We start from the raw sequence: 144,179 nt of genomic DNA, 5'->3' as shown, positions 1-144,179 counted from the left end.
CACTGAAGAAAAGGGAAGATATAAAAATGACAAAAGGTAGACTACTGAATGTATTATGAAAAGAAAAAAGAGAAAATATGGATATGATAAGATAAAAAGGGAGATTATGGAATCTACTTTTAAAAAGGAACTACTTGTTTTAAATAAGATAAGTAATGAAAATTTTTTGGTCTGAGTTTATCAGATGTTACTGGACTGGACATTGTTAATATATATATAATGGAGTTTTTTGTCTGGATCTGTCAAATGTTAATGGACTAGACATTGTTAATGTAATCTTGACTGTATATTGCATATACTTATTGAAGATAGTTTTTCTTGTATTAGTTATAAGCTTTTTTAATTTTAGACAAAAAGAGAGGAAATGTGGTTGTATTGTGCTCCCCAAAATATTGTGTACTCTAATAAATTTATCTGGGGTCAGAGAACAGACAGCCACTAGATACAAAGGCTAGAAAATGGTGGCACTCACACCTTTAATCCTAGCATTCCAGAGATAGAAATCCTTCTGGATCTCTGTGAGTTCAAGGCCACATTGGAAATAGCCAAGCATGGTGACACACGCCTTTAATCCCAGAAAGCCAGCCTTTAATCCCAGAGAGTGGTGGTAGAAAGCAGAAAGATATATAAGGCGTGAGGACCAGAAACTAGAAGATTTGGCTGGTTAAGCCTTCAGGCTTTGTAGCAACACAGTTCAGCTGAGACCCATTCCAGATGAGGACTCAGAAGCCTCCAGTCTGAGGAGACAAGACCAGCTGAGGATCCGGTGAGGTGAGATAGCTGTGGCTTGTTCTGTCTCTCTGATCTACCAGCATGGACCCCAATTAAAAAAAAAAAAATTAAGGGCTGTGTATATAGCTGAGTGATAGAATGCTCCTGCCTACTATGCACAGGACCAGGGTTTGATGAAAAAAAAAAATTAAAAAAAAAAAGATGAAGCTATCAAGTAGTTCCACAGAAAAGTCAATGTACTAACATGGAAAATATCCAAATTATGACATTCATTGTTAAATAAATTACATAGTCAAAACAAATGCAACTTTGTGAAGTTGCTACCAAAAAACCTTGCAAAGAAATATTCTAAAGCTGGGTGTGCCAGTACACCCCTTTAGCCCCAGCACTTGGGAGGCAGAGGCAGGCAAATTTCTATGAATTTGAAGCCAGCCTGGTTTGTCTAGAGAGTTCCAAGGACCCTAATATTTTCCCTCTTTGCATACTGTGTTATTACTTCCTTGTTCTTTTAAATACTTATTTTATGCTCTTCTATGACTGACCATGATTGATATTAATATAATTGAAAAATAAGGAGCCCAACTGAATATGGTGGTACATGCCTGTTACCCTAGCCTGTGGGAGCTGAGCTAGGAAGACAGTAAGTCTGACAACAGCCTGGGCTACCCAGTGAGTTCTCAGCCAGCTGCTGAGCAACATAGTGAGATGCTATCCCAAAACACCCACGATAAAAAGGATTATTGGTTCTATCTTGTTACTTTCACATTGGTCCTTAAAAGTACAGATGTAGATGGAGATTGATGATGCTCTTGGTTATTTTGGTGTGTGTGTGTGTGTGTGTGTGTGTGTGTGTGTGTGTGTGTGTGTGTGTGTGTGTGTACGTATACAAGGGTTCTTTGTGTAGCCCTGGCTATCCCTCGAACGAGGTCTGTAGATCAGACTGGCCTCAAACTCACAGAGATCCACCTGCCTCATCCCCCTGAAGTAAATCCTACTGGCCTGTGCCACCAGAACTGGCTTGGTCATTTTTTTTTTTAAGTTATTTTTGTAGCTGAGCATGGGATGTAGTCCCAGTACTTAGGAGGCTGAGGTAGGAGGATTGTAAAGCCACCTTGTGTTACACTGAAAACAACTGTGTGTGAGTTAAAGTGAATTTAGGGTAAAAACAGCAAGAGGGTGGGCTGGAGAAAAGGCTCAGTGGTTAAAGTGTGTATTGTCCTTAAAAATAATCATGATAACCCGAGCGGTGGTGGCGCACACCTGTAATCCCAGCACTCAGGAGGCAGAGGCAGGAGGATCTCTGTGAGTTTGTGGCCAGCCTGGTCTACAGAATGAGTTGCAGAAAAAAATTATGATACATTTGCTGGTTATGGAGCTATTTGTACTAGTCTATCATTTTATATGTCAATTGTCTGCTCTGATTAACATGAAGTGAGTATCATGTGTGAGAGGTAGAAGGTTGAGGGAAGATTAGAGAGAGGTGTCCTTCCAGGCTCTTGAGGAGGTTGACAAAGAGGAGGAAAGCAGCTGAGTCAAGGATTCTGGAGGGTCTGCAAATGCTCAGGGCAGATGGTTAGGATGCTCACAGGTAACCCCAAGAAATGTGAATATGGTGATATTTTATTTGTGCTGAAATGTGATTTTATTTGTATGTTAATAAATAAAGTTCCTGGAGATCAGAGGTAAAAGGGCCATTAAGCAGAAGTCTGGCAGTGGTAGCACACACCCTTAATCCCATCTCATGGCTGGCAGAGTCTCTGTGTGGTCAAGGACACAGCCAAGCGTGGTGAGACTTTAATCCCAGTACCAACCTTAGAGACCTGGAGGTCTGTATAGACAGGCAGTGATGAGGAAGTCATGTGGTTGGGTTTAGAGCCAATGAGAAGGCAGAACAGAAAGGCAATAAAAAGACAAGTCACACAGGAAGAAACTCTCTTTCAGGGGAAGCTACTGCTGGTGGTAAGCTAAAGCTAGTCGTGGCTATTGCTCTGATCTCTTTAGCTATTAACTCTGTATTTGGCTCTGTGTTTCTTATTTACTAAGACTGCTTAGAATTTTTGTCTACACATGAAGTTGCTGGGCTCCCTATAAGCACCATGCAGCAGAAAACAAATTTACTTTTTTCAAAGAAAGAATACATAAATGGAAAGATACACCAGGACTCTTAATTCAAGTTCAAATATTGGTTATGGAGTTTGTAACCCACAGGAAAAGACCACAGGCTCACATCTGGATTATAATTAACTAAATTTATTGAAACTGCAGCAGATCAACAGTCCCCAGCCAAACTTGAGATTGCAGGGTGAAGGGGGGTGAGGGAAGTAATTTTAAAGGTGAAAAACTGAAAGAAGATTGTGAATGTTTGCACAAGCAATCCAAGGCTATGCTGCTCTGTCTGCCAAGGTTAGTTAGTGAAGTCAGCCTCAAAATAGTCCTTGAATGTTTGCATAAGCAGGTTGCAGAAGCCCAAAAGGCAGTTAGTCATCTCATAGCAAGTAGATGGTCATGGCTGTACATGGGTGGAAGTCACTGAATCAGGGTTACTGGGAACTTATCTTCCAGGCATGAGAGTCAGAGACCAATAGCTAGCTGGTACCAAGATGGATGCCTAGTGTTTAATGGAGTTTCTTTAGCCAGCACACATTTTAGGAATTTCCACTGAGCTGGGCAGTGGTGGCCCAAGCCTTTAATCTCAGCACTCAGGAGGCAGAGGCAGGTGGATCTCTGAGTTTGAGGCTAGTCTGGTCTACAGAGTGAGTTCCACAACAACCAGGACTACACAGAGAAACCCTGTCTCAAAAACAAAAAACAAAACAAACCAGCATGGATCATAGAGGGGCTCTGCTTTGACTTCCTTATGTTAACAGCTGAACAAACTGAATTCCAGAGACTTTGAATAACACTATGTCATAGTTCAAATGTGAAACATCCCCACAAGTTCATATGTTTAAACACTTGATTTGGACACCATTTTGGAAGATTCTGGACCCTTTTAGAGGTATGGCCTATTGGAAGGAAGTGGGTTATTTGGGGAGTGGGGGAAATTAGGCCTTGTGGGTTATAGCCCAACCCAGCTTCTGCTTCCTCATTGGCTCCCCCTTACTGCTTTTACAAATCCTTGTGAGTCCCTATTTTTTGTTCTCTGCATAAGAAACCAAGAACTGCCGGGTGGCGGTGGTGGCGCATGCCTTTAATCCCAGCGCTCGGGAGGCAGAGCCAGGAGGTTCTCTGTGAGTTAGAGGCCAGCCTGGGCTACAGAGTGAGTTCCAGGACAGGCTCCAAAGCTTACACAGAGAAACTCTGTCTCTAAAAACCAAAAAACCAAAACCAAACCAAAACAAACAAACAAACAAAAAAAAAAAAAAAAAAAAAAAAAAAAAAACCCAAGAACTTAGAAATACCTAGCTCTGGTTCCACCCCTAGCAGCATGGGAACTTGCTGGAGCTTCCGAAAACCGACATCATTATTGTCCCAGAGTCCTGTACTTCCTCTTATCTGGTTGGTTTGATTATCTGGCTGCAAGCCCTCTTATTTCTCTCCTTAATCTTCTCTACCTTGCTGTGCCGGCTTTATTATTGTTGCTGTTGTTTTATTTATAAGGATACATTTTAGAGCTGGGTGTGTTGGCATGTCTTTAATTAGAGCACTTGGGAGCCAAAGGTACATAGGCAGATTTCTATGAGTTCAAGGCCAGCCTGGTCTACATATTGAGTTTTAGACCAACCATGGCTATATACTGAGACATTGCCCCATTCCCTGAAAAGGTGTATTTTATTTTTAAATTATATATATACATACATACATACATATAAAATCTACAAATATATACATCTATCTATCTATCTATCTATCTATCTATCTATCTATCTATCTATGCTTGTGTGTGAGTATGTACATTGAGTACAAGTTGGCCATACGTGTCAAAGAGGGTGTCAGATCCCCTGGACCTGGAGTTACAAGTGGTTGTGAACCACCTGATGCAGGTACTGGGAACAAAACTCAGGTCCTTTGCAAAAGCAATCTGTCTTAGGGTTTCTATTGCAGTGACACCATGACCATGGCAACTCTTATAAAGGAAAACATTTCATTGAGGTGGTGGCTTATAGTTTCAGAGGTTTAGTCCATTATCGTCATGGTGGGGAGCATGGCAGCATACAGGCTGACATGGTGATGGCTACATCTTGATCAGAAGGCAACAGGAAGTGAACTGAGACACTGGGCATTATTTGGGCATATATGAGACCTCAAAGCCCACCTCCACAGTGACATACTTCCTCCAACAAGGCCATATGTACTCCAACAAGGCCACGTTTCCTAATAGTGCCACTCGCTATAGGCTTATGGTGGCCGGTCACATTCAAACCACCACACAATCCGTGCTCTCAACCGCTTGAACCATCACTCCAGCCTGGCCTCTTGCTGTCTTTACCCTAACATTCATTTCAACTTGCACACTTGTTTCCACTGTGACACAGGGTGGCTCTACAATCCTCCTGCCTCAGCCTCCTAAGAGCTGGGACTACATCCCTGTGCCACCATGCCCAGCTACAACCATGCCTTAAAAAGCTTTGTCACTATCTCTATCTGTACGTGAAGGATTGACAGTATTTTCTTAGGCTCCAGCAACACCAAATCTGTGTGTGGGGAAATAGAAGAAACTAAAACTTGGGAGTTTAGAGAGTCTTCATGATGCATGACACCCGTGAAAACAGCTTCAGGCTTTTAAGCAGTTGTGAGTAGTATTCTTCTCATGAATATATTCTGAATTTCTCCTACGTGTGGCAGAAGCCAGTACTGATGTTCACTAGCCAACCTTTCCTGGATGCTAGGGAGATTAATTTTCTGAACACTTTGGATCTTCTTTAGCCCCTGGACCAGCAGTAACAGTATCACCCTGAAATTTATTAGAAGTGCAAATGTCTAAATCTTAGCCTAGATGTTTTGAATCACAGTCTACATTTTTTTGTTTTGTTTTGTTTTTTCAAGACAGGGTTTCTCTGTGTAACAGTCCTGGCTGCCCTAGAATCGGCTTTGTAGACCAGGCTGGCCTCCAACTCACGAAGATCCGCCTGCCTCTGCCTCCTGAGTGCTGAGATTAAAGGCGTGTACCACCATGCCCAGCTCAAACTCCACATTTTAAACAGGGTTCCCACATGATGATGCTATTCAAACTAAGTTTTGGAAAGCAAACATTTGCCTAGCATGCATGAATGCTTTGAGTTTAGACCCAGATATCACAAATGGAATGAAAGTAAGGCTGGAAGTGATGACGAACCCCTGTAACCCAGCATTTGGGAGATGGAAGTGTGTTGTGGAATATTGCTTTAGTTATATAAAGGTATGTTACATTTGTTTATGCTGCAGAATATTACTTTAACTATGTAAAGGTCTGTTGCATTTGCTTATGCTATATTTGTTTAATTATGAAAAGATGTGTTGCTGTTTCACCTTGCCTGCCTAAGGCACCTGACTGGTCTAATAGAAAGCTGAACAGCCAATAGCTAGGCAGGAGAGGGACAGGCAGGGCTGGTGGGCAGAGAGAAGTGGGAGGAGGAATCTAGGCTCAAGGGGAGAGAACAAGGGAGGAGAGGGAGAGACACCCCAGACCAGAAGCCAGGCAGCCACAGGCAGCCAGACATATAGAATGAAAGAAAGGTAAAAAGCCCCTTGGCAAAACTTAGAGTAAGAGAAACAATTTGAACTAAATTATAAGAGCTAGCAAAGACCATAAGATAAGGCTGAGCAGTCTTAACGAATAGTAAGTCTCCATGTCATGATTTGGGAACTGGTTGGTGGCCCAAAAGAAAGCCTGCTACAGAGGTTTGTGTGTGTGTGTGTGTGTGTGTGTGTGTGTGTGTGTGTGTGTGTGTGTGGAGGGGGGTATTGAGGGATCAGGAGTTGAATTCATCCTTAACCACACTGCACAGGCCACCATGGGTTATATAAGACTTTGTCTTAAAAAAAAACGAAACCCTACAAAAGGAAGAGAGACAGGAAGGAAGAAAAGAAAGGGAAGAAAAAAATTGTTTTGCTGCATTAAGAAAGTTTATGGAGGGCTGGAGAGATGGCTCAATGGTTAAGAGCACTGACTGTTCTTCCAGAGGTCTTGAGTTCAGTTCCCAGCAACCACATGGTGGCTCACAGGATGCCCCTCATAGCCTGCAGGGACACATGCAGACAGAACACTGTATAGATAATAAATAAATCTTTTTAAAAAAAGAGAGAAAAAGAAAGTTTATGGAGCTGGTTGATGGTGGCACACACCTTTAACGCCTTTAATCCAAGCATGTAGGAGGCAGAGGTAGGAGGATCTCTGTGAGTTTGAGACCAGCTTAGTCTACACAGTGAGTTTCAGGACAGCTGGGACTATACAAGGAAACCTTGTCTCAAAAAAAACAAAGAACAAAAAAAAAGAAAAAAAGAAAAAAGAAAAAGAAAGCGCGGCGGCGGCAGCGGTGGCGGCGCACGCCTTTAATCCCAGCACTTGGGAGGCAGAGGCAGGCGGATCTCTGTGAGTTCAAGGCCAGCCTGGGCTACCAAGTGAGTTCCAGGAAAGGTGCAAAGCTAAACAGAGAAACCCTGTCTCGAAAAATCAAAAAAAAAAAAAAAAAAAAAAAAAAAAAAAAAAAAAAAAAAAAGAAAGAAAGAAAAAGAAAGAAAGAAAAAGGAAGCTTACAGAACCAGGCATGGTGGTACATGCTCGATTATAATCCAACATTCTGGAGGCTGAGGCAAAAAGATCATAACTCTAAGGCTTGTATAGGTTACATAGATAGAGACCCTCCCACCACAACAAGCAGGGCTGGCAAGATGGCTGACCTGTAAAGGTGCTTCCTGCACCATCCTGATGGTCTGAGTGAGCCTCCCTGAAGCCCCTGGGAAGGTAGAGGGAGCTGACTGCACAGGTTGTCCTTTGACCTGCACAGATGCATCATGGTGTGTGCACTGTCCACCCCCACACACATCACACAGACACACCCCACCACCACCACCCTGAAACACACACACACACACACACACACACACACACACACACACACACACACCAAAACAATACATAAATAAGACCCTGAGCATCTTCGGACTTCAACACTCAAGTTCTATCTATGGATTTTCACATGATAATAGTCTTTACAGGATCCTGGACACCTTGGAGACTATACTAGAAAGTATGAAGTCACTCATCAGAAGAAGTGTACACATGACTTTGAACATCGTTATTTTCTGTAAGTTTTAGAAGGGTTCATAAGTCTGACTACAGACTTTTTTTTCACGCTTGAACTTAGACATATTGCTTATGGATGGATTTTATGACTAGGCTGTGAACATAAGTTGTTTAGATGTTGATGTATGTGACTTTTGGAGAAGAAACAAATAAAACTAAACATATTTTCTCTAGAGACCTAGTGATTAATATTTCTTCCTGGTTAAAAATTTTTTTTTTTTTAGTAAAAAAATTTAATGGTGTCGTAATAGAATTTGAAAATGAAGACTTTTGCTTAGCTCTCAAGTTTTCTGAGGGTTAATTTAATGTGATACAGTTAAGATCATGTTTGCTTTCTTCAACCGTTGGGTAAAGTAAATAACAAAAGCTGTTAAGGAAAGGTCTTACTCCATTTAAATGCACGCAGGACTGGCTTGTTTGCTTAGGAGTAAAAAAGCTTTAACAAACTTCAAAATCAAGCCCTGAGTCTCCGTCATCGTTAATTCACTGTGGGTTCCCTCTTTTTGTTTCTTGAATTTTCTTTCTTTTATTTCATAATGCTGGGCTGAAACTCAAGGTCTAGGCAAGTGCTCCCTCCACACAGACCATGCCCAGCCCTGCCTTCTACTCCTAATAACCAGAGGAGCGTGGTCCTTGGGAACAGAGGACTTCTGTAACCCATGTCGCTTTATGTCCTCTCTGCCTTCAGAATTATGCATCCATGACCCTGGTGACAGCGTCGCTGTCTTTTCAGTCATCACAGAGGCTTTATTGCCATATGTGATGGAAAAATCCATCCAATTTTTTTCATCATTTGCATCAGTGATATCTATTTCTAAGGATTATTCAAGGATTACCCATAAATATTCAGAGCCCTGTTCCCGTGGATCTTAATCTCTGCTATATTTGGCTTAGGGTTTTGTTTTCTAAAAAATTTTCCATTTCTTCTCTCCCTTTCAGCCTACGATCCCCCCTCGTTTAACATTTGGTCAGCCACTATATTTGCAATTTCCTGTGGCCCAGACAGAGCTGTATGCAAAAACAAGGCTGGACAAGCTGTGGGGCTTGATATAAAAACAGAGAGTTATTCAAAATAGAGATACCTTGCCTTGCATTGAGTTTCAGAAACTAAAATTTAAATAAACTTTAAAAAGGACATCTCTATGCTTCGTTGATGAAAATTCTTAGAAAGTGTTTTCTTTTTCTTACAATTAAAAAAAAAAAACTTTTTTTGGTGATCCCTGTTTATTTTTTATATGCATTGGCATTGTGCTGCACGTGTGTCTGTGTGAGGGTGTCAGACCCCCTGGAACTGGAGTTACAGTTGTGAGCTGCCGTGTGAATGCTGGGAACTAAACCAGGGTCCTCCGAAGAGCAGCCAGTGCCCTTGACCTCTGAGGCACCATCCCTCCAGCACCGGGCAATGTTTTCTCTAAGGGTCTCTGGCGACCTTCTCCACGAAGCTAGTCCAGCATATCTTCTCATCCCACTCTGGGGACGTTTCCCTTTGTGTTCCCGGTTTGCTCCCCAGCACTGTCTTTCTTCTTTTGTTTGGAGAGGAAACAGTCAACCGCAGGATCAAATCCTGCAGCTGTCTTTCCATCCTGTCCCGATCATTTCCCTCTGTCATTTCCCCATCATTGTTCAGCTAGAGCTGAAGCCAAATCGGACACAGAAGGGAAAGCTGACCACCGTTTGTTTAGTTTTTAAAAATGATTTTCATTTTGTTTATTGGTAGGGAGTGTGTGTGTGTTCCTGTGAGCACAAGCATGCCCTAGTACGCATGTGGAAGTCACAGGACAGCCTTCAGGAATTGTTTCTCTTCTTTTACCTTGGGTTCTTGTGGAGGCCCACAATGGTTTCCTAGTGAGATCTGAGCTTGCTTTACCCAGCAGGGCTGCATTAGAGGATTGCTTGACCACATGTGTGGTTACCAGGTGATTGGAAAAGGTCTGCACTTGGCTGTGCTAGGCGGAGGTCTTTTGCTCCACCCCTTGGCATTCCTATAAATAGCCCTTTAGAAGAGACAGAAGGGGCCGGTGGATTAGGACCCAGGCCCTCCCAAGGATACCCTGTGTTTCTATCTGTCTCTCTCCCCTCAATCCTATCTAGTGTATCTTATTCCTCACTCCTTAAGAGTACCCAGTTGTAAAATGTGGGAGCCCGTCTCCTGGTCTCCCAGCTGGGTTCCCACAGGTTCTGGGTAACTGAATTCAGGTTGTCAGGTTTGTGCAACCAACATGTTTACCAGGTGAGCCATCTCACCAACTCTTGATTTATTTCATTATTTATTTATTTATTTGGTTTTCGAGACAGGGTTTCTCTGGGTAGCCTTGGTTGTCCTAGAACTCTCTCTGTAGACCAGGCCGGCCTTGAACTCATAGAGATCTCCTGCCTTTGCTTCCTGAGTGCTGGGATTAAAGGCGCGTGCCACCACCACCACCACCACCACCACCACCACCACCACCACCACCACCACCCACCACCACCACCAGGCTTCATTTATTTATTTTTTACTTGTTTATTTTATGTGTATGAGTGTCTTATCCATGTATGTCTGTTGTACCATGTGGGTGCCTGGTGCCTTCAGAGGTCAGATGATAGTGTAGGATCTTCTGGAACTGGAGGTATAGATAGTTGTAAGCTGCCTGTGGGTGCTGGGAACCAAATCTGGGTCCTATGTCCTCTGGAAGAGCAGCCAGTGCTCTTAACTGCTGAGCCATCTCTAATTTCCCAGCCTCCAATCTTGAAAAAACAAGCTTTAAATTAGTTTATATTTAACTTACTCTGGACTAATGGCTGAAAAGTGACCTCCAAGAAACAACCAGTACCCCAGGTACTCTAGTTTTCAGACAGACACACACACACACAAACACACACCACACACCACAAAAAGCAGAAACATGGGCCTCTGAAATGCTCCTTAGGAACCACTGTCAAGGTTGAAACCAGAGAAAACAGAATCACAGGCTGCTCTTTTGTGTGTCCAGCTGTCAGTGAGGGGTACAGAGAGGATCCCAAGTAGCCCTGGCAAGTGAACAGACCCCAGACAAAACTATGCAAGCTGATTGTGCTATGGGAAGAAATGCTAACTGCTGCACTTTGAAATGCAATCTTCATAGCTCGGTCATCACATACATCTAACTAGACTCATTGTAGACACATATTTTGCCATGACTATGATCACTGTTCGGGGGGGAAATGGTTCATAGAATTCGACTTGGTGCTCCCTTTAAATGGGAAGATGAAAGTTATCTGCTTGATTAGGAAATGAAACTAGTTGCATGCTGAAGTTGCTACATAAAAACTACACCTCTATCAGTGAAACTGCAGAGGAAGAAACTCCCATGAACCCTGCTATCAGTTGGCCGTGCACATAGTGGCACACAGATAAGGGGAAGGTAGTGTGCACGGTATGACGCAGGGTTTCTCGTTATTTGCTTATAAAAATTAAACAGTCACTTGTTGGCCTTGTAGCTAGATCAAGTGCAAAGGGAACAAGAGAAGTATTGTACCTCTGACAGCTCTGGAGGAACAAACAGGCTTTTTTGGTTATTCCATCAACTATTTGGTGCTGCTGCAAAGGTGTTTGGATATGTGTCTGAAGTCACCATCAGTTGACTCTAAGGGGAGCATTCTCGGTCATCACTCATTTAATGAGCTGAAAGGTGTTCAGAGGGCCTGGGGATGTAGTGCTGTAGCAGAACGCTTACCTACTAGGCATGGTGCCCTGAAGTATATCACAATACCAACCAACCAACCAACCAACCAATCAACCAAGCAGAAACAGACAAACTCTTTTTTTTTTTTTTTTTTTTTTTTTTTTTTTTTTTTTCGGTTTTTTCGAGACAGGGTTTCTCTGTGTAGTTTTGCGCCTCTCCTGGAACTCACTTGGTAGCCCAAGCTGGCCTCGAACTCACAGAGATCCGCCTGGCTCTGCCTCCCGAGTGCTGGGATTAAAGGCGTGCGCCACCACCGCCCGGCTAGACAAACTCTTAACAGCAGAACTAAGACATCTGGGAAGAAAAAGAAATTCTAGCTGAGGAGGAGCAACTTCAGTCTGTGCTGACTGCATCAGCTGCCCCACCTCCATCCTATGGCCCAATACTTCAGATTTGTTACCCAGTCCCACCATCCCAAAAGTCCCTCCAGACGCCTCCATCTAGTTCTGTTTCTCCAGTGGAGCACTGATTCATGCGATATGCTTTTATATTTTGCCCTTTTCATTCAACAGTATCTCTTGGAAGTCATTCCAAGCCCATGGAGAAAGCAATAGATCATTATCTTTAACCACTGCATACAACTTTTGTAGCATTTTTTATCATTTGATCATCTCTAATTTTATCCCACCCCGTTGTGGAAAATGATTCATTAGATGCTTTGTATTGGTGCTTTCCCTTTTCCAGCTGAATTGAATGATTATGTAGATGTGGAGCAAAGGGAGATCTTCCCCAGCTTTTTCCAACCATTTTCTGGAATGAGATAACAATGGAAGATTAATGGGAGAAAAAGATAAACACATCTATCAACGCATGAGCAACCACAGAAGTGCCATTACCCAATAACCAATGAGGTCTAGATAATTATATTGCCTTCTTTGTGGGAAGAGGGAGATGGGAGAGATGACTGATTTGAGAAGTGGTAAATAATATTAGACGAATAAATGAACCCAATGCCCAGACAGTAGTTAGTGAAGGGTTGTATTTGGGGATTGAATGGGCTTAGGAGATAGCCAATGGCTTGTGAAGACCTGTCCAGGTGTGATTACGTTCTTCTATCTCTCTTCCTGAAGATATGGGGCTAGTTAATGAGAACTCAGCAAAGGAAACAAAGGTAATTGTATTCTTTGGAGAGTCTGGTTTTAGGCAGATAAAGGGATGTCAAAGTAAAGTCTCTTCCAAGACCATCTGTTCTCCAAGGACCTCTAGTTTAAAATAATTAGCTTTTTGAGTGCCATATTTTCAGATGATTCAACATAGATGTTTCCTATAACATCTATATTCTTATAAGGATAATTAATTTTAATGGATGTTACTATATTGCTTTCCAAGGAGATTGAGCTGGTTCATAATGCTCCCAACATAAACCCAAGAACTCTATAGTAGGTGCTGCTGGTCTTAATTTTTTTTCTCTCTACTAACTATAAAATGAAATCTAATTCCCTTAATTTCAGCGTCTATGATGCATAAAGTTTGAACACCTTTTAATGAGAATTTGAACATTTGTATTGTTTATTTTTACCACTGGATAAAATTTCTAAGAAATATTAGGGAGTTAGGGCTGTCCTTCAGTGGTAGAATATGTGTTCAGCATGCATGATGCCCCTGGTCCAATCTTTATCACCATAAACTTTTTTTTTTGTGAAAAAAATTACTCTTTGATCTCTATAGCACAAATTTAAATATATTGTTCATCAAAATTTAAGGCATATCTAGTCAAAATAACTCTTTACATTTATTAAAAATATTCCTTCTGTGGCCAGGCATAGTGGCACATGACTTTAATCCCAGCATTCAAGAGGCAGAAGCAGGAGGATATCTGTGAATTTGAGTCCAGCCTGGTCTACAAGTCGAGTTCCAGGAAAGTCAGGGCTGTTATACAGAGAAACCCTGTTTCAAAAACAAAAACAACAACAAAAAATTCCTTTTGCATCCAGTTTAGACCCCATAGCCACTTATAGTTCCTTGGTTTCAAATCTTGGTGGAAAAGAGAGTAGTACAACTAGATATTATAAATACAGACACATATCACACGCATTTGGTTTTTTTCTATGCAGGGTTTCTCTGTGTAGAGCCGGCTCACAACCACCTGTAACTCTAGCTGCAAGGGATCCAGTATCTCTGTGGGCTCCTGAATTTACATGCAGATCAGATGGCGCGGTGGGTAAAGGCACTTGTTGCCAAACCTGAGTTGGATTCCTGTGACCCACTGGGTAGAAGAAGAGAACCAACTTCTAAAAATTGTCCTCTGACCTCCACACCAGCATCATGATATGTGTGTTCCTCCCCCAAATAAATAAATGTAATCATTAAAAAAATGTAAGGTGGAGTGTGGAGAGTGATTGATTGTGGAAGATATCCACTATTGACCTCTGGTCTCCATAAGTGGGAGCGCGCGCACGCACACGCACACGCGCGCGCGCACACACACACACACACACACACACACACGACTGTTTATATGCATGATGGGCATGCAGGTGCCTGCAGAAGCCAGAAAAAAATGCCAGATCCCCTGGTGCTGGAGTTACAGGCCATTGTGAGCCAGCTACCCAAGGTGGGTCCTGGGAGGTGAACCTCAAGTCCTCTATAAGAGCAGCAAGTGCTTTTAACCACTGAGTCATCTCTCCAGCTCATATTTTTTAGTGTTTTATAAAACTGAGGGGCAATCTAAAAAATCTTAATACATCTTAATTGTATTACACATGGAGATGTAATTCTAAACTATTTTTTTTTCTTTTTTCTTTTTTTTCTTTTTTTTCGAGACAGGGTTTCTCTGTGTAGCTTTGCGCCTTTCCTGGGACTCACTTGGTAGCCCAGGCTGGCCTCGAACTCACAGAGATCCGCCTGGCTCTGCCTCCCGAGTGCTGGGATTAAAGGCGTGCGCCACCGCCGCCCGGCTAAACTATTTTTATAATGCCCTTAGCTTATTAGAATTCTCAGAAATTTTAATAAAGCACTCTTAGGGGTAGAACATGCATGCCTTAAACTGCATGTGTTTATAGCAGGCTGCTTAATAGGGTCTGAAAAGTGGACATATTACGAATCTGTCACTGCAGCCAAGAAAGTGAACGTACTTGTTGGCAGTCAAAGTTGTCTTTTGTATTTGTTCATCCTTCCTGCTTAGGCAAGACCCAGTCGGATCTGTTTGCATATTTCTTCCTTTCTTTTTTCTTTTCTTTTCTTTCATTCTTTCTTTCTTTTTTCTTTTCTTTTCTTTTTTTCTTTCTTTTTTTTTTTGAGGCAGGGTTTCTCTGTGTAATAGTCCTGGCTGTCCTGGAACTCACTTTGTAGACCAGGCAGGCTAGCCTCAAACTCACAGAGATCTGCCTGCCTCTGCCACTACCACCCGGTCCCCTGATCTGTTTCTTATCACTGCTAATCAGTTTACATTTTCTGGAGTTTTATCTAAATAGAATCACGCTGTAAGGAACTTTGTAGGAGTCTTGCTGGTTTTAGTTAGCGTAGTCATTTTGAGGCTAATCTATGCTGCAGCATGTATAAACTGTTAATTTGCCTACATTGCTTAGAAGCATTGTATTGCATGGTTATATAATTCCCATTTAATGATAATGGACATTCTAATTTGGAACTATTACAAATAAGACTTTTACATTTTTATTCATTTATTATTTAAAAATTTTAGTTTTTATTTTTTTTATGTATATGGGTGTTTTGTCTGTGTGTATTCCTGCACCATGTGTGCCCAATGCCCTAAAAGACCAAACAAGTCACTGGATCCCTTGGAACAGGAGTTATAGATGGTTGTGAACTGTCATGTGGGCGCTAGGGATTGAAATTGGGCCCTCTGCCAGAGCAGCCAGTGTTCTTAACCACTGAGCCATCTCTCCAGCCCCTATACATTGAGACAGGATCTTAGGTTGCTCAGGCAGACCTCAACTCCAAATGTGGCCAAAGATGACCTTGACTCCTGATTCTCCTTCTACTCCCTCCCAAGAACTGGTATTATAGGCATGTGCCACCACACCCAGCTACAAATGAACCTTTTATAAACACTCATGTTCACGTCTCTATATGGACACGTACTTTAGTTTCTCTTTTGTAAATATGTAGCAGTAGCACTGAGACACAGGAAAAGTGATGATTTAAGAAGGTGCCAAGGAGGGGCTTGGAGAGATGGCTCTGCGGTTGAGACCTGAGTTTGGTTACCCAGCACTTACATAGGGTGAATCCCAGTTGTTTCTAATGCCAGCACCAGGAGAATCTTGCCTCCCGGGGCAGTTGCATTCACATGAACATTAACACACACACACATACACACACACTAATAAAAATAAGTCTTTTTTTTTTAAACTTTAAAAAGGCCAAGTGGTGGTGGTGCACACACTTGGGAGGCAGAGCCAGGCAATCTCTGTGAGTTCGAGGCCAGCCTGGTCTACAGAGTGAGATCCAGGACAGGCACCAAAACTACACCGAGAAACCCTGTCTCGGAAAAAAAAAAAAAAATTAAAAAGGTGTCAAATATTTCCTAATTGCTCAGGTCCCATTTCATATTCTCTCTGGTGGTGTATTCCAGCTTAATTTCCCCATATCTTTCTCAATATTAATTTGATCAGTCTATTGGGCAATCTAACAGGTATCATCACCATGATATTTCCCAGAGAAATAATTGTGTTTTCCTAATGATCACCGATATGGATCATCTCTTTGTGTGAATACTTTCAACACGTACACATTGTCTTTGGTGCTGGCTCTGTCTCACTTGTGCTGTCTATTGCCAAGTCCTTGCATGGTTCCAGGGATCTGGACTTGACTAGGGGTGGTAAAGGAATGAAGAAAAGACAGACAGATGGACACATGGACCGAAAGCTGGGATCAGGTAGCCTGGACTCTGCTGGAGAAACCTCAGCACCTAGCACCCTGGAAGCTCAGTGTGTTCATTGTATACAGTTCAACAGAGGTGGGGCTATTGCATACAGCTGAACAAAGAGGCAGGGTTATTATATATAGATAAACAAGATGGCATGGTTTATGGGATACAGCTGGAGCAAGAGACAAGTTTAGCTAATCTCAGTGGGAGCACTCTCTGCAGGGGAGCCGTCTTCAGGCTATAAATATCCAGGGGGAGACCGCTATGGTGGATGTTTTCTGCATACACTATTAATATCCACACACAGACCAGAAGAGAGGGATTTGCCATTTCCCCCTGAGCCTCGTCCCAGGTGAGGGAAGGCTTCGACATTTTCCCAAGGGTCTGAGGCTCTTGGGGTCCTGGACATGGCTGGCACATGTCAACATCACACATTCACTCAGGACTTCCCACACTGAGGGGTTCATCCACCCCACCCCCACTATTTATGAGAAGCCTATCTTTATGTGGATGGAGCTCTGTCTCTCCATGTATCCCCTGCATATCAAATATCCTGAGCTGTGAATTCCCAAACGTCTCCTCAATCCAGGAAATCTGCCTGTTTCCCCCCTCCCCCCACCATGCACTGCAATCTGCCTAATTTTCTCAATTTTCCTTTGTTTTGGAGAAAATTATATAGTCTCCTATGAGCTCTAATGTTATCCATATTGCCTCGGTGCTAGGGACCAGGCTAGCGCACTCTGAGTACATGCAGTACCACCAAGCTATACCAACTCCTAAATGTCTTCATTTTACCCTTGATCATAAGAAGAAAATTTATTTTCCTTTACCTGTTAATGGAGTGTTCAAGTGTTTGGGCTGCTACAGACAAAAGTCTTGTGAACATCCATGTGTGAGTCTTTAAATATATAATTTATTTTTAGTTTGTATTCATTGGTGTTTTGACTGCTTGTATATCTGTGTGAAGGTGTCAGAAGCCCTGGAACTGGAGTTACAGACAGTTGTGAGCTGCCATGTGGATGCTGGGAATTGAACCCAGGTCCTCTGGAAGAATAGTCAGTACTCTTAGCGGCTGAGTCATCTCTCCAGCCCCCATATGCAAGTATTTAAGGGACTCAGACTTTCATATTTTGGTTCCTACTTAAGAGTAGAAGGACTGAGGTATATGCAAGGTGATCACTGAATGATTCAAGGTGTCACACTTTCTCCAGAGTGCTCATAAAATTCATATAAAGTTGAAATGCATAGTAGAGTTGTATTCACCTTTATGTAATTTAATTTTATGAATGTCTCTTCTCTTTGGCTTTCTAATTTGAATGGGATCAAGGATCTATCTCTAATCTTGTCTTCATACTCTGTACACATTCTTTTAGGAATTTAGGAATTGGTGTAGGCGTAGTTTTCCTGTCCGACCACCTGCTCCCAAATAACCACTCAGAGTCTTAATATTAATTATAAATGGTCAGCTGATAGCTCAGGCTTATAATTACCTCTTACAACTTAAATTAACCAATTTCTATTAATCTATGTGCTGCCCCAAGGCTCATCGAATTTACCTCTCCTGTGTGTCTTGCTTACTCTTCCTCTGACTCCACCCTCCTTCTTCCCAGTGCCCTTAGTTTGGTTGTCCTGCCTCAACTTCCTGCCTGGCTACCAGCCAATCAGCTTTTTATTAAACCAATCTGAGTGTACAAAAGGGTTATTCCACAGCAAGTTGGTTTTTATGAAACAGTGTCTTACTATGTAGCCCAGGCTGGCCTCAAACTTGTGAATCTTCTTGCCTCAGCTTTCCCAGTGCTGGGATTTCAGGTATGTACCACCAGGTCCTCTTACTCTCTCTCTCTCTCTCTCTCTCTCTCTCTCTCTCTCTCTCTCTCTCTCTCTCTCTCTCTCTCTCTCTCTTTCTGGTGTGTGTGTGTGTGTTTGGTTGTTTCAGAGACTGAACCTGGGGCCTCACACATGCTAGGCCAGTGGGCTTTGGTGGTATCTGTACTTTGTTTCTACCACTCTGCTGCATCCCAGAACTCCTACTTCTTTAAAATAGAAGCTCTAAGCCCAGAGTTTCTATTTTAAATAGAAATATTTACTTTTGTATTTATTTATTCATTTTATATTTATGTTTATTTAAATAAAATAATAGAAACTCCATTTTTTTGTTTTTTGTTTTTAGAGACAGGGTTTCTCTGTGTAGTTTTGCACCCCTGGATCTCACTCTGTAGACCAGGATGGCCTCAAACTCATAGAGATCCGCCTGCCTCTCGAGTGCTGGGATTAAAGGCGTGCGCTACCACCACCCGGCTAGAAACTCCAATCTTAGAATTCTACAGAATCCCTTAATGAATCAAGGTTTGATGCACACTTACCTCTGAGGGTTTCTTCTTTGGCTTTAGACGGTCTTTTTTGACAAAGCACTGAGAATACAAGTCTGTGTTAGTGCAAAGCTAGTTAATGCAGAGCTAAGGACCAGGACTTTGTGGCTTTGTGCACTCTAGGCAAGCATTATACCATCTGAGAATTGCATCCCCAGTTTCCCAACCTTAAATTTGTTGAAATGATGTGAAAGCCCTAAAGCCTTGTTTTTTTTGTTTTTGTTTTGTTTTTTTTGTTGTTGTTTTGTTTTTTTCTTTTCCCATCCTTACATTCTTTGGATTTATCTATTTCATTGAGAAACAACTGCACACCATATGTTACATGACAAAACTTTTTGAGGGAGATGCAACACACACATCTATTCACCCCAAATAGGGAACCTATAACAGACCAAAGAATAGATACCATCAAAGCCCAACTTGGCGAACCAGTGAGTGTTATTGGGATTACTTATAGGAACATGGATGAAGGGTTACTTACAGGAGCAGAAATAACTCAAAGACAGCTACACTTCCAAAGCCCACCTCAGCATGGTGACAACCTACGCAGCTGGGAACCTGGAGCACACTGCACAGCCTGCAGGCAGCTGCACGGGTTGGAGAGCGTCCTTCCCAGGTGGTCTAAACCTCTTCCGGGCAGCTGATCTGCTCTGAGTCTTCTTTGCAGGTTTTCTCCTCTGACAGTCCTCTTTGAAGCTCAGCTTGTTTGAGTCTCGGCAGCTCAGCGGTCTCAGTCTTCTGTGCAGCTCAGATCTGAGGTGGACTCTCAGATTTGGTTGCTCACTCTGGTAGGAAGATGCCTAGGGAATCTGGTCAACCTGCAGCTATTTTGAGTTGTTTACCTTTCTGCATAAGGAGCTTCCTATAGGACGGAATGTTTCAATCTCCTAGAAAGCAAAACACTATGATAATGAGCGGTAGCACAGCAGATGCGTCATTTGTTTATATGATGTTTAAGTGGAGTAATTCTTAAAATTTAGCATTAATAAAACAGCTCTGAGCCAGGCAGTGGTGGCACATGCCTTTAATCCCAGCACTTGAGAGGCAGAGTCAGGTGGATCTCTGTAAGTTCAAGGCCAGTCTGGTTTACAGAGTGAGTTCCAAGAAAGGCTCCAAAGCTACACAGAGAAACCCTGTCAAAAACAAACAAACAAACAAACAAAAAAACAACAGCTCTGGTGGTCCATACCTGTAATATTAGCATTTGGGGTGTGGAGGCAGGAACATCAGAAGTCCAAGATCATCTTTTGCTACATCTAGTTTGAGGCCGAGGATGGAGAGATGGCTCAGAAATTAAGAGTATCTAGTGTTCTTGCAAAGAATCAGTTTAATTCCCAGCACTTGGTCAGGAAGCTCTCAACCACCTGTAACTCCAGCTCCTGGGGATCCAACACCTTCTTCTGGACTTCAAAGGTATCTACATTCTCACATACGTACAAACCTACATGCAAATATACACCATATACATATAATTTAAGTCTGAGGCAATCTGGGCTTCATAAGACTGTTGTCGTCCATCCTCCAACCCCTGACAAATAGCATTGATGGTATTTGCTGTGATAGCTTTTCTGACCCAATATTTTCTGATAAAACTTTTTCTTATTAAAAATATATAGGGGCATGCCGGGCGGTGGTGGTGCATGCTTTTAATCCCAGCACTCGGGAGGCAGAGCCAGGCGGATCTACAGAGCGAGATCCAGGACAGGCACCAAAACTGCACAGAGAAACCCTGTCTCGGGAAAACAAACAAACAAACATACACATATACATACACATGCACATACGTACATACACTATATATATGTAGCTAGCTCAGTTGGTAGAGTATTTGCCTGACGTGAATGAAGCCCTGGTTCAATCCCTGGCACCATACATAAATCAGGGTTGGTGGTCAGTGAAAACAGGAGGATCAGAAATTCAAAGTCATCCTCAGCTACACAGCAACTTTGAGGTCAGCCTGGGTTACACGAGACTGTCTCAAAGAAAAAAAAAAAGGAAAGAAAAAAGTCTTGTGTCCAGTGTGCTATAAAATATGAATCCCCACTGAAGCTTCTCATAAGTCCAAAGTATTTGTAAGGTTTTAATGAGTGTAAATCCATTGTGTCCACTGTGGTGCAACTTCTGAGTTTCCCGAATTCACTAAAATCAGTTTTTTCTTTTGTATCAGAGCTTAAACTCAGAGCACTGCCTAAAAGAAAGGTTTCCATACCTTTTACATTCATAGTGTATTACATGCACGATTTGTTTGTTTTGAGATACGGTCTCACTATGCAGCTCTGGCTATACTAGAACTCATTCTGTAGACTAGGCTTTCCCAGAACTGAGACATCTGTCTACTTCTTCCTCCTGAGTGCTGGGATTAAAAGTGTGCACCAGTACGACTTTGATGTTACAAGTATGGTTCTGACACTCATAAGAAGCAATGTCATTAAACAAGGCTTTTTAGTACATTCCCAGGGTACTTCCTCAGGATCATTGTTATACTCTTTCGTGATTTCCTCATGACTGAGCCACATTCATTACTATTTTTTTGTTTGTTTTGGTTCATTTTGAGAAAGACTCTCATGTAGCCCAGGCTGGCCTTGACCTCGATGTGTTCCTGTCTATACCTGCCAAGTGCTGGGATCGTAAGCATAAGCTACCACACCCAACTAAAGACAAATGATGTTTATAGGGCATATCACAAATATGAATTTTCAAATGAGATCTGATTTGCTATTGGGTGATATCTTGCCTTCCTTACACACCCAGTGTTTGTCTCCATTATGAATTCTCTGTTGTTTAGTGTGGTGTAGTGTGTGTGTGTGTGTGTGTGTGTGTGTGTGTGTGTTTCTGATAATTTAACACAGGGGGAGGCAAGCTAGACAAGCACTCTGCCACTGAGCTACAGCCCTAGCCCCAAGCATGGCTTCTTTATAAAAAGCCCTTTCATGCCTATGACATTAAAATTCTTCCTTGCATGGATTAGCTGACGAACAAGGAAGTTTTTCTTCTGGCTGGAGATTACCGCATTCATTACATCCGTGGTGTTTCTTCCTAGTACAGATGTTTTTATCTTTAATGAGGTACTGCTCCTTGCTAAAGAGGCTTGATAATAGAATAGAAGCTTTCCCACAGTCAGAAGGCTTTTTAGAATGATGAGTATGAAGCGCTCCACTACGGCTGGCACAGCTCCATGTTTATCATTTGTGTGTGGATTCCTTTTTCTATCTTGGAGACAGGGTCTCACTGTGTATGTAGCTCTGGCTGGCCTAAAACTCTCTATACAGACCACACCGACCTAGAACTCACATAGATCCCCCTGCCTCTGTCTCCTGAATGCTGGGATTAGAGGTGTGTGTGTCACCAGGCCTGCCTTGTGTGGATTCTTACATGTAGAATGGGTGGTGGGGTTCAAGGAAACGTTCAGCGACCTGAGGAAGAAGACCAGCTGTAGAACCCTCGTCTTGCATGCCACAGGTCCAAGTTTCAATTTTCAGAAAGATAGAGGGTAGGGAGAAAATGCAAAGAGAGAGAGACTACTTTTTGAGGGGAAGGAGCAAATATTTGATGATATCCAGTCCACAGATGCTGTTTCTCTCCTATATGAATTTTCCTCAAATCTAGGCGGTATTGCTTTGGCTCAGGGGTTTCCCACATTTGCTGCGTTCATCCGTCTCTTGTCTGGGGGAGGTTTCTAAACGCTGGGGGCTGTATTGCAGTAGGATGCTCCCCAGCATTTCTCACAGGCTAAGGCTTTGCCGCTGGCAGCAGGAAATTCAGCTGGCTTTTGCCTGCTGGGTGCTTGAGGAACCCCCTCAGAGATGGGGAACTCTGTCCACGGGTAGCTGGGTTCTGGATGTCACAGAAAAGAATTTTGGGGTGACTCAGAATAGAGGAACGTTAGGGAGCTTAGTGGGTGAGCAGAAAGGCAAGGTGCACGTGAAGAGGTGAAGTGCGGGTGTTAGGAGAGAAACACACCTGAGAGCCTCAGCCGGCGCTGCCACTGTGATCATGAGCGGAGGGCTTCGAGCTTCAGCATCTGAACCTAAGCTTAGGAATTGGAGGAAGTACGTACTGGTGCGTTCTTTCTTCTTATTCTCCAAGTTCTGTCCTCGAAGAGGAGACTGTTTTGGAGAGGGGATCATAGCAGAGATATACCACCAGTCAAAGGGATGTCACCACTTATTAACACATCACAAGGAGGTTGGACTCACACACTGGCTCATTAGCCATCTTTTAAAAAAATGATTGATTTTTATTTTAGGTGCACGGATTGGTGATTTGCCTACATGTATGTCCGTGTGAGGGTGTTGGGTCACTTGGAACTGGAATTACGGACAGTTATGAGCTGCCATGTGGGTGTTAGAAATTGAACCCGGGTCCTCTGGGAGAGCAACCAGGGATCTTAACTGCTGAGACATCTCTCCAGTCCCTTATAAGCCATCTTTTTGGGTTTTTTTTTTTTAGTTTGTTTCTCAAGACAGGGTTTCTCTGTGTAGTTTTGGTGCCTGTCCTGGATCTCGCTCTATAGACCAGGCTGGTCTCGAACTCACAGAGATCTGCCTGGCTCTGCCTCCCGAGTGTTGGGATTAAAGGCCTGTGCCACCAACGCCCGGCTCATTAAGCCATCTTTAACATTCCGGTTTCTGGCATTTCTCTCAAGAAGGGGGGTAGAGTTCTTCGGCAGGTGGCCTGGTCAGTGGTGAAGCTGCCTGGGTGTCAGCCAGCCAGGGTGAGAGACCAGAACTAGGAAAGTTGAAGAGGGTTTTTTCCTTATGTCCCCTCTATTTCTTAAGCATGCCTCCTACCTCAGTTTCCCTTTTGTGTTGATTCTCAGCAATCAGTTGACAGATTTCTGATAAAGGTTTTCCCCACACAGCCCACCTTTAAATGAGATCACTATAACCAGAATGAACAGAGCTCTGAAGGTATATTGAGTAAACCTCCAGATTAAGTTTCTCCTGCCGTACTCTTAAGCAACACAGTAGAATGCTGCGAGAAAAGGTATAAGATCTTCAACATAATCATAGAGCAAGCAGGCAGGCGAGCAGGTGGGCAGCCAGGCAAGCAGTTCTGAGCCAGCATCCTCAAATCCAGTCCATCTCAGACGCTGTCTTCCAGGAGACACCTCAGGTCCCACAGGGTGAGTACTCAGTCCTCAAGGCTGCTGCCCGCGTTAGATGCCAGCCACAATCCCGGGATGTTTCGCCTGCACTTGTGATGGCCTGTTCTAAGCTAGCATCCCCACAGCTCCTCCTTGGTTCCGTTTCTTCACTAAAGCAGCTCATAGACCTTGATGCTTAGTGGCTTGTTGTGAAGGATACTACAAAGGTTACTGGTAAACTCCAGATGCTGACGTGGGGGGAGGGTGAGCTACCCTCCGGCAACATGCTCACTTATACTGGTTAGTCAATTTCTGTCCTTTTGAGTTTTATGAAGGTCTCATTATAGAGGCATAATTGATTAGATCATTACATATTGTTGATCGGCTTAACTTTTAGGGGATGGGGACAGAAGGTCCCGACGACTCTCTAATCTTGTTTTGATTTTTTTTCAGGTAACAGCCTCCATCTAAAGGTACCTAAGGTTTGCCATTGTCTGCACACATAAACCTGCCAAACTTATTAGTATAAATAAAAAGCTTCCTTCATACTGACATCTAAATTAAGGTCCAAAAATCTCTCACATTCAATTATATCCAAAGAGGGCTTTGCTTTAAAAAATTTTTTTTGACTTTGAATTTGATTCTAGAATGAGGCCATACTTTTGTTTTCTAAAACAGAGCAAATCTTCCCCACAGAGGTGCTTCTTGAAGTGAAATGTTTGATGGGAAATTCTTTTCCACTTGGTGCACTTTCTGTTTTTCCCTTTGACTCTGTTTCACGGGGAGAGAAGTAACTTGATTGGAAATCTTTTACATGGCTTCTCTCTCTGCTGACTAATTTCCCAGGCTTCTTCTGGTCTCTACAATTCTTCCTCCAACATCTATGACTCTAGTGAACATGACCCAGTTTTGTGGTGAGCTATTGTGACATAACTGTGTATCTGGGTTTCGTCCCTGGTTCCTGCCACATTAGTCCTAAAGCCCTTTGAGTGTGTGGGTGGCGGTAAATTTCTTGTATGCCAATGAGATAAATGGGGGACTTAGTTGCTTTGGGATGGGCCTTGTCTCTAAGAAGACCAATACTACTGGGACATTCAGGCCCATTTTATACTTCCGAAGTAGTGAGAGGAACTCAACTGCTCACTAAAGGTTACATTGGCCATTAGTGGCCAATGACATTACCATTCACCAGCCCTGTCTACATAATAAAACCTCCATACAACCCCCAAGGGGGCTGGTTCAGAGGTTCTGGATTTCTGAACACTTGGAGGTTACTAGAAGGTTATGAATCAAGAGCAGTGAGTGGGTCTTTATCCAAGTCCTTTGCCTATGCATGCTTGTCAGTACCATCTGCAATCTGATTCATAATAAGCTAGCCAATTTTGTTACCTGTTTGGGATAGGGTCTCCCACTGTAGCTCTGGCTGGCCTGCGTCTCACAGTGACCCTCCTGACTTACCATCCTAAGGGCTAAGTTAGCATTTCTAACCCTTCTGAGTTCTGTGAACCATTTTAGCAAATTGAACTCAATAATGATTTGTGGGAACCCCAACTGGTGTCTGAAGAGGGGCCCCTTAGCAACTCAGCCTTCAACCTGTGGGTTCTGACCCCATCTCCAGGTACATTATGCCAGAGCTGAATTGGAGGGTACCCATCTGGTATCTGCAGGAGATGTGCTGGGCGTGTATGTGTTGGGGTCACAGAAGTCTTTGTGCTGTATTGAGTGTATGGAAGAAGGAAAAACAGTTTAGCTATTCCTATCTGTAGTGGTAGCATTCACTTGGTTTGGAAGTTCAACCCATTGAGACTTGGAACTGTCACCTAGAGGGGGGCGAGGGGAGGCACTGGACCGAGAGTGGATGGGCCAGCGCTCGCTCTGGGCGCTCTCGTGCGGGACGCTGACCAGTGCAGATGACTGTGTAGGCTGGAGAACCGTGGATGCATTACACTTCCCAGACTGCGACTACATTATTTTTGTGAGTTTGCATTATATATTTTTAATACGTGAGTGCCAAAATTTTCAATATTGGCAAGTCAGAAAGACTGATTAAATCCATGTCTACCGACTGAGCTGCCTGTTCGTTGGGGAAACGAACCCGTCTGCTTTTTTTTTTTTTTTTAGATTTATTTATTTATTTTTACAAAATGCAATCTCATTACAATGTATGAGACATGTGGTGCTGGAATGAACAGACTCTGGAAGAGCAATCGGTCTAACTGAGCATCAGATCTCGGCAGCCCCTCGCCCGCCCGTAGCGTGAAGTCAGAGTCAATTGAATTCAAAAAGGAAAAAAATATCTCAAGTAAAAAAATCTGGCAGTCTGAACCACAAAGGCAAATATCTCATAATAGCAGATTTTTTGCAGTCTTTCCTATTATTGATAAATAGTGATTTTAGGGCTGGTGATTTTAGAGCTAGATGGTAACACACTTGCTTTGCAATTATGAGAACTTGAATTCAATCCTAGGACCCACATTAAAAAAGTCAATGAGAATCCTGCAGAGATAGCTTAGTAGTTAAGAGCACTGGCTGCTTCTTCCAGAGGACATGGGTTCAATTCCCAGCACCCACTTGGTGGCTCAAGGTAACTCCAGTCCCAGAGGATCTGATACTCTCTTCTAGGCACCAGGTACTCATGTGGTGCACAGACATATATGTAGGCAGAATACACATACACATAAAAAAAAAAAGTCAGTGGGCAGTTGAGGTGGTTTAGCAGGTGAAAATACTTTCCACCAAGCCTGGCAACCTGATTGGCCAGTGTCTGAGCTCAGTGATAGGCAGCTCATTGGTGAGTCCAGGCTGACTCTTGTTTGCCTAGGATAGGTTGATAGCTGATGTGTTTTTAATCCCTGGGTCTGTGCTTGCGAGCTCTGGGACACCATTTATATCTTTGTGTGCAGGTAAAAAACAAGTTTGATCCCTGTGCGCCCCTTTCCAGTATCTGATTTTATTCCTCTTAACCCTCATTTGAGTGGTTTTCATCTGTCTCAGCAAAAGATGATTTTCACTTGCTGGTTTTTTAAAGAAGTGTTTGTTACACTTCATTTTGTGTCCATGTATGTGTGCGCACACACACCGGGGTGCATGTATAGAGGCCAGAGGACAATCTGTGGGAGTCATTTTGCTCCTTTCATTATGTGGGTCCTGGGGGTTCAGTTCAGGTCCCCGGGCTTGTCAGCAGGCCTTTACCCTTGAAGCCATCCCACAAGCCCCTTCCTTTGTAATGTGGAATTAACCTCTGACAGCAGGCAGAAATTACTATAAGAAGTACTTTAAGAGGGCCAGACAAGGGGCTGGAGAGAGAGCTCAGCAGTTAAGAGCACTAGCTGCTCTTCCAGAGGATCTGGGTTCAATTCCCAGCACCCACATGGCAGCTCACAACTGTCAATAACTTCATCTAGTTCCAGGGGATCTGACACCCTCGCACAGACAAATGTGCACATAGTATAAATAAATAAATAAATAAATAAATAAATAAATAAATAAATAAATAAATAAATAAATAAACAAGGCCAGACAAGGTAGCACATGCCTTTAATTCCGGCACTTGGGAGCCAGAAGCAGGCAGTCCTCCTCATTGTGATCAATGTCTTTGTGTTCTCTCTCTCTCTCTCTCTCTCTCTCTCTCTCTCTCTCTCTCTCTCTCTCTCTCTCTCTCTCTCCTCTTGTATTCTAGGCTGGCCTTCAAGTTGCTATGTAGCCAAGAATGGTTTGGGACTCCTGATCCTCCTGCCTCACCTCCTGCCTCCTGGGTTACAGGTGTGCTCCACGACCCCAGATTTCCGCAATGCTGGGATGGAGCCCAGGGAACTATGTATGCTAAGCAAGACTCTGCCAAACAAAGGACATTTCACCTCCCTTGCTTTCCTTTACATTTTTTATACATTTATTTTGTGTGCACATATGTATGTTTACACATGCATGTTCCTGGTCTGATCCAATTCAGAGAATATATTAAATTACATCTTTTTAAGTCTCTTTAATCTGGAGCAGTTTCTTGGGCTTTACCTTTTATTATCTTAATACATTTTCCATGTCAGATGAGTCATGTTTCCACATAATAAGGCTCCAGGGAGATCTCACATGTGGTATAAAAACCCAATCATCAAGCTTATGAACCACAAAAGGATCCATTAGTATTTTTACGGAGCGAGCAGGCCAGTTATATAGAATGTCCCTGAATTTTAGGTTGTTTGTTGTTTCCTTCTAATTGGATTCCAGTTGCTAATTTTGGATAGCTGTGTTTCAGAAGGGAAGTTGCACGGCTCTCAGAAGATCATCTGTAGAAGCATACAGAATCTATTGTCTATCCCTAAGTGTGTTAAATTAGAGGCCTTGCTGTGTTGCCCAGTCTAGTCCTGTGCTCGTTATCCTCCAGCCTTAGTCTCCCAAGCAGCTGGAACCATGAGTCCACACTTAGCATAGCAGCTTTATCATAGATGAAGTTAGTTATTTGCTAACTTTCTCACTGTGAAGTTACTCCTTTTCCCTTTATAACTATTAAATATCTTTTACAAGGTTCAGGATACAGTTCTGTAACATTTACAGAACTTGTCTACCATGCTGGAGTTCTTGCTTCTGACGCCAGCTTTCCAAAAGAAAATCAAATATTTTTTTTGTGTGTGTGTGGAGGATTTGATGCTGATTGTGTTGATACAGAAGTGCCAACATTTTACCCCATAGTGTTAGCATCCACTGATACTGTTTGAAGAAAAACCTTGCTTTGTTCTTTTCCTAAGAAAGGGTCTTGCTGTATTGTCTAGGAGGAATTCAAATACAGGACTGTGCTCAGGGCTGTGCCTCCTGAGTGCTCCCAGCATATTATGTGACATGGTGCCCAGCTAAATTTTTGCTTTTTGAGACAGAGTGTCACAATGGGAGTCCGGCTTACCTTGTGCCTGCAATCTTCTGCTTCCACCTCCTGAGTGCATCACAGGCACACGCCACCACGACTGTCGAAAACTTCCATCATGATTATGGTCACTGCCCAGTGACATTTCCTCTCTAGCCTTCGGCTTGCCTTCCCGGGTCAGAACTTTCCCCTTTCCCAGGTGGCTCTGGTGTTTTCTGTTGATGCTGTTGTTTTGTGCTGGGGATCCTCAGAGCGTCACGCATGCTTAGGCAGAGCCTCTCCTGCTAGGCTAGCTTTGTGATACATTAAAAAAAGAATCTTTTATAAATAGCATATGTAGCGCCTTCATTCTCTCCCGCTCCCTCCTCCCCTCCCTCTTTTTCTCTCTCTGCCTCCCTCCAGCTCTCCTCTCTCCACAGGGGCTTGCCCTGTAGCTGACCTGGACCTCTAACTCCTCCTGCCTTTGCCTTTGCTTTGGGCCTAGGTCAGTTGATTTGACCAGCACACTGGAGGTGGGGGGTGGGCGGGTGGGGAAGAAGCAGGTTAATTGATTTGTTGGTAGTGTGTCTTATCTGGTATACAGTTGGTAGCAGATGTCTTTGACCATCCTTATGCTTTTCTCAGACATCTCCTACTGTGTTTCCTAATTCTCCCCTAAGCGTGCTTTTATCAAGGGACTATCCTTTCTTCCCTTTTATCTCTCGGTGACATTTGCTGACAGCTACATCTTCCTCCGACCACTATGTCCCCTGGTTCCTCAGACATGATCTTCTTTTGGCTCACCTGCTTTATTGACCTTGCTCAGCCATTGTAATTGAATTTAGAACATTATTATGAGGCACATGTGGTGGTGCATGTCCTAAATCCCAGCAACCCAACAGAGGCAGGCTGGTCTCTGTAAATTCGAGACCAGCTCAGTCTACATAGTGAGCTCCAGGCCAGCCAGGACTACAAAGTGAGGTCGTGTCTCACAAACAAACAATTAATTGTATATTTATGTATCTGCATATAGTGCAAGCAGCAAAAGAGGCCAGAAGAGGTAGTTGGCTCTCCTGGAATTGAAGTTACAAGCCGTTGTGAGCTCTCACATGTGGGTGCTGGGAAATGAACTTGGGTCCTCTACAAGTTAACCACTGAACCATCTCTCTAGCACTCAGCTGAATTTTTTTGGATACAGGGTTTTGCTCTGTTTCTCAGGTTAGTCTTGAACCCCTGAGCTCAAGTGATTACTTTGTCCTGTCCTTCTCAGTCTCAAGGAGTGTAAGACATGGGAACAATGCCTCTACTAGTTACTTACTAAACCACTTCCCATTTTGAGGTGGGATCTTTCTGGGTCACTACCTAGGCTAACTTCAAACTAAAGATCTTGCTTCAAGCTCCTAAGTGCTGGGATTACAGGAATGGACTGGAACAGACCATCGCACCCGGCCTTGCTCAGCTTCCTGTTACCCACCTCTACGTTCAGCAGGTCCACACAGATCAGTCCTAGACATTCTTGTCTTCCTGCAGCACCCTGTCCCCTGCTAGGCTTCTAATCTTCAGTAAATGGCTATATCTAATTAGGGTTCATCTAATCCTATATACTGAGACAAACACTCTCCTACTGATCTATGTCTCCAGCCACAATCATATACATTTAAACACAATTTACAATTTGGTGAATAAGACCAGGTATGTAACTTTGTTGGTGGAGTGCTTGCCAATTGTGGAGGAGGCCATGGGATTTGACTCCTAGAGATGCATAAATGGGGTATGTGGGAATTGTGAGCAGGAGGTTTCCAAGTTCAAGGTCCTCCTTTGCTATACAGGGAATTAGAGAACAGCTTGGGTTCTAAAAAAAAAAAAATATCTGGTGAATACTAAAATTGTCTTTCTAAACCCAGTCTTGCAGGGCAGGGGTGGCGCACGCCTTTAATCCCAGCACTCGGGAGGCGGAGCCAGGCGGATCTCTGTGAGTTCAAGGCCAGCCTGGTCTACAGAGTGAGATCCAAGACAGGTACCAAAAAAACTACACAGAGAAACCCTGTCTTCCCCTTCAATCCCAACCATAGTGTTTCCTCAATTTGAAAAGGTATTCATCCATTCATTCATTCATTCATTCACTTATTTTGTCTCTTTCTCCATCCCTTCCTTCCTTCCTTCTTGCCTGCCTGCCTTTCAGGGACTCATTGTATAGTCCTGGCTGACTTGGAACTCAATTTGTAGAAAAGGCTGGTCTTGAACTCGCAGAGATTCACCTACCTCTGTCTTCCTTCCTGATGAGAATAAAGGCGTGTATTACCACACCTGATTTCATTCATTCATTTATTTTTTTAGTTAGGATCTCATATAACTCAGGCTACCCTTTGGATTCCAATCCTTGTTGCCATCTACTTCTGGAGTGCTGGGAATACAGGTGAGTGCTACCATGCCCCAAGATTAGGACAAGAGCTTTCAAATTTGTCATGAATATCAGAGAACAGTGAATTTTCTTTTATTTTCTTTCTTTCTCTCTTTCTTTCTCTCTCTCTCTCCCTCCGTCCCTCCCTTCCTCCCTCTCTCTCTTTCTTTTGCGTGTGTGTGTGTGTGTGTGTGTGTGTGTGGTTTGTTTGTTTTTTCTTCGAGACAGAGTTTCTCTGTGTAACTTTGGAGCCTGTCCTGGAACTCACTTTGTAGACCAGGCTGGCCTCGAACTCACAGAGCTCCCTCTGCCTCTGCCTCCTGAGTGCTAGGATCAAAGGTGTGCGCCACCACCGCCTGGCTGAGAACAGTGAATTTTCTAACCATTTCTCTCCTCATCTCTCTCAGTTAATGCATCACCATTTAATCATTCAGCTCTAACCTTGTGAGTCAATCACGATCATCGTCTTGGCATTACTAACCACCACCCAGTCCCATATCTAGTCCACTTGTAAGTCTACCCACGCCCTCCTCACATCAATCATTTCCTGCTTAAAGCAGGGACAGACTCCTTGTCTCATTTCTTACTCTACCCCCTCCCAATAAACAAGCATCCTGAAGCAGTTATCTTAAAGGGGAGTAAAAGTTCATTTCCTCGTTTAAAATGCATTCAAAACATCTAACACTAGCATACCTCAAAGCCCTGTATCATGTCCCCTGCCTATTTCCCTGGGTTGTTTTTGGTGACTTTGCCCTTTGCCCTGTATCCCAGCAATCCTGGCCTTTCTCATTCCTTCTCAGAGGGGAAGCTCCAGAAAGCCATGGGTTCTTATGCTCTATCCTTTTGTGTAGAGGTCAGCTGATGAATTAATTCCAAAGCAGCCAATGCAGTGCCTCCTGGCATATATAGTAAGCCCTCCATGAACAGTTTTACAGTGAAAGAATAGTTGAATACATGCATGCCATGGGTAAAGTTTTTGTGTTTGCATGATGGGGAAGGGGTGTTGCACCCTACCACGCATGCACGTGGAGGTCAGCAGATAGAGACTGTAGAGTTTGCTTCTCTCCTTCCACCGGATGCCATGGGATCCAGGGATCAAACTCAGGTCACCAGGCTTGCATGGCAAATGTCTTTACTGTTGAACCATCTCACTGGCCTTTAACTTTTAGGCTGTTTTCGTAGGCTGGAGTGTTTCCCCAAATCTTAACATTGTTGGTTTCCTTTTGCCTTATTCTAGTCCCCACTCTTTTTTTTTTTCCTTGAGAAAGGGTTTCTCTGTGTAGTTTTGGGGCCTGTCCTGGAACTCACTTTGTAGACCAGGCTGGCCTCGAACTCACAGAGCTCTGCCTGCCGCCACCACCACCACCCGGCTCTAGTTCCCACTCTAGTCCCCACTCTTACAGTATTTTAGGAGGACTTCTTGTTAAAAGTGTGTGTGTGTGTGTGTGTGTGTGTGTGTGTGTGTGTGTGTGTGTGTACCACTTGTGGAGGCTGGAGGACAACCTGGGATGTCATCCTCAGGAATGCCATTTATGTCTTTTGAGACAGGGTGTCTCATTGGTTTGGAGCTCATCAGAGAGTCCAGGAGTCCCCCTGTATTTTGGCCCCAGAGCTGGGATTATGATCATATACTGCCATGTCTGGCTTTTACGTAGGGGCTGAGGATCTTTTAAATGGGCTCTGGGAATTAAATTCAGGTCCATGTTTTTGCAGAGAAAACCTCTATCAACAGAGTCATCAGCCAGGCGGTGGTGGCACATGCCTTTAATCCCAGCACTCGGAAGACAGAGGCAGGCAACTCTCCGTAAGTTCGAGGCCAGCCTGAGCTACAGTACAGATCCAGTTCCAGGACAACCAGGGCTGCACAGAAAAATTTTGTCTCAAAAAAACAAAAAACAAAAACAAACAAAAAACCCCACAAAACAAAACAAAAATTAAAACAAACAAACAAAAAAAGTCATTACCTAGTTGATATAGTGGTGCGCACCTTTATTCCCAGCACTGGGGAGGCAGAGGCAGTAGGATCTCTGTGAGTTCAAGACCAGCCTAGTCTACATATTGAGTTTCAGCAGAGCCAGTGCTAAATATATGGCTACTCTGTCTCAGGAAAATCAAAACAAAACAAAACAGAGCCATTGCCCAATACTGGGTGGAATTTTTTTTTTTTTTTTTGACATACATTTCCACAGTCAGCATTCCTTTTCCTTGGCATTTTCCTGCATTATTTTCTTTGTAACACCATCACTTGGAATTATTTGTGAATTTTGTTCTCTTGCCTCCTTTTAATTGGAATCTTAATGAGAGCACTTTTCTATTCTCTCCTATCTTCATTGTTTAGAGCAGTGAATGGCACGTGGTACATATTCCATGTATTCACTGCACAGGAAATTTCATTATGTGTGCATTTTTAAAAAAAAAAAACACATAAAAAGCAGTTTTCTGAGACTTCAGACAGTTGAAATTTTAAAAATTGGTCGACTGCTGCATCATTAAAATATTTGTGCCCATTCAAACTTTAGAACAGGCCTGATAGCACAAGCCTATAATCCCAGGAGGTTATAGAGTGGGTTCAAGACCAGCCAGGGCAACTTAATGAGACCCTGCCTGAAAATTCAAAAAAATCAAAGAGGGCTGGGGATATGGATCAGTGTAAGACCCTTGCCTAGCAGGCATGAGGCACCAAGTTCCTTCTAAAGTACTATAAATAAATAATGTTTTCGAGCTGGGGAGATCACCCAGTCCATAAAGTGTGTGCTGCTCAAACTTGAGGAACAACATATAACCCACACAGAAAAGCATGACCTGGTAGAAAAGCCTACCTGTAATCCTCAGCACTGAGAAGACAGAGGCAGATCCTAGGGCTCGTTAGCCAGACTGCCCAGCTTCATCTGTTAGTACCAGGTCCCAGGGAGGAAATGTACCTTAAAAAACAAGATGGGTAGCTGTTCATAACCTGTAGCTGACCTCTGGCCTCCACATGCACGCACGCACGCACGCACGCACGCACATGCACACACATGCACGAACATGCACGTGCGAATACATGTACATGAATGAAAAAAAGAAATAAAAAAGGAAATGATATGACTGTTCCTAGGTATGGTGGAGGAGAGAGTTTATTGTAGATAAAAGGGAGAGCATAGCCAGAGGCAGAGACTTCTGGGAGAGCCCAGAGTGAACATGGCTGAGCTAGGCCATGTGAGGAGAGAGAGTGAAGGGAGAAGAGGAGAGGAGCTGCTGACCTAGAGGGAAATCCTGGGCCCAGAGGCTGGCCAAGAGAGTAAAAGGTAGACCAAAAAGTGCAGGTAACCAAAATGGCTGGATTATATAGAGAAGGGCAGCTGGGGGAAGGGCAGCCCAGCAGGTGGGCTGGAGAAGTTTAGGGTAGGGGGTGGGGCATGCCAGGCATACCCTGTAACAGGTAGGGATGGAGGGATGCAGGGAGAACCTGGTGGTCGCTGTCTGCTTTGATATGTTAATGGCCACCTCAGTTAGCCATTTGCCCCCAGTTTGAGACCTAACAGTACACACACACACACACACACACACACACACACACACACACACACACGAACTGTAATGAAGACATCTGAAAATGTGACAATAGCTAAGACATTAAGAAAAAAATATGCAGAAACAAAAATTGGCTTCCTCATATATTGCAGTAATCTTACTCTGGTGATAAAAAGGGAAAAGGTTTTGGAGTGTTTATTTAAGGCCCAGTGAGATAGATAGCACTACCTCTCCTGGTACGTTCCCTTTGTGTCATTTCTGATAACCTGACCTCTGTGACTCTTAATCCATCAGAGAAGACATAATATGGTTAAATCTCAAAAGGATCTCTAGAGGCCACGGGTACAGGGCATGGCAGCCTTCCAAGGCCACAGAGGACCCATCTACCTCTGGCGATGTCGAGGGATCCTCCCCGAGACTTCTTTAGCTACTAAAACCATTCCAAAAGCAAATGGCTTCCTGTGAATAGACCCAGAGAGGAGAGCAAATGTTGCTGCATTGGACAAATGTGCATCCTCCAGCCTCACTCCCGTGCTTTCTTTTCAGTTTAGCAGCAAGGCTTGGTTACTGACAGCCCTTATTCTATGTCCAGTGTTGCTCCCACAGGGGTCTGCGATTCGTTGACATCCTCAATTCCTACCTCCCAAAGCTGTCATGCCTTTGAGCGTTAAAAGCAGGATGCTGGCCTCAGCTTTTCACTGTTTTCAGTCATTTAAACAAAACTGTAAGCAATGTATTTGAATGGATTTTAGTTTTTCTCCCCGTGGATGTTTTATATCCTCAAGTCTTTTGCTTTGTGGTACTTCTTTTTTCTTGCTTAGCCAGTGGTTTTGTAGGGGTTTTTTGTTTGGAAACTGAATCTTGCTAAATACTGCTAGCTGGCCTGGAACTACGTAGGCCAGGTTACCCTCAAACAGTTCTGCCTTTGCACTCAAGAATTGGGATTACAAGTCACTCTGTAGGCTTTATCATCACTAACCCTTCTGTTTCTCTAAGTTTCAACCAATGTCGGAAGAGAATGTTAAAAGTATGACCTTACTTCATCTTCAAAACAGCACAGCAAAGTACAGGTCATGGACAGTTAAACCATTCTCTGCAGACAAAAAGAGCAAAGGTCTCTGACCTTCGGTTGCTATTAGTGTTGTCAGTGGGGAGTTTCCAGCTTGTCATTCTAAAGCCTGGGCTTTTTCTATGCACTTGCTGTACTCTGAGAGGGCAGTCTTTTTTTTTTTTTTTTTTTTTCCTCGAGACAGGGTTTCTCTGTGTAGCTTTGCGCCTTTCCTGGAACTCACTTGATAGCCCAGGCTGGCCTCGAACTCACAGAGATCCCCCTGGCTCTGCCTCCAGAGTGCTGGGATTGAAGGCGTGCGCCACCACCGCCCTGCTTGAGAAGGCAGTCTTAAAGAAGAGTTGGATGTGGATGTCCTCAGTTAAGAAAGATTTCGTCTTTTTTTTTTTTTTTTTTTTTTTTTGAGACAGGGTTTCTCTGTGTAGCTTGGCGCCTTTCCTGGAACTTGCTTTGGAGACCAGGCTGGCCTTGAACTCACAGAGATCTCCGCCTGGCTCTGCCTCCTGAGTGCTGGGATTAAAGGCGTGCGCCACCACCGCCCAGCAGATTTCGTCTTTTTTGGTTGCTCAGTGTTGATTAACGCCCCGCCCCCCCAGTCTCAAGTAGTCCAAGCTGACTTTGAACTTCTGCACCTAGTGCCTTAACCTCCCGGATGCACCACCACTCCAGGATTATGGGGTGCTGGGGATTGAGCACAAGATTTAGTGCATGCCAGGCAAAGCATCCTACCAACCGAGACACTTTCTCACCCTGATTGCTTCTCGAAAAACACTCTTCGAAAATGGTAAAGGGTTGAAAAGAGAGGTGTAGTGTAGGCGCTCTAGGGGACAGCAGGGGCTGATGGCAGAGTCCCCTTGCTCCGGAAGGCTGATAGGCCCGGGGGAGGGGTCGGGGGGAGTGCAGTCTGTTTAACCGGTTTCTGTGGTCCCGGAAAGGCGTGCCCTAGTCATACAGAGCCCCCGGGCACACGAGGTTCCCTGCAAGTCCGCGCTGGGGGCCACACCTCCAGAGCTTCCCAGGACCCAAGGTGGGGGGGATAGGTGGGCTGGGAGCCAGGGTGCGCATTGGTTCTTGCACGGTGGACACTCAGGCACATTGGACCCTGTCCCTCCACTTGCCCGCCAGGGTTCTCGGATGGGCCTTGACCCTGAATGCATAGAGTGGGGCTTTCTGATTGGCTTAGAGTACAAACGCAGGCGAGCAGCGCCAGATTCCCGCTCTTCTATTGGGTTTTACATGAACAGCAGAGCACGAAATAAAGAGGCCTTCTGTCATTGGGCCATTGTGTGAATCTCCTTTTGCCTTCTCTGCCGACTGAATTAACGTCCCAGGATTTTCGTCATGACTCTTAAATCTGGGCTTGTCAGTTCGGCCCAGCGTTCCAGGTCTCTAGGCACAGCATGGGACTTTCAGAGTTTAGCCAATCACATAGCGTTGAGATCAGGTTGCCAGGCAGATTATGCTAATAAGACCCCGCCTTTTATGCTGCTCCCACTCTGCGGCGGGAAGAACCACCTGGAGGCGGCGGGGGGGGTTTGATTTCCATCACCCCTAGGGAGAGAGGATCCGGGACCCGCTGATCTTCCAGCTCCCCTCACCCCACGTCGTGTAAGTACCGAAAGGATTAAGGGAACCGGATAAACCAGGGTCCGGAGTATCCCATCGCCTGGGAGAGTGTTTCGTCTTTGCTTAGTCCCACCCAAAATGGCGCCCAGCTCTTTCTGCGTCTCAGCGCCCGGCCGGGGCCAACCGACCGCGGACCCGGGTGGGGGGGGACCTGATGGTAGTGGTGGGGGGGAGCAATCCCGGCGGCACCGCCCGATGGTACAGTCCAGCCGGGGCTGGGACGAGGCACCTCGCTCGGGGTGGGGGGTCAAACCATCTGCACCTTCTACGCGAAAAGGGGCGAGGCCCCTCCGGGAAGCCGCCCGGGCCCCGCGTCCGTCCAGCGCGGGCTTCGGCGCCGCCCGCCCCGTCTCCCCGGCGCGCAGCTTGCCCCGCGCCCCCGAGCGGCTCGCATGCCCCGCCGGCCGTGCGCTCCTCTCCTCCCCTCCCGCGTTGGTTGGGCCGGGACGGCGGTTGGGCTGCCTGCGCGCCGGGCGGCGGTTGGGCGGGCGGGTGTCCGCCGGCCGGGACCCGTGCGGGGGGTGGCGGCGCGCGTGGCCGTGGGCTCCGGTGCGGGGTTCCCGGCCCGCGTTTCCCTGCCGCCCCGCCCGCGAAGGTGTGGGGAAGGCCCCGGCGGGTCGGTCTGCAAACGCGGTGGCGGGCTGGGTAGGGCGGAGGCCGAGGACCTGCAGAGCTGGCGAGGCCGGGCTCCCCTTGAGCTAATGCTAAAACAAGGGAAGTCTGGAGCCAGGTTACGTAGGTCCCGGGTAAAATGGAATCGCTGCGGTGTGCGTTCCCGGCGCACGAAGGCTGCTGAAATTGGGTGCCATTTCTTTTAGCCGTGTTAGGTGGATTAGTTGGACTTCAACCCATTTTCAACCAGTATATACGTACACTTAAGTTAGTGGGTAGAGACGTGGCTTTGTGGTGTCATTGATGAGATTCATCCAGCTAAATCCCATGCCCTGAATCTTTACACGGGTTAAAGCTTGCCTGTACCTCTCCCACCAGTCTTGTGCTTAAGGCCAGTTGTATCTACCTTTCATTAAAAACAAAGTCGCTCGTGACTAACCTCGCTTTCTGTCGTGTTCGCGCCACTGCCGCAGGGTCTTTGTGGGCCCGAGGGTGTAAGTGCAGCATTACATTGTATTCTTTTGTGCCCATCCACTCCACGGTTGCCACTCCAGGACCTTCTGCGCTCATGAACTGTACTTATTTGTTGCTCCAGAATTGAGAAAACATAAAAATCAGGATTCGTTGGGGGCAAAGCAACATACAATATTTGCTCAGTCTGGTATATTTAGTAAATTTACTGGTATATTTAGTAAATTTAGCTTACATTTTACACATGGAGGCGAAATTGACACAGAGTGAACTATTTTCACGGGAACGATTCCTTGCCATTTAGTAGGTTTACATTTTTATTTTGGATCAAGATTTTTTTTTTTTCACCATGACTCAGTTAATCCATTAGCACCCACTTTTTGAAGTAGTTACCTTTTTCTAGAGTTTTTTTTTTTTCAGATTAAGTTTTTTTTTAACTAGTGAGTTTTAATGATTTTTTAAAATGATTTCTTTTTACTAATGGCCCACCAAAAGTAATTTGCCCATTGCATTGCAGGTCTGAACGTCAGGTGAGAATGTCAAAAGTAAGGCAAGGCCCCTAAGTGATTTTACTTAGTGATTATGGAGTGTCAATCCAGTGTAACCTCAGTTGATTGGCACTGGCCAATTTCTTCTTGCCTGTTTTTTTTTCTTCTAGTTTTAACAATCACATAATCATCATAGAAACAGCATAAGAAGTAAGAACCCCTAAAGTAGGACTAGAGGAAATTCTTACTAATATATCGGTGTGTTAAAAGTATGAATGTGCACAAAATATTTGTGTGAGCACGTTGTGTAGCTTAGTATCTGTTTTAAGTGTAGATGGGTGCCTAAATACTTCATGGTGATTTGCCACATGAAGTCCACTGAACTGAAAGAGTAATTTTCTTATTCATTTTACTTAAAATGTTATTATTTTAAGACATGAAGTGCTGGCTGGCTTGGAACTTGCTATGTAGACTAGATTTTCCTGGAACTCAGAGAGCTGCTTGTCTGTGCTGGGATTAAAGGAGATTAAAGTTGAGCACTGATACTCCAAGCTTTGTTTTATTCTTTTGAGGCAAGGTCTCAGTGTGCAGTTTCAGCTGGTTTGAACTCTATACATCAGTGGTTCTCAACCTGGGGGTTGAATGACTCTTTCACAGATCATTGGAAAACATAGATATTTACATTACGATTCCTAACAGTGGCAAAATTACAGTTATGAAGTAGCAATGAAAATAATTTTATGGTTGGGGGGGGTCACAACATGAGGAACTGTATGAAAAGGTTGCAGCATTAGGAAGGTTGAGAACCACTGCTTGTAGATAGACCCTGGCTGGCCTGGCTCAAAGGCCTGCCTGCTTCCTCTCCTGGGCTTAGTTAAATGTGTATGCCAGCACAACTAGCTGGTTTTCCTTTTTTATTTGTTTTCTGAGACAGGGTTTCTCTGTGTAGCCCTGGCTGTCCCGGAACTTGCTCTGTAGACCAGGCTGGTCTCAAACTCAGAGAAGGAGTGCACCACCACCACCCAGCACTTACTTATTTGTTTCTTTCTTTATTCATTTATTTAAAGCTGTTGGGGATGGGGTACAGGTGTACTTTGTAGAGTCGGTTCTCTCCTTCCACCTTAATGTGGGTTCCTGGGAACTAACTCAGGGGACCAGGCCTTCAAGGCAAGCAGCTTTACCTGCTGTGCCATTGAAGAACCTGCTGCTCCATTTTAGGTTTAAAATCCACCTTATAGTAAAGACAAACGAGATTCATTTCTGTTTATGATTAAACCTGTATTTCTCAAGGATTGGGCTGTGCCCCACCTGTGACCTTAACTACAAATGGCTCTATACTGCCTGTTGTAGGAATGGCAGCCATGTCTGTTTCAAACAGTTGTTTATAACCATCTTGTAGCCCTCCTTTGTTTCAGAAGGATTATATGACTACTACCCTCTATCCTGCAACCATGGCCTTGTTTCAGGAGGTCCTTAGGACTAACCTGTGAGGCTTATGTTACGTTCCTGTAACCCGCCTATTTGCCCACCAAATTTCCCATTTGGAAACCTCCCACCACTGAGCTATAAGCTTTGTCTTCCTCTCATGCATTGTTGACCTCTTGAATCCCACCTCAGGGGGAAGCAGCCCACGTATGTGAATGACAAAGCTTGCTTTAATTAATTTGGCCATGATGATTTGGGTTGGTGGTCTTTCTCCTCCCATCTTTTGAGATTAACATCATTTCACTGACCCCAGGATTTGCTTTTAAAAAGTAAAACGAGCCGGGCGGTGGTGGCGCACGCCTTTAATCCCAGCACTCGGGAGGCAGAGGCAGGCGGATCTCTGTGAGTTCGAGGCCAGCCTGGTCTCCAAAGTGGTTCCAGGAAAGGCGCAAAACTACACAGAGAAACCCTGTCTCGAAAAACAAAAACAAAAACAAAAACAAAAACAAACAAACAAAAAAAAGTAAAACGAGCCTGGCGGTGGTGGCACATACCTTTAATTTTAGCACTTGTGAGGCAGAGCCAGGCAGATCTCTGTGAGTTCGAGGCCAGCCTGGTCTACAGAGTGAGTTCCAGCACAGCCAGGGCTGTTACACAGAGAAATTCTGTCTCAACAAACAAATAACCCCCCCTTCAAAAAAAAAAAAAAAGAAAAAAGAAAAAAGAAAAGAAAAGGTGTAGAGCAATAGAGGAATATACTTGATCTTTGAGCTCCACTTGTGCCTTCAGGCCAATAAACACACACTCACACATGCACACAATGAATACAATAAAGCAAAAACAACTGGAAAGGATAGGTTTCTGGACAAGTAGAGCTGACTAAGGGCGGAGAAGCACTGAGTTGTAATTTCCATTCCTCAATAAGTTTACAATTTAAGCAGTAGTAAATGCATGGTGACTGATATGATTTCATTTGGTAAAATTTATGTGGTGAAAACTAGTAAGCATCCTGTTGTAAATGTGAATGCCAACATACTTACTGCCACTTGAACATTCTAGAAATGTAGACACTCCTAGTCTAGGTATCTGCTTTCCTACATGCAGAACTTGTTTCCGTTTGTTAATCTCTGACAGATTAACAAATGGAAATTTAGCCTAGGGAGTTAAGAAATATGAAATGTTAGGGCTAGGGATATAGCTCAGTGGCAGAGTATGACTGGTGTGTGTAAGGTCCTGAGTTCAGTCCCCAGTGCATGGCACTCACCCCCACCCCCCAACATCACTGCACACACAAGCTTGGGCCAACCAAATCTTTGCAGAGTGGTTCCATTGCAATTCTCCAAGGGTCCAGGTGCAGTAGGAGCAGGAAAATGAATAGGTGCTCTTTTTGTTACTTTGGTCCATATTTTTCTGTCCTTTTTTTTTTTTTTTAATGTGTTTGGTTTTCAAGACAGGGTTTTTTCTGTGTAGCCCTGGCTGTCCTAGGCCTTGAACTCAGAGACTCACCTGCCTCTGCCTCTGCAGTGCTGGGATTAAAGGTGTTGGCCACCACAGACCAGCTCCCTTCTCTGTTTATGTGGTTTAGTTGAGTCCCTGTGTAAGTGGTGGAAGAGTATTTGGTCCCTCTCCTTTTGAAATGTCGTTATAACACCAACTGAAGGCTCCTTTGGAATCCTCTGAGCTGGTGCAAGTCCAGTTCATTTCCTGTAGCTTCTGTAAGTTTACACCATGCTGTTGGTTCGGAAACATAATCCCCCTCCCTGCTTTCTGAGATCATTTGCTGTCTTCCTGGTGCTCATGCCTGGGTAACCAAAAGTCTGTTCAGGTTGTTGTAGGCAGTGACTGGAAGTTGCTTCCTTTTTAAGCTTATTTTTTGTGTGTATACAGATGTTTGCCTACCACATGCATACCTGGTGTCCCTAGAGGCCAGAAGTGGGTGTGGTATCCCCTGGAACTGGAGTTCCAGATGGTTGTAAGTCTCTGTGTAGGTTCTGGGACCCCAAACCAGGTTTCCTGCAAGAGCAGCAAGTGCTCCTTAACCCAGAGCATCTCTCCAGCTCCTGGAGGCAGCTTCTTTTTGGATAACTTTGAAACAGTTTAGTGAATTTAGTGGGAGGAGTGTGTGAGGAACTGGTTAGGGAAGAAGGAAGTTATGGTTAATCTCATAATGACAGCAAGACTAGTTAAAATGTGCTGGAAACAGTTGTTACAAAACCAATACTGTATAGGGCTTTGAGTCCAAACAAGGGTTGCCAGAAGGTTCCAGGCAATCTGATGAAATAGCTGGTTACTGTTGGCTATTTTTAAAGTTTAACTCATTTGCTTTGAGTTAGAGTGGGGGTGGGGGTGGGGGTGGAAGAGATGCCTCAGCTGGTACAGGCGCTGGGTGCCAAACCTCGTGGCCTGAGCTCGGTCCCCAAGACCCACGTGGTGGAAGGAGAGAACGCACTTCCCCAGGCTGGGCTCTGGTCACCATTGGCCCACCAGAGCATGCACGCACTCCCAATAAACAAGTAAAAGGATAACACATCTGTAAAAACTAGAGGATTGAAGCTCCCTGCTGTCTTTCAGCCTCAGGGCCTCTGATGCTGTGATTTAAGCAGCCTTTCCCCTTAGCTGAGCCTTGTACAGTGGCCTATGTAGCTTGCGGCTGCTAAACTTCTGAAGTGTGACACGTGTGCAACGTGCTAGTGTGAACTGTACACACCCGTTTTTGAGATTTTAGCATGAAAAAAATAATACTTTAAATGTTGAGAGGACAATATGTGGGCTAGGTAGTTAAATAACATAATTAATTTCACCTGTGTCTGCTGTTAAACGGCGTGACTCCTGGAAACTTTAAATTATGTAGCTCCTGTATTTTTATTGAACAGCTTAGCCTAAACCTGACGGGGCGAGGTGTTCTGAAGCAGCAATAATATAATGTGCTTATTATCTTTAGGCTCTTCTAGTGTCAACTATTCATGCTAATTTGTAGGTGTGTTTAGTTTTTCTAGTGGTTATGATAGCGCTCACAAACCCACAGGTATTCCTTTGAAGAGTGTCTTAGTTTCAGAACCACTCCGAACCACTCCCTCCCTCACAGTTGTCGTAAATGTTACTGAATTAATGTGTATTCAGTTCATTGTTTGAACTTGATAATAAAATGGGGTCTGTTTTGTCTGTCTTTGCAGTATTATGTACACATGTGCATGCTCATGTGTGTGCCTCCTGTGTGTGGAAGCTAGAGGCACACATAGGCTATCTTCTTCTATTACTCTCCACCATAGAGTTTTTTTAGTTTTCATTTAGCTGGAAGATGGTGGCACACGCCTTTAATCCCAGCGTTTAGGAGGCAGAGGCAGGTGGATCTCTGTGAGTTTGATGCCAGCTTGATTAAAAAGTGAGTTCCAGGCTGGGCGGTGGTGGCGCACGCCTTTAATCCCAGCACTCGGGAGGCAGAGGCAGGCGGATCTCTGTGAGTTCGAGGCCAGCCTGGGCTACCAAGTGAGTTCTAGGAAAGGTGCAAAGCTACACAGAGAAACCCTGTCTCGAAAAACCAAAAAAAAAAAAAAAAAAAAAAAAAAAAAAAAAAAAAAGAAATCCTGTTTTGAAAAACCAAAAAAAGGAAACCTGCCAGGTGGTGGTGGCACACGCCTTTAATCCCAGCATTTGGGAGCAGAGGCAGGTGGTATTTCTGTGAGTTCGAGGCCAGCCTGGTCTACAAAGCGAGTTCCAGAGCCCTGTCTCAAAAAAAAAAAAAAAAAGTTATTTATTTTATTTTATGTGTATGAGTGTTTTGCCTGAATGTATGTATCTGAACCATGGGTATGCCTGCTGTTAGTGGAGGTCAGAAGAGGGTGTCTGATCCCTGGGACTGAAATTACAGACAGTTGTGAGTCATTTTGTGGGTGTTGGGAACTGCACCCAGTACCTCTGCAAGAACAGCAAGTGCTCTTAACCACTTGCTTACTTAACCACTTGCTACACTGTACCTTTCAGCCTCTTAAAATCTAGTCATTGGGATAAAACTTCCAGCTCAGTGCAAACTTGATTTCTTTTGTCCTGTAACTAAAATTTGTAGTTAAGCGATGAGCCATCGCTTCGACACCCCCTTATCCCTTCTTCGATGTTTTCTGAACATTGATGTGGGGGTGGGAGATGTAGAGGGAGAGAGAGAGTGTGTATGTTGAAGATGTCCCATTTATGACTTTGCATTCAACAATTACTTATTCTCAGCACTTCAACCAGTTATGAATCTCTGTGGTAATCACCTGCTGCAAAAAGAAGCTATTCTGAGCAAGGCTGCTAGCTGTACTTGTCTATGGGCATAAATATAAATATTTAGAAAGCAATTTGATGGATATATTATATCCATTTAGCAAAACAGCACTATAGTAGTTTCCTCACTAGGGCCTATGATCTCTCTTGCCACAGGCTTTTCACCAGGTTTACAGTAACTGGTAGGAAATCTTTCCCGTTGAGCATGTCTCAAATCCAAGCACAACACAGTTGGTTATTCCCATAATAGTTATACCACTGTTGCACCTGTGGATACATCTTGCCTGGCAGGTTGGTAGTGTAGTGTGCAGAACCTACAGTTGACTAAGGCTGTTGATGCCCTTTTTCCCCTGGTGGCCTACACTGTACCTTTCAGCCTCTTGAAAGCTAGTCATTGGGATAAAACTTCCAGCTCAGTGCAAACTTGATTTCTTTTGTCCTGTAACTAAAATTTGTAGTATATTTGACTAGCTCTTTTTTTTTGTTTGTTTTGTTTTTGTTTTTTGAGATAGGGTTTCTCTGTGTAGCCCTGGTTGTCCTGGAACTCTCTGTGTAGACCAGGATGGCCTCAAACTCAGAGATCTGCCTGTCTCTGCCTCCCAAATGCTGAGATTAATGGCATGCCCCCAAATGTTTGACTAGCTTTTAGAAAAATGTGTCTTGAGTGTTTTGCCTGCACATATGTACAGCAATGTCTTTGGAGGCCAGAAGAGGATGTTAGGTCTCCTGGAACTGGGGTTAGGGATGGTTGTGAGCCACCATGTGGGTGCTGGGAACCAGACTCTGGTCCTCTGCAGGATCAGTAAGCCCTCTTAACTGCTGAGCTGTTGCTTCATTCCCTTTGACCAACTTTTTAAACTTTTTATTTAATTCTTTGTTTTGTTTTGTTTCAAGACAGGGTTTCTCTGTGTGGTCCTGGCTGTCCTAGATCTCACTCTGTAGACCAGGCTGGCCTCGAACTCACAGAGATCTGCCTGGCTCTGCCTCCCGGGTGCTGGGATTAAAGGCGTGTGCCACCACAGCCCGGCTTTATTTAATTCTTAATGTGTGCTGGGTGAGTGGTGGTGCACGTTTTTAATCCCAGCACTCAGGAGACAGGTGGTGGATCTCTGTGAATTCAAGGCCAGCCTAGTCTACAAGTGAATTCCAAGCCAACCAGCACTACATAGTTAGACACTGTTTCAAAAACAAAAAGAGCCAAGTGGCAGGGGCGCACACCTTTAATCCCAGCCCTTGGGAGACAGAGGCAGGTGGATCTCTGTGAGTTCGAGGCCAGCCTGGTCTGTAGAGTGAATGAATTTCAGGACAGCCAGAGCTGTTACACAGAGAAACCCCATCCCGAAAAACAAAAACAAAAAAGCAAAACCCCAAAACACAACAACAAAAACCAACCAACCAAAACAAACTCCCCAAAACTTTAACACATGACATCAATAGAACAGTGTTCAATTAAAAATAAGTGACAGCTTTAGAGAATTATACAAGCGTGAGGAGGCAGCCGACTGACATAAGAACTCTGCATTCTCAGTCCTAGGCAATGCAGTGTATGTTAGTGAGTTTCAATCTTGTCATCATTTATTCATCTCTTTGTCTCTGGAAGTGGATGAATTGAAAATTATTCTGGATTTCTATGGTGTGTGTGTGTGTGTGTGTGTGTGTGTGTATGATGCTGGGGATGGAACCCAGGCTAAGAAAAGTGCTCTTCCACTAGCCACACCCCTAACCCTCCAGCTCCTAGATTTTATTTTTCAATACTTTTTAAACTAAAATGTAGTTATAACTCCTCTTTCTTGAATTGATAGTCTCTTTGATAATGTGTGTGTGTGTGCGTGTGTGCAAATATATAATCTAAACAGCTTCCTGAGTCTCTTTTTTGATTGTGTGTGTATGGTTTTAGGGCTGACCACTTTGTTTTGGTTAGCTAATTAGGAGGCTTATACTGGGGAGACGGTAATTCTTCCTCTCTCAGCAGTCATTAGTTGCCTGTAGATCTTTGTCTAGGGGTGTGACCTGGTTGAGATTTTCCTTTTTCACATTAACATGCCAGCCAGCCGTAGTGGCACACCTTGAATCCCAGTACACGGGAGGCAGAGGCAGGCAGATCTCTGTGAGTTTGAGGCCAGTCTGGTGAGTTCCAGGACTGTCAGAGCTATATAGAGAGATCTTGTCTCAAAACAAAACAGAACAAAAGCACAGTAATAGGTCTGTTGATAGAGTTGTTGTTCTGGTCTTGTTTATGCAGCCATTTCTAGGAGTGAGTGTTTCACAGCAGACTTCCTGAAATTCTGGCTCCTACAGTCTTTCCTCCCTCTCTTCCATGATGTTTATGAGCCATGGATGCAGGAGCTATGATGCCGATTTATCTGCTGGGGCCAGGATCTCCATGATTCCTTGATCTCTGTCTGCATTGTATCCAGTCGTGGTTTTCTGTAATGGTCTGCATTTGCTATAGAGAGAAGCTTTGATGAGGATATAGGATAGGGTTTAGAATGTAGTTAGGGATTGTGCTGCTCTAGCAAAGTAACAATAGTGGATTTTTTTTAAGATCCATGATTCACTAACCCTGGGTAGTTGGCTAGGTATCCAGTACCAGGCTTGATTTCTCTTCTGTTGAGTGGGCCTTGAGTCCAGTTAGACAGTTACCACCACCATGTGGGTGCTGTTGTATTTTTAAAAAGGCAGGAAGGAGTCACACTGCCTCCCCGGGAGTTTATTGAGGGGAGGGGAGAGAAGGGGCAGAGACCGCTCACTAGGGATGAGAGCAAAGGAAGAGAAAGAGAGAAGGGAGGTGGGCAAGGCCCGCCTTTTGTAAGGAAACATAGCGAATAGGCACAGGGGTGCTCTTAGTGACTGCAGCTGAGGTCTATCCTGTCAGGACCCTGAGGGCGGGCCAGTACAGATGCCTGAACGCTAACAGGTGCCACTTACTGCACCTGTCATTTCGTTAGGAGACTTTTAATTTAGCTCCCCACCCCCACCCCCGTCTTTCTTGGTGTTTTGAGACTGAGTTTCTCTGTGTAGCCCTGACCTCGAACTCAGAGATCCGCCTGCCTCTGTCTCCTAAGTGCTGGGATTAAAGGCGAGTGCCACCACCACTTGGTCATCTTTCTTTCTTACACACACAAAAATATTTTTTCATACCCCCACCTCGAGGTCCATGGTTTTCAACAGTTATACACTGTAGCAGATACATATGAATATTGGTGGTGCTGGTGATCAAATGCAGGTCTAACACAGGGCAGGCTAGACTTCTATTGCTGGTCTGCAGTTCTACCCCTGCAGATAACATTAAATTCAGCAAACCGTGTGTAAGATTTTGTAGAAAAAAAAAAAAAAAAAAAAAAAAAAAACACCTAAAGACTTTCTGGAGTGACTTTGAGTAACATGGTGTTAATACCCTGAAAACATTTATGTGCTTAGTGTAGGCCCAGCAGAAATGTAGAATTAGACAAGTTGCTTCTAAGAAAGAGCAGACTACTCTTGAAAGAGAATTGGGAACTTCTCTGCTAGAGACCAAGAAGTAATACTTAAAACAATGTAATACTGCTTTTGACAAAATTAATAATGATATATCAGTTGAACACCATAAGCAGTCCAGAAATAGGCTCATACATATTCAAACACCCAGGAAGCAGGTGAAGAGCAAAATGAAAAAGCTTTTGGAAGTTAATGGAGGAGAGTATATGCGTGGCCTCTGCATAGAGAAGAAAGTCTTGAGCAAGGCGCTGCCTGTGCTAATGGATTGACAGGCAGCATCTTCAACAGAACGTGGAAAGTGAGAAACCCTCATGGCTAAGATACATTTATCTCTATCTCTATCTCTCTGTCTATATCTGCTCAACCTTGTGAACCTTGTGAGTAACTAAGGAAACATAAACTAAATCCACAATGATATATATATTCCCGTACACCCAAGTTGAAGTAGGCAACTCCAAATTGTAAGGATGCTGACAGTAGTGATCTTCATACAACACTGGTAAAAGTGTGTTTTTGGCACAACTACTTTGGAAAGCAGCATTATTAAGAAAGTATAAAATAGAGTTAGGTACCAGTGGAATTTGCAATCCCAGTGCCAAGGAGGCCAAGAAAGGAGGATCTGTGACGCTCACTGCTGGTGAGATCCAGGCCTGTGAGAGAACTTGTCTTAGGAAACATCAGAAAGGTGGACAGTGCCTGAGAAGTGACACCTGAGGTTGTCCTCTGATGTCCACTCACAAGTGCACACTCTGGTCTACACTCTTAAGTACACACACACACACACACACACACACACACACACACACACACACACACCCTGTTTCCTTCTTTCTCCAACGGGAACTCTTCACTATAGCTTTGAAGTTACTTAGTTCGCTGGCTTTTGAGCAATTTGCTCAATTAAAGCTCTTTGTGGGTTGAGGAAATTACAGCCTGCTCTACTTCCCTTGAGATGCAGTCTAGCCTTGTGATTTCATCATCTGGTGGAAACCGGGAGACAGCAGCAAATGCAAACGCTGCTGGGGCCTGGCGGCCTTGCCAAGGGTGAAAGCTGTTGCTGCAGAGGAGAAGAGGTCCCGCGCTGTGGTCATGGGTCTGGAGTTAAGCCCCACGTAGTGTTTTGACTTTGGACAAGCAGCCGTTCTTGGTTGTGGTGAGGACTTTTTTGAAAGCTGATATTTAAAGGGCATTTCACAGTGCCTGGCACCTGCAAGATGTTCGGTAATGGCAGCCACTCTGTTATTACTGTCCCACTCCTTGTTTACTTGGGTAACATTGAATTTCCACAGTCTGCATTTTGAGCCAGTGGAACTGTGATTATGCTGATTTTTAAAATGAAGAGCTGCATCTGTCAAGGGTTCTCAATTTTGTGATCTCATTGAACTCCTGTAGTGCATATATAAATGAGTCCAACATATAGGCTCCACCTGAACAAAAGGCACAGCACACATGTGGAGGTCATCGGACTGCTGAGTTGGTGTTCTTCAACTATGTGGGCCCTTGGAATCAGCCTCGGGTCCTCAAGTTTGCTGCCAAGTGCTTTTGAGTCATTTCAGTGGCCCTGAGCTGATTTCTAAATGCCTCTTGATGCAGGGGAAAAAATGTGAATTAGCTAGGAAGTGGTGGCTCATGCCTTTAGTCCCAGCACTTGGGAGGCAGAAGCAGGGGAATCTCTGTGAGTTCAAGGCAGCCTAGAACACACAGCAAATACAAGACCAAGGCTACTAGTGAGACCCTGTCTTAAAAAACAACAGCCAGGCGGTGGTGGCGCACGCCTTTAATCCCAGCACTCGGGAGGCAGAGGCAGGCGATCTCTGTGAGTTCGAGGCCAGCCTGGGCTACCAAGTGAGTCCCAGGAAAGGCGCAAAGCTACACAGAGAAACCCTGTCTCGAAAAACCAAAAAAAAAAAAAAAAAAAAAAAAACCACCAACAACAACAACAAAAAAAAACAAACAACAACAATAAGAAAAACCTCATCACATCATTTAGAAATTCTATCATTTTGAAGTTAAACATCTTGTAAATGGATCAGGAAAGAGAAAACTCATGCCTATAGTAAAGAGATACTTATTTCCGAGTCAGTTGTTTAATAATGAAGTAAGACTTTTCTGGATAAGTCAGTTTTATGATCTAATAACCTGTGGTAGCCACAGTTTAAATTTAACAGAACTAACAGACAGTTGCACTACACACTATATACTGTCATTGTATACATCATATCGCCTTTTATGTCAACAATGACATTGTGAGCTGGGAAAGACAAGGTATTATTTCAGTTGTCCAGATAAGGAAACCTTGCTTGCTTTCAAGTCTGTTATTTTCCCACTACTGCCTTCTGAGAAAGTACTTTAAGAAATGTCCTGGTGACAGCCAGGGGTTGCAAGTGCACTCCTGTTAGGCCAGACCTCTGGAGGCTGAGGCAGGATGCTCTGCAGTTCCAGGACAGTTGAGCTGCAAAATGACACCATTTAAGAGTGTGAGTGGGTCCTGGCTTGCATATCTGAATACCAGACCAGAGATTGCTGACCTACCATAGGAGTTTTATTAAGAAGGAAGAGATGGAAGTTTATTAGAGACCTTAATTATATGCTGGTGAGAAGGAGGTTTTCTATGAGTGCATTGTGTGTGGATGTGTGTGTGCATGCATGTGAGGGTCAGAGGTGAACATTATGTGTTTCTCATTTTGCACCTTATTTTTTGAGTCAGGGTCTCTTGCTGATCCTGGAGGGAACTAGCCAACAAGTTCCCTTGATCCTGTCTGTCTGCCTCCCCAGTGCTAGGATTACAGGCGTGTGTGTGTGTGTGTGTGTGTGTGTGTGTGTGTGTGTGTGTGTGTGTTAGCACACCTGGCCTTTCATGTAGGTTTTAGGCATCCAAACTCAGGTTCTCATGGTCAGCTGATGAGTGCTTCTCTGGCTGAGCCGTCATCTCCCTACCCAAGATAAAGATTTTTTGTTTTGTTTTTTTTTGAGATGCGGTTTCTGTGTGTAGCCCCGGCTCTCCTGGAGCTCCACAGATCAGAGATCAGAGATCCTCCTGCCTCTGCCCCAAGTGCTGGGATTAATGGCATTCACCACCCTGCCCGGCTGTAGAGTTTTGGTTTTGTTCTTTTTTGCTGTGCTGGAGGGAGAATACAGGGCCTTATGCATTCTAGACAAGTGTACCACTGAGCTATATCCTTAACTAAGATACAGTTTTTAAAAAGCAGTAAGTGCCTCAATATTGACGTCATCTAGCTGGATTGATCACTTTGTTAATAAAATACTTATTTTACTCATTTCACTTGTAACTGTGTCAAGGAATGAAAGTGTGGAAGTGAGAAACAGGTGAGGCCCTGGTTAGCCTGTCTACATGGGCTGTGAGTTAGTTGTAAGGGAGGGCTTCAAACCAGTATCAGTTAGCTTTTTAGTCCTGAGTCAGAATAATGGTTCAGTCTCTGAACAAGACTTTTTCCCCCAGGGGTTAAGTTCGAGTGAACTTAGTAAGGAAACAGTTTACTACTTCAGACTGTGCCTCTGTCAATACTTCTAGGATTTTATCTTTGGGGTTGGATTTGTTATATTTGAGGCATAGTTACCTGCAGCTTTTGAGGCTGCAGAAGACCCACTTACAAGATTCCTACTTAGCTACTGTGACTGCTGCTTTAACTAAGGAGTTGGAGACAAGCGGATCCGTGCAGAGGCACACACACCTCACCACGGGTGGCATCGATCTCCTGGAGTTGTCTTCTGTGATGCTGCTGTTCCTGAGGGGGCTCCAGGGTGAGCGCTGAGAGCTTTGTGAATCTATCTGTAGTGGATAACAGGGTGGCCCGGTACTGGTCAGGGAGTCATTTGCAGCCAGTTCTCAGTCTTCAACTACTTCCGTGAGTCCATATTTACATTCAAAGTTCACTTCAGGTGTCAGAGGTGTCTGGTACCGATTTGCTTGTTTCCATGTAGTAAGGGGAAGCTGCAAAGGAAATCCCCAGAAAGCAACCTGGTTGGTAAAGAGAGTTCACCCCTACTTCCTCCAGGATTCTAAGACATAAAGACCCTCAGTTAGATTAAAGAATCCGATGAGTTGCATTCTTTGAAGGAAGATGTAAACGTTCTTGTTAAGTTATTGTTTAGCAACAAAAGAGGTTTTAAGTGTATGTGTATGTGTCCGTCCACGTGCACATGCTCAGGTCAAAGGACAACTTGTGGGAGCAGATTCTGTTCCACCAGTGGTGATTGGGGATTGAACTCAGGTGGTAGGTTTGGTGTTAAGTGCCTTTCTACCCTCTGAGCTTTGTCGACAGCCCAGGTTTCTTTCTTTTCTTTTTTGTTTCCTCTTTTGAGGTGGGAGCTTTGGCCTTTGGAAGTTTGTGTAAGAATATTGATTCGCATCATTAAATGGCTAAGAATTTTGAGCTCTTTGCCCCACGATTACGGGAGGCCTCATTGTAATCAGCCCTCAGGTTACTTCTAGAGTGATTGTGCAGTTTTCTTTCCCTGCTGTGCAGCAACTAGATCTGGCTTCCACAAGTATCACCTGGAGATTTTCAAAGATTCCTCTGCTTTTTCCTCTCTGTGCAACTGATTGTGAGAGATTCTTCAAGGGTCAGACCTTGGAATTTGCCTTTCACCTGCCTCCTGTTTGAAACCAGAAAAACTGGTTCATGAACCTTGGAACTGTAGGTAGACCAACTGAATGGAGTTTAAAATTTTTACCTTTCTATTAAAAAATAAAACAAAACAAACACACACACATACACACAAAATTTTCACCTCTGATGTTTTTTCTTTCTTTTTTTTCTTTAGACTTATTTTATTTATTTTGGATTTTCAAGACAGGGTCTCTCTGTGTAGCTTTGCGCCTTTCCTGGAACTCACTTGGTAGCCCAGGCTGGCCTCGAACTCATGGAGATCCTCCTGGCTCTGCCTCCTGAGTGCTGGGATTATTTTGTTTTATGTATATGAGTGTTTTACCTGAATGTATATCTGTACACCATGTGCTGCCTGGTGCCTGCAGAGCGAGGTGACAGAGTACAGACAGTTGTCAGCTGCCATGTTGGAGCTGGGACTTGAACCCAGGTTAATCATGGCGTGCTCTTAATCATCGAGCTGTCTCTCCAGCCCATTTGATGCTTAAAAAAATAAAAAATTAAAAAAAAAATCTGTGCGTGTGTGAGTGCAAGCATGCACATGTGTGTGACCAGAGGACAGCCTCGGGTATCAGGCCTCGCCTTCTGCCGTGACTGAGTGACTGATCCTGAACACAGCAGGCTGGTTGGCCCCTGAGTGCCTGCGGGTGGATCCTCCTTGAATCTCGAAGGAGCGCTGGAATAAGAGGCCTGCTCTGGACATCACCTGAGCTCTAGGGATTTAACCTTTGTCCTGCATAGCAAGAGCTGTTGCCCCCTGAGTCATCTCCCCAGCTCTGGGCGTTTGTTTTGTCCCTTTCCCTCATCCTTACTGGTTCCCAAGCATTTCCTCAGGGTTTTGTTTTTTTGTCCTGGAATTCTCAAGAAACCCACCCCTTGTTTACTCTGGTAGCAAATGTTACACTTTCTGTTTGTAAAAGTTTATATTGGCTAAACTTCCATCTTTTTAATCATAAAAAGACCCTGGAGCTGGACATGGTGGCTCATACCTGTAATTCCAGCATGCAAGAGGCCGAGGTTGGAGTCTTGCCTAAGTTTCAGACTAGCCTGGGCTATGTAGAAAGTGAGACCCTGTCTCAGGAAAACAAAACAAAAAGTGCTTTGGACTGGAGTCGAGCTCAGTGGTATAGCCCTTGCTTAGTGTGCACTCAGCCCGAAGTTCCATCTACAACACTTAAATAAAGCTTTTTTGAGATATAATTCTTGTACTGTACAATCCACTTATTTAAACTGTACAACTTAATGACTTTCAAATCCTCACATTGTGCAACCCTCACTACAACCAGTTTTATAACATTCTCCTGCTCCCCGCCCCATCTGTATCCCTTATCTGGCACCATTCATTCTCTCATGGTCTCCCAAGCCCTCGGCACCTGGTCTCTATTTTGTGTGTCTGTGATTTCCCTGTTCTGCAGGTTTGTGTCAGTGGAGTCATGGAACATGTTACATCTGTTACATGTTTCCTTGTTAACTACCTCTTTCACATAGTATAGCACTGCCAGGCTTCATCCATTGTCCCATCACCATTCATGCATGAGTGCTTCATCCCTTTTTCGTTTTCTAATGAATACATGTTAGTTATACTTAATACTGCATCTTATTATGTTTGCTACATACATGTGTATAACATATTCTGAACGTATTTACCCCTGATCCTTTCTTGTCCCCTTCCTACTGATCTTCCTGTTCCCAGTCAGTCTTCCTTCCCTTGTCATGCCTCCCTCCCTCCCTCCCTTCCTTTCTTTCTTCCCTCTTTCCTCCTCCCTCCTCCTCCTTTTCTCCTCCCTCCCTCTCTCCTCCCTTCCTGCCTTTTTTCAGTTTTGGCAACCCCCCTCCCCCCAGCACTTTAATTAGGCTGCTGTAGGAGCATGGGTAGCTGTTTTTTTGAGATATGGGCTGTCTGTGAAGTCTGGCTGATCTCAAAGTTGCTGGCCTTCTGCCTTAACCTCCCAATTCTTCATTCCTTTTTATGGGTATGTATATAGATATTCTACATTTTATGCATCCTGTTATTAGTTGATGGGTATTTGGATTGTTTCCAGTTTTTAGCTCTTATGAATAACATTATGAATATTTATGTACACGTTCTTTGGGGAAATACGTTACTCCACTAGGGTTTATTATATCTTCATAAGGAACCAGTGCATCATCTGGTAACTGTTTAAACTCTTGATCAATTGCCAGACTCTTTACCAAAGTGCCTACGGTATTTTATATCACCAAGAGCAAATGAAGGTCCTGGTTTCTCTCTGGTCTCACCATTTGTTCTTATCTTACTCTATCAAATCTAGACTAAACTGAGAAAATGAAGCTCTCCTGCTGGAGTGAGGGCACAGGAACTTCTGTGTAATGCAGCACCATGGCCTGCCGTTAGACTGGGGCCTCACTAGATGATGCAGTGTGTATCGTTATTTTACCGAAACGCAAGTCCCCAAGCCTATGTTCAATTCTTCTTATTATTTTTTATTCTGGGGAATCAAAGCCAGGACCTCATACACGCTGGGCAAGTGCTCTTCCACTGAACTAAATCCCCAGCCCTTTGTTTTGCTGTTTTTCTGACTGGACAAACCTTTATGTTTAGTTGGGAGTTCATAGTTTGTGGCCTGTATGCTTTGAATTTCAAGAATACCTTGCTTATTCAAGAGCAGAAAGAATCTGTGGTATGTTTTTTCTTATGACTATTCTCATTCCTTTTAATCCTAGGATGAACATGAATTATTAGGGTCTGTGGGCAATTTTATTAACAACCACATTGATGACAAGGGGCTTTTTTGATGGTTCCGGTGTATGAGTTATGGCATTTAGTACTTTCTGTAGTTTTCATTTACATAATTCCATACTTCTTATTTTTCGGTACTAGGACTTGAACCTTCATGCATGCTAAGCCACAGCACTGAGCCCTGCCATAGCCCTCTTTGACTTGCTTCCTAGTTTCACCGTTTCTACGGCAGGGATAACTGCTGGTATCATTTGTACAGGAGAGGTTAAGTTGGAGTGACTTAACTCACCTGGTGCCTCCTCCAGCAAAGAAGGTCTGAGCAGTGAGAGAGCTGAAGGAAGAACCAGTTTGGTCAGTGGCAGGCTGCTGGAAGGGAAAGGAAGAACCAGTTTGGTCAGTGGCAGGCTGCTGGAAGGGCTTGTTCAGGCGCAGGACAGACTGCTTGTCATCCTGGGTCTCTGGCCTTTCCTGTTCACTAAGCAGTTGGAAGCTTTGATGAAGAGGCGGTAGATCTGCACCGTAGCCCCAGAGTCACCACCATGGACTTGCCCATGCCCCCTGCAGCCTGCTTTAACCACTGGGTGCAGAGCCTCCTCTCAGGGCGTGGGGATGTTGGAGCAGACCTGGCAGCACTGTTCTGAGAGTGTGGCAGGTTGTGGGTGTGGAATCACTCAGAAGCTAACAGTCACCAGGGACAGGCCGTGGAGTAGAGAGTCACACTTCTTAATTCCTTCCCCATATTTGGCTTCCAGCTTATTCTTTGCATTCACAAGAACTGATGTTGAGTTTAATTTTTCATAACTTAAGAGCAGCTGAACTCTGTATCTTCAGTTGTCTAGACAGCAAGAATTCAGATCCTCTGAGAATATTCTCACTTGCAGAAAGAGTCACTTGTACTCTGCTTTTTCCCTGGTAGTGTTTTCCCCCTTTCTGGTTCATTCAAGCTCAGTATAAATTTTGATACTGTACACACACATAATTTCTTCACTGTGGTAGCAGTTGTAGGTCGTTTTTAATTATAACAGATTTTGTTTTGTTTTGAGGCAGGGTTTCTCTGTGTATCCCTGCTGGTCCTGGAACTCACTCTGTAGACCAGGCTGGCCTTGAATTCACAGAGATCCTTCTGCCTCTACCTCTCGGAGTACTGGGATTAAAGGCATACACTACTGTGCCCTGCCTGATAGTAGATTTTTAGTCGATGAGAATTCATCCTAAGTAGACTTTTTGTTTCTGTTTATTTTAGTTTTTTTGAGACGGGGTCTCTCTATGTAGTCCTGGGATTCAACAAATGTAGACCAGGCTGGCCTCAAACTCACAGAGATCTGCTGCCTCTGCCTCCTGAGTGCTGGGAATAAAGGAGTGTTCCACCATGCTTGGCTTCCTGCCTTTTTTCTTTTCCTGCAGTGCTAGGGATAGGACACAGAACCTCATACAGGGTAGGTAAGTGCTCTCATTGAGCCACACCCCCAGATCCCCAGTCCTTTTAATTGATGGTAATGCCTAACAGAGTGTTAAAGGAGAGGCAGGTGAGAGAGGATGGGCAAAATGGCCACCCAAGGAGGCAGCAGTGACTTTGGCAGCTGGATGATGAAAAATAGTTAGATTTCCCATAATATTGTCCCAGAGCATCCAGGCAGAGACAACTGTTGCCCTTGTCCTAGGGGCAGATGAGCCTGGGATATAAAGCTACAGGGGAGGAGGGACCTACGCTACACAGCTGCCGAAGCTCCAGCCCGCAGGAGGGTTGTGAAGCAGATGTTCTGGACACAGGAGGAAGGCCAGAGGAACGGAATCAGGACAGAGTTTCAAGGAAGTTGTCAATGCCATTGAAAGGCCCAGTGGGATGAGAAGTGTGGAGTAAGTCTTGCCTTTGGCACATACATTTGAAAAAGTGTATTTCGGCTAGGGATGTATTTTTAGTTGGTAAAGTGTTTGCCTTGCATGCACACGACTCTGCGTGCAACAAACAAGGACCACATAAACCACTTGTGGTGGTGCATGCCTGTGTGTTAGCACTTAGGAAACAGAGGCATGATGATCAGCTCAAGGTCATTCTTGGCTACCTAGTGAGTTCCAAGCCAGTTTGGGATATACTTTGTTGTTTTAAGTATATTCTTGGGGCTAGAAAGATGGCTCAGTGGTTAAGAGCGATGGCTGCTCTTCCAGAAGACTCTGGTTCAATTCCCAGCACACACATGGCAGCTCACAGCTCTCTGTGGCTCCAGTTCCAGGGGATCTGACATCCTCACACAGATATACATTGAGGTAAAGCACCAATAAGCATGAAATTAAAATAAATAAATTTTTAGAAAGTATATTCTCAAATGAGGTGATGGAGATGAACGACACGTATCTTTTTTCAGTACATGTGAGAAGGAGTGAACAGAGACACAGGTAGGAAACAGGGTCTGTGGGAAACTGTTCATTGTAAACATTTTATCAGAATACAGTGTATACCTAGAAATCTTCAAACTTGTTTTTCAAGTACTTAGGATCAGATCAGACCAAGGACCTCATGCATGCTGGGCAAAGGCTTTATCACTGACCTAAAAACCAGCCCTCATCCCCAAACCCCAGGTGTGTGTGTGTGTGTCCGTCCGTCCGTCCGTCTGTCCTAATGAATCCTGTACCATAAGACCTGCCTTGTATATTCAATACAAATAGGAGACTCTAGTGCATATTTGCTGGTGTTCCCATGGGGAAGGAAGTAACACTGCAGGAGAGACAAGGAAGAGCTCGTCAGGGCCCAAAAAGGCTGGCTCTGCAGCCACCTGGGCTCATGGCTAGTGTTTGGTTTCATTGGGGGTGTTTCCTGTGTTGTCACTGGAAGGGTTAGTGAGTGTGTGTAAACCCCAAAGGGACCTGTTTCCCAGTGACATGTGAGACAGGTTCATCAATTGGGAGTTGAGTTGGGAGCAACTTTGAGCAAAAAGAAGAAAAGAAATGGTCCATTTTAGGAGTGAGAGCTTGGAGGTTGAGGAGATGGCACAATAGATAAAGTGTGTGAGGACCTAAGTTCAGAACAGCAGCATGTGCCTGTAACCCTGGAGAGAGCAGAGACAGGTGGATCCCTAGATGTCACTGGCCAGCCTGTCTAGCCAGTCCTTGAGCTCCAGGTTCAATGAAGAGACCCTGTCTCAAAAAATCAGATAAAGTGGTAAGTGATAGAGGAAGACAGCTGACCGAATGAGAGCCGGAACATGATACAAAGGTGGACCAGGCTTCATCCAGCTTCTAGTGCACATTGCAGATCACTCTCGCTTCATGGCAAGTGAGACCAGGGCCTTGGGGCCAGGCTTAGGTGTAGAGTGAATGCTTAGCCTTGCTGAGGCAGAGTTTGATCTCCAGTACCAAAACCAAAGTGAGACCAGGCACTACCCATAGAGGGTTTCCTCTTGAATGGCTAAGGCATGAAGCTGATGGGAGTTTCCAAGAGGGCTCTATAACGTTGGACTTGGAAATTTAATGCAGTAAAAATGTTTGATTGCTGCAGCGTTTCGGCTGCTGCAGGACTGTTTACAGTGTAGTGCCAGCATCAATTGTGTAGAAACAAAAGTCTGCTCAGTGTTAGCTGTCCCTGTGTCTAGTCCTTCCTAAGCTACTGTCATGATCAGTGGACACTGAGTAACTCTATAAAGATTAGCTCAATGATGATAAACAACTAAAATTTAATATTTTATGATAATGAAAATAACTTTTGATTATAAAAACACAGGCTTCAGCCAGGCATGCTGATATATGTCTGTAGTCCCAGCACTTAGGGGATAGAGGCAGGAAGATCAGGAATTTAGGGTCATCCTCTGCTACACACTGAGTTTGAGGTCAGCTTGGGCTATATAACAAACAAAACCCCCAAGAAACAAACAAACAAATAAACAAACAAACAAACCAGACTGCATGCTATTGAAAAGAATTCAGAACTGGGCATGGTGTCAGGAACCTATAATCCTAGCACTCAGGAGGTGGAAGCGGGAGCCTGGACTACATGGTGAGACCTGTTTCCAGAACCAAAAACAGACAAGAAAGGAAAAGGTTCAGAAAGCACCTAAAGCTGGAAAGAAGTTAAGTAATAGTCACTGTGGAGCTAGGGCCATAGCTCACTGGGAACACTGGCACCAGACCCTGGGTCCAAGCCTATCCCTAAAAATAAATAAAAGTAAAGTAGAGTTGGGCAGATGGCCTATGTTAGCATTCAGGCATCTGTACTGGCCCGCCCTCAGGGTCCTGACAGGATATACCTCAGCTGCAGCCACTAAGAGCACCCCGTGCGCATCTGCTATGTTTCCTTACAAAAGGCTGGCCTTGCCCACCTCCTGGCTCCTTTCTCTTCCTTTGCTCTGCCCCCTTCTCTGCCCCTTCTCTCCCCTCCCTCAATAAACCTCCCACTTGGGCCCTGTTGTATGTTGTGACTCCTTCCCGCCGTTTTAAAATTACAACAGCCTAGTCAGTAACTTACTTGCTGCATAAGCTTGGGAACCTGAGTTTGATCCCTAGTACCCCCATAAAAGCAGGTGCAGTGGTACATGCCTGTAACACAAGCACTGTAGTGGTCGGGGCAGGAGGATCCCAGAGGCCTCCTGGCCAACTAGTCTAGTTGAGTTAATGAGCTCCAGGTTCAGTGAGAGACCCTGCTTCAAAATAATAAGGTGGAGAGCAATGAGGAAAAATACCCAGCTTTGACCTCTGGCCTGCACGTAAACACTCACACACACACACACACACACACACACACACACACACACACACACACGAACCAACACCTGAACACCTGTACACACATGAACAATAAACATGTATGTGGCTAAGTTATTTTTATTTTATTTACTTTTAGACCAGACTGGTCTTAAACTCACAGAGATCCACCTGCCCCTGCCTCCCAAGTGCTGGGACCAAAGGCATATGCAACCATACCTGGCTTTATTTTGAATATTTTTTAATTCAGCAAGGTTTTCCTACACTGTTTAAGGTGGCCACAAACTCCTGGATTCTAGAAATGCTCCCCTGTCATTTGAGTAAGCTGCCCAGCTCCTAAGTGAAGGACTCTGGCCAGCTGGAGCATGGCCCTGGCAGGCCTTGCTCTTCTTCCTGATTCCCCCTGCCTTGGTAAAAAATCATTACATTCCTAAAGCTAGCCACCAAGATCTATTTCCTTATTTGGACACTTCCTCTCCCTAGGCTGACTACCAAGGTCCAGCTATCCAAGTATTGAAGTCCAGTAATCAAAAGCCTCCTTTGGCCCACCTAATTAACATGCCCAATTAAAATTAAACACCTCATCCTAACACAGGATTTCCCCTTGTACCTTCGTAAACTGCCATTTTCCTATGTGCCACATCTGTCTCCCCTCTATCCAGAGGCAGTCTTTTGTTCTGCTCTGGGACAAACACCCCTGCCCCTCTCCCTTGCTCCCTTCCCCTTCTCCCTCATCCTCTGTCTCCTGTCTTTGTCTCTTATTCCCTGCCCTCTGTCCCTCAGGGCAGATAAATCTCCTTTGTGCTGAGAGCTTGATCTTGAGTGTCTTGTGCCAATACTTTTCCTTCTACTAAGACACTCCTTGTGTTTGAATGGATGCATGGTTTTTCTGCATCACAGCTGATCATACATACACGTTTTAAATAAGGGTAAAAATGGCCGGGCGGTGGTGGCGCACGCCTTTAATCCCAGCACTCGGGAGGCAGAGCCAGGCAGATCTCTGTGAGTTCGAGGCCAGCCTAGGTTACCAAGTGAGCTCCAGGAAAGGCGCAAAGCTACACAGAGAAACCCTGTCTTGGAAAACCAAAAAAAAAAAAAAAAGGGTAAAAATGAAAACATTAAGTAGGATGTTGTTCAGTGGTCGTGTGCTTGCCTAGCATTTGGGTTTATCCCTGGAATCACCACCACCAAAGAAAGTCCTGCAGTAGGTAAATAGTTGAGTAAGTTTTGGCCACATCTACCATGTTAAAAGTGGTATTTACTACAAATGCTTTAGGTATCTTCAGAGGTGCCCACAGCATATCAAATGTGACTCATGTTGTCTGGCTCTACTTAAGCATGTGCTTGTAGACTCAGCTGGTTTCTGTGTGTTGAGTTTGTGTAACAGGAGAGGACTCACAAGAGACTATCAACAGTGGCCTTATGTAGAGATGGGAGAGGGATACTTTTACTTTTTATGTAAAACAAGTCTATCGGATTTTTTTTCTAATTCAGTATTTTGTCTAAAGATACATCCACATATATGTTCAGTTTTGGAACATTTTCATCACCTCAAAGAAACGTGTACCCCTTAGCTCCCTCCCAGCCCTTCCTGTCAGTCAGTAATCTACGTTTTGTCGGTACAGACGTACCAGTTCTGGACTTGAAAGATACAACAAGTGGTCTTTTGTGACTGGCTCTGTTCACTTATCATAGTTTTTCTTTTCTTTCCTCCTCCGTTTCTTCTTATTATTTGTCTTAAGACAGTTTCTCTCTATATATGTATAGTGTATGTATATGTATAGGCTGGCCTTGAACTTTCAGCTTTTATGCCTCACCCTCCTGAGTGTTAGGATTATAGGCATGTACCTATCACACACTACTTACTGCGTTTTCAGAGGTTCAGCTACATAATATCTCATATCACATTATTCCCTCTGGGGATTTTGTGTGTTTATTCCCCTTGAGATATTGTGTGTACGTGTGTTTGTGTTGAAGACTGAAGGTAGGGCTTTGTACATATAAATAAGCTCCTACTGTACCACTGAGCTATGCCCTCAGCTCTTAAACATCTTTTTGTATGTTATTGCCCATTTGTAACTATCTGAGAAAAATGTTTACTCAGATCCTTTGTTATTCTCTCTTAATTATTTAACTGTTTTTAGTTATGTGTATGTCTGTGTATGTGAGTCACTGTCCAGATTTGATGCTTTGGATACTCCTGGAGTAGAGTTTCAGGCAGTTGTGAGCCACTTGATGTAGGTGCTGGGAACTGAGCTCAGGCCTTTACAAAAGCAGTATGTGCTCTTAACTGCTGAGCCACATGTCCAGTCCTGTCCTCCTCCAGCCCCTCCTCCTCCTTCTCCCCCCCCCCCAAGACAGGGTTTCTCTGTATAACAATTCTGGCTGTCCTGGAACTTGCTCGATAGACCAGGCTGTCCCTGAACTTGGAGATCTGCCTGCCTCTGCTGGGATCAAAGGCATGCATCACCAACACCCAGCTTTATTATTTAATTTTTTATTCTCTATATAAATTTCTATTAGATATATGCTTTTTAAATATTTTCTGTCCTTGCTATGTGAAAAATTATGCACGTAGAAAACTGTCATTCGATTTCAAAGTTAGGATATGTAAAAGTAGGGCATTTTCGGACACCACCTCTGTTGTAAGGCTTCCTTGGTGTTTTTTTGCTCCTTTTCTCTATCAAGAGAAGAATATTCCAGGATTTCAGTTGTATCTTGGTTATGAGATTATTTTGTTATGTCACAGATAGGCCATAAAGCACTGTCACTCTTGTCTGGGACAACCTGTACTGGCGTTGGTAAGTTCAAGTTTCTGATAAACACAGTCATAAGGTAACAGGAGTGTTGACCACAGAGGAAACATTTGAAATCACAGTTTCCTGCACGAGTAGCCCAGTCCTCGCCAGCTCCTGGAGAGGGGATCCTTAGGAAAACAAGGCCAGCTTCTGGCACCTACCTCCTCCCTGTGGGGCTAGGGAGTTTGTTGGTAGCTGCTGAGAGGCAGAGAAGCCTTCAGAGCTTCAGGTAATGTCACCAGGCTGGGGAAGTCAGCAGTTCGAGAGGAAGAGGTCACTAATGCAGTCAGTACAGGGGCCGACATTCCTGAGCTAGGGACATAGCAGGAAGTCTGAACACAGGTGAACAGAGGAATGGGATGTATGGTGGTCTCATGCCACTGGACACACAGAAGCTGAGGTCCAAGGTCCCTCAAATACACTGTGAAATTGCCCCTCCTACACTGGAAGGGCTGGCCCTCAGGTGGACCCATCCCGACCGCAGACTGGCCATAAAACAGCTCAACCTGTGAGGTACCGTGCCTCTGGAGTCTGCCAGAGAGAGGACAGTGGGTTCCCGGTGAGAGGGTGCTCACCAGCTGGACGCACTTACTTTGTGAATTTACCCCAACTCAGATGCTATGGTTTGCCCGCTCTTCTGTAGCAACACAACACTGCTGCTGGGAGGCTCTACCTAGCAGCTCCTGAGAACAGAGGAGAGGCCCGCTGACAAATTTCTCTCTGAAATTGTGTTTTATCAGGCAAGCAGCCATCCTTTATGAAACGGCAAAGACAGACATCAAGGTTTGTCCTTCCTTAGAACTCACACGGAGCCCTTTTGAACTCTCAAGGATTTTCATGTGGGGTTGACAGACCCGGACCCCCAACAAGTCTCATCACCTGGGTTTTCTTTTCTTTGAGCGAATGTTAGGGATTCCTTTGAAGGGCCTGATGGAGCCCTACTGCCTCCTGAGCGAACTGTCAAATGGGATGGGAGGAGTCACCTTTGTTTTTGGTACCTGAAAAGTTCTTATTTGAACTAGAAGGGGAAAGTCCACATTCCCTGTGCTAACAGGAAAGATTCGCTGCTTCCTCCTTTGACTCATGAAGAAAGGAGTGCTCTAACTCTAACTGGAAAAAAGACCCTTTCTTAGAAGAAAAACTTGAATCGATGGCCCTAGAAGCCTTTTGTGCACAGGGAAAGCAGGGAGCTATGGCCCGGCGAGGAGGGCTCGGAGGACTCATGGGTGAGGAGTGGCTGCCCTGGCTCACTCCTGAGCCTTGTCTGGCCCTGCTCTCTTCTCTGCTTTCCAGTCTGTCTTGTTGTTTGTTTATGCTTAAATAGTAGTTCAGCTCTGTGGTTATATACTATCTTTCTTGATGGTGGTCAGAAAATCAACTAGAACATTTTTTCTTATAAGAATTATTTTTATTTTATGTGTATACGTGTTTTGCCTGCGTGTATGTAAATGTACCCATGTATGTGCAGTGCCTGCAGAAGCCAAAAGAAAGTGTAAAATCTCCTGGAATTACAATTACAGATGATTGTGAGCCGCCATGTGGATGCTGGGAGCCAAACCCAGGTCCTCTGCAAGAGCAGCAAGTGCTCTTAACCACTGAGCATCTCTCCAGTGAACTGACAGGGTTTCCTTCCTTCCTTCCTTCCTTCCTTCCTTCCTTCCTTCCTTCCTTCCTTCCTTCCTTCCTTCCTTCCTTCCTTCCTTCCTTCCTTCCTGTTTTCCTTCTTTCTTCCCTCCTCTTCTTTCCTTCCTTAAAGATCTTTTTTTTTTTTTTTTCTTTCCTGAGACAGGGTTTCTCTGTGTAAGTTATTTTGGTGCCTGTCCTGGAACTCACTCTGTAGATCAGGCTGGTCTTGAACTCACAGAGATCCACCTGGCTCTGCCTCCAGAGTGCTGGGATTTAAAGGTGTGTGCCACCATCGCCCGGCTCCTTAAAGATTTTAATCTCTGTATTTAGTTTTTATTTTGCATATGTGTGTGCCAACCTTCTTTTTCTTTCTTTCTTTTTAATTTGCTGAAATCCTTTGTGAAAGCCTTCATCTTCTCAGGCATATATGGCCTCGCTAAAATTGTCTATATTTTACTATTTTACTGCAATTAGAAAAACATTTTAACCATACTTCCTCCCCCCCCCCCCCCACTTCTGGGTTTCCAGCAGCTCATTGTGTGCACCACATGTTTTCAGGTTCCCGTGGAGGCCGGAGAGTATCTCATGTCCAAAACTGGACTTACAGGCAGTTGTGAGCTGTCTTGTAGGTGTGGGAGCTCTGCAGGAGCAACAGGTAGCCCCGAGGAACGTTTCTTTAAGAGGCATTCTACAACAGTTTTGGAGTTGAAACTGCTCACTGTCATAAATCAAAAGGCTGTTCACTCAAACATTGATCTGCCTTCGCTTACTCACCAGTGTCTGAATGCTTTTCTGAGTACCCATCCCGACCAATGGCATAACGTTTTATTCTGAGGAGGTTTTGTTGTTTTTACAGCTGGAGCGTTGGCTCTTCGCTGCACTGTTGACATTTGTCCAGTTGTTACATGTGCCCTCCTTGGTAGACACATGCAGCAGCCCTTAGTGCTGTGGGCTTACTACTTGTCTTACCTTTATACCTCTGTTTATATAGAACTATCCCAAGCCTATAAAGGCTTAAAAAAACACCAAAGAAGCAAATAAGCAGTTTGGTTAGTCAGGGCATAATCTCACCTGTCCCTGCAGTGCCGGGGATCAGACCTCTCGGCAAGTGTTCTACCGCGAAGCAATAGTCCCCATCCTCTTCTTTCTTCCTTTCTTAAAAATTTGCTAAAACCCTTTATGAAAGCCTTCATCTTCTCAGGCATATATAGCCTAGTTAAATTGTCTACATTTTACTTCCTACTGCAATTAGAAAACTATTTTAGCTATATTTCCTCCCACCCCACTTCTGGGTTTCCAGTAGCTCATTAGTTGGAGTCAGAGTGGTATGGTAGATAGACACCATGCTGTGTGGATGGAGAGCCCTGAGGGTGCTGGGTCACCAGAGGTGATAAGCTCTCCAAAATCACACCAAGAGTAGACCTTTTCAGCTACTGAGGTCATGAGCGGATGACATAGGGTCTCTCAAGGCTCCTGGGAAGCCTCACTAGGCAGGAAGGTAGTGGTATTTGTTCCATACACACGTGACTGGTGCTCATTCCTATGGTTCCACAGCAGTCTTAGCAATATGTTGCAATTCTTTTCAAAACTGAGAGACTATATTGTCTTTGTTAGGGTTCTATTGCTGTGATAAAATACCATGACTAAAGGAAAATTGGGGAGAAAAGGGTTTATTTCATCTTACAGCTTGTAGTCTATCATCCAGGGAAGTCGGGGCAGGAACTAGAGGCAGGAACTAAAGCAGAGGCCATGGAAGAGTGCTGCTTATTGGTTTGCCCCTCATGGCTTGCTCAGCCTGCTTTCTTATACAACACAGGACCACCAGCCCAGGGGTCCTCCCACATCAATCATCAATCAAGTAAAAGCACCCCTGGGGCTGAAGAGATGGCTCAGTGGTTAGGAACACTGACTACTCTTCCAGAGGTCCCGGGTTCAGTTCCCAGCACCCACATGACAGCTAACAACTGTCTGTAACTCCAAGATCTGACACCCTCACACAGACATGCAGGCAAAACACCAATGCACATAAAATAAAAAAAGAAAGAAAGAATCTGGTTGAGGCATTTTCTCAATTGAGGTTTCCTCTTCCAAAATGATGCTAGCTTATGTCTAGTTGACATGAAACTAGCCAGCACATATTCGAAGGATCTAATAGCCTTGCATTTCCTGGTCAGAATAGGGAACTTGTACTGAAATGTGCATCATTTTGTTATTTGTCCATTGCATTTCTGCTTCAGTTTCCTTTCACAAGTTAGAATTAAGCTTAGTGCGTTGTCTTTTCTGAATTGTCAGGCGATTTGTTCTAGGAATCAGTTAAATGTAAAAGCTTTAGCACACATTCCAAATGTGAACAGAACAAAAGCTCTTTATGTTCACTGTATTTGTTCTCAACTTGAACGTGGCGCTTCCTCCTCACGAGGCTGTCACCAGCTGCCTGGCTTGTTACTGTCTGCTGCTATACGTTTCCTGAACCTGAGTTTTAAACAACTTCTTTGGGTTGGTGTGGGCACTAAATTACCGAACTGAATTGATCAGTGTGAGCTCCTTGGATCCCAGCTGACATGAATTTGAGTTATTTATCTTCAATGTCTTGTCCTTGTGATTAGTTCTGAGCCAACTGCTCCCTCTAGCCACCCCCACAGGGCTGGGTGCCCTTGGAAAGGCTTGCGTTTGGGAGGAGCGTCTACTGTGACTACTTACTTTTGATGGAATACCTGACTTCAAAGATGCAACAGAAAGCAGGAAGGATTCATTTTGGTGTGAGTGGTTTGAGTGGATAAAAGGTATTATGGAGGGACAGCGTGGCAGGAAAGGCATTGTGCAGATGGCTCCGTGGTGGGGTAGTGTATGGCAGCTGCTTGCTTGTATCTCATCTGATCAAGAAACAACGGGCAGAAAACAAGGCCAAGCTGTACAACCTTACCTTGTGGTCCCCATGACCCACTCCCTCTTGCTAGGTCCCCCATTCTGAAGGTCTACAGCCTCCTGAAACAGCACTGCCAGCTAGGGATCAAGTATTCCAACACAGGAGGCTGCAGGGAGGGGCACTTCACAGTCAACCCTTGACAAGGACTTTCCTAAGTCTTACATAAACAAAACAACAACAAAACCCCATGTGAATCAGGTCAGTAGTCAGAGATCCACAGCCTGAGAATTTATGAAATAAGAAGCCAGGTGAGGGTGGGGGTATGGGAGTGCGCTGTTAAGCTAGGGTCCCAGCATGGCCTGTGCTCACATTTCCTCAGGGAGCCAGACAGGAGCATCCCTTACAGCCCACTCTGTCTCCTCCCCTCCCTTCCTCCTCCTTCCTCCTCAAAGGTCCTAGAGGCAGGCACCGTAGGTAACTAGTGTTTTCTGAGACCAGCTCCCATTGTCTCCCGTAACTCCAGCTCTGGTGCACTGCAGCTCCAGGAGTAAAGAGTGCAGCCCAGATTCAACCTGTGGATTCCATGCTGTCATGGTGGCTGCCACTGCTCCCTGCTGTTCACTGCTGGGTGCTGGCGTCATTGATTGTACAGCCAGCCTGCTGCCTGAGCAGCAGAGTGGGGTCCTGAGAATCTCAGAAGGCCACAGTTCAAGACCTGGGCCCAGGAGACTGCAATGGTAGTGAGCGAACAATGCCAATTTGGCCAGGTAGAGGAAGGGTTGGGAGGCAGGGCTGTGTTTTTGATTGTGCCAACCAAGTCTTACCTCTCAGTGGCCATGGATTCATTCATAGTTGTTGTGAAAAAAGAGACCTGTCACATCCCATCTCCACCATGAAGGAGTGGGACAGTAATTATTACTGGTTATCTATGAACATTTATTTCAGTTTTTTATTATGGAAAAAACATCTAAAAATATTTGACACTTAACCACTTGTAAATGTACAGTGGCAGGGGCTTTATCGATCGAGCCCTCTCCCTAGCACCGTTATCTTTTATTTTTAATATGTATTTATCTTGTTTTATGTGTACGAGTGTTTTACTTGCACATGCATCTGTACATGACTTAGGTGCTTGATGCCTGAGGACTCCAAAAGAGGGCATCGGATCCTCTGGGACTGGAGTTAAGATGGTTGGGAGCCACCATGTGGGTGCTGAGAATGGAGCCCAGGTCCTCTGCAAGTACAATAAGTGCTCTTAACCGCCGAGCACCACCATCTTTACTTTTTAAAATGATTCATTTCTTATTGTTGTTGTATGAGTGTGTGTGTGTGTGTGTGTGTGTGTGTGTGTGTGTGTGTGTACCATGGCACATTTCAGAAGACAATCTGGTTGAGTTGGTGCTCTTCTTCTACCTTTAAGTGGGTTTCCTGATTGAACTCAGGGTGTCAGGCTTGCGTGGCAAGTGCTTTTGTGGTATCCTTTTTGATTCATCCTGCTTTTCAAATGATATATAGGGAAACAGTACTATTTCATGATGTTCTGTTGTCAGAACATAATTGAGAACCATAGACGTGGAATTAATTTTTCTTTTTTCTTTTGAGAAAGGGTCTCATGTAGCCTAGGTTGGCCGCATGCTTACTGTGTAGTGGGGGATGACCTTAAACCTCTGATCCTCCTGCCTCTACGTCCTCAGTGCTGTGAGTACAGGCGTGTGCCACCATGACTGCTTTTATGCAGTGCTTGGAACTGAATGTAGGGCTTTGAGTGTGCTAGACAAGCACTCTACTAACTGAGTGACATTCCCAACCCCTGCAATTTCTTAAGCCCTGAAGCCAGTTCTCTTATTTTACACCATGGAGTTGGATTCCTTATATCCTTTCTCTAGTAGTTGGAGGCAGTGGAGGTAGGAGCTTCTGGACTCCCAGAAGGCTCCAGAGTAGCAGCATTAGCTGAGAATGGCCCAGCAATGGTGGGGATGAGATAATAGATGTTGAAGGATGGGACAGTGGATAAATGACAGGATGGGAACTGAAAAGTGACTGACAAGAAAGTGTTCGAGGAGGTTGGACATTCGAGAAACTGACTTCCTCCATATTCTCCACCACTATCAGTCTTAGCATGTAGATGTCATGGAGAGTGAGCTGAGAAGCTGGTTGTCCGCTCTCCCGCTAGATGCTGAGTCCTGTGGGGCAGGGCTGTGGTCACCCTGTTTTCCTCAGTGCTCACTGCAGACTGAAGAAGGTACTCAGTGCTCACCAGGGGACAAAGCTTTGCCACCACTTCTTGAACATTTGCCCTTATGCTGGTGATCACAAGCATTTCCATGTTTTATTGAATTTAAGATGCTGATGCTAAGAGATACCATTATATTTCATACAAACAAACAAACAAACAAAAACCATCCAGTCAGGCAGTGGTGCACACTTTTAATCCCAGCACTTAGGAGGCAGAGGCAGGTGGGTCTCTGAGTTCAAGGCCAGTCTGGTCTACAGAGCAAGTTCCAGGACAGCTAGGGCTACACAAAGAAACCCTGTCTTGGAAAAAAGGAACAAACAAACAAACAAACAAACAACAACAACCCCAAACCAACCTAATCCAGTCTAGCTGGGATGCTGTCTTCCTGTAGATAGCTTAGCTCCCTCAGGTTGATAGCTTACTCCTCAAGGCTGCTGCCCATTTGAGATGCAGCCAGAGTTCCAGGTTGTTTTACCTGTGCTTCTGATGGCCTGTCCTAAGTTGACATTCTTCACACCCCTTCTGGACTTCTATTTCTTCACTAGGGCGTGTTGCTGGAGTTTTCTACAGTCCTGCCCAGCACTACAGACCCCGCAACCACTTATAAAATAATCACTCAGAAACTTACATTAATTAAACTGCTGGGCCATTAGCTCAGGGCTACCACTGACTAGCTCTCACACTTAACTCAGCCCATTTCTGTTAGTCTATATGTTACCACGTGTTCCGTGGCTTTACCTGTTGCCTTTACATGTTGCTCCCTGAATGGCAGGTTGGCGTCTTCCCTCAGCTTCCACCTTCCAACCTCTCTTTTCTGTCTGTCCCGCCTATCCTATCCTTCCTGCCTGGCTACTGGCCAATCAGTGTTTTATTTATCAGTCAATCATAGCAACATATATTCACAACATACAGGACATCCCACAGCAAGGGTGGCTCATAGAACTCAGGGAAACACTTGATGTTTACTGGGTTGTTGTTAAGGATATTACAAATGATGCCAGTGAACTCCAGATGATGACATACTGCACAGGGCAAGGCAGGAGGAAGGCTTGCTGCTCTCTCCAGATGTGCTTCTTCCCAGGACGCCGTCCTGAAGCTAGCTAAACTGTCATTTGGAGACTTATGCTTGACTAAATCATTGGCCTTTGGTGCTAAGTTTAATCTTCAGTCTGTTATCTGTCTCATCTCTGACTTTTTTAGAGTTTGGGGCAGGACAGTGAGTGAATGGCAGGATAGGAACTGAAAATGACTGAGAAGGTATTTGAGGAGGCTAGGCAGATGACAACATGCAGAGAACAGAAGCCACTTTAGTCTTGCCTTGGCCCTTTTGGCAATCAGCACCTATCCTGAACCTCCCCAGGTTGCTAACATTAGCACCCTTTGGAGAGACCAGGGTTTTAAGATTTACCTGCCAGATAAATGCGACAAAGACCAAATGTGTATTTCCTGATACCACACCAGGCTTTATTTGCTATGGGCATACTGAACTTACTGGGAACTGCCTCTGTGGATGTGATTCTCATCCTTATTGCTGAAGGTTACTGCTGTTACTTTCCTAGAAACAAAGTGACTGTTCCGTGTCTTTCCTATTCTGTCCACCGTAAGGAGTTAGTCCCTCCCAGCCACTCCCAACCCCTGCTTTATGTAGCTGCAGATGTCTTACATCATGTACCCTTTCTTGAGCCAGTCATTTAACAATGACACTTCAGTTTGGAATGATTGTCCTGCTGCTTCTGGTTTTTGCTTCCTTCCTGACATCTATTACATTTCATCTCTAGGAAGCGATCTCAGCACCTCCAGGATAGGCCTCCTCTCCTCCATCATCCCCGCCCCCCTGCACAGCAGGACATCTTTAAACTACTCAACAACAATCACCAAGTCCTTCCTCTTGTCTGCAGTTAACAAAACATACCCATGGACTTTAAGGAACTTAGAGGCTCAAGATAGGCAGGGAGGAGACTGTAACAGGATTGGATAACTTTCGAAAAGCAATTGCTTCTGATGTAGCAAACAGTATGCTAAAGCACTTTCCACCTACTGTTTATGTCTCTCCATAAACATATGACGACCATTTCACAGAGAAAAAAGAGAAGGCCTTTTGGGATTTGCCCAAGGTTAGCTAAGTTGCTGTTAAGACTCAGGTCAAGAGCCCATACCCTCCACATGCTTCTCCCAGCTGAGGCTGTCCCAGACACTTGTTAGTGCTCCTGTGTGCTGTACCTCAGGTACGCTCAGAGTACTAGGTGTAGGGTAGGTGAGCACCAATGTGGGAGTTCAGAACTAATGATCTCCGTGCACACAGCCACTTCAACTGCTGTAGTATCTTCTTAGAAATAAGAATATGAGATACTAACCTCTACAGTCCCAAGAGATGTCCTCAGTTCGTTGGCATCATGTCACATGTCATAGTAAAAGATCAAAGAAAACCTAAATGGCCAGGTGTGGTGGTCCATGTCTTTAACCCCAGTACTCACTTGTGTGTGAGAATTGGCTATGGATATGGATACATAGATGCACACTTACTTGTGGAGGCGTCAATCCTGAGAAACTGACTACCACCCCACGCCTCCCATCCCCGGAGTCTTTCACAGGCGTAGAACTTACCAAGTACAACACTGAGCTTCTTAGATGGTTTCTGGGGCTTGAACTCAGGTCCTCATGTTTACTAGGCAAGTACTTTAGGTACTGAGATATCTCCCAGGTCCCAAGAACCTAGATATTTATTGACATAAGGGTGGTTTAATAAATTACAATATATTCACACAAAACAATGAAGAAAATATATATGGATGGAACAGTGCACGAGATAGGCTGTTGCACAGAACAAACAAGTGTAGAAGAGTTGCTGCCTTGTAAGAATCAATAGTTTGTTTGTTTGTGGTTGGAGACAAACATAGATTGTGTATGTATTTGCTTGTATGTGAATGAAATGCCTTTGGAAGGAAAAACAGATTCCGTGAAGCTCCTGAAACATGGCTAAGAGATTCTGGGAGGGTGATTGTTCACTGTGTCCTTTGTATTCTTTCAATTTTCAGCTGATTGTATTTAATACTTATTAAACTAGACATAAATAAAATTAAGATGAAAGAAATAGAACAGGCTAGACTTTAGCTAGTGTGAAGTGCTTGCTTATCACCTTGTGGGGTCCTGGGTTCCACTTTCCCCTCTAACTACAAAGTGCCTTTCTAGAAACGAAAACAAAGAGCGGGCACTTGGGGCTGTGTCCATTTTGCAAGGACATGGGTGTAACTGCCCCGTCCATGAAGTATTCCCACGGCTAGGTGCACTTGAGTATTTAGAAGGATCAGGTTGGAAACTTTTTCTGATTCTCATATCGGAAGGGTACTGTATATCTTTTGGGATAAAAATACCTTGAATCTAACCGTGGAGAAACATCAGATAAGCTGAAGACCATTCTGTGTTTTCAAAAGTGTCAAGGTCACAGAAAACCAGGAACAGGAAGCTCTTAGACTGAAGGAGACAGGGACATGACAGTGAGCACACACAGTGAACAGTGTTTGCTGCCAGATTGGATCAGAGCCAGAGAGGAAAATGTTCCTGTGGCTGTTGAGGACGATGAATTAGACGGCTGACAAAACGTTAGGAAGGTCTGGGAGTAAAGTGAAACGGCAGTTCAAGTGTCACCTCTGTGATGTTGACTGTGGTCCTGTGCCTCCAAGAGAATGGTCTCAGTTTTTAGAATGAGTTCCTTAAGAATTTGGAGGTAAGCTGGACACACCTGTAACTTTCGTCATTCGTGACCAATAAAAGAAGACCGTAGAAGAGCATGTGAGCCCAGGAGTTTGAGACTAGCCTAGGTAATTTAGCAAGACCCCATCAAGGGGAAAAAAGGCAGAGAAGCAGTGTTTGTAATTGACTCTGAAATGGTTGAGGTGAAAAGAGAAAAAACTGTGACTGGAGAGATGGTGCAGTGGGAAAATCTCTTGTAAACATGAAGACTGCAGTATGGGTCCCCAAACCACACAGAAGCCAGGCACAGCTGGTGGCAGCCTGCAGTCTCAGCATGTGGAAGGGAGAGACGGAATTCCCAGGGCAAGCTGGCCTGTGAGCTGTGTTCAGTGAGAGACCTTGCAGTAAATAAAGTGGGGAGTGATTAAGGAAGACAGTGTCGGCGTTGGCCCTCCACCCGCACGTGCGTGCAAGTACCCCTCCCCCCACGCATGCAAGTACATTGTGGTGGTTTGAATGAGAATGTCCCACACTGTATTTAAACGCTTGATCCCCAGTTGGTACAACTCTTCAGGGAGGTTAGGGTGCTATTTGGGGAGGTTTAGGCCGGGTAACCGTGTTGGAGAAAGCATGTCGCTGAAGGCAGCCTTTGAGAGTTTAAAGACCATTTCCAGTTTGGCCATTTCCAGTTGGTCTCTCTGTTTTGTGCTTATATTCAAGAGGCGAGCTCTTGGCATTCTGTCAGCTAAAATGCCTGCCTGCTGCCTCTACTGTACAATTAGGGTTTTGAATCTGGAACTGAAAGCCCAAATAACTCTTCCCTTTAAGTTGCCTTGGTCATGGTGTTTAATCACAGCAGAAGAAAAGTAACTAATATATTAGTAACTATATACTAATATATAATATGCATATGCTGCATACAAGGAAAGTAAACTTGGTAAATCATGTTATTTGAAGAATCCCAATGAAGAATTTTGACACATTTATTTCCTGCATAACAACCTTTTCAGTCCATATTTAAGAAACAAGGTATTCCCGTTTATCTAGAAAGTTCCCCGTGCCCCTTTAAATTCCACTGTTTGGCAGTATGTCAGGTACTGTTGGACATGGTGGGAACAGGGTAGGGCGGGGTGAGGAGGCCAGGAACAGGCTGGCCACAGGTGCTGAGGTGGCTGCTCTGTAGTCGGCACAGGCAGCTTCAGAGCAAAACTTTTAGAAAATAACTTTTTAAGGAGTCTTATCTTAGAAAGTAGAAGAGGTTTCAGTGTAGGCTTTTTGCATGTTGATGTTTGGAAAGGCTTCGACTTGCCCACTATTCACTCTTGTACTGTCAGGATGGAAGAGGAGGTTTGTATTTGCATTGACCAAACTATGACCTGGACAGTCCAGTTTCTTTCATCAGCTGCTTCTCCCCTGTTTTAACGTTTTCATCATTCTGCTCTTCATTCTGAGTAGAAGTGGGAGTGGTATACGAGGTCATGTCTACCATGAAAAATCTTGGGCTATACAGCAATCAGATTGGAGCATAAGCCCAATATAACCTGCAGCTAATATATGGAAAAAAATTTTTTTTTCTCAAAAGAACTAAGATTGCCTTCAATATTTTTCATGAGGGTTACATTCTATTTACAGTGCATGTGTATAATCACACACATACATCTAATGATTGTCCAAAATATAGTAGGTATGTAATACATTATATTATTGCCACAAATACCATATTTTTACCCCTTTGCCTAAGTGTGTTGCCTTGTAATGAAACTTTTCACCCTCTGTCAGTTGAAAGTAATTTATTAAAATGCAGCCACCGACTCAGACCTTTCCTGTGTTTCCTCAGGCACACTGCAGAGACCTCCCTACCCTCCATGAACACATGTGTTCAGGACGTACAAGAGTGCCCTCTGTCCTGAGCTGCTGCTGTAGGTGGTTCTGACGGGAGCTGTCCAACGGGGACGATGGATTCCAAAGATGAGAGCTCCCATGTGTGGCCGACGTCTGCGGACCATGACCAGAACACTGCACAGGTGAAGGACGGCGTCTTCCAGCTCACTGCTGGCAGCAGTGTTTTAGTGGGGGGGGGGGGGGGATGCTGACAGCTAAAGAAATACCAGCGTCTCTGTCTCTGTAGTGAGAGTGCTTGGGAGGGGGCCCAAGTGAGAATGCGGTGAGACGCTGGACTGCATCAGCACTTTGCCTCGCTGACAGGTCTCCTGTGAGGTAGAAGAACTCCGGTCACCGTAGGCATCACCTGTGCCCTTACTGGTAGACACTGTCTGACTACCCTCCTTTATCTGTGCTATTGATCCTGAAAACCTCAAACCATTGCTGACTTCTTTTACACTAACCAGTGTAGGGTTCAGTTCTTCATGAATGATGAAGCCTAAGGTGTGCTCATAAAGTGAGTGGCCTATCGTCCCTTTTAAGATGGGGTCTTGTCTGTCCTGGAACTCTCTATATGGTCCAGACTGGCCTTGAACTCAAAGAGATCTGCCTGCTTCTGCCTCCCAAGTGATGATGGGAGGCATGCTTGGCCCATAAACTCTTTTTTGAACAATAGTATAAACATAAGGTTTTGATCCAATTTTTCACTAAATTATGTAATCCTAGTACCATTATCAAAATCAGAAAGTTAACCTTGAAATATTTAAATGTGCAAATACTACTTAATTTAGGCTATATAATCAATGCTGTAATAAGTAATAATGATTATATAATAAGATTTAAAGGTTGCAGCCTAAAATTCAGAGAAAAGTGGTTCCAGAGGTATTTTCAGCAGAATAACTCAGAACACTGCTTTTCTCATGGAAACTGTTTTGATGACTACTTTCATGATTTTATATATTTTATTTATCCAAAAGGAAGAAAAAGGTGAGGCGTGGTGGCACATGCCCACTGGGTAGACAGAAAAGTTGAGCTCTGTGAGTTTAAGGGCAGTCTGGTCTACTTAGTGAATTCCGAGCCAGTCAGGGTTACATAGTGAGACCCTGTCTTTAAAAAAAAAAAAGAGCAAAACCAAACAAAATGTCTTTGTGAGGTTCTGTGATGACCAGGGTCCTTGCCTGTAGGGGAGTTGAGGTCAGGATACCGCACTGTACCCCTTCTTTCTAGTCATTTCTGTTCCTAAGTTCTGCAAATTCTTATTTATAGACGCTCCGTGAGGAAAGCCAAATAGAAAAGCTTAGCCTTCTCCTTTTTTTTGAGGACAATATCTGTTCCCCCGTTTTAAAGCTTTGGTATGAATAAGGAAACTGAAAATTACAAGATTATCGATCTGAAGTCACAGGACTTCCTTACAACAATGAAACCTGTGCAGATACGCTGTGAACCTAATTTCCCCCATGTGTGTGCTTTATCTTCAGGCGTAAATTGAATGTATACAGAAGACAGACTAATCACCTAGCAGGAAATCTGTTGGATTCCTATGGTGCTCAATTATACTTGGCCTCTGGCATTCTTTCTGGGCATTAAGTTAGTTTATGTGTCATCTGTGAAATCTACTATTTCCCACTGCCATAGAAAACATTAGGACCATAGGCAAGTCAGTAAAGAGGAGCAAGGATGCTCACCCAGCAACATCAACACTTCAGTTATTTCTCCCCCAGATGAGTGCTCGGTTGTCTGCCTGCAGACTTTCCATATCAAACACCAGGCAAATGCCGTGCTGGAGCCTCAGAGCCAATCTCTTATTGCTGACCACTCAGGGAGGTTTTTATACAACTCAGTTTTGCTTTTAGTTCTTTAGGTGTTAGGACACAGAAGATTATCTCCCTGGGGACAGCCGACCTACTTGACCAGGACCATTTAACAGTACTTCATTAGGGTTTTCAGCTTCTTACTTAGCCAGCCGGGGAAGAGTTGCATCACACCCCTTGATTCAGTGACATTTCCTGATGTGCCTCCATGCAGTATGTCCTTCACATATGAAATAACTTGGAGGAGTAAAAGTGACCTTATATGTCTGCTGAAAAGCATTACCCATTATACAATAGAATTTTTATGATGTGTTGAAAGCAATTGCTTTTAGGGCTACATCACAGAGCAATGTGTGTTTTGTATTTTGTCAGTGGTGTCATGCAGGAATCTGCAGTTACTTTTCCAGGATCAATTAATTGCCTCCTCATGAGTCACCAGAAGTTATCTATTTGCATTGGGATTTTAAGGCAAAAGAATTCAAGTCAGCTCTCTAATGTTAAGCAGTAAATTACTGACAAGGTCCGTGCATCCTGCCTTCTGGTCTCTAGCTGAGCGTGGGTGAAGGCACATCAGTCTTCCTTTTTCTCGCATTAGGGATATTTCAGTTCAGTTCCTCTTGGTGGCCATATGCCTGTGTGAGCTTGCTTTTGCTTTATAAGGATAGATGCTACATACTTGCCTGCTTTCCCCCCAGGTGCACTTTGTTCCGGATGCCGGCACTGTGGCTCAGATTGTATACACCGATGACCAAGGTCGTCCACCCCAGCAGGTGGTGTACACAGCAGATGGTGCCTCCTACACATCAGTGGACGGTCCAGAGCACACACTGGTCTACATCCACCCGGTGGAAGCTGCACAGGCATGTGAAGGATTGGTTTTGACTTGTTTATTAATTAATACACTAATTACTTATGTTTGCCATGGGTCAGTTGTTATCCTAGATGTTTTGATTCAGTAAACATTCAGATAAGATTTGTGCTGTCAAGGAGCATATAACTAACTTGGCAATGAAAGAGATGATTCGTTTATTTCAGTTGAGTGCAAAAATGAGTTAGAACCCCAGTCTCATGTCAGGCTTTCTCTCCAGTGACCGGTGAGGTGGTTATCAATTTGTTACCTTTCCTGAGTATGCAGACTAAGCATTGTGTTCTGCACATAACACAGTGTTTAGGTAAATCACAGTTGACTCTGTGAAAGCCTCCAGATTATTTCAGTTCAGTGTATAAGTAAAGGGTCCTACCAGCTTCTACTGTTATTTGTTAGTAACTTACTGGTTTGTAGAACTCTAACAAAAGCCAAGGCACATTTTCACAAAAGCTTTACAATATGGCTTTTGTTTTTTGCCACTGACTTAGAGTTTCTAAAAGAGTGACATAGATATTCCACAAATATTGTTGGCACTTTACAATGTACAAAGTATTTATAACGTGTTCCATACATATATATGTGTTACTTACAGTACATATTCACAGGCCTTACTACCATACTCACACATACTAATGAAGGCTGAGGATATAGTAAGTATGCAACACATTGTACTACTATTATTTCTTCATTTTGTATTGTATTTTAACCTAGACCTTTATGCATGCTAAGAAATGCTCTACCAGTGGCCTGTAATGTCATCCCCTAAAGAGCATCTATCTATCTATCTATCTATCTATCTATCTATCTATCTATCTATCTATCTTTGAGGCTGGGTTTTTCTACATAGCCTTGGCTGTCCTGAAACTCACTATTACATAGTTCAAGCTGGCCTAGTGAACTCACAGAGATCCGCTTGCCTCTGCCTCCTGAATGCTGGGACGAAAAGCACCTGCCACCCTGCCTGGCTTCATTTGTTTTTTTTAAATGAAATTTTTATAGTATGACCCTTGTCATAAAATTGTCCTTGTATAATATTTCATCAAGAGGCTCATATCACTTCTAAGAAAAAATGAGATTCCCTTCCTTTTAACACATTTCTAGTCCATATAGAAATGAACTTGCCAAATGCTCATGTGGTCCTTTTGGAGTGTCTTGGCTTAGTGTTATTTCTCCAACTGTATTTAAGTACGACCAAGCCCGGCAGTGGTGGTGTATGCCTTTAATCCCAGCAGAAGGCAGAGGCGGAGGCAGGTGGATCTCTGTGAGTTTCAGGCTAGCTAGAGCAACACAGAGAAACCCTGTCTCAGAAAATAACAACAAACAACAACAAAATAAAGTGTAACCAGCGAGTATAGGTAAAGGATGGCCTGTACTTAACTGCTAATTCATTATAATGTTACAAAATGTCTGAATTTTGATAATTTTTCAAATGTCAAACTGAAGGAATTTCAACTTCCTACAACTTTCCTTCATGTTCTTCTGGAATTCAGATTTAACCAGTTTTCTTTGTGTCCCCCCCCACCCCAAACAGGGTTTCTTTGTGTAGCTCAGTTTTTATTTTAGTCCCATAGGTTTACCAAAGTCTTGGGCAAATTAAATTCTTTCAAACGATATAGAAAAGAAACTTTTTCTGGATTGCAGTTACTAACCATATCTTAGCTGTAACAGTATGGACATTTTCCTCTTTTAGTTATTATGTGTTTATAATGACTAAATTTCTTTATTATTATTATTATTATTATACCTGCTGGCTTTATTTAAAAACAAAAAACAGGAACCTGTGGCCTGTAATTACAGGTGGTGGTCTGTAATCTCAGCACTTGGGAGGCAGAGGCAGGAGGATCTCTGTGTGTTAGAGGCCAGCCTATTCTACAGACCTAGTTCCAGGATAGTCATGGCTCCACAGAGAATTCCTGTTTGGAAAAACCAAAAAGAAAAAAAAAAAAAAGAAAGAAAGAAAGAAAGAGCCTGTGGGCTGTATATTCAATTCATGGTTTTTCTACTTTTCAAATGAAAAACATATGTTCATATTGTAAAGGCTTACAAACCTGTGTTCCTGATACTTCTCTGTGTTCCTACCTCTCAGTCCATTTCTACTGACTCAAATCTCCTCTGCGAGCAGGGTTCAATGTAAATGGTGGGCTCTGTTCATGGTGTGTCTTTTATGTTTTCTTGTCATGGCATTTTAATTAGCTGTGACATTCAACCTCAAGAAAGGTTTTGCTCAAGAGTAGAATATTGAAGGATGTTAGCCTTTGGGAAGGCTACTTATTCAATCTCTGGAGGCTTTTGAATGAAAGACTCCGGGCAAGTGCAAGAACACTGTCTTTATCTCTGTATTAATGAAGGATTACCAGCTATGAGTCAAGATAACTCTCCTCTGTTGGTGCTTAGCAGAGTGCTTTCTTCCTGTGTGGGTGAGCAGTCTCAGATCTACTGATATGTTTGTTTGTTTTCCTCCAGACTCTGTTTACAGATCCAACTCAGGTAGCTTATGTCCAACAGGATGCTACAGCTCAACAGGTAATAAAAAACCCTTTGTGCCATTTGGGAGTATAGAGTGGCTGTCATGTTTCTGCAGGATCCTTCTACCCCTATGCCATCTCTGAGTGGTTTTTTATTTTTATTTGTTTTATTTATTTTTTAATGTTCATTATCTAACTTCTTTAATGCAAACAAAGCAAAGCAGAACATAACGCTAACACAGTGCATGTGTGTATTGGAATAACCTGCTTATAAGAAGTGGTTGGTTAAGGAAACAGAGCATAACGCTAACACTGTGCATGCGTGTATTGGAATAGCCTGCTAGTAAGAAGTGGCTGGTTAAGGAAGTTGTAAGAAGTAAGCATATCCTACTGGGGATGATGAGACAGGACAGTTGACTGATCCACCTGGTCAAGACTAGCCTGGGTCAAACAGTGAGTCTTTATATCAGACAAACAGGATATTTGTTCATGTTTCCAATAGAAGAATGACGTGAGTTTTAAAAGTGTCTTTTGTTGGGGGCAGGCCTGGTGTCATTATAATACCAGCACTTGAGAGGCGGGGTTTGGAGAGTCACAGGTTCTAAGCCAGATTGAGCTATATAGCTAGGTTCTGTCTCAGGAGAGAGGCAGGAAGAGAGAGAGACAGAGATAAACAGAGAGACAAAGACAGGCACACCACCATACCTTCTGAAATCTGGCAAGCCTGTCACCATGGACACTCGAGGAGTTCCTCATCAGTTACTTGAAAGAGAAACTTCTTTTCCAGACAATAAACACAGCACCATTTTCATCCCCTAATTAATGAAGTATGGTTTGGGGTGGTTGCTGTCAATAGTAGCCTGAAAAAGACTGATGAGGAGTGTTGTGATGGACAAACCAGATGGTCGAGAGCACCTCGGCTTTCCTGTGATGGAAGAGAGAGATGACTATTACTATGTGCCTCCTAGTGATGTATACTTCCTATTGTGTCATATTATGTGGAGTGTTCGTCCCAGCAAATCAAACCCGAATATGACCAAGTCCATAGGGTGTTCTGAAACTGACAGGATGCACGGTAGACATACTGGATGAGTCAAAAGACATATGAGACTTAGTGGAGAAATCTAGCCGATGGACTCCAGGAGAAATGACCTGTGCTCTTTTTATTTTGTTTTGTTGTTGATTTTTTTTTTGCTTATTTTGTTGTGGAGATGATCTCCTGTATTCTTTTGCTGCCACTATGGAGCAAAAGGAGATTTTGAGGTTTTGATCTGCTCGCCTTCACTTCCGTATATGGAGGTTACAGGCATGCGTCATCACACTCTGTGTCCTGGGGATCAAACCCAAGGCTTCTGTGCATGCTACGCACACATTGTATTAGTGGAGCTACATCCAAGCCAGATAACCTGTTTGGATTTTGTTGTTGTTTTGTTTTAGTTTGTATAAGTATTCTACCACTGAGCTGTGTCTCCTGACTTTTCCCACAAATAAATTGCAAGAGAAAAGAAGAGGAGGGGAAACTAACAGACTTGGATGTATTAGTAAATGCTGTATATGGTTTTCATTTGGATCCTGATTAGATAAAACTAAGTATAAAAAAAGAGGGAGACAATTGGGGAAAATAGTAACACTAATGGATTTTTAATTATACTAAAGAATAGTTAAGTTTTTAGAAATGATAATATGTAAACTATAAAGGTCATTGTATATAAATACATATACACACTTTGAACTATTTAAAGATGACAGGCTATATATATATATATATACATATATATGTATGTATATATATAGTGTATGTGTGTAGTTTTTGTTTCACAGTAATCTAGTGAGAGGGAAAGAGGGTGGGAGGTGGGTTGGTGTTTTGAGTCTAAATGGCACATATATGAAGTTTGTTGCATTGTTCTGTTTAATGCATTTGAGATTTGTCCTTGTGGGTAAGAAAACAGTGTGTTTGTTTGAGACAGTGTCTTAATTGTGTGGCCTAAGCTGGTCTCAAATATGATGCTCTCCTGCCTCAGCCTCTCATGGTCTGGGATTACAGGTGGGAGCTACCATGCCTTGTTTAAGAAAACAATTTTGACAGTTCTTTGTAAATTGCTTCTGGGTTATTGAAGAAATTTATATTCTCATCAAAATAGGAGAATGCCCATTTTCAACATTCTACCACTGGTATATTTGAATTCTTTTCAAATTTTGCCAATCTGATAGACAAATGGTGTTTTGTTGTTTTACTATCGAGGCATGTTTTAATTGATGGGTCTGTTTCCATTTGCACCTGAAAGGGCCCTTCATCTTCTCCAATCTCCAGAAACAATCTGGTCCTTTGATGTTTTGTATGAAAGGAAAGTTGTACTTAGATAGCGCTGTGAACCATGGCATTATAAGTTAGTGTGACTGTAGTTGTTGTCTTAGAGCCTTGCTTGAGTCTGCCCTCCGTCCTCTTCTCCATTCTGGGATCAAGTTCAGGGCCTTGTACAAGTGGAGCTCACACTCTACCACTGAGCTACATCCCCACCCGTCTGTCTCTTTCTTCCTGCCTTAGTGGAAAGCTTTCATTTTTGTCTTTGGTGATGGGAAGATCTTCTTGCATGTTTATTCCTTTGTCTTTAGGAGAGGTACCAGTGTAGACATGGAAACGCCCACTCCTCTTTATTCCTGAAAGTGAGCATGTGGGACTCCCCACACACAGAGAGGAAAACATGCTTCCCTGATAATTGGGCTCAGTGGGAGTTACAAAGCATTCTGTCATACTCACTGCTGTCCAGTGTCTTTTCCTGTTTCACTTCTCAGATGACTCGTGTCCTGAAATGCATAGATCCATTTGGAATTAATCACAGGGTGCCATTAAGTGGGAAAAAAGTATACAGCAAGTTTAGCAAATTCTTTTTCCTTTCACTGTGTTTGATTGTATAGTGGTTGAAGTGTACAGGACTAACAGCTTCGTTGTAAGTTCTTTTCCTCTGTGTAAATCGGGCACACACTGGTCACTTACCCACTGCCTGGCCATTGCCAGGAGCATGCATAGTTAGCTGATTGCCTAGTATTCAGGGAGGGGTGAAGTAGGGGGTGTTTATCTCCTCTGCTGCCTTCCTTGAATGGACTAAATTCCACAGGGGCTGTTGTGACACAGTGGAAGAACCAAGTAGTGGCAGAACTTGAATTTCATGTCTGCAGTTTAGGGGCTGAGAACATACCTCATCTCCGTGGAACTTAGATGCATACCTAGTGCTCAGTAACAGCAGGTGAATTTGGATTAAACTAGTTTACAGAGCAGCCGACTGTGAGTGTTCAGGTCTGTGCTATCTACAGATAGACCGTTCTTACCGGAAATGTTCTTTGATGCTTCTCCTGCCTCTTCCACGGCGGTTGTGCTTCAGGTCGGTGCTCTGTGTTCATGTCTGCTTCAGCGGCAGTCCTCAGAGCTAATGCAGAAAGAAGCGTGGGAAAGGTCGTCGCCACACTTGTCATGTCAGCTTTCTCAGCAGCGTTGAGAAAACTTGGAGCTGTAGAATTACTCTGAGTTGTCGAGTGCATCTTTTTGGTGGGCTCTGCGGAGAGATGAAGAATTTACAAGGAGCAGAGGGTTATGTGTGCTGTGGTTCAGTCAGTGATGACATTCATCACTGACCCCAGCATCTCAAGTTTAAGTGGCCTAGAGTAGAGGGCGGTGTAGTCAATTGCTCGAGGTGATGAGTGGGAATGAAGTTGCTTCCTTGCAAGTTGTGCTGAGGAGGGTGAGGAGGTTGCACTGCCAGAAACCCCCTGTTCCTTTACCTTCAGGAGGTGCCTTCACCTTCATGTTGTGTTTTTTGAGGCTGAGGCAGAGTATCTTCCTGATCCCCCCGCCCCTTTCTGAAAGGCCCTGAGGTACAGAGATAGAATGTTGTGAAAAGTCTAGACCTTTGGGTTAAATGAATGCATATTAAAACACAGCAGGCCAAGCATGCAGGTGCGTGTCTGTTATCCCAGCTACTTGGGAGGTGATGACAAGAATCATGAGTTCAGTTGGGTGGTGGTGGCTGGCACACACCTTTAATCCCAGCACTCAGGAGACAGAGGCTGGCAGATCTCTGTGAGTTCGAGGCCAGCCTGGTTTATAGAGTGAGTTCCAGGACAGCCAGGGCAACACAGAGAAACCTTGTCTCAAAAAACAAAACAAAAAGATTCATGAGTTTGAGGTCATTCTGAGCCATATAGAGCTCTCTTTGATATTTGAGACAGGGTCTATGTATCCCTGGCTGTCCTGGAACTTATTATATAGACTAGTCTAGCCTTGAACTCAAAGAGATCTGCCTGCCTCTGCTTTTTTTTTTTTTTTTTTTTTTTTTTTTTTTTTTTTTTTTTTTTGGTTTTTCAAGACAGGGTTTTTCTGTGTAGCTTTGGAGCCTGTCCTGGAATTCACTGTGTAGCCCAGGCTGGCCTCAAACTCACAGAGGTCCACCTGCCTCTGCCTCCCGAGTTTGGGATTAAAGGCGTGCGCCACCACCGCCCGACTGCCTCTGCTTCTTGAGTGCTGGAATTAAAGTCACCATGTCTGGCTACATGGGACTCTTAAAGAAAGGGTTGCCAGATGTGGTGGCATATGCCTGTAATTCCAGATTTTAGGAGGCAGTGGCAAGAGATTCACAAGTTGAAGGCTAGTCTGAACTACATAGCAAGACTAACTTTAAAAAAAATAATAGTCTGGAAAAACATAAAAGAAGAACAACAAATCTAGGGCTTGGAAACATAAGTTAGTAAGTAGTGCTTGCCTAGCATGAATAGGGTCCTGGATTCCAGTGCCAGTACTGAAACAAAGCAAAACAAAAGAAGAAACGTAAATATGCTCTTACCATTACCAGGTACTTCCTAAGTGCCAAACATTTTACTACTGTCCTTACATACAGATTGCTTCTCTTAATCTGTATGAGTGTGGTGCATACATGTGTTATACGTGGTACATGTTCATGTGTTCATATGTGAGTGCACGTGTGTGGAGGCCAGAGGTCAATGTTAGGAGTCTTCTTCATTCGCTTTCCTCCATGCTGTGGGGTGTGTAGGTCAGAAGATACTGTGGGATTTGGGGGTTGAACTCAGGTTACCAGGCTTACAAAGAAGCACTTTTAGCTCCTTTGCCATCTCACTGCCCTACCCCTAAGCTGGTTAGCCAGTGAGCTCTGGGGCTCTTCCAGATTCCATGCCTCCTCCCCCAACACTGAGGTTACAGGTACATGCTGCTGTACCCAGCTTTTTAAAAGATTTATTTATTTTCATTTTATGTGTATGGGTGTTTTGCCTGAATGTATAGATGTGGACTGTGTGGTGTCCACACAGGCTAGAAGAGGGTGTTGGATCCCCTGGAACTAGAGTTACAGATGGTTGTAAGCTGCCATCTGGGTTCTGGGAAATGAATCAGGGGCCTCTGAACTGGGGATCCCAACTCAAGTCCTCACACTTAAACTGTAAGCATGTCACTGGCTGGGCTGTCTCTTCCAGGCCCTGTTTCACTTAAGCTTTATAAGAATCAAAGTCGTTCTGATTCACGTGCTCACTTCCTAAATGAAGAAGCTGAGGTCAGAAGTTTAGTAACTTTCAAGGGAGGCCAGGACTGTATTCTCTGACTGACTCTAGAGCCTGTTCTATTCTCTCCGGAGTGGCTGGAGAGGCAAGATGGACTCTCATAAAATTGCCTAATCATTGTTGGGGGTGGCGGCGCACGCCTTTGACCCCAACACTTCGGAAGCAGAGGCAGGTGTATTTCAGAGTTTGAGGCAGCCTGGTCTACAGAGTAAGTTCCAATATAGCCAGGACTACACTGAGAAATCCTGTTTCAACTTCTGCCCGCCCCCCCCAAGAAAATGCCTAATTGTGGACAAAGTAGGTGGTGTTTGGCAAGACTGTGAGTGATGGTAAAGGTCAGATGTCAGAATTGAGAATCTGCAAAATCTGGATATGCTAGAAGAACAAATAAAAGTAGTTAAACTGGGCATGACAATACGAGCCTGGAATCCTACCACATGGGAGGTAGAGGCAGGAGGATCAGAAATTCAAGGTCATCTTGGCTGCATAAACTGGTACAAGGCCAGCCTGGACCAATTGAGATCCTGTGTCAACAAACAACAACAAAAAACCCCAAAACAGGGTAATAAAATGAAAATCTCTGGAGATAAATGCAAATCCTCATGTAAGTAAACATCAACTATTTAAGTTTGGAGGATGGAGATGAGTAGAAAATGACCCAGTATCTCTAAGTCCAAGTTAAGTTTGCCGTAGGAAGGTGGCTGTCATATGCTAAGTGTGGGCTGATGCTACATTCACAGACATGTAATTCACTGGGGAATAAACAGGCAAGTCAATCAGCTGGAAGTCTGGCTGCATGAGAGATGATCGGATGAATTAGGGGTTTTGAGTCCTTGAATATTTGTGTCATGTGAAAGTTTAGACTTTTCTCCTGAGTCCCAGGGGGAAAGGCCTAGGTTCTGACAGAAAGGTTTGTACAGGGAGATATCATTAGGCTGTTCCCAAATGTTCTGGCTGCCCCAGGAGGAAATGAGGCCCAGAGCTATTGGAGAACCAGACTCTGGCTCCAACTGCGGTAGATTTTCAGAGCATAGGAGGCTCAGGGCCCCAGATGTGGCTTGTTGGGGAACTGGAACATGGTTGTGTTTAGAAGGGAGATGAGGGAATAGTTTCCTAGCAGAGGAAAGCAGCGTGTGGGAAGACAGAGAAGAGAGCAGAGGGACCGTTTAAATGGTTACATGACTGAGAAGGACATGGGTTGAATATGGTCAGGTAGTCTGTAACGCTTTAGCACCATTTTGTAGGGGCCATTTCTGTTCTGCATGTGTGCTGAGCACCTTTAATCCTGTATGTTACCTGAATGTTTGCTTATTTGCAACACTGACTTGAGCACAAGGAAATGAACATTCACCTCTTTCATTCTTTCCAAAACACTTATGCCTCTCCGAGTGTTTCCCAGGAGAACTATCAGCTGTGAAGTTGTACCAACTTGTTATACCCTGTATTTAGTTTTAAAAGTGGAGTGGGGATGTAGTTTAGTGGTAGAACATTTGCCTAGTGTGTGGAAAGCTCTGGGCTCCCTTCCTAGCACTGAAGACAAGACAAAACAAAACAAAACAGGAAGGCGAAATAAGTAGTCCCAGTTACTCAGGAGACAGGAGGACCACTTGACTCTAGGGGTTTGGAGAGCTTACCTGGGCAACATAGTATTTCTGTCTCTGACAAGTAACAAGCAGGGCTGGGCCAGTGGCTCCGTGGGAAAAAAGTTCTCAGAACACACGGAAATGGGAATGGTGGTGAGTGCCTGTAACCCCAGTGCTGCAGGGTCAGAGACAAGTAGATACCAGGGGCTTGTTGGCCAGACAGTCCAGCCGAATTAATGAGCTCCAGGTTCCATAATAGACCCTGCCTCAAAAATTAAGTGGGGCTATAGAGATGGCTCAGTGGCTAAGAGTATATACTGCTCTGCCAGAGGATCCAAGTTCAGATCCCAGCACCCACATCAGGTGATTCATAACCACCTATATCTCCAGCTCCAGGGAGACACAGCATCTCTGGCCTCTGTGGGCACCTGCATTCATGTACATATACATATTTTTTTTTTAAAGATGGAGAGTGATTAAAAAAATAACAATTCTCCAGGCAGTGATGACACAGGCCTTTAATCTCAGCACTTGAGAAGCAGAGGCAGGTGGATCTCTGTGAGTTTGAGGCAAGCCTGGGCTATGGAGCTAGTTCCAGGGCAGCCAAGGTGGTTATCCAGTGAAATCTGTCTCAAAAAAACAAACCAAACCAAAACAACAAGTCAATGTTTATATCTGACCCCCCACATATGCATGTATAGGCAAATGTACCCACTCATGCACATATATATGTGTATATCACACAGGTTTCTAGAAAAGCAAAGTAATTGAAGAAACCATATATTCACTTCGCTGCATGGTAGTCACTTCTAAAAGGAAGGAGGGACCCTTGCCCCAGATTTCATTCATATATGAAGACTGAAGATCCCACACACACATCCTCTGAAGGAGGCAATGGAAGGATGCTGTGTGTGTGCACCTGAAGTCTCTGGGGAGGTAGGGCAGGTCCATTAAGCCAAAGTGAACTTATGCAAGCAAGGAGAGGAACTAGATTTAAACCGGTTAGATTCAAATTCAAACTAGATAGAACCTGTGTGTGTCAAAGAGAGAGACCAAGGTTTCTCAGTCTGCCCAGATGTGAGACAGAAGGTGAGGAGGGAGGAGGGAGCTTGAAAGATTAAGGGCATTAGACATCTGAGAGGGAGTTAAATTTTTCCTTCAACCTATGGACAGAAGCTGTTTTTTTCAGAGTCTTGTAAGAAGCTAGTGTGAAAAACATATTCTTCCAAGAGTTTGTATGTCATGCATGTACGTGGGTCCCAGTTGACTTAAGAGAGGTGCCTGTTTGCTTTGTCCCTTAAGCGTCTGTCCAAGCCTCATTACCTGTACATAACCAGGTGCTGCCTTCCATTGAGAGTGTGGATGCTTCCGACCCTCTGGCAACTCTGCAGAACCCAATTGCCAGACTAGATGCAAAAGAGGAAGAGGAAGAGGAAGAGGATGAGGATGAGGATACAGAGGAAGAGGAGGAAGAGGATGCTGAAGACACAGATGTGGATGACTGGCAGCCTGACCCACCCCGGCCTTTTGACCCCCATGATTTGTGTAAGTACAGGCCCTGGACTCTCCTAGGAAGATGTGTGTGAGTGTACTCGTGTACACAGCAATTGTCCATCCCATCTACTGGCATATCATCTCTCTTTGTCTTCCCTGCAGCCCTGGGAGGGAGGTCATGACCATTGCTTTTGTTTTTACTGATAAAAAGAGTCTGAAACCCAGAACAGGTGAGGTGCCTGTCCAGGGTCAAGTGAGTGGGCAATGGGGCGTCCACAGCAGGGCTTAAGTTGCTACAGTAAGTTGGCTTAGGTCAGGTCTTTGAGCTGTGTTGCTTGTCTCTTTCAGGGAATCCTTTAAGAATGCTTACATGTTCTCAGGCACTGGAGCACGGATGCACTCTACAGCCTTTATAGGTTGGCCTCTTTCTCAAGGTCATAACTTGGAGTGCCTTGGAGAGCTGAACTCTAGCTCTGGGTGGCTGGTCCCACCCTAAATTGTCCTTCCGGCTGCCTGCTCAGCCTTCTGTGTTTACCTACCAACTCATTGTTTTCTTTCTGTGGGTTTCCGTGCCCATGTGGCAAAGACTGACCTCGTTCACTTGAGTGACCCAGGCTCTTCAGAGTTTGTGGCTTTGCACCCCCTCACAGGCCTTCTTTGTGTGCTGGTAAAACTTGTCTGTGTGGGCCAGTACTCAGCCCCTTGTAACAAAGAACTCCGTTTTGTTTTTCTTTGAATGCTTAAGTTTTCAAGGCAACTCCTTAATCAAATGCACTGAAACCTACTTTATCTTGTAAATATTAATACAAAGTTACTCTTCATTGCTTGAAAATTGTAGAAATTGTGAATACCTAAACCAGGTCACCACATAGCCAGAGTGGGTGGGGCGTGATGAGTATGAACTCTGTTTGGCCTGGTTATTCTGATTTGTGGCCCTGAGTGTATCTTCTGGGCTCTTTTAGCAAAGGGAGTGAACATGCCTGGCTTGAGGCAAATGGAGGATTCCAGCATTAGTTGAAAATTCATGGCCCTCCAGGATTAGACTAATGGTGCTGTCTAGTAATAAAGGAGGGGATCCTGGTGATGTTTAATTTAGTTAGCATCCTCAGGCCTTGCACCCTGAAGTGGACAGTACTCTGTTAGCCTTAGACTGCCTCTGTGTTACAGCTTCTCAAACTCCCTGGGAGGAAGTGGATTAAACAGTATTGTCAGGGTTGATCCCCCAACAGCTGTGTTAAAATAATTGTGTCTCATCAGATTTCTCAACATTTAACTAATAAGCTTTTCATTTTTTTCTATTGTGTCCACTGTTTGAACCACTATCCAGCAGGGAGATAGGTCTTAACTTACATAGTACTTTTAGCAGATATAAGAAGATTAGCATGATTTTGGGGGTTGGGATTATACCATTCTTACTGAGCTATGGAAGGTGATGCCTTCCAGTAGAATGGCAGAACCTTTGTAGGAGTCAACTGAAGTTTGTCCTGAAAAGGTAGATTTGGGATGTTTTTAAGGTTAGGGCTTTTGTCATTGGACCAAGAAGCTTTGAGGCATTTGACTTTTCTTCAAGCTTTCTTTCTCTTGCAGGGTGTGAAGAGTGTAACAATGCGCATTCTTCTGTGTGCCCAAAGCATGGCCCCTTGCATCCGATCCCTAACCGGCCTGTGCTCACTCGGGCGAGAGCAAGTCTGCCTCTGGTCCTCTACATAGATAGGTTCCTTGGGGGAGTGTTCTCCAAGAGGCGGATTCCCAAGCGCACCCAGTTTGGCCCTGTGGAGGGGCCTCTGGTCAGGGGGTCAGAGCTGAAAGACTGCTACATTCATCTCAAGGTAACTCGGGCTTTCTCCCGCTTCACTTGTTCCATTAAGACTTTCCAAGAGGCACTCACTTCTTTCCATTTCATACGAGCTCTTTGCTAGTAGTTTTCTTGTCTTGCTGTAAGTTGCTTAAGGGAAGCTTGCCCTCTGTCCTCAATGAATCAAGAGACGGTAAGGGCGACTGCTGTGCTTGGGGAGGTAAAGCACTGGCCATGCAAGCACCAGGACCAGAGTTCAGATCCTCAGCACCATATGGCGGCTCATAACATCTGGAACTCCAGTCCTTGGTGATCCAGTGCCTTCTTCTGGCTTCCATGGGCACCAGGCGTGCACGTGGTACACAGACATACATTCAGGCAAAACACACACACGTAGTAAATAATAATAAAAAGCCTAGACGGTATGGTGACCCACCTGCAGTTCCGGTAATCTGAAGGTAGAGCCGGGGTCCTTGGAGCTGGTTAGCTAGACTGAACAACAGGCTCTGGGTCCACTGCCTTAGTGAATAAAATAAAGAGCTATTGAGGAAGATACCCTCTGGCTTACACATGCATGAACACACATGTGCAGTCTGCATACACCTGCTGGGTAGGTACCTTAAATAATGGAGATGTATTTCTTAAAGATCTGAAGGCTGCCAGGCCAAGATCAAGATGTTGGCAGGGCAGGTCTCAGCAGAGTCTCTTCTTGGCTCTCAAAGGGTTGTCACCCTGATGTGTCCTCACAGGTTCTACCCCCTATGTTTGTGTTCATTTTCCCTCTTATTGGATTACAGTCGCCCCAGATAATGCCATGGTAACTTAGTCACCTCTTTAAGGTATTGACATAAGTATAGTCACATTCTGAGGAATCAGAGTTATAGGATTCTTGGTGAATTTTTTATATAGGCCTTGGTGAATTTTTCTTTAATTTTATTTATTTTATTCATTCATTCTTTCATTCATTCATTCATTCATTTATTAATAATTATTATTCTTATAGAGGCCTTGGCGTACTTTCTCTTTTATTTTGTTTATTTGTTGTTTGTTTGTTTGTTTGGACAGGGTCTTTCTATATAGTCCTGGCTGTCCTGGAACTCCCTATATAGACCAGGCTGGTCTCGAACTCACAGAGATCACCTACTTCTGCCTACCAAGTGCTGGGATTAAAGGCATATGCCACCACGTCCAACTATATTTTCTATTCTGAACAAAATGATAGTAGATGGCTGTAATATAGCTTACATGGTCCAGTGCTTGTCTACTCTGTAATCCCAGCATTCAAGAGGGAAAGACAGGAAGATCAGGAGTTCAAGGTCATTCTTGGCTACACAGTGAGTTTGAGGCCAGCCTGGGCTGCATGTGAACCTAACTGGAAAAAATTTTTACTTTAGAGCTGGGTGTGGTGGCACACACACCTATAATCCTAGCAGTTGTAAGGCTGAGGCAGGAGGATTGTGAATTCCAGGGTAGCCTGGGCTGCATATCCAGAACCTGTGTCCAAAAGAAAGACTTTAACTAGAATATGGAGAAGCCTGTGGCTGCACGTACTCTGTGTGTGCTGGAACGGTTGCACTGAGACACTCTTCAGTCTTGGAATGGGTCTGACCTGTGGCATTCTTTGTGTTAAAGAATAGTTCACGCCGGGCGTGGTGGCGCACGCCTTTAATCCCAGCACTCGGGAGGCAGAGCCAGGCGGATCTCTGTGAGTTCGAGGCCAGCCTGGGCTACCAAGTGAGCTCCAGGAAAGGCACAAAGCTACACAGAGAAACCCTGTCTCGAAAAAAAAAACCAAAAAAAAAAAAAAAAAAAAGAATAGTTCACATGGGGCTGGAGAGATGGCTCAGTGGTTAGGAGCTCTGGCTACTCTTCCAGGGGACCTGGGTTCAGTTCCCAGCACCCACATGGCAGCTCGCAGCTGTCTGTAACTCCAGTTCCAGGAGATCTGACACTTTCACACTAATTCACATAAAATAAAGTTAAATACATTATTTTTTAAAAGGAGAGACTAGTTCAGAGGGAAGGCAGTGGTGGAGCACTACTCAGTTGTTAAGAGCACTTGCTGCTTTTGTAGAAGAGCAGGCTTTTGTTCCCAGCACCTGGATGGCTCCTCACAGTCATCTCTAACTACAGTTCCAGTAGATCTGGTGCTCTTTCTGACCTCTGTGGGCTCCTGCGTGCATTTGGTGCACAGACAAACACTCAGGCACACACAAAACACAAGATAAAAATGTATTTAAAAGAAAAGTATAGCCCATCGGTGCTGGAGGGATGGCTCAGCGTTTACAAATGTGTATTGCCTTCCTAGAGGCCTTCAGTTCAGTTTACCTTCTCTTTGGTTACAGGTTTCTCTTGATAAAGGAGACAGAAAAGACAGGGATTTGCATGAAGACCTGTGGTTTGAGTTGTCTGATGAGACCCTTTGTAACTGGATGATGTTTGTGCGCCCAGCCCAGAACCACCTCGAACAGAACCTGGTAGCTTACCAGTATGGCCACCATGTGTATTACACAACAATAAAGAACGTGGAGCCCAAGCAGGAACTGAAGGTACAGAGCAGGACCCACAGCAGCCTGCTGACCAGTGATGATGAGGGCTCTTTCCTATAAAAGGACCCTCTCCTGGTTTGTCTTTCTTTTACTGAGTGATGTCAGCCTTCTCTTTGCTTCCAGGACCCTCCTCCCCACAGTTACAAAAGTCTGTGGATGCTCAAGTCTCTTATATAAGTATATGCATAGAGCCCATGACTGTTCTCCTATACATTTCATATAATTTCTAGACTACTTATAACATCTCCTGCAAAACAAACGCTGTATAAATAATCATTATACTTAATGTATAGGAATAATGGCAAGCAAAATCTTTACTTCAGTATGGATGATGATTTTATTCATATATTTTCAATCTGTAGTTGATGGAACCCCAAATAAGCAGGGCTGACTGTACTGTGCACTGAATACTTTTAATAATCCTGTCAACAAAACAGAATGAAAATAGGTCACTTTTGTGTTCATTGAAGGCCTACAGCAAGGCATTGAACGTGGGGAAGGTGCCTTGTAACTGCGGGGTGGGGTGGGGGGGTATTTGGAGGGGCTGGTGACAGCGACAGGGTGACTGAAGTCACCAGGGCCACTGTGTGTACTAAGGAAGAATGGGGAAGTGGGAGATTCTGTAAAATGAAATTCAGACGTATGTCCAAGATTCCTTTTCTTTACCTAGCAACTTAACTTTTTCAAAGAATTCTATGTACTGGCTTCTGATTTCAGAAATAATTTTTTGAGGATAATTGTTAGAATTTATTTATGAACTCAATGACATAATAAAAATTGTGCTACGATTCTGTATGTAAGTGAACATTTTGGGGTTTTTTTGTTTGTTTTTGTTTTTTCTACTGCTAGGGGTTGAATTTGTATACCTGTACATGACAGGCAAGAAGTCACCTCCTCAGCTACACCCCCAGCCTGTGAGGTCTCCCTGCACAGCTCAGGCTGGCCTTAAATTAAGAATCTCCCAGTCTTAGTCTCCCTAGTACTCTTATTAATAGGCATAGTCCACTGTGCACAATTGACACAGAACTTTTGTTTGTTGGCATTAGGGTCTTTAAAAGTACTTTTATTCATTCGTTGATAATCCCCTGCAGTGTATTTTGGTCATTGTTACTCCCCCTTCCTCCCATTAACTCTTTTCAGATCTGCCTGCATCTCCCTACCCCCAACTTTCTATCCTTAAAAAAAAAACACAATAACCCACTAATCCCAATTTCTGCTGGGAGTGTGGGCATCCACTGGATTGTGGTCAGTCTACTAGAAACCACACCTTTAAGGGACAGGGCCTTACGTAGCTCTGGCTGGCTTCTAACTCACTACATAACTAAGAGGTGACCTTGAACTGCTGGTCTCCTCCTTTCACCTCCCAGCTGCTGGGACTACAGGTCGAGACCACCAAGTGTAGCTTCCAGCATACACATAATAAAGAAAAAGGCCTGAAAGGAATGTTTCTTAGTTGTGGAAATATCATTTTGCTCACTTTCCCTCCATCCCCTCTTATCCCACTGAGCTGCATCTTCAGTTCTGTGTTCTCTTGGAAAACAGCAGACAGAACTCTAGGGGTAATGATGGACAGAACCAAATAAGAATAGTTAGGTATAATAAATAACCAAGGCTGGGGAAAATGGCTCAGTGGTAGAGCACTTGCCTAGCATACACAATACCCTGGGTTTGATACCTAGCACTACAAAAAAAAAAAAAAAAAAAAAAAAAAAAAAAAAAAAAAAAAAAAGCTGGGTGTGGTGGCGCATGCCTTTAATCTCAGCACTAGAAGACAGAGTTCAGTGCCAGACTGGTCTGCATAGCTAGCAAGGTCTGCATGGGGAGACCCTGCCTCAAAAAAAAAAAAAAAAAAAAAAAAAAAAAGATCCCAATCAATCAACCAACAAACAAAAACAGATAGAAAGGAAGCAATTAAATGGAAATCTTTATAATACAGTGTACTTGTTTAGATGAAAACAGGAAGAGTGTTTTTCACAATTCAGCCTCACTAGATGCCTATGGAGAAATGCAGGAAGAGACCTTATTTGGAAGAAACAAATAGTAAAGACATGTTAAAATAATTTCTCAATAATTCGAAAATTGCTTAAAGGGTTCAAGCTATATCTTGGTGGAGAATGCTTGCCTACTGTGTGTAACATTCTAGGTTGAATCCTCAACATCGCAGAAGACAAAGTATGAGTTACTATCTTTGTTAGTTTAAATTAGCAGAACTAAATGGGTAAGGTATAATGAAGATGAAGGTTTTAGAAAAACAGACACCAAACAGGACAGTGGTGGTGCATGCCTTTAATCCCAGCACTCAGGAGGCAAAGGCAGATGGATCTCTATGAGTCTGAGGCCAACCTGGTCTACAGAGCGAGTTCCAGGACAGCCAGGGCTACACAGAGAAACCTTGTCTCGGAAAAACCAAAAACAAACAAACAGAAAACAGACACCAGGGCCTGTGAGATGGTTCAGCAGGTACAGAAAGGCACTTACACACAGGCCCGATGACTTGAGTTCTGTCCCTGGATCCACAAGGTAGTAAGATGGAACTAACTCTTGAGGGTTTTTCTGACCTCTGTTGCACACATATCCTTCCCTGCACTTGTACACAGGTGTGTACACACACACACACACACACACACACACACACACACACACACAAATAAATAAATGAGTAAATGAAAATAAATAAAAATAAAAAAGATTAGTGAATGAATGAGTGAATGAATAAAACAGAGACTTTGATTACAGAGTTACAGTACTTGTATAGTATGAATATTTCTGAATTAATACAAAAAATATTCTTGTCCAAGTTAGACAAATCCTTCAGTTAATCTGAGGAAACAGTTCTGAAAAAAAGATAAGCTAGCTATATTAGAATACAGTAATACTATATTTCATGACTCTAAGACGTAACAGCTTTCAAGATGCTCCATTAAGAAAATTGTCAATTTTTCTATTATAGTCCCCTCACAAAACCATTATCAAAGAAGCTACTTTATATTTGATTAGAATTCAGTTACAAATTATGCCCCACTGGTGCGTGAATAACAAGGCACACTTAGCCCCAAGTCCTTTTCTTTAAAGACAGGGTCTCACTCTGTAGGTCTGGCTGACCTGGAACTCACTATGTAGCCCATGCTATCTTCAAACTGACTGGCTATCTTGTCACAGCCTCCCAGTGCTGGGATTATAGGCTATCCCACCATCTTGGACACCCTGAAATATTTTCAAAGTAAGTATCACACTCTTGCTTTGGGGATATTTTCCCACATGACTGCTATCCTGTCTGCAGGTCTGGACACTGCACTTTCCCATTCGTTTGAATTTCTCCAGAGTTGAATTGTGCATAGAAATTAATGTGGTCTCTGATCAAACCATCAGGAACTTTCTGACGATTCTGCTTGGTGCCTTAGTGAGAGTCTGCAGATGCTCACCAACCTTGTTTTGCTTTGAAATTTCTATTCTTGACTCTATTCTTGAGGGAAATGACAGGTTTGGGGGTTTTTCTTGCACTGCCTAGCAATTGTTTACGAGTCACTGGGCCCAGGAAGAAGTAAGGAGAGCCTAAGGGGCTGTTCAGAAGTGATGCGCAGGCTACTAGCACTTGTTCATCAAGGCTGTTGGGTGCTGGAGTGTGCCATACTTTCTGATTCCTCCTCTAACAGTAGGGTTTCTCTGTGTAGCCCTGGCTGTCCTGGCACTAACTCTGTAGACTAGGGTGGCCTCAAACTCAGAGATCTTGCCTGCCTCTGCCTTCCGAGTGCTGGGATTAAAGGTGTGTGCCACCACTGCCTAGCTTGTTGTTTGGTTTTTTTGAGACAGGGTTTCTGTGCTGACCTAAAACTCAGCCTACTCCATCCTCTCCCAAGTCCTGAGATTCTAGATGTATACCACTGTGCCCAGCTTCTGATTTCTGATATGGAAAAACATGCATCTTGGAACTAATGGGTTAGGACAGAATTTGTAATAGGAAAATGACAAACTTCATAAAATAGTATAACCAGAGGGCATAGTTAGGGAACAGGGGAACTCAGATGTTGTTCTACTGAAGTTCCCCTTATATAAGTACCCTCATATATTTAATGTACATAAAAATTGGACATGGTTAATTCATTTAGCAGTTAATACATATTGAACTTCTGGTATATTTCCTACATTAAAAAAACCAGGCTTTCTCTGTGTTTAGCAGACTTGTATCTAGAGGGAGAGCTACACAGAAAGATGTAAAACAAACAATATCAAGTAGATTAAGTCTTATGGTACAAAGAGAGCAAGTAACAGGGCAGGGACTAATTTGGATATGCTGGATCTGAAGGCTTGCTAAGAGACGAAGGCCGAGGATGGATGGCAGAAGGGAGGGACCAAGACTGCATTCCTGGATCAGGACAACTCCTGGCCTGAAAGCGCTGGGTATGTTTGGGTAGCTGAGAGCAGGTCCTCTGGGCTTGCTGGTAGGTAGTGACAAGGGCTGAGGTATGTATCAATGTAGCAGGGAGATTACAGAGTTGTTTGGGGATTCAGCCTTTTGGGTTTATCATAAAACAAGAAGCCAAATGGAAACACATACAATGAAAGCCATTTGTGTTTTAAGAAGACCACCATGGGGCTGGAGAGATGGCTCTGGGGTTAAGAGCACTTGCTGGTCTTGTAGAGGACCCAGGCTCATTTCCAGCAACGACATGGTGGCTCACAACTATCTGTAACTCCAGTTCCAGAGTCTTTGATAGCGTCTTCAGGTAAAGCACACATGTGATATGCAGACAAAATACATATACATAAAATAAACAGAAGAAGGAAGAAGAAGAAGAAAAGAAAGAAGAAGGAGGAGGAAGAAGAGAACCGCTGTGGCTGAAATGGGAATTGCAAGGAGGAAGGGCGGCTAGTTAAAAGGTCAGGTGGTAATCTAGGCAAGAGATGGTGCTGGCATGCATCTGGTAGCTGAAACACTGACTAGGTGGGGTGTCACATCTGAGGACAGCCCTTGCTAAAGATTATGAAGCTGCGGGGTGGTGGTGGCGCACGCCTTTAATCCCAGCACTCAGGAGGCAGAGCCAGGCGGATCTCTGTGAGTTCGAGGCAGCTGGCTACCAATGAGTCCAGGAAAGCGCAAAGCTACGCAGAGAAACCCTGTTCGAAAAACCAAAAAAAAAAAAAAAAAAAAGATTATGAAGCAAATGGAGAAACAAAAGACATTGTAGGTTTTAAGTCCAAGCACCTGTTGGGAGTAGGACGTTTAAACTTGGAGATGGGGAGGGCTGGCAGCGTAGGGAGGGCACTTTGCTAGTACATACAAGGGCATGCATTCCCAGCACTACAAGAACAAAGCAGCAAAACCCATTCTTGCCTAAGTATTAGAGATGAAAGCTGAGCATGTCAGCCATAGCTACTCAGCAGTCTGAGGCAGAAGGTTACAAGTTGGAGGCCAGTATGAGCAACATAGTGAGATCCTGTCTAAAAATAAAAATATAAAAGGGCTAGGAATGTGGCTGAGCAGTAGACTGTTTGCAAAGCATGCATAAATTCCTGGGTTCAATCTTCAAACCCACATAAACCACATATGGCACATAAACCTATAATCCCAGCACTCAGGATCTAGAAACAGGACGATCAGAGATTCAAGGCTATTCTCAACTACTTACTGAGTTTGAGGCCAGCCTGGGATACATGAGACTCTTGGGGGGGAAAAAAAAAAAGAAAAGAAAGAAAATAAAGATTTAGGAGTTATTAACATACAGTTGGTTGAAAGTGGGTATGACACCATAGAAAAAAGAAAACGACTCAAGGTTTAGACTAAGCTTTGAGGAACAGCAATATGCAGATGGTATGTAGACAGGGCTGGAGGGAAGGAGACAGCTAGGGAGAATGGACAGACGCAGAAGCTAAGGGGATAGGAAGGAAGACCAGTCCCAGGAGAACACAGGAATATTTGATGCAGCCCCAGATAGCCCCATGGTTCTGGTGTTAAGCTGAGTGACAGTGTCTATGATTACAGCTGTATAAAAACCCATATTTAAACATAGAATTTTGAACTTTATTTAGGTAAAGATACTATGAATGTTAGCCTTGTGAAATTTTTAAATAACACAAACAATTTTTAAGAAGGAAGAAGAAAACAGGCAATGCATCTGGATCCTAGATGTCCTGATGGGTCACCTGCCAGATAGGTATCCTGGGGGCTCAGTATGGCTGTTGTTGCTAATGGATGTGTTAATGAAATGCCCACATAATGCAGGCAGGAGAAGTAATTTAAGCATGCAAAGCACAGTTGGTGACATCCGTTGGTTCTTGATGATGTCCTTGGTTCTTACAGGTGTGGTATGCTGCTTCCTATGCTGAGTTCGTGAACCAGAAAATCCATGATATATCTGAAGAAGAAAGGAAAGGTGCCTGGACTTTTGTGTGTGCCTTTTTACATGCATATAATACCATTATGTAACATCTGTTTTTCCCATCTCAGTATAGCTCACCAGAGCAGGTTTCTCAGAGCTACACATCTCCATTTAATCCTAGGACCAAATTACAGTGGCAGGTTTGCATTTCTTTCCTGGCTGCTTGAAAATAGTATTTAATATAATGAAAACCTCCGGTTATCAAATTAGAACCTTAGAGACAGAGGAAGATTCCTATCTGGAATTAATCGTATCTGAATACATACATAGCAAAGCAAACACTGACCTTGTTTTTAATGTAAATGTGATTGAAGTATAATCTACCTACAGAAAGGTACACAAATAATGAAGTGTATACAGCTTAATTTTCACAGTGAGCACACCTGAGCAAGAAACTCCCAAGCGTACTGTCCTGATTTCTGAGATCACACACTAATTGCTTATGAACGAATTGTTCGTAAACAGGATGATACGGTACATGCACATTTTTTGTGTTTGAGCATCTTTTGCCTGGACATGCTGTTTTCTTTGTTTCTGGAGCTGGGAGCTGAACCTAAGTCCTTGGGCTTACTCAGCAAGTATCCTGCCATTGAGCCAAACCCTTAACTTCTAGGTGTACATAGTTTTGAGATACATCCACATGGTTATTAATATTATACATAGAATATTAATTTTTATATTTTCAGTGCTGTCAGTCACTCTACTCATGACTGAGTAACAGTTTGTCTGCCTTGTTATAGATTTAGTTGTGTGATGTAGTTATGATGGTAAGTACCCAGAATTAGGTCACATTTCATAGATTAAAGGGTTAAAGGCATAATCTTCCACAAGACTCACTTCAGACACCAGCTCCAGGGTTCTGAGGTTCTCATGCCACTTATACTTCTAGCCACAATTTAGGGGACTCCCCGTACCCCTGCAGGCTTCATTGTTTATTAGAACAAATCATGGGATCTGGGAAAGTACTAAAGTCAATGATTAGAGTTTTATATAAAGGATATATATCTACATCAGGATCAGCCGAATAAAGAAACATAAAGAGTCTCAGAATGGAGTATTTGTGTCTCTAAGACATAAGCCTTCCTGGAGCAGTGATGTGTTGTACCCAACCACAAGACTCAATTTTGTTGTCTAGAGCTTTTGTTGAGGCTTTATTATATAGGCGGGACTAATGGAGCAGTTGGCCATGTGATTGAACTCAGTCTCTAGCTTCCCTTCCTTTCTGACACACGACTGGCATCAGCAAGCTCAAAGCACCAACCTTCTAATCACAAGGTCATGTTTTTCTAGCCAGATCAGCTCCCACCTTGAGACACCTCAGAATAAAGTCAGGTAGGATGAGCGACTAATGAGTAACAAAGAACCGCCTATCATTCAGGAAATTCCAATGACTTAGAGGCTACCCCCAAGGGACCAGGCATAAAGGCTATCAGATTTTTCCCCATCATACAACTGTTGGAGTTGTTGACTGTCCTGAGTGCAGCTGGTGTGTGTGTTTTAGCAGGCATCTGTGCACACTCTGGTTGGGTGTACAGGTGGGAAAGGAGTTGCTGCTGGGTCATGGGGTATGCATATATTCAGGCTTGGGAGATACAGTTGGACATTTTGCTAGATTGTATTGGACACTGACTTTTGCTGTGCTAAGACATTCCCTTAATTATGAGTCTTTAATCTGAAACAGGAAGTTATCTAAGCATAGATCTCCTTAATAGATTTTTTTTGTGTGTGTGTGTCGAGGGGGTGAGATAGGGTGGTGTGATAGTGTAGGTCCTTTGATGTCTTATATAAAAGTTTTAGAGAATAGGATCCTAAACACCACTTCTCTGCCAAACCTTTGATTTTGTAACAAGAAATTAATTCAAATAGCAGTTATTGTCTACCATGAAATAAGGCTGGTAGAGCATGGGGTTGGGGATTTAGCTCAGTGGTAGAGCGCTTGCCTAGCAAGCACAAGGCCCTGGGTTCGGTCCTCAGCTCCGGAAAAAGAAAAAAAAAAAAAAAAAAAAAGACTGGTAGAGCTAGCAGGAGCTGTATCTTCCTGGTGTCTGTTGAGCGTAGCCATAAATTATGACTTCTCTCTCATGGCTAGTTCTTCGAGAGCAGGAGAAGAACTGGCCCTGCTATGAGTGCGATCGCCGGTTCATCAGCTCAGAGCAGCTGCAGCAGCATCTCAATTCCCATGATGAGAAACTGGACGTGTTTACCAGGTAGGTGTATGAGGCAAAAGCTTACAGACTTGGTTCTTAATGGTTCTAAAAACCACTGTTGATGTGTGTGTGTGTGTGTGTGTGTGTGTGTGTGTGTGTGTGTGTGTGAATGTGTGTGTACGTGTACGTATGTACACAATGCATATATGTATCGCTAACCAGGTAGGCTGCTGAATACCTTGGGAAATATCCCCCCCCACACACAGGGTTTCTCTGTGTAGTCCTGGATCTCACGCTGTAGACCAGGCTGGCCTCGAACTCACAGAGATCCACCTGCCTCTGCCTCCCGAGTGCTGGGATTAAAGGTGTGTACCACCACCGCCCTGCGGGAAATATCTTCTTTATTTGCTATTTATTTTTTTCCAGAATAACTCATACCTGCATTTGGGAGATTCTTTTACCCTAGTTAAATTTCATTTAACTAGATTCTGATTTGGGAATTCTCATTTTTTTTAACTATTTATTTTATTTTGTATCTATGGGTGGTTTGCCTGAATGCATGTCTGTGCACCATATGCGTGCTCTGGTGGAGACCAGAAGAGGGCATCAGATCTCCTGGAACTTGAGTTACAGACCATTATTAGCAGTTGTGAGGGTGCTGGGCATTGAACCAAGGTGCTCTAGAAGAGCAGTCAATGTTCTTAACTACTGAGCTAATGCTCCAGCCCCCTGAATCAGGAATTCTTAAGACAGCATATACATTTGAAGTAATATGTGTCTCTGACTTTCACACTTTTCCCAGTACTATGATTTCTTCATGAGAGTAAATTATATGCTTAATCACACTATATAAAAAAGAGACAGAGGAGAGTAATGTGGGATAAAGTAGGCAGGAGCCAGATCAGATGGTACAAAATTTTTTGTTTGGTTTTTCGAGACAGGGTTTCTCTGTGTAGTTTTGGTGCCTGTCCTGGATCTTGCTCTGTAGACCAGGCTGGCCTCAAACTCACAGAGATCCACCTGGCTCTGCTTCCCGAGTGCTGGGATTAAAGGTGTTCCCTACCACTGCTGGGCTCAGGTGGTACAAAATGTAAACTTACCAAAAGTGTGCTGGATAGTCTTCGGGATACAATGAAAACATCAGTCTAGCTAATACGGGGTAAGAATGAAGACAGAGAATCTTGATAGAAGTTACTCAACAGGTCAAGTGGAGGATGAGACTTATTTAGAGAAAGGTGGTAGTAATGGAACTGGTCCACTTTTATAGGGTCTGGAAAGATAGGTAGTGACATAAAACCATATTTAGAAAAGTGTGGAAAAAAAAAAAAAAAAAGATGTTCTAGGGTGGAACCATGTAATTGCCTGCAATACTGAGTGCCCATCTTGGGATCATGGTCACAAAATAGGAAAGTGTGTGTGCTGTTTTCCAGCTACAGGAGTACTAGTAGAGAGAGAACTGAACGATAGAGGCTGTGGTTTCATTGCACACGTCAACACAGGGAAAATAAAGAAGCAGCAATAGGGGTGGGGATCCAAAGCAAACAGTGTGACTATAATGACGGTCCGGGAGTGCCTGCTGTGGAAGAAGAAAGGACAGGGTCAGAAGTGGGTACTAGGAGCTGAATCCAGATACTAGAGGGAGCCATCTGGAGAGCGAGATGATAATTTCTGATGGACAATGCATGGATTTGGGGTAATGGAGTTCTATACTAAGAATGACAAGAGCTAGGCTGTGACCACAGGAGTAAAGGTCTTGGGAGGGAACAACACAATGTTGGCGTATCCTAAACGTGTGTACATGGCTTCATTGTAATATTTTTATACTACATATGACTTCTGGTTGGCATGCCGACAGTGTCTGCTTGACCTCCGAGGGCAGGAACGGTCACATATATGGTGATGTCCCTGATGCTTTAGCGTAGCATTTGACACATAGATAAAATGTCCACCAGCTACCTGTTAAATTTGTCACGACCAATAAAGTTCCAATCTTGGATATATACTACTAATAATGAACAACTATCAAAAACATTTTTTTTTCAAGACAGGGTTTCTCTGTGTAGTTTTGGTGCCTGTCCTGAATCTCGCTCTGTAGACCAGGCTGGCCTTGAACTCACAGAGATCCACCTGGCTCTGCCTCCCGAGTACTGGGATTAAAGGCGTGTGCCACCTCCACCTGGCACAACTATCAAATTTTTAAGTGTAATAATGCCATCATGTTTTTATATGCATTCACACATATGTAGAATTGTTAGGATTTGGAGATGGTTCCTGAGGTATTTACAGATAAAAGTATGCCTGAAATTTAATGGGTATATATGTAGGGAGATAGTGGGGATATAGATAGTATAAGATTGGTCATAAGTCTTAAAATTGAGTATGAATATATTGGCTCATAATTCTTTTCTCTCCATTTACCTATATTTAGAATTTTCCATAATAAAGAATCTTTTAAAAGTTCCCGGAGTCCAGGTGAGGTGTTGGGTGCCTATAGTGACAAGTCAGTTGGACACAGAGATAGGACGATCCCTTCAGCTTAGGAGTTTTGGACCAGCCTAGGCAATGTAGTAAGACCCCATCTTAGGAAAAATAAAATTCCTGGAAAAAATGTATTTGTTTAATGGCTGCATGGAAGAGTGAAACATGATCTCATTGATATTTTGTGCACCTCACACGCTGTGTTAGCTCTTCATTGCTATGACAAAGTAAATGAGAAAAATAATTCAAGGTGGAGAGGATTATTTTGTTTGTAGTTTCAGTTTTCTATGGTGGAAAGGGCATGACAGAGAAGAGCTAATTCACCTCACAGTGCCACACAGCAGTGAGAGGACGCCTGTGCTGTAGTGGTCTCTTTTTCAGAACATTGAGACTCCGAGTCTGTGGGGTGGTGCTGTCTGTATTTAGAGCAGCTCTCTCCCACTTAGTAAACCCTCTCTGTAAACAGTCATGCACACACACAACACAGGTGTGCATTGCTAATGTCCTGGGTGTGTCTCAGCCTAGTCAGGTTGGCAGTCAAGGTGAGCCGGCACACACACCTTCCAAAATAAATGTGTGATGCTCTTTCTGAATCCACTTGCCCCACTCCTTGCCTCAGCCAGGGCCTCACACATGCTGGGCAAGTGCTATACTGCTGACTGTAATCTAGTCTCTCTCTCTCTCTCTCTCTCTCTCTCTCTCTCTCTCTCTCTCTCTCTCTCTCTCCCTCTGTTCCTCCCTTCCTCTTTCCCCCTCCTCTCATTGTTTTGAGATACAGTTTGTTGTGGTCCAGGCTGACCTTGAACTTGCTATGTGGCTGAGGGTGATCTTGAACTTCTGATCCTCCTGCTTCCCCTTCCTGAGTGCGGGAATTACAAGTGTGTGCCACCAGATCTAGCATATGCAGTCCTGGGGATGCTAGGCAAGCACTCTGCCAGCCCAGCTTCATCCCCAGCCCAGGAGTCTCATCTGATAGGGACATTTTGCCTGTTGGGTATCAGTTAAAGGGAATGACTTCAGTTTGTGTTTACTTGACTTGTTATGGAACAGTTGAATTGGTTTTGACTATCTAGAAAGCTGTGGAAAGCAAGACTTATGTGAAGTTAGCCACATTTCTGGGAAGGAGTAGGAGCCGAGGAAAAGAGGAAGAAGAATGGACTGAATCCTGGAGCGAGCAGTAGGGCAAGCATGGCCTGTCCTGTTTGCGTTTCCCACCTCCTTTCAAAAGCAAAGTGTTGTCGTTATTTTAGCTCTTATTTTCCCCCAAATTGTTAAGACATCTCCGTCTCTGGGCTGGAGAGAAAAGGTGAGAGATGTAGGAAGCACTCATTAGCAACGCAGTGGTGTCCATCAGAAAGAAGAGCCAGTGGAAGTGATGAAGTGAGGGCAGCGAGAAGCGCTTAGGGTGATGCTGGGGGTGCCACGCAGTGACTGTATGTAACCCAGTCTCTTGTCCCCAGAACAAGAGGCAGAGGAAGGGGTCGAGGCAAGAGGAGATTTGGCCCAGGCCGGCGACCCGGGCGTCCTCCAAAATTTATCCGTTTGGAAATCACCAGTGAAAACGGTGAAAAGAGCGACGATGGGACACAGGTATTGGGGTCCAAGGAGCTCCTTCTTAGACGCTTGTTTCGGGGATACTCAGCTGTGCCTGGCTTGAGAAACCTTTCAGATGTTTACAATCCTGTGGTATTCGAGTATTGTCCTGCCAACTAAAGTGGGATTGGAACAGTGGGGTTTTTGTTGTTTTTGTTTCTGTTTTTTTGAGACAGGCTTTCTCTGTGTAGGCCTAGATATCCTGGATCTCACTCTGTAGACCAGGCTAACCTCGAACTCACAGAGATCCGCCTGCTTCTGCCTCCTGAGTGCTTGGATTAAAGGCGTGTGCCACCACTGCCTGACCCAAAAAATGTATTTTCGAGTGTTGCTTAGAAAGATTGTGTCAGTTTCCTTGTTCTGTGACCAGAGATGTCTTACAGTTTTTGCATTCTGCACACATTTACCTGTTAACTTTCTCAGAGGGAGAGTATTATTTTCTGCACCATAATGCTAATCATTTTTTAAAAAACTGTAACTAGGCTAGGTGGCATGTTCCATAGTCCTAGCTGCTCTGGAAGCTGAGGTAAGATGATTGTTTTAGCTTAGGAGGTTTTGGCCAGCCTAGAAATGTAGCAAGACCCTCCTCTTAAGTAATTAAATAGCAATGATTTTGAATTTGAGCCAATAGTCCTTGTATTACTGATCTTTATGTAGACAAGGAGGTAACTCCTGGTGTTTGCAAAATTCAGGACTTGCTGCATTTCCCCACAAAGGAGCAGTTCGATGAGGCTGAACCAGCTGCTCTGAATGGACTGGATCAGCCAGAACAAGCATCCATCCCAATCCCCCAGCTGCCACAGGAAACCCCGACTTCTCTGGAGCAGGAACCAGAAACTCACACCTTGCACCTGCAGCCACAGCAAGAAGAGACTGTGGTGCCTGCCCAGACCACTCTGACAGCGGATGATATGCGAAGGGCCAAACGGATCCGAGTAAGTGGGAAAGTGTGCACTCCCTGGCCAGTTGGTTACCTTCCTCCTCCTGGCCGGCTCTCTCGGGGCTCTGTGTCCCAGCCTGTGGACCATTCACTTTGAAATCTTGCATCTAGCCTTCCAAATGCCCTTTATATCTGCCTTACTTTGCAAAAGTGCTTTTTCTCAGTGTTTCTGTTCATGACAAGCTGACATGGTTGTCCTAGAGTCAATCAACAAACATAGTTATGGTACACAGAGGCCTGCATTTGGGCCGCTCATGGACTAGTATACTTAAAATAGTCTAGCTCCTTATATTTCTGAATTCAAAGTTTCAAAATAAGGGCTTAGGTGTATTTAACTACAATAATTACTTATATTTTACTTAATTTTCTCCCTTCTTCCCTCCCTCCCCCTTTCTTCTTTCTTTCTTTCTTTCTTTCTTTCTTTCTTTCTTTCTTTCTTTCTTTCTTTCTTTCTTTCTTTCTTTCTTTCTCTCTCTCTCTCTCTCTCCCTCCCTCCCTCCTCCCTCCCTCCCTCCCTCCTCCCTCCCTCCCTTCCTTCCTTCCTTTCTCTCTTCCTTTCTTTCTTTTTGGTGCTATAGATTGAACCAAAGGTCTTACACAGGCTGAACAGGGGTTCTTTCCCTAAGCTCTACTTACCAACCTAAAATGTTGATATTCACAGTCATTCTAATCTCTCTCTAGTCATAGCTCTCAGGGAAATTGTGGGTAACTAGATGTGGTTATTTGTGGTTCCAAGGGGGACTAGCAAGTGTCAGGTTCAGGATCTCCACCTGGCCCAGCTAAAAGCAGAGCAGCCGTTTGGGGGCTGGTCAGTAAACCAGTTGTGTTGTCTGTGTCTTGGCTCTGGACTGTGGGCTGCAGAGGTCCTCTGTCTTCCGTTTCTAACATGCTTCTTTTATTTTGTGGGCTGCATTTGAGCCTGAGTTAGGAACTGCAGTGAGTGTGTATGGAAAGAAATATGCTTTGGTGTGATGTCTATGTCGACAACAAGTAAGGATATAAACTTGTGTTTGTGGCAGCTAATGTGTAAAAAGATTTGTAGATACTTGACTTGCACATAAAAAAGAAACACACCCATCCATACACAAGCTTTCTAGCCTTTACATTTTCTAGATGGATGGTCATGTTAGCTTAGGGTTGTTCTGGTCTTTTCTTCCTTTCTTTCTAATGATGATTAGTCAAAGCATTGAAGGTGTGCTTTGGAGATAGGGATAGTGACTCCTTGCTGGGGTCTTGCTGTGAATGAGACCTGGTCTGCTCCCTCTTTTGGTCTGCTTCTTTGCCTATAAGTTAGAAGGGACCTTGGAAATGCATTCATTTCATTTAACGGTACATTTACACATTCTTAGTCACATGACAGCCTCAAAGGGCTCTGAAAACTGTTTAAATATCCTTAATGAAGGTCCTAGAACTGAAATATGTACAACTCTCAGCTTATTCTATATAATTTCAAGAATTCAGAACTAGAGGACTGAAAGAAATATCACATGAACAAATGGTAATCGAAATACATACAACTTTTGTCTCGCTCTATAAATTCCAAGAATTCATAACTAGCCAGGCGGTGGTGGCACACGCCTTTAATCCCAGCACTCAGGAGGCAGAGGCAGGTGGATCTCTGTGAGTTCGAGGCCAGCCTGGTCTATAGAGCAAGATCCAGGAAAGGCTCCAAAGCTACACAGAGAAACCCTGTCTTGCAAAACCAAAAAAAAAAAAAAAAAAAAAAAAGAATTCATAACTATAGGCCTGAAGAAGAAATGATGTGAATAAATGTCCTCCTGTCCATCATCACTGACGTCACTTCCCAGTCTGCACCTGTCCTTCTGTCCATCATCACTGACGTCACTTCCCAGTCTGCACCTGTGCTCCTGTCCAGCTACCATCACTGTTCCTTTGGTAATTCTGATGCCTACCAAGTTGAGGGAAATGCTTCCTCCATTTAATTGTCTTGAAGGGAAAAGAATCACAGCCTACCCTGTCGTCAAGCTGGGAAAGGAAAAGCATAGTATAGCCTTTTGTGCACTTTGGTTTCAAGAGGTGGGGTACTGGTTCCAGCACCAGGTTCCTTGCATCAGAGTGGAAGCCACATGTGTGAAGCCTTTGGAGGTCTATATTAGGTGATCTGTCTTGATTTTTCCTCTCACACATTCTAAAAAGTAGGGCTATATATTTTTTCATCTTTTTATCCAGATTGGTAATGACCAACTGAAGGGAAGTCTTCCAATCCAATTGGTAATGTAACTATTTTTCTCTCCTCTAATGCTGCCTGCTCAGTTGGAGCTGCAGGTAGGTTTGTTTCCTGTGTTTCACATAACAGAATGTTATTTAAGTGTTTGCTGACCCGCTGTTCCTTGCATCCTGTACTTACTAAATCCAGATGGAAAACACAATTTGGATGCCTCTATAAATGCAAATTAATGAATGCTGAGAATTTATTTGCAAATAGACAAGTGAGTAAATTGTGGGCTGCAGATTCTTCCTGTGCAGATGAAGACTAGGACTCCAAGGCCCCTTCCATCTCTGAACAGTCGCAGTGGTCTGTGCTGTGGTGCGGGACTGCATGTCCAGCAGTGTCTGGGCAACAACAGAGCTTGGGGCTCTAGGGGCTGAAGTCTCGTAAGGAGCCAGCGTTGACAGGGGGCTGCTTGCATTTCCATGTCAAAGGCACAGGTGCAGCCTACGACTGCTCTAGGAACTGAGACGAATGAAGGGCCCAATATGGGGAGGTCAGGAAATAATTTGTAGATAGCAGACAGGCCCTTGGTAGATAACTCCATAGGAAATCAACCATAGGACCAGAGCCCAGGCACAAGATGTACTTGGTGCAGTGTAGTGTCTGGTACGGGCGTTGGTGGAGCAGAGAGCAGAGTGAGGGATAGTGGGCAGGTTTAGCCCACCAAAGGTTTTGAAAGCTGGGTGCATGACAGAATTTTTTGTTCTTTTTTTTTTTTTTTTTAAACACAACCAAAACCCAACAAACAAGCTGATTCATTTGCTTTAGTCTCAGGATCACAGTAGTGTGAAAATGAACCAATAGTGTGGCTTCCCTCAGCTGTTCATGTCCAACTTGAGAATCATTGCACAAATGAAGACTCCTCTCTGAGAAGTCACTGTAATGTAATGGAGTTTAGAAGGAAGACACTGTCTTGGCGTCCTTTGAGCAGCCACTGTGCCTTACAGTGTGGTGGCACTGACTTAAGGGAGCTCGGGGATTAGAAGACCCGTGATGCATCTGTGTGCAGCCTCCCTGTTTGTGATGGTTTCTTCTAGACGTGGCCCGGGTGTGGCTGTGCACAAAAGAGCTACCTTAGAGCAGAACCAGCCTGCAAGTAGGTCAAGGGTGGGGGCAGCCCACTGTGCACAGGGGAAACTACCTTTGAGCAGAGCCAGCCGGGAAGTGGGTCAGAGGTGGGGGCAGCGCGGTGCTCTTTCTCACTGCCCTGTAACACGATTGCCATCGGCTTGCAGGGAAGCAGGCCGGCTCTCGAGCACTCAGACAGTGTTCAGGGCTCCGTGGAAATGACAGATGATAAGAGTTCCAATAGGACCAAGGAAGGAGAGCCAGGTGGCTGCTCCGTTCCAATCAAGTGTCTGAAGGTACTCATGCTAATCAGAAATGACAGGAGACGGAGGAGCATAGTGGAGCAAACCGAAGCTGAATTCTGGATTTGGCACCCAGCAGAAATGGAGTCCCCTGGGGGACCGTCCACTGTGGTGCAGCAGGTCTGTCCTTGGAAACCCGAGCGAGGCTGGACCAAGGAAGTGATTCTTCCATGGCAGACATGCTCCATGTCCCGAATCTTCACTGAGCTGTAGAGGAACATCTGCTTACCTGGCGTCTTTCCATAGCATTCTGAAAGAGAGGAAAATAGGAAGATGCTCTTTGCCAAGAGTGTGTCAGGGTCAACTGGAAGGATTAGAGAGCTGCCAAGCAGCTTGAGGAAATGCAAGCAACTGGCTGATTCATAAAGATCTGATCTTCAGGATCGCCATGGATACTGCAGAGAAGAACCTCGGAATAAGTTTAGATTTTTATTTGAAATATATTTTATTAATTTTCAAGCTAGTATGTGAGACTTCCTGTGACTAAGTAGTTTATTAAGGGATCTAGACACAGAAAGGAGTAAAATGTGATGCCCTATTCCCATCCTTCAAGTAGCCCCCGTCAACTTAGGAAGACAACAGAATTGTCATTCAGCACTCCAAATAAATGACTAGGTAGCACCTTCAAATGCCTCTCTTGGCCTTGTTAGAGAAGCCCGGAGAGACACTTCCTGTTAGGTGAATTGGACCATGTTCAGAAATTTCCGTGAATCACAAATAAGTATTTTGCTTTCCCCGTTAATCTCTCAGTGGCTCTTCCCTTCTAGCTGCCGAGGCACACCCATTCCCAGGTCCATGCTGAAGGATTTCCCCACCGGAAAGCCATCTAGACCTTTGCCCTCCGTGCTTTGAGGAACATAGGGATGAGTCTCCCTTGTGGCAGAACAAATATTGATTCTGTATTCTCTGTGTGAGTGCTATCTGTAGGGATTTGCTCTCAGCGGAGGGCCTGTTATTTGTCTAGCAGCTTTGACAGATTCCACTGAGTGTCTGTCTTTTCTGGCTTGGGGTCCCTGTGACAACTGCATGGATTTACAAGACCGCTCACCAGCCTTAGAAGGGCAGTCTGTTCTGAAAAGGAAAGAGTAAATTGACCTGTTTAGACCGGAAACACAGCGGGGGGGGGGGGGCATAGCTTTGTTAGGTGGCATTCTAACTAGAACTGACCAACTACCGTGGTAGAGAACTGAAATACATGTATTCCATTTATGGTGTGTTCACGCCATGTCCCACCAACAAATGCGTTCCCATAAATCTTCATTTTCCTCTCAGCTCATTTTCTTACATCGAGACCAGTAAGTCACATTGCATAAAATCCACTGAATTAATTTCTTATGCCCAAGGAGACCCCATACCTGTTTCTTTCTCTGCCTCCCTTTGGGGAATGTCTAATTGCCCTTAAGTTTCTGTTATTTGATTGTGAAATGTTTCAGATTCCTTCATCAAGGACTTTTAAAGACTCACATACTCTAGGCTCATTCATGCATGTGTGATTTACCCAAGTTTTTTTCTTCCAAATCTTTAATTTTTGTTCTGTTCTGCTCTGGGTTTGTTTTCTTTCTTTTTTAGTTTCCTATGTGAAAACATGTTTTGAGCAGGCTGTAGTGGTGCACGCCTTTAATCCCAGCACATGGGATGTAGAGGCAGGCAGATCTCTGTGAGTTCCAGGACAGCTAGAGCTATATAGTGAGCCCCTGTCTTAAAAAAACAAAAAATGCTTTGAAATTTGCTTAAATCCTTTCACAAGGAAGTACACATACAAAGATATGAAGTGAGGGGCTGGAGAGATAGCTCAGTAGCTAAGATCACAGGCTGCTCTTCTAAAGGTCCTGAGTTCGATTTCCAGCAACCAACCACATGGTGGCTCACAACCATCTGTAACGAGGTCTGGTGCCCTCTTCTGGCCTGCAGGCACACCTGCAGGCAGAATGCTGTATACATAGTAAAAAAGATAGGAAGTGAACCCCCATGAAATGAACCCCCAAAACTTTGTCTCTTCAAGACAACCTTCTTTGGGATAGCTGCAGCCTGAGCTGTTCTCACCGGTCTCCTTTGTGTGAGCTTGAGCTCAGCTTTTCTAGGAAGTCTGATCGCGGTTGTCACTCTTGGTCCTCACCACACGGTTCTGTTTGTGTCTTTCAGAATGCAGCTCTTCAGCACTTATTTATCCGGAAGTCCTTCCGGCCTTTCAAATGTCTGCAGTGTGGGAAGGCCTTCAGGGAAAAGGACAAACTGGACCAACACTTGCGCTTCCATGGGCGGGAGGGGAACTGCCCTTTGACCTGTGATCTCTGTAACAAGGGCTTCCTCAGCAGCGCCTCCCTGGAGAGCCACATGAAGCTCCATTCCGACCAGAAGACTTACTCTTGCATTTTTTGCCCAGAATCCTTTGACCGCCTTGATTTGTTGAAAGATCATGTGGCCATTCATATCAATGATGGCTACTTCACCTGCCCAACTTGTAAGAAACGGTTCCCTGATTTTATCCAGGTGAGTGTGTGCGCCCTAGATTCCTGTCTGCTTCTGTCTTTGGGTAAAAGAAACTTCAATTTTTGGAAAACCGAGACCATCCAGCACCTATATTTTCACTTTTTTTTTTTTTTTGAAATAACTTTGTAATAGTTTCAAACTACATTTCATGTACCGAGTATTATTTTCTTTAGCGCTCCAGATTACTGTTTTTAAGTGTCTTAAGTTGTATTTCTAGTAATTAACATGCGATCTGGGGCTGGCAAGATAGCCAAGGGGGTAAAGATGCTTTCTGCCAAGCCCAGTGATCTGACTTCAGTCCCTGGAACCCACGCGATAATTTTCCCCGGCAAACTGTCCTCTGAGCTCCACTGTTCATTGTAGCACACATGCACTAAAAATAAATGTAAAAAAAATCTGGTTATTATTTTTAAAAAGCCCTTTTAAAAATCTTTGTCAGATATCTATTACTCATAAAACAGCATAGAATTTATAGAACATATTCCTTCCTTTCTGGATGGGAAACATCTCTACCATTCTGGTTTCCTGTCTTGCTTTACTAAGGTTGTGTATCTTGAAAGGAAACAGAGAGTTGGCAGATAATATGCTGTTGTATAAGGCACGGACTAGAGAAGTCCCAGAGTGTCCCTGATTTAATTTAAGTGAAAATATTTTTATGTTCAGTAAATAATTAAATCACAATATCTCATAGAATAGTCTTTAAAAATTACAAAAGCCAAAGAACTGTGGTTTAATCATAGTTCTTCTAACAGTGAGAGTCTTGGGCAGTCTTTCTGCACACAGTTAAGTTGTTAAGGCATAATGCAATAGCAAAAGGAACTCCAACTTTAGGGAAGCCGGGTGCTTTAAAGATCAGTTTGGTAGATTTTCTGCTTAGCTTCTGTCCACAGCTTACTTACCCCCCCCCCCCCATTAGTGCTGGCTATTGGATTCAAAGCATCCTACATACTAAGCATACATTGTACTATTGAGTTGTATCCCCTTCCAAAGCTTTTTCATTTATTATTTGTAGCTAAGAGAGCTCAAAACCTAAGTCCTTCTGTGCCCTCCACCCCCACCCACGTACTGGAGTTGAATCAGGCAGGGTACCGCTATAAAATGATCTGAAGTAAAGGGAACATGTCCCAGTCCAGGAGGAAGGAAATCAGTGTTCACTAATGAACGACTGCCAATGTCATCTGATTCCTATCTTTCATTCTTTAGAACCTGACCCATTTCTTCTAGAGCTGAGACTGAGCTTAGGGCTTGAGTGAGCGTGTGTGGCCGCAGGCAGTTGTGTTATAGTGAGCTACATCCCAGACCTGCTTTTAGAGGACGATTTGAAAGGGTCAGCTACTAATAAAGCAAGATTACCTCTGCAGATGTAGAAACAAAAATGACAACAAATGACTTTTGTTTTGTTTTGTTTTCTTTTCTTTTCTTTTTTTCCCCCGAGACAGGGTTTCTCTGTGTAGCTTTAGAGCCTGTCCTGGATCTTGCTCTGTAGACCAGGCTGGCCTTGAACTCACAGAGATCCGCCTGGCTCTGCTTCCCGAGTGCTGGGACTAAAGGCGTGCACCACCACCGCACGGTGACTTTTGTTTTCTTATAGGCAAGATTGATTAAAATCCAAAGCAACCCCTCATTTTAGCCTTAAAAAGAAGAAGAAACTCGTGCAAAGGTTGAGGCAGTGCTCTTTCTCCCTGTGAGTTACCTGGGAGGTTCAGATGCTCAGGGCTCTCTGGCCTGTGCTGTTTTTTTGTGATAAGGACAGCGTGTGTTGCTGAGGGCTGTTGTCCCTTGTGACTGGATGACTGGCCAGGCTACTGGCAGTCCTCAGCGGTGCGTTGGCTCCCTCTAGCGTCACCGCCGCCTCTGGTCCCCTCTTTTGGCCTGAGCACCCCGTCTTCCCGGCCAGGTGAAGAAGCACGTGCGCAGCTTCCACTCGGAGAAGATCTACCAGTGCACCGAGTGCGACAAGGCCTTCTGCCGCCCCGACAAACTGAGGCTGCACATGCTCCGGCACTCCGACCGCAAGGACTTCCTGTGCTCCACCTGTGGGAAGCAGTTTAAGGTAGGGCGCTAGCCTGAGGGTCCTCTAACATCCACACCCGCACACCATGGCATGTGAGTTTCCCCTACAAATACAACCTATGTAAAGCACACCTTTAATCCCAGCACTCCGGAGGCAGAGCCAGGCAGATCTCTGTGAGTTCGAAACCAGCCTGGTCTGTAGAGTGAGATCCAGGACAGGTACCAAAACTACACAGGGAAACCCTGTCTCGAAAACCAAACCAAACCAAAACAAAACAAAAAACACATGTAATAGTCAGGCAATGGTGGTGCATGCTTTCAATTCTAGCACTTGGGAGACAGAGGCAGGCAGATCTCTGAGTTTGAGGTCAGCCTGGTCTACAAAGCAAGTTCCAGGACAGCCAGGACTGCTACACAGAGAAACCTTGGGTTCAGGACGATTATAGTTCTAGGTACTGATATCTGATCTTGTCATTGTTGGGAGAGTATTTCTAGATACTGGGGGCTGACACTTAGGAATGGAGATGGGCTAGAGGGTGGGGGCTGGGAGGTCCACAGATGTGAGGAAAGCAGAATGTTCCACCAGAGTCTGCTCAGGCCCCTGGCAGTGAGGGCAGAGAGTGTGGAGAGGCCACAGTCGCCTGCTCCAGAGCTGGGGATGAGACTGGGGGATTGGGTGTGGAGGAGAGAAGGGAGAGTAGAGATCTGAAGCCTGTCTACCTGCCTTGCTGGTCTACTTGCTTCTCTGGCAGGCTTGGCTGGCTGGTTCCCAGCTGGAATTAGGGACTGGGATAATGGGATGAGTCGGGCAGAAAGATGTTTGCAGGGGAAGATATGTGTGATCCACTGGAGGTGGGGGCAGAGAGGAAGAGGATGCCAAAGCAGGTATCTGCTACAGAGCTGGGATGAGCCTGGGGACTGATTTTGGAGGAGAGGAGGAAGAGGTAAAGATCTGCAGTCAGCTTACCTATTTCCCTGCCTGAAGTGGCTGGTGGGTTTCCCAAGAATCACTGTTGGTTTAAAGAAAAAAATTACCCTTCAATTAAAAATTTTCTATTCTTGCTCCTGCCCCTTTTTAAACAAAATCTCTCCAAATAGCGAAAAGACAAACTTCGAGAGCACATGCAAAGGATGCATAACCCTGAAAGGGAGGCCAAGAAAGCCGACCGCATCAGCCGTTCCAAGACCTTCAAACCCCGCATCACGTCCACAGACTACGACAGCTTCACATTCAAGTGCCGTCTGTGCATGATGGGTTTCCGGAGGCGAGGAATGCTGGTCAGTGCCAGATGAGCAAGTCCCTGTCTCCAGATCCACCCCGTCCTGCTGGTCGGTGGCAGTGAGCCTTAACAAAGTAGATTTGTGGATGTGTCCGTGAGTGGCTGGGGAGAAGAAAAGCAAGCAGCTCCCCCTTTGAGCTTCTTTGCTGTCTGTGACAGAAACCTCTTGCCCTTCTGACTCACTTTTTGGATGACCAGAAAGTTCCCATGCCCTTCCTTTTCTCCCGTTTGATGCTCGGAGCCTGGGGCCTTGTACCTATTTGGCATGTGCTCTACCACTGAGCTACATCCCTAGACCTCTGTCACTATTCAATATTAGTTTGTTTTCCTTTACTTGATCTCTTGGTCTTGTCTCATTTTACTTCCCTCCTCTCCTTAGTTGACTATTCTTTCTGGTAGGATTTTTATTTATCTCTTTCCCACTGTTCCCTATCAACGTCTTCTTTGTCCAGTCAGCAAACAGTGACGTAAGGAAACTTCTCTTCAGGGCAGGGAGTGTGGTCCCAGATTAGGGGAGCGTTAGGACAAGCTCATTGTTTTCAGCTGACTCGGCCAGTGCAGTTACAGAATATGTTTCTACTAAGGTGGTTAGAAAGTCTTAGTAGTTCAAATCTAGAACTGTACTTTGTTTCCATTCAGCAGTCTCAGTAAGACAATTGAATAATGAAAGCCAGGTTTACATCAGATTCATTCTTGAGGAAGTTCATGCTAGGCAGTTTTCCTTTCCCTAATGGTCATTCTTTTAGACAGAAGCTGTTGATGGGACTCCAGTTGACCAACTAACCTTCAGTCATTTGCTGAATGATTTATTGATAACAGTGACCATTGACACTTGGATGTCCAGTGTGTCTCATGACGCTGGCTCTGGGCAAAGGCCTTACTGTTTTGAGCATTTGCTTCAGAGTTTAACTTTTAGCACTCATTACCAGAGGCTTTTGTTTAATTTCTGTTTGTAATGGCACTCTCTCTGTCTGTCTCTTTCTCTCTTTTCCAGGTAAATCACTTATCCAAGAGGCATCCAGACATGAAGATAGAAGAGGTGCCTGAGTTAACCCTCCCCATCATAAAGCCCAACCGCGATTACTTCTGTCAGTATTGTGATAAGGTAAAGGTTTATAAAACCCTCCTCCTGGCCAGGCTGCTGGAGTGGGAGCTTAGGCCCTGGAGGGGTGCCTACTGGGGTTTTCCATTTAGACAGTAAGGCTGAAAGGCAGCCTCATTGTAAGCCAAGGGCTGTGGAGATGGCTCCATGGGTAAGAAGAAGCAGTTACTACTATTGCCAAGGATTCTGTTCCTAACATCTGCATTGGGCAGCTCAGTCTCTTGCAGCTCCAAGGGATCTGATGCCCTCTCCTGTCTTCCATGAGCACTGTACAAATATGGTGCACTTATAGATAGGCAGATACACACACACACACACACACACACACACACACACACACATGCACGCATTTAAAACAAAAGAATATTTTAGAGGCTGGAGAGATGGTTAAGTGATTGAGAGCATTTGCTGCTCTCCCAGATGACCTGAGTTTAATTCCTAGTACCCACATCAGGTGGTTCACAACTGCCTGTCATTACAGGGGATCTGATGCCTCCTTCTGGACTTTCTGGGCACCTGCATTTTTACATGCACATACACTGATGTACAGGTGTACACATAATTTTTTTTTTACAAAAATTTAATTTAAAAATTAATTGTAAGCCATTTTTTTCTTTCTGAGGAATTCACTGACTTTGTTTTCTTATTATCCCTTCTGCCTGTGATGTTTACAATAGAGAGTACTGTTGTATTTGAAAAGCGGTGAGAAGGAGTCACAGCATACAACAGAGGTTTATTGAGGAGGGCAGAGAAGGAAGAGAAAGAGATGGGAGGTGGGCAAGGCCCACTTTTTTTTTTTTTTGGTTTTTCGAGACAGGGTTTCTCTGTGTAGCTTTGCGCCTTTCCTGGAACTCACTTGGTAGCCCAGGCTGGCCTCGAACTCACAGAGATCCGCCTGGCTCTGCCTCCCGAGTGCTGGGATTAAAGGTGTGCGCCACCACTACCCGGCAAGGCCCACTTTTTATAAGGAAATGTAGTGAATGAGCATGGAGGTGCTCTTAGTGACTGCCGCTGAGGTATATCCTCTCAGGATCCTAAGGGCGGACCAGTACAGATACCTGAATGCTAACATTCCTCCCTTTTGTTTATTATAAAAAGGTGAGGAGTTAGAAAGGGGTAGCAGGTGAGGCAGGATAAAGGCATCATGTTCTTGAGACTGTTTCCTGCTGGCCTGGGAGTGTTGATCATCTCTGGGGGACCTGAGAGAGCTGGGATGCTGGCCATGTCCTGGGGTAGCTGGCTGTTTCACTTTGCTGTCCAGGCTCTGTCCAGTGCCCCTTGGACCTGGCAAGATGCTGTTCAAAGTGGATCCAAGTCAACTCCCTGGAGCTCACAAGAAATCGTGATGAGGTCACCAGCCGAGATGGAGGAGAGCCACGTGGTTTCTGTTAATAGTTACATGCACATACACACAGAATTAAACAGGAATTGAGTAAATAGAAAGGGAGAACTGGTGTGTGCTGAGCAAGACGAAGCTGGCTTCTCCATCTCTGATTTGCACATTGCAGCAAACAGACAGAACACTTAGAGCAAGAGCAGACAGACACAAGCAGTTCTTGAGCAAAGAAAAGAAAGAAAATGAGAATTCTTTCTCGGTTCCCCAACTGCCTAGTCCAAAGAATGGTCAGTGGGTCTCCAAAAGACATCCCAATGGGGCAAGGAGGTGTATGATAGTTCCCAAGGATGAGGCAGAGAGAAGATCCAAAGGCCTGAATGTTCTGGCATTCCAGGGAGGATCAGATTAAGTGGGCACAAGCTGTTCAGTATGTCATCATGCAAGGACAGGGGCCGAGGGCTAAGAGCCCGAGAGAGACACAGTCGCCTGGTTCCAGGACTTCGAGAAAAGCCAGAAGGTGAAGACTGTGCTCAAAAAATGAAGCCTCACTCATGTTAAATGGCCAGAAGTGAGAAAGGGGGGTGCTTACCAATCATTGGTGTTGGATGGAGAGTCCCAGCAATCCTTAGGTGGAACGTCGGGCTGTCTTGGGCACATCTCGGACTGCCGGGAGAGCCTGTCAAGTCACAGCACCAAATGTTGTATTTTAAAAGTGGCAGGAAGGAGTCACAGCATACAACAGGGCCCACATGGGAGGTTTATTGAGGGAGGGGAGAGAAGAGGGCAGAGACCAGTCCTTGGGATGAGAGTGAAGGAAGAGAAAGAGAAAGAGAAAGAGGAAGAGACGGGAAGTGGGCAAGGCCCACCTTTTGTAAGGAAACATAGTGAACGTGCTCAGGGGTGCTCTTAGTGACTGCAGCTGAGGTATATCCTGTCAGGACCTTGAGAGCAGGCCAGTACAGATGCCTGAATGCTAACAAATACTTATTACCAAGAGCCTAGAAGATGAACTCATTTGAAATTTCCAAGCTGTAAAACAGTCTGCCAGCTTGTAAGGTAGGTGGTAGATTGAGGTTCCTAGGAGCTTGAGTAGGCGGTGAAAAGATTTGTGGTGGAACTCTCTGCTTGTATTGTTGCAGTTACACAGAAAGACAAAGGCTGTTAGGTGTGGTTTTATCTTTTAGACTTTTGAGAAAGGGTATTTTTATAGTTATTATCTTAGATTTATACAGAAAATTCAAGGAAATTGCCTAGCATATCTATATTAGATTCTCTTAATTCTAATATACACTACTCACATCCGTAGCCCTGGGTTTTTTAGGATGGGTCTTGCTGTATCGCTCAGGCTGGCCTCAACATTGCCATCCTTTTGCTCTTGCGTTTTGAGAGCTAGGTGTGGGCATCATATCCAGCAACCCTCTTATTCTAAGACAGGCTTTCGCTCTACTTCACACAGGCCTTAGATTCACTGAGTAACCCAAGATGGCAGTCAACCAGAAGTCTCCTCTTGCAGTCTCTGTCTCCAGAGCTGAGACGACAGGCGTGTCCCACCACATACTGTAGCTTGTTGATATGTTTTATTTGGGCCTACATCAATACATTTTTCTCCTTTCCTTAGAATGACATTTTTTATTTTGCTTTAAGTAAGAAAGTGGAACCATACGTTGCTTTCATGGCCAAATATTTCAACTGCAGGTTTATAAGAGTGCCAGCAAGCGCAAAGCCCATATTCTGAAGAACCATCCAGGAGCTGAACTCCCACCAAGCATTCGGAAACTTCGTCCTGCTGGCCCTGGAGAGCCTGACCCTATGCTGAGCACCCACACCCAGCTGACTGGCACCATCGCCACACCTCCTGTCTGCTGCCCACACTGCTCCAAGCAGTATAGCAGCAAGGTACGTACGGCTCTGACCGAGTCTGACACCAGAACCTTTACACCAGCAGTGTTCTAATAGATAGACTTCTCAGGAATGGCTGGCCTGGAGGAGACCTATATAGGCAGGGACCACAACAAAAAATGGGAAGGGAATGTCGTGGACTCCTCCAAATTACTGCTGTTTATTTCTGAGCACTCAGCTGTTTTCCTTTGTCTTGGCCTGCTCAGGACCATAATTATAGTCGAGTGTTGGCCTCACAGTTTACAAGCTCAGCCTGTGGAATCACTGTTCAGGAACTGCGATGGTTCTTGAAAAGGAAGTCACTTCTGTGGGCCAGGAGTGACTGATTGCTTCAGGCATTCGTGGGGATTGGGAATAAGCGGGAGGTTTTTTGGATGCTGCTTGATGGTATAGAACTGTGTGAGTTTCTATTCCTCCTCTTCCTCCTCCTCTCTTCTCCCCCGTCCTATACCCTTGTATTGCTCTTGGCGCTGGTTGCTCCCAAGCATAGTCAGTGCTGCTGGGATTTTTTATTGAATTTAGGAGATAGGATTTCTCTGTATTTCCTAGGTTGGCCTCCAGCTCTGGGCTCAAGTGATCTTTTCTGCTTTACCTTCCCAAGGAGGTGGGCCTTATTTGTGCCTAGCAAAATAAACAAACAGGCAACATATTAAAGGCATCAAATGAAATGCTTTAAGGACCTTAGAGGACTTGCCTATGAGAAAGTGGCTAATTCTGATCATTGTCCTTTTTGCTTTGTTTTGAGACAAGTTCTTGCTATTCACCCAGGCTGGCCTTAAACTTGTACTTTTCCTGCTTTAGCTGCAGTAATTGTTTCTTTTTCCTTCATTTTCCAGACCAAGATGGTCCAACACATTCGAAAGAAACATCCAGAGTATGCCCAGCTCCCCAACACCATCCACACACCGCTGACGACAGCCGTGATCAGCGCCACCCCAGCCGTCTTAACCACAGATAGTGCCACTGGAGAGACAGTGGTGGTAAGTGGGTGGCCAGGAAGAGCGTGTATTCCCTTCAGTGCTCGTCCTCTCTAAACGCCAAAGCCATGCCAGTCATTTGATGGACTGATGCAGGTGGGGCCGCTGCCCTCAGCCCGAGACCTTACGGCCTTGTGCTTATGCTTGGGTCTTCTTGCCAGTGCTTTCCAAATCTCTCCGCTCAAGGAGGAGCAGGACGTGTTTAATCATGTTTAATGCTGCCCTTCACAGTGATAATGTCAGAAGCTCCAGAGCAGCTTCACTGGGGCAGACTCAGGCCCTCAGGCCAGTTTGTATTTCCATGATGACCCTCATGCTAAACTGAATTGTTATAGGATTTAAGAACACTAAAATTGCTACAGTGTTGTTACTAATATGTTCTGTGTTTTGTTTTGTTTTGTTTTAATTTCTAGACAACAGACTTGCTAACTCAGGCAATGACAGAACTGTCCCAGACCTTAACGACAGATTACCGAACACCTCAGGGGGACTACCAGAGGATTCAGTATATCCCTGTGTCTCAGTCGGCATCTGGGCTGCAGCAGCCTCAGCACATACAGCTTCAAGTGTTGCAGGTGGCTCCGGTACTGGGACATTTATTTCTCTTTACCTTTGTGGGCGCCATATTGCCAGCGGCCAACATGGTAGCAGGGGTCACCGAAAGCATCGTTGGCTCTTCGTGGGGTGCAGCTGTGTAGAGGTGCTGGGTTTGAGGCATCAGGAGAATAACATCTCCACTGTCTTCTTCCTTCTGCCCCTCATGGTGGCTCTGGGCTCAGAAGAGTAAGAGGTTTCTGCTGTGGTCAGGAGACCTCAGCTCCTGTGTGTCTCAGCCAGCTGGTACAGCTCCAGTGACCCCTCTTCCAGAAATAGGTGTCATTAACTAGAGTGTCCTGTCTCTTAGTAACCTGGCTGAATATTTCATGATGAGCTAGTTTGAGAAATACCTACGTGGACATTGAATAATTTATTTCCAGTGAGAGGTTTTAGGGAGTAATTTTGATTCAGTCTTCATATCAGTCAGCTCCTTTAGTATATATTATTATTATATTTATTAAAACATTCTGGGGCCAGGCGGTGGTGGCACACGCCTTTAATCCCAGCACTCGGGAGGCAGAGCCAGGCGGATCTCTGTAAGTTCGAGGCCAGCCTGGGCTACCAAGTGAGTTCCAGGAAAGGAGCAAAGCTACACAGAAAAACCCTGTCTAAAACAAAACAAAACAAAACAAAACAAAACAAAAAAAAAAAACAACAAAAAACATTCTGTGAAGGTCAGAAGTGAGTGTTAGAGCCTCTGGAACTGGGGTTACAGGTGATTGTGAGGTGTGGGTGCTGGGAACTGAACCCGGGTCCTCTGGAAGAGCAACAAGTACTCCTACTTGCTGTCCATCCCTCCAGCCCCAGTCGGCTCCATCTGGAATAGAGCTATTACTGTGTTCTCTACTAGACAACTCACTCTTGCTCACTGGAGACTAGAGAAGGATGTCTCTCAGAACTGCTGTTCCTTTAGTTATGCCGTAAGGAAGCAGACCTAAGACGTAAGTGAACATTGTAGACAAGGCTGGCTCCAAACTCACAGAGATCCACCTGCCTCTGCCCCCTGAGTGCTGTATTAAAGACATACACCGCCACGCCCAAACTTTGATTTATTGTTTGGAAGACAGAGTCTCACTACATAGCCCCAGTTGGCCTCAAACTCAAAGCCTCGCTCCAGTTTTGCCTCGCAGGTGACCTCTCTCGGGGAACTCTTTTAACCTCAGTGAGTATGCATCCGGTGTGGAACCCGTTCTTCTCTCCCTCCAGGCCACTTCCCCACACCACTCTCAGCAGTCCACCGTGGATGTTGGCCAGCTGCATGATCCTCAGACCTACACGCAGCATGCCATCCAGGTGCAGCACATCCAGGTCTCAGAGCCCACCGCTGCAGCGCCGTCATCCTCCCAGGTACATTTCTCCGTAGGTGATGCAGCAAGCTAAGGTGCTGTCAGGGAGCATCAGGTTAATAGCGGTGAACTCATTATCTTTGGCCATTGAGATGATGTCACTATATTTGTACTTTATCAGTTTTACTGTTGCCCTTATTTTTTATGTTGTAATTTCAAACATTTTTTTTTTTTTTATTAAGTTACTGGCTTGCCAGGGGAGCTCTGTGGTATATGATCCCCAAATCAAAACAAAACACCAGCCTTTCCATTCTACAGCAGTAGGCCAATTGCTTCTGTGACTTGGGACAAGGATTGTGGAATAAGGTTGAGTCTGTCACTTGGAGGTAGAGAAAGGTATGGAAATTCAGAGAAGGGAACAACTCTGGTTAGCTGGGTATCAAGGACATGTTTGTCCTTTAGTTTTTTAATTAGGTCTTTTAATGTTTGGCCCGACATTGAGGGAAAACTTTATGTTCTAAATAGCATTTTGAATACACTTGAATAATAACATTTGAATACAAAGAGATGGGAAATTATAACACATTTATAGGAAACTGTTATTCTTTTTAGGAGCAGGAAGTGATATTTGGAAAGAGGTGGAAAGTAGTTAGGAGTTGGACTACAGAGGCCTTGAATGGCAGATAGTGGAGTGTGGACTTGACATGGAATTGGGAGACTGCTTCTCCAGCAGATGGCTGGTGGGCACCTGCGCTTAGCTGTACACTGGGTGGATTGGCCAAGGCAGTTCAATGGAACCTGTGACTTCTGGGCTGTGTTTTACACAGTGGTTACCTTTGTGACTAGGCAAGCGGTTTCACCTCTTTGGGTTTAAGCTTAGCTAGGTAAGCGATTATATGCTTCCACTCATTTGCCTTCCTGGCAGTTTTATTGAAATTAATTGTTTTAATATCTTTGTAGATTACCCTTTGAAAACAATACAATGTTTCAGAGTTATGATTGCTTTTCATTAATTCTACTCTTATTTAAAAGGTTACTTAGGAGTCTGAAGTCTCCTGGAACTTCACATTTCCTTCTTTTGTTTTCTTTCTCCCTAGGTAGCTGGGCAGCCACTGAGTCCCTCTGCTCCGCAAGCACAGCCAGGACTCAGCCCTTCCCACATCCAAGGCAGTTCTTCCACACAAGGGCAGGCTCTGCAGCCGCAGCCGCAGAATTCCTCCGTACAACACACATACCTCCCCAATGCCTGGAACTCCTTCCGTGGTTATTGTAAGAAGAACGGGACAGTCCATGGGTGGGGAAATCTCTGGCCATGTGTCTTAATTCATCAGCTTTATAATAGGTTTTTGGATTGAAGTATCTGTTGCTCCTTTTCAGTTCTCTATGGTACGTGTATGTGAATGAATGTCAAAGCAAAATTCAGGTCAGTGTTTTGATCCAGAATGCCAGTCTGATATTTCCAGAGATGTTACATATGTTATTGGAATCTGTGAAGAGGTGACTTAGGTGTGGACTAGATGGATAGGGGATATATTGATGGTAATGCTTCATCCCTTTGACCAATACTTTTTTTTTTCATATTGAGAATCAAACCCAGAGTCTCACTGAATGCCTGTTTATGTACTAATCACTATGCTTGACCCTGGGGATATGTGTCTTAGTTACTTTTCTGTTGTCATGACAAAGCACCATGACCAAGGCAACTTATATAAGAAAGTGTTTAATTTGGGCCTCACAGTTCCAGAGGGTTAGAGTCCAGGACTATCATGGTGGGGAGCATGGCAGCAGACAGGCATCCTGTTGGAGCAGTAGCTGAGAGTCTACATGTTGAAACACAACCATGAAGCAGAAATAGCTAGCTGGGAATGGCATGGACTTCTGAAACCTCAAAGCCCATCCCCCATGACACACCTCCTCCAACAAGGCCACACCTCCTAATTCTTCCCAAACAGCTCTACCAACTGGGGACCAAGCATTCAAATCTATGAGCCTATCAGGGCCATTTTCATTCCATCCACCACAATATATAAAGATTAATATTGATGTGAATAGTAATAACCTCATATTACTTCATTAAATAACCTCATACAACTTCATTCAGATCTTCTTGTGTGGCAGGAATGACTCTAACCCAGGTATATTAAAATCTATAAATACAGTAACTTGTCCAAGAGACATAACTAATCAACAGAAGATTGGAATCCAAGAATCCTGGCTTCAGAACTGACATGCTAAAGCACCTTACTGTCTTGCCTCTCCTAAAGGCTTTGAGATTATCATGTAGCAGAGAGGTTGGCATATATAAGAAGTATGTTCTGGAATCCTGAGTTTCATGCTCTGGAAGCGTGAAAAGGTTGATTGTCAGAGGTGAGAGTTGATAACTTCTTGGTTGAACATGAACAAACTTCTGTTCACCCCAGGTAGGGCACCAACAACAGCTCACAGAAGTGATCCCGCCCAACTCTAGGTTAGTGAACCAGTGAGTTTGCTGGGATTATCTGCAGGAGGATTGCTTATAGGTGTGGTTACTTATTGACGACTCGGAAGCAGGTCCATCACCCAAACGCCCATTTTAGCATAGGTGACAACTCACAAGAGCTGCATCCCGGGAGCTGTCTACCCCACTTGTAGTCAGCTCTGCTGGAGAGAGTCTCTCCCCAGCAATTTCACTGCTTCTGGACTCAGGAGAGAGGCCTGGTGAACTTGTAGCCACTGCACTCTGTGGGCCCTATGAGTTTCCTTGGCTCTCCGAGTCCTGTGAGTCTCCCTTGGCTACACAACACTTGGGCCTTTGATCAGCTCTTTACATTCTTTTTTATTTTTTTTTTTAATTTATGTATTTATTATGTATACAGTGTTCTGCCTGCATACATCCCTGCAGGCCAGAAGAGGGCACCAGATCTCGTTATAGATGGTTGTGAAACATCATGTGGGTGCTGGGAACTGAACTCAGGACCTTTGGAAGAGCAGCTAGTGCTCTTAACCTCTGAGCCATCTCTCCAGCCTAGCTCTTACATTCTTCTGCCCCTTTCCACCATGTTTCCTGAGTCATGGAGCAAGTGATAGCGATGCCTGATTATTTTCTTTCATTTCTGGCTAAGCTACTGGATTACTATAACACACCAATAGTCTTAGAAATTTGACCAGTAAGGATTCTCTGCAGTAAGCGCTAGTCCCTGCAAAAAAGAGCCATAAACACAAATGTTGAGGAAGAGTTTGACAGACAGACACACCTCATCTGTCTATACAGTTACTTCCACACTGGGGTCTATTGTTAATATTCTGATCTGCCCCTTGAAATCTCACCCCTTGGCACTGCCCTGTGTCCTGACATAAAAGCTTCATTCTATGGACACACTCCTCTTCCTCTCTCTCTTCCACTTTCTTCCTTCCCACCGTGAGGTGTGCACACTTCTCTTTCTCTGTCTCCTTTCTGTCTTTTCTGCCTCTTTATCTCCTATTATAATAACCCGTTTCCGAGCGGATGCGGTGCCTAGGTGTGAATGACTTTCCACGTGCTGCCACCCCCGCTGCATGTGCCCAGCATGTTTTCCCTCACGCGTGGGCGCTGGTCCTGCCAGCCTGGGCTTTCCTGTGTGCATAATTCGTAACAATCGTTTATCTCTGCAGTTACAAATTTTGTCCTGGCTTACATATCAGGCATAAGTTCCTTCCAGGGTATTGGGCCTTCCATGAAGTCAGAACAGTGAAAGCGAGCTAGCAGAAGGGAGCTTCCAACCTTATTCCAGCCTTTCGTGCCCTAGAGCCAAGAAGTACAGTGTTTGAAGCAGTAGGGTCTTACCACCTTGTTTTGGCACGCAACCAACAGCAGTGGCAATAGCCTTATGGTTTGTAGGTCTCTAGGGACCCCCTGGCAGACAACTCATACTGTGCTTTTATTCAATATCTATAGCTCTGAGGAAACTCCTTTTCCCATCCATACCATGTGCCTTCATTTAGACTCTTCAACTGTTGTTTTCGCGCTGTTCTGTAAGATACTTTCCCAAATCTGTGAGATGCAGTGGGCTTTATATAATAGAACCTTTTTTTTTTTTTTTTTTTTTTTTTTTACAGAGGGCATGCAGGAGCTCTAAGGCCTGCTACTGTCCACTCCAAGTATTCTTGGTCTTGAGTGACTAAGGGGATCGATCCTAAAAAGAAACACTACAAAGGTCTAATAGAGCATGAAAAAGTCCATCACTGGCATCAGTTGTAGAAAGAGCAGTGTTGGGTGTAGCAACATGGAGGAGGATACTACTCCATCTGCCCTCAATGGATTTCCTACCTCAGTGGAAACCCACAAACATTTTCCAGCCTTCCTTTCCCAGGGTAATGCTGCTGCATGGGATCCCCAGCCCCAGAAGTCTTGGTGGTTCTTAGACTCAGGCCTAAGTGGGGACCAGGACTCCCATTCTAACCTGCTGTACCTGCCACTGAACTGGCTTTCTAGCGCTAGCTCTGACAGGCCAGCACTGTGGCTGCTGCCTCTGCCTTGGCCACATCTGGCTGCTGAAAGGGTCAAGGCTAAGTGGATAATCTCCACACCCAGTGTACTTTCAGGGGAACAATTTATGTAACATATTTTACTTGGTTAACTGGTTTCCCCTAGAATAAACTTAAATCTTTTTCACCTTTTTTTTTTTAATTATTATGTCTTCTGTGAACTGTATATAGCTCTAGCTTTAAAGCCTTCGGTTCACTAACACAGCATTTGATTTAGTGTCAACTTCTTCCTAGGAATGCCACTGTGATACACATCTTTCTGCATCTGCATTTGCATGACTCAACAGGCTCCTCTGTCTACTTTGTCCTCTCTCATCTCCCTCCTGATCGCTTTTGTACTTTATAAGCCTGATGGGTCTGCTGGACTAAGTCATTCTGATCTGCCAGAGCCTCTCCTTCTTCATCAACATCATATCTTGCTATGGGACACAGCAAAGCCACTAAAACTCTATACCTGTCCCAAAGTCCATGCCGAAATAACTTCTTAACTCTCTGGTGAACACAGAAGGTGGACCAGTGACCTGAGAAGCTCTGCCTCTGTCCTACTCAATTTCTTTAGTAATAACTGCCCTTCCACCATTGTCCTCTGGTTCCTGATGTTGATGGGAACCCCAAACAGTGATGACCAAGTGTCTCTGGTGGCTTGTATGAGCCAGTCTATGAGACACCTATTTCCTTGGTCTGTGTTACTTTATACAGCATTTGTTTCAAGGAAGGATAGACAGTCTTATTTCTTAGTTTCTTTGCTTCTGTAGCACTCAGACTGATCCCATCTGTCCCTACATGCCACAGTTCCATAATCCAGACTGAGACAGGTTATTTCATTCCTTGTTTAAAAGTCTTTCCCAGTCTAGCAATTCAGAGGCCGAGTAATTCTTGGTCATCATAGTTTCCTGTACTGGCCATTATTAAGCCCACTCATCCACATGCTGAATCATAGATTTTCTCTTCCTCTGTATTAAAGGTCAGACCTAAAGGCTCTTCTATTGCTTCTACTCCTTTTCTTTTTTGCTGTCTAATTCTTCCCACAGGTTTCAAGTTTTTGGATTCTCTTTCCCATGCATTCCATGAGCTGTAAAATATGACAAACCAATAACTACATCTCATCCTCCCCTTTTCCCATTTCCCCCACAAAATCAGAGGTGAATGCTGAGGGTAGCATCCTTATGTTTTTTCCCCACTGTAATTCTGCTCTTACATGGGAAAATTCCTTCTGGACAGACGGGTTAGCCTCGGCTGCATGAGTGTCTTACTGCCCAGAGCAAAGACCATACAACAACGGTCACAGCCTGTTTATCCTCTTATCTCAAACATGTTACTTTCAGGAACTGAAATATATTCTCTCACACATCAGCTCTGGGGAGGGACATTCCTGTGCTTGTGTGGTAGACCTCACTTATCATCAAGATATGCTACTCCATATTATAGGGAGGAAGATGGCCGTCCTGGGATCTGCCCTCCCCTCACCCCTGCTCTCAAATAGCTTGGCCTTGGCCATGTCTTGCCATCTATTTCTGAAAACATGCAGTTGCCACTATAGCAAAGAGGCACATCATCCTGTGTGTCATAGGAAAGGACAGCCATATTGAGATTGCTCCCACAGATGCACAACCCTCACTTGGACTGGCCTCAGTCACACGTGTCACCGACCATCGCGATGCAGCCACTCTTCTCAACTCATCTTTGCTCCTGTCAGTCCCTGTTGAGGTGACAGTGAGGCTGTGTGACTTTTCCTGGAGAAAAGGGAAGACATGTCTGTTTATCCCAGATAGGGCACTGACAGACAGAAAGTATTCCACCCAAGTCTAGCTTGGTGAACTCATGCGTATGTTGGGGTTGCCTACAGGAGCATGGATGAAGGGTTCCTTACAGGTGACACAGAGGCAGCTTCGTCACCCCAGAGCCATCTCCAGCATGAGAGCAGCATCTTTGGGGCTCCCCGTCTAATTTGCAGTTAGTTCCATGGAGGGCCTCTTCTCCAGCTGCTTTCCCAGCGTAGGAAGGCCTTGTGAGTCTTAGAATTTCTACACTTCCAGGACCTGGTGGATTTCTTGGACTTCCTGAGCCCAGTAGGATTCCTTGGGAGGCTCCCTCTCTTCTCCCTGGAATACGGTAGTTGGATAAGAGCCTTGGGTATCAGTTGGCAGCTATGAGAGCTTTAGCACTGCAGATAGCGAAGGATCAGAAATGCAGATGACAGACCCCAGCAGTGGCAAGTAGGAGAACTAGAGGCTGACGGGGAAAGGAAAGTTGGTCATTTTTTTAGACAGGGTCTTACTATGTAGCTGTGGAACTTGCTATGTAGACCAGGCTGGCCTTGAACAACCTGCCTCTGCCTCCCAAGTGCTGGGATTACAGCCATGCACTACCACATTTTGACCTTCTATCATTGGTTTCTTTGGGAGGGCCTGTCTTTGTTCTGATCATCCTTGTCTGTGTTTTGCAGATTTGGCCTGGAGTCAAGAGCAAGCTCTGCTGTTTAGTTATGTTTCCAATCTTTTCAGTGAAATATTGGTGATTGCAATGAGGACTAATTCTAGTTTCTGTCAGGAAAAGACATTTACTCAGGAAATGCCAGTAGAACCTGGCAGATCGACTGGTATTTATACTTACTAAGAGAGTGAAATGATGTATATACATACAGTAATCATAGCACCAATTAACATTCTAACTTGAGAAAAATGTTCTGGGACTGAAATGATTTATTAGGAAAAGATTCCAGAGTTATACACAGTGGAGAGCACAGTATATGAACGCTCTGTACCCTCTGTTTGCCTTCACCGTTCCCAAGTCCTGCTTAGCCTTGCCTTACCTTTCTCCCCAACCCCCAACTATTACATCCTTTTGCTCTGAACACTTTAGTATGTATCTAAAATGAAATGACTGAGCACGGTGGCACACACCTGTAATCTGAGAACTTGGAAGGTGGAGGAGGAAACTCAGGAATTCAAAGTCATCCTTAGCCTCAACCTGGGCTACCTGAGACCTTGTCTCTAAAAAACAGAGAGGAGGCTGGGAAAACGTCTTCCTGGGTGAGAGTACGTGCTACACAAGTATGAGGATCATAGTTCAAATCCCAAGTACCCAAATAAAAGTTGGGCATAGCTGCTCATGCCTGTAACCCCAGTTGGGAAGTGGATACAGGCAGATACTGGAGCACACTGATGAGCGGCCCAGTGAAAAGGGAATTTCAAGTTCAGACCCTGTCATAATATGGGGAATACAGTTGAAACAGGCAGATACCTGATGTCTTCCTCTAACTTCCACATGTGCGTGCATGTAACACACACACACACACACACACACACACACACACACACACAACACCAAAAAGAAAATAAATGAAAAAAAAAAAACCCACAGTAAACTTTGTTTTTTGGTGCACGAGGCTTTGCATATGCTAAGTATGTGCTGTATTACTGAGCAATCCCTAGCCCAAAACATTTAAAAAATATTGTCATAGCTGGGCAGTGGTGGTGCATGCCTCTAATCCCAGCACTTGGGAGGCAGAGGCAGGTGGATCTCCGTGAGTTCGAGGCCAGCCTGATCTACAGAGTGAATTCCAGGACAGGCTCCAAACTACACAAAGAAACCCTGTCTAGAAAAAAACCCAAAAAACTCTCTCTCTCTCTCTCTCTCTCTCTCTATATATATATATATATATATATATATAGAGAGAGAGAGAGAGAGAGAGAGAGAGAGAGAGTGAGTTACACTATTGCTATTATTTAGTCTAAATAAATAAATGGAAATCTTCTTTTTTCACCCCCCCCCCACATGGGACAGGGTTTCTCTGTGTAAATGGAAATAATTCTTTAACATCTTCAGATATAGTTCTGATACACAGTCAGTATCCATGTTTCTTTGATTGCCTGAGAAAGGTTTTTAATTTCTTGTTTGAATTGGGGTCTGAGCAAGGGCCATGCATTGCAGCTGACTGCATCTCTGGAACTTCTTTTCACACGTCCCCGCTCTCCCCTTGCAGCTGGTGTGTCTGTGTTGAAGAAACTGGCTACATGTCCTGTAGTTCCTGTACTCTGGATTTTGCTGGGAGCATCCTCATGTTATTGCTTGACGTACTTCCTTCTGTTTATTTCCTGTAGACTAGCAACTAGATCTAGAGGCTTAGTCAGGGTCAGATTCTTTTCCCGCAGGGTACTCAGCTGGTGTGGGGGTGGGTTGCTTCTCTTCCTGTGATATTAGGAGCCACTAGTGTTTATAGCACTAGGTTATTTCATCAGGACTTGCAAAGTTGTAGTACTCTGATTGGATTCTGTTATTCCTACTCATTAATTAGGTAGAGACATTTTATACAGAGGAAAAGAAATTATGCTGGATATGGTAGCACACACCTGTAACCTCAGCCCGTAATCTTACCACTTGGTAGGCAGAGAAGCAGGAGGATAGGCAGGCCAGCCAGGGCTGCATGGAAAGACACTGTTACAGACAAGTAAACAAGAGCATGCCTTTAGTAGCAGAGGCAGAGGATCTCTGTGAGTTCAAGGCCAGCCTGGTCTACAGAGCGAGATCCAGGACAGGCACCAAAACTGCACAGAGAAACTTTGTCTCCAAAACAAAACAAAACAAAACAAAACAAAAGTTGAGTATTTATCTTTGTGAATATTTGGAAAGCCACTTTTGAGTGAGGAGACATTGGTAGTTTCTTATATTTGATCCCTCCGTATTAGCCTCTTCACACACATGCAATTATTGTTAGAGGTCCAGTCACTCAAGAAATCACATCAGGGAAAATAAATAAATAAATTTATTTAAAAAAAAGAAAGAAATCACATCAGGCCAGATGTGGTGGCACATGCCTTTAATCCCAGCATTCCAGAGGCAGAGGCAGGCTGATCTCTGGGTTCCAGGTCAGCCTGGTCTACAAGAGTGAGTTCCAGGACAGTCAGGGCTGCACAGAGAAACCAGGTATGAAAAAACAAAACAAAAAGGATGAAGGTGGGACAGATCACACTGCCGTAAGGTCTTGCAAGCTTGGGAAACCTTGGGAACTATCTCAGTAGGAACGTGAGCACTGGCAGTTATGGATGGGCCCCAACTTAGCACCTAGGATCTTTCTTCTCTTGGCTTTTTGGTCCCATAGAGCACAGACAAGCCTCAAACACACTATGTAGCCAAAGCTGGAGATGTAGCTCAGCTGGTAGAACATTTGTCTAGCATTCAAGAGTCCTTGGGTTTAAGCCATAGCAGAGCATAAACTGGGCATGGGAGAAGTTCCAGGTCATTCTCTGCAACACAGTAAGTTTGAGGCTATCCTGGAATACATGAGACCCTGTCTCAAAACAAAACAAAACAACAACAAGACCCTCCTGTGTTAGCCTCCCGAGAGCTTGGGTTACAGACTGTGCCAGCAAGCCAGCACGCACAGGATTTCAGCATAGGATTACTGTTGGTGTGGCAAGAACAACCGTCTCCATTTGGGGTTTCTGTTTTTCAGGTGGGGGGGTCTTACTTTGTTGCTGTGACTGGTCCTGGTGGATTTGTCCCCTCTGGCTAATATACAGACAGGTTCTAAATATGCCTAGGGTAGAATGGACTAAGCTATAATGCTTGGTAATTTATGTGGGGTTCTTTTTGCATATATAATATTTTTTAAAAACAGGGTCTTACTTTGAGGCCTTGGCTACCTTGCAACTACTATGTAGGCAAGGCTGGCCTTGAACTCATAGAAATCCCCTTGCCTCTGCCTCCCCAGTATTGGGATTAAAGGTGTGTGTTACAGTGTCTAGCTGATTGTGTGTATTAAATGCATTCCACTTTACTGTCTTTTCAGTTCATGGACTTACTGGGATATAACCCATAATATAAGGAGAGAAGCATTTGCTTCTTACAGCACTTACACTAAAATCTAAGATCACTGAATTTGTTTATTTCCTGTTTTCAGCATCTGAAATTCAAATGATGACACTGCCCCCCGGTCAGTTTGTGATCACAGACAGTGGCGTAGCAACTCCTGTCACCTCTGGGCAAGTGAAAGCAGTGACTCCGGTAAGTCTCTGCCAGGGCTGTGACAGTCTGTTTTCTCAGAGTTGATGGTTTGGAAGCTGGTTCTTTATTCTTTTATCCTTAGTGTATTGCTCAGGAGGCTCATGCACAGGGAATGTCGATTCAGCTCCTAACTACAACAAACTTCCCAGTTCTATCCATACGATTACAATTTTATGGACTTTTTATAAATATTATAGGACTTTAACTGGAGAGAATACAATGAATCAGCTATATGGTGTGTGTGTGTGTGTGTGTATGTGTGTGTGTGTGTGTGTGTGTGTATTTGAGTCAGGATTTCACTATGTAAACCAAGTTGACCTTAAAATTGCAATCCTCCTGCTTCAGCTTCCTGTGTACTGGGATTACAGGCATGTATCACCAACATTCCTAGCTTGTAGAGCTCTTGTGGGAGAAGAGGAGTGTTGTGACAGGGTCTTGCTATGTAGCCCCAGCTGGCCTGGAACTTGTATGACGACAGTCATGAGCATCCATGCTTGGCTAGTACCAAACTGCTCTACATATTTTAACTACATAAAGAGACATGGCCATCGCTGGGCGGTGGTGGCGCACACCTTTAATCCCAGCACTCGGGAGGCAGAGCCTGGCAGATCTTTGTGAGTTCGAGCCCAGCCTGGGCTACAGAGCGAGATCCAGGAAAGGCGCAAAGCTACACAGAGAAACCCTGTCTCAAAAAGCCAAGAGAGAGAGAGAGAGAGAGAGAGAGAGAGAGAGAGAGAGAGAGAGAGAGAGACACGGCCATCAATTAGCATATTTAACCTGGGCAGGTACAATGTTGATTATATGCACTATGTTTTTATTTTCATGGGTTTATGCTGGCTTATCTCTAAGTTACTTGGAAAAGAGTACATAATTTTTTTCAAAATTTGAGTTTTTTTATGTGTGTGTGCCTGCATTTATGTATGTACATACATAATATACCCATTATATATGTACACACTGTACACTTAAGTGTCCAGTGCCTGTGAAGGCCAGAAGAGGGCAAGGGATTCCCTGAAGCTAGAGATATAGGCAGTTGTGAGCTGCCATGTAGATGCTGGGAACTGAACCTCAGGTTCTCTGGAAGTGCCAGTGCTCCTGACCATTGAGCCAGCTCCCCAGCCCCCAGAATACAGACACTGAAGAAAAATGCTCTTGGCAGGGGTGGGTGTGGGTAGTGGCACATGCCTTTACTCCCAGCACTTGGGAAGCAGAGTCCTTTGGATCTCTGTAAGTTTGAGGCTAGCCTAGTCTACACAGTGAATTCCAGGCCAGCCTGGTCTCTACATAATGAAACCCTGTCTCCAAAACAAAACAAAACAAAACAAGAAACAAACAAAAAAGAAAGAAAAATTCTCTTGGAGGTAGGGGCGTGGCTTAGTGGCAGCACACAGACTAAGCACACAGCTTGGGATTAGTCTCTAGCATTGGATTAGTCTCTAGCATTGCAGAACAGGAACAAAACTTTTTTTTGGGAAAAATCTCTGGTGTACATCATGGTGGCTACCTGAAAATTACTGAGACCAGATCTTAAATGTTCTCACCACAAAATATTGCTTTACTAAGAGTTAGTACGGCCTAGGTGAATAAGCAGCCCCCACTGCAGAGGAAGAGCCACAGGAAAGCCAATCATGAACTGAACTCTGCTTCAGGGTATGGGCCAAGAACATAGAGCCCTAGGTGAGTCAGTTGGTCATTTGCTATAGCTTGTTCTGGACAAGCTCGGAAAGCCTGCCTAAGTTTTCCTCCGTGACTTCTTTTTTCCCTTTGTTTAGCTTCATGTTACTATAGATTCCCTGAGATAGTTAATAACCCAGGTTTATCACATTCATGGTTTTGGAGGTTGCACTCTGTGATTGAGCCAGAGGTCCTGTTGCTTTGGGCCACCGTAGCACAACATGATGAGAGTGCTTGGCTCAGTAAGCCACTTACCTCCTCAGGCAGAGAGCAGAGAAGAGGACGGGACAGGCATCTCACTCAGACCATGTTCCCAGTGACCCAGGACCTCCTTGAGGTTCCACTACCTCCCAAGAGTGCCACCTAGGAGCCAAACCTTGAAAACATGGCTCTTGCCTGGTGCTAGTGGTACATGCCTTTACTCCCAGCACTTGGGAGGCAAAGATGGGAGGATCTCTGTGAGTTCCAGACCAGCCTGGTCTACAGAGTTAGTTCCAGGACAGCCAGGGCTGCACAGAGAAACCCTGCCTTTAAAAACAAACAAACAAACAAACAAAACCCTAAAAACAACCAACCAAAAACTAAAACATGGGCTCTCAAGGGACAGGAACACCTATCAGCATCTTGTTTCCATAGAAGACCAGCTGCCCTTCTGTCTGAAATATTATTTCTTTAAAAATGTTAATATAGCCGGGCGGTGGTGGCACACGCCTTTAATCCCAGCACTCAGGAGGCAGAGCCAGGCGGATCTCTGTGAGTTCAAGGCCAGCCTGGTCTACAGAGTGAGTTCCAGGACAGTTACACAAAGGAACCCTGTCTCACAAAACAAAACAAAACAACAAAAATGTTAACGTAAAGCTAAGTGTAGTGGTGCATGCCTGTAATCCAAGCACTTTTGGAGGTGGAAACAGAAGGATCAGGAGTTCAAGGTCATCTTCAGTTACATAGTGAGTTTAAGGCTAGCCTGAGCTATATAAGAGCTCATCAAAAAAAACTAATACAATGAATAAATGCCCAGCTTATATGTATGAAATTCTCATGATCAAAGGAAAAAAATGAGAAAAAGGTAAAGACAGTGTGAGAGTCCCTTAAATTTATTCAGTGCAAGGCGCTGTATTCTAAGGCTGTATTCTAACTGCACTTTCTTTTTTTAATATTTGTTTGTTTGTTTGTTTGTTTATTTTTGTGTGCTATAGATTGAACCCAGGACCTCGCCCATGCTACCACCGACCTGCATTCCTAACCCCTTCCTTTGTTCTCAAGTAGAATGTACATACTTGATGAGGGTAGCAAATTTTATTTTTAAAGATTTAAAAATATTTTTAATTATGTATGTCTGTGGGAGCAGGTATGGTACATGCATGTAAATGCAGGTACCTGAGTAGACCAGCAGAGGGCATCGGATCCTCTGGAGCTGAGTTACAGATGTGGGAAACTGAACCTGTATTCTCTCCTTAAACAGAGGACATATGCCCTTAACTGCTGAACCATCTCTCCAGCCTTTGTTCTAGTATATTCTAAATGTCTTTACTTGGAAAACTAAAACTCAGCGTTCGTTTACTATATCGTGTGTGTGTGTGTGTGTGTGTGTGTGTGTGTGTGTGTGTGTGTGTGTGTGTAGGCCAGCCAGAGATCAACCTCAGGTGTTACTCCGGCACTATCCACTTTGTTTAATGAAACAGGGCCTCTGACTACTTGGAGCCCATGGATTTCTGGGCCCGGGATCTACTTCTAGTTTCCTCCGTAACGCTGGGATTACAGGAGTGTGCCGACAGTTGGCCTTTGGGGGAGGGTCGAGTCCTAGGACTTGAACTTGGCTCTCTTTGCTTTTGTAGCAAAGACTTAACTGACAGAGCTATCTCCTGAGCCCCATTAAGTATTATTTCAAATGTTATTAGGCTTTGAAATTCTATTAGCTGGGAACCATTCATGCTGAAGACCTGTCTTAGACACCAGTCTGCCCCTTTACAGAGACCTTGTCTTCATTTTGGATGAATTTTAACACTTAATTGGCAACATTTTAAAAATTTCTAAATTCTCAGGAGCAACTCTTAAAAAGCACTTTTTTTTTTCTTCCCAAGTGCCTTTAATCCCAGCACTTGGGAAGCAGAGGTGGGTGGATCTCTGTGAGTTCGAAGCCAGCCTGGGCTAAAGAGTGAGTTCCAGGAAAGGCGCAAAAAGCTACACAGAGAAACTCTGTCTTGAAAAACAAAAAAAAAAAAAAAAAAAAAAAATTCTTTTGTCAAGTAAGGTACCACCATGCTACAAATGTCTGTAAGGTTCCTCATTGTGTTATCTGATGACACAGCAAACGTGTTCCTTTGAATTACCTTTGGAGTCAATTACCGTGACCTATCCACCCTCCATAGAGGACACAGGTCAAGCATCTCTCATAGGTACCTATTTGGGTCCCCTTGAAATATTGCTTTGAATACTTGCTCCTCCTCTCTTCTAGTAGTTCCCTCGCTCTCTTCCAGACCCCAGCTCTTTTAAAAGATCTTTTTCTTTTGCTCTAGGGTCATTATGTGTTATCAGAAAGCCAACCAGAACTGGAGGAAAAGCAAACCTCTACCCTCTCCGGTGCAGTCCAGGTTCAACCCTCTACACACAGTGACTCCCTGGACTCTACAAGCCCCAGCCAACAACAGACCACACAGTACATCATCACAACCACCACCAATGGGAACGGGAGCAGCGAAGTGCATATCACCAAGCCGTAGCCTTCATCCTGCACCTGGAGTCCAGAGCTCATACCACATCTTTTCATTCGAAATCTGAAGCTTCAAACACCTAGACCTCTTTTTAAAGATTTATTACTCACTCAAGCATTTGGCAACTACAGTTTTGACACACATATGCCAGGGGTGATTTTTCCAAGGTCATCTTTACCCAATTGACTCTTCAAACCCTTGGGATTTCTGCCATGGAATGCAGCTCTTTCAAGGGAAAGTTGACTTCCTGATGGAGAAACTCGGCCTTGCTCTTGAGCTGGTTGTTTGTTTTGTTTTCGTTTTTGAACACACTGACAAGCCTTACTGTCCCTTTGTGGAAATTCTAAGTGGCATATTATGTTCATACCAAAGGTGGACACAGGATGTACCAAGTCCATGGTCATTGGACTTCTGAAATCCAAGCTATGGCATCAAAAGAGAAGGAGCATTTATTTCATGGGTGTGATTAGGTCAGAACCACTTTATCTCATGCATTTGAGTTTTCAGTAATTTAACAAAGGCAGCTTATTGGATGAAAAAATTAAAATGATAAGATAAAGTTTTGATGATGGTGTTCTGAAGGAAAAACTGTCATCTAAAAATTTTCTTATTGCTGACCTCTCTCTCTTTCTCTCTCTCTCTCCTATATGAGGTCTCACTGTGCTGCCCAGTGTAACCTTGAACTTATGGGCTCGTGAGATCCTCCTGCCTTAGCCTCCCAAGTAGCTGGGACTACAGTCAGGCACCATCATGGCAGTTGTTTTTAAACTCCCTTGTTTGGGAAACCTATTGGGCAGTGGTGGTGCTCCCCACAGATTTGGGCAGTGGTGGTGCTCCCCACAGATGTTGACCCCAGGCAGATCTGGCTTCACCTTCCACAAGCATAGACTCCCTGGAAGACAAAAGGCTGCATGATCTCAACAGGATTTAAAGCCCCCACATTAAAGCTCTACCTTCAGGCTTCCGGTTATATTTAACTGTGTTTATGAAGGAGATATTAGTTCTATGAAAAATTACTAAATATATAAATTGAATATATATGTATCTACATATATATGCTGCATAAATATATATGTATCTACATATATATGCTGCATATATATGTAGATACATATATACATATACATATGAAGAGAGAGACAGACAAAACTGAAACCTTGTCCTGCCTCGCAGGATCCATTTACTGCTCATTAATAAAGGTTGAGTTTCTTACTCCTACTGGGTTCATCAGGTATATGTATAACACTTTTTGTGATGCTGGGAATCAAACCCAGGGCCTCTTGCATGCTGGGCAGGTCCCCCACCATTGAGCTACAACTCTAGCCCCTACATCCCACTTCTGTTCACAGCATTGGGTGTATTTTAGCACTTTCAATGCTGTCTTAAAAATGAAGATTCTTTGAAGTTGGGTAGAAAGGTGGCCTTTCTTCTTTCTAAGCATTTTAAATTTCAAGAATATTGTAACTCACCCAGATCTTGTTAAAGATGACCAACTTCCCACTTAGGGCAAAAGTCAAAATAAGGGGACCATTGTAATACACTGAGGTAAAAGGATGGGTGTGGAGGACTAGCAACAGTTAGCTGGGAGAGGAAAGCAGTTTTCTGTGTGATAGTCGTCTTCCTCGTGTTCCTGTGTGGGAGTCTTGTTTGTTGTGGCTCTAGTGGGGAATATTGCCCTCTTTCTATGTCACATTCCACTTGTACCCACAAGACATCGGAAAAGCCTGTATTTTAACAACTTTTTGTGACACACATTTTAAAAATAATTATTGCAGAGTGAATTTATCACTCCAGATCAGGAAGACCTAAGTTCATTTCAAATGAAGTTGACTAATTTATTATATTTACATTTCTGAGGGAAAACTGGGTCTGTGAATTAAGAAATAGATTATCTTCTGTGTGGTAAAGATGCCTTCCTGGAAAGTAATATTTGCTTTTGAAGTCACTTTATTATGTAGATCCTGCACTTTCCTTTTGAGATCTTGTTCATAGACTATGTCTGAATATTTGGGCATGAAAAGAACTTGAGAAAATTACCTCAAAAATGTGTGGAAACTGAAAATGGACTCTGTATCTTTGACAACAAAAAGGTAACAATATTTTCAATATGAAATGTTGACTCCAAGTCACAAAATGCAAGACTCCAGTTCCTAAAGTCCTGTGGTGTAATAACTAACTATCCCAAGGTCTCAGCCAGAGAGACTTGGAAGGCAAAGAGCACTAGACCATCTCAAAGGTACAGTTTGAGTTTTTGTAATTTAAATTTGGCTGTTAGAGCTGGTGTGGTGGCGTACGCCTTTAATCCCAGCACAGAGACAAAGGCCGGCAGATCTCTGGAGTTGGAGGCCACTGTGGTCTACAGAGAATTCAAGGACAGCCAGAGAAACTCTGTCTTGAAAAACAAAAAGTAAATAAATAAATAAATAAATAAATAAATTTGGCCTGTTGGATTATCTTTAATTTGAGCCAGCAAGGTATCTCCCTTCTTCTCAGGAATAGCCCAGTGATTAAAATAACAAGCCAATCTCTGAAGGAAGGCTGGTTTTGTGTCAGTTATTTTTCAAGTTTTAAAATACCCAGGAAAAATACTGTTGAAGGACTTTTTTGTCTCTTTCCCTTCTAAGTTTTTTTTTTCCTCTTTTAGTTCTTATGTGGAGTAAATAAATACCATAACATCTATCATCAACCAGAGATGTGGGTGACAGTGAAGACATTGCCACTTTAAGATCAGGTATTTTATGAATTTAGCCCGAGGCATCAGAAGGGATGGCAGAGTATAATCCCTCTGACAGCCTGATTTGGGGACATGTATGTCTACATGGTGATGTCTCCCCAGATATATCAACGACACTGTAGACTGCAGTATTCAGTACAGTGTGAATATTTTGAAGTGGGTTGGATATAGATTTTTTTACATTTTCATTGTTTAGTCTGTACCCAGAGAAATGGATATTTCATCATGTAAGATTCCTGTTTTTCTGGAAAGACTTTCTGTTTTGATGTTCTTGAATTATTTTCTGACCTGGAATTATCCTTTTAAAAAAAGATTCTCCAAATATCTGGAGCTAAGAAGCACCTAATGAGATGCTGAAGCTGGCCCATTGGTTGAAAGTATTGATTCTATGCTGTTATTTAAATGTGAACACTTATTGTATAGTCAGTGAGTTATAGTGTTAATAGTCTTGTGCTATCCAGCAAGTGTAAAAATTAATAAATATTTTTTTAATAATCATGTCTCTTATTTGTGTGTGTGTGTGTGGTTGTGTGTGTGTGTGTGTGTGTGTACAGGGACTACTGATGTGGTTAAATATTTTCTTTTAAATATTGCACCCTTAGGCACAAGCCATCCTGGTCTGCATAGTGAGTTCTTGGTTAGTCTAATCTACAGAGTGCAACCCTGTCTCAACACTCCCCTCCTCAAAATACTACACTTTGGTTTCTGGTTCCCAACCTGACATTTCAGAACTTTGAAAGATTTCTCTTGATCTTCCTGAACAAAATGAAAACTCAACTGAAAGGAACTGTGGGCCCAGGACCCCCAAGACCAAGCTTTCAGCACAAAGAGGATGGGGAATAAGAGACAAGCAGCAGATAGAGGAAGAAGGAGAGAGGGCAGGGACATTTGTTCTGGAGTGACAAAGGACAGCCTCTGGATAGAGAGGAGACACACATGGCCAATAGGCAAATGGTGGTTTATAAAGGTAAAGGGGAAAACCCTGTGTTAGGATGAGGTGTTTAATTTTAATTGGGCAGGTTAATTAGGTGGGCCAAGGGGGGCTTTTGATTGCTGGACTTCAATACTTTGATAGCTGAACCTTGGTAGTCAACCTCAGGGGGAGGAAGTGGCCAAGTAAGGGAACAGACCTTGGTGGCTAGCTTCAGGAATGTAATCTAATGTGTTTTTGTTTGTTTGTTTGTTTGTTTGTTTTAGCAATGCAAAGGGAATTGGGGAGAAGGGCAAGGCCTGCCAGAGCCATGCTCCTATAATCGAGTTGGCCAGAGTCCTTTCATCAATAACTTAAGTCCCATCGAAAATTAAGGTCATGGAACATACTGCCTTCACTATTGGAGAGACTGACGGGCTCCCCTTCAAGGGAACCAGGGTTAGCTGGGATAGGAAAACCTAAACTGTGATGAATTGTTGGAGGCTCAGTATGGAAGAATCTGAGAGAGAAAAACCTCCAAGGCAGGGCTAGAGGGCTCTTGTAAAGGATCCAAATTCCATTCCCAGTAACTTTCATGTTGGGTGACTCATAACCACTGGAACTCTGGGGATCTGATGCTTCTGGCCTCCTGAGGCACCTGTTCTCATGTGCACATGCCCATCCATACACAGACAGAAAGACAGACAGACAGACAGACACACACACACTTTTAAAAACTCCAGGGGATCCAAACATTGGGGAAGGAAGAGTCCTGTGTTTTTTATGAGCTTATCAGGTTCTGACAGTAAATACTGAGAAAGATTCCCTGATGCCCCCGGCAGAAGTAGAGGGAAAGAAATCATTGTGAAGTATACCTGAGCACTCTACTTCTTAATCAGCTCAGGAGAAACTAGTTAACCAATGTCTAACTGCAGAGTTTCTCACAGAGCCTCCCTGACCTGGGGGACAGAACAACCAAATCCAGGCAGCTACAGCCATCTTTTGCCCCATGAGGAGGAAGATGACTGAAAAGCACTTGAGAAGGAAGGCCGCTGCTGAGAATCATATGCTCACTAAAAAGATTAGAACCAAATCCTAGGCCCCAGGCTGCTTCCCTTTCCCCCTCAATTTAGCACTTTACTAAAGGCCTGCTTCTGGAAATTCTTTTTAACCAGGACATCATGTTCAGCTATCAGTTAGAGGTGACTTGAGCTGCAGAGAGCTCGAGGATGGAGCACTTGCCTAGTATGTGCAAGGCCTTGTGTCTGCACTGAGAAATGAAACAACAATTACAAGGCAAAACAAACAAACCAAAGCCGACACAGTTTAAAGGTGTTTACCATCAAGACAGAATTTGAGAGAACGAGAGCAAGAGATGGAACCCGAGAGTCAGACCTCGGAAAAATGTTTTCAGACCATTTGTCTGATGAAGGACTGTTAGCCAAAGTAGACAGTGAACATAAACTCCACAAAAAGAGAAAAAGAAACAACCCTATTGAAAAAATAATCCAAAGACATCTTAGCAAGGAATATACAACTTACAAATGAACATATGAAAATACCACTCCATGTTTGTTATCACCAGGGAACTTCAAATTAATATTAAAACAATACAAGACTTTGGGGTGTGGCTCAGAGACAGAGGGCCTGCATCCGAAACCCACCACCCAAACCCAAACCATATTATTTACTATCTGGTTGGGAAAAGAAGACTTGATCTCAACCTTTGTGGTGGCACAAAGTGGTAATGCCAGTACTCAGAAGGCTAAGGCAGGAGGATGGCAAGCTTGAAGGCAAAATGATGGAGAAAGTTAAAAGATCAATGGTTGCCGGAAGTAGAGAAGTAAGGAGGAGTAGGTGGGGCATACATGAATTTGGGGGTGAAACAATTATTACAGATATTTATCAGCATAGATTCATCAACCATAAAAAAAATGTATTCCGTGTGTGTGTGTGTGTGTGTGTGTGTGTGTGTGTGTGTGGTGGTGGGCAGGGAATTTATGGAAAACCTATGCTTTGTTAAATTTTGCAGTGACCCTAACACTGCTCTAAAACAAAGTCAGACCTAAGTAGTAATGTATTGATGCTCTCCTGTCTGGTCACGCAGAATGATTCTTTATACTTGGTTTTCATAGTGTTTATT

General features: G+C 44.1%; 1 protein-coding gene and 1 pseudogene across 3 annotated transcripts; one reads left to right on the top strand and one right to left on the bottom strand.

Annotated features, from left to right (window-relative positions):
- Positions 1–27,978: 27,978 nt before the first annotated feature.
- Positions 27,979–28,074, bottom strand: LOC114684416 (annotated as a pseudogene).
- An 8,860-nt stretch (positions 28,075–36,934) lies between these two features.
- Prdm10 (PR/SET domain 10) lies at positions 36,935–141,621 on the top strand. Of its 3 annotated transcripts, none has more exons than XM_028858974.2 (23): positions 36,935–37,366; positions 75,210–75,396; positions 77,760–77,924; positions 80,396–80,455; positions 88,880–89,087; positions 90,624–90,865; positions 93,177–93,380; positions 99,679–99,751; positions 101,847–101,964; positions 105,843–105,972; positions 106,692–106,910; positions 109,190–109,201; positions 112,661–113,008; positions 114,906–115,061; positions 116,120–116,299; positions 117,296–117,406; positions 120,435–120,635; positions 121,475–121,618; positions 122,029–122,199; positions 123,419–123,559; positions 124,596–124,767; positions 133,904–134,007; positions 138,198–138,468. In XM_028858974.2, exons 2-23 carry the CDS (start codon positions 75,328–75,330, stop codon positions 138,399–138,401), a joined length of 3,432 nt encoding a protein of 1,143 aa, XP_028714807.1. In that variant the 5' UTR covers positions 36,935–37,366; positions 75,210–75,327; the 3' UTR covers positions 138,402–138,468. The 3 variants fall into 3 exon arrangements, with proteins under 3 accessions (XP_028714807.1, XP_028714805.1, XP_028714806.1); XM_028858972.2 differs by having other exon boundaries at positions 36,937–37,366; positions 106,668–106,910; positions 138,198–141,621; XM_028858973.2 differs by lacking the exon at positions 109,190–109,201 and having other exon boundaries at positions 36,938–37,366; positions 106,668–106,910; positions 138,198–139,009.
- Positions 141,622–144,179: the final 2,558 nt, after the last annotated feature.

The sequence above is a fragment of the Peromyscus leucopus genome, chromosome 7 (assembly GCF_004664715.2).
Source record: "Peromyscus leucopus breed LL Stock chromosome 7, UCI_PerLeu_2.1, whole genome shotgun sequence".
NCBI lineage: Eukaryota > Metazoa > Chordata > Mammalia > Rodentia > Cricetidae > Peromyscus > Peromyscus leucopus.
This window is presented reverse-complemented; position numbering and strand designations above follow the sequence as displayed.

Excerpts from the sequence above, each read along its gene's own strand:
- Prdm10 (XM_028858972.2), top strand. The coding sequence starts at position 75,328 with ATGGATTCCAAAGATGAGAGCTCCCATGTGTGGCCGACGTCTGCGGAC. Across the intron at positions 113,009-114,905 it reads GGTTCCCTGATTTTATCCAG|GTGAAGAAGCACGTGCGCAG; the intron begins GTGAGTGTGTGC and ends CTTCCCGGCCAG. Across the intron at positions 122,200-123,418 it reads AAGTGTTGCAGGTGGCTCCG|GCCACTTCCCCACACCACTC; the intron begins GTACTGGGACAT and ends CTCTCCCTCCAG.